Source organism: Marmota monax, unplaced genomic scaffold, assembly GCF_021218885.2.
Source record: "Marmota monax isolate L192 unplaced genomic scaffold, Marmota_monax_Labrador192_F-V1.1 WCK01_AAM20220418_F8-fsc00240, whole genome shotgun sequence".
Taxonomy (NCBI): domain Eukaryota; kingdom Metazoa; phylum Chordata; class Mammalia; order Rodentia; family Sciuridae; genus Marmota; species Marmota monax.
Window position 1 is genome coordinate 1550465 of NW_026693696.1, and position 144179 is coordinate 1694643.

A 144179-nucleotide genomic window follows, 5' to 3' on the forward strand; every position below is an offset into this window, starting at 1 on the left:
TAGTAGAAAAGTTGTAGAGTAGAGGAAAAGAGACTGGAGAAGGGAGGAAAAGATGGAAAGGGGTAAGGGAATACTGGAACTGAATTAGAACAAATTATATTCCACAATTTTATAAGTATGTAAAAGTGAATCTTAATGTTTTATATAACTAAAAAATAACCAATTAAGAGAAAAATAATAAAAATAAAAGAGTATTGTAGAAAACAGACCCTTAAAATCAATAGCAAGTCTTATGACTTAGAAGCCAGGAAGAATGATATACCCAGAAATGTGGCTCCTAATGAGATCTTTGAGCTGGTTCAGTTCCAGGCAACAGTCCTACATTTTAGTAGCTATTGTCCCTTTTGATAATATTCATACTAATCTCTAAATTTAGGGCCCAAAAGACATATGGATGCTGCACATTCTAGATCTTAGCTAATTTAAATATTTTAATGCAAATACATTCAAATGGCTTAATGACTGCTTTAAAGGGATTTAAATTCATTTAAACATTCAAATAAATTGAAATATTGTAGTTGTTAATAGAAAGTGAAGTTATTAAGCCCTGTTAATTTTAAGCTGCTATAAAATTTTAATATTTAAAATAAATTTTATTTCTGATATATAAAATACAAATTTCAGATATTAATGAGCCACATATGAAGTTTCAATACATTATATACATTGCACAATGTTTAAATAAGATTAAATATAATTTTTCTTCTTATTTGTCATCTAATTTTGGCAAGAACTTTAAACCTGCCTTCCCCTAGGATGCAAGCATGGTTCAACATATGAAAATTAATAAGTACAGTTCATCACATAAATGAAATTGAGGACAAAAAATCACAACATTATCTCTAAAGATCTAAAAAGGTCCTTGGATAAAATTCAGTACACATTTGTGTTTAAAACGTTAGAAAAACTAGAGACAGGGAAAACTTTCTTAAAATATCATAAGGGCTATTTGTGACAAACTCAAAATTAACATTATAGTGAGTGAGAAAAACTGAAAATATTTCCTCTAAAAATAAGAAAGAAGAGTATTTGCTAACCACTCACATTTATTGTAATACTGAAAGCTTAGCCAGAGCAATTAGACAAGAGGAAATTAATGGGATTCAAATAGGAAAGCAAGAAGTGAAATTACCACTGCTTGAAGGTGATATGATCCTATAATTAGAAGATTCAAAAACTCCATGAGCAGAATTCTAGAGCTGATAATTTCAGCAAAGTAGCAGGATAAAAATCAACATACAAAAGTTAATAGTATTTGGGGGGTTGGGGTTATAGCTTAATGGCAAAGTGCTTACCTAGCATGTGTGAGGCACTGGGTTTGATCCTCAGCACCACACATAAATAAATAAAAAATAAAAGTACAGCAACAAGCAAAAAATATTTTTAAAAGAAGTTAATAGGCTTTCTATATATCAATAGTCAATCAACTGAAAGAGAAATCAGAAATATAATTCCAATCATAATTGCGTCAAACTGAACTGAACTATAATACCTAGGAATAAATCTAATTAAAGAGGTGAAATGTCTCTACAATGAAAATTATAGAACATTGCAGAAAGAAATAGAAGTCACTAGAAGATGGAAGATCTCCCAAGTTAATGGATAGTCAGAATTAATATTGTTAAAATGATCACATTACCATAACAATCTACAGAATCAATGTAATGCTCATCAATATATCAATGGAATTCTTCATTGAAGTTTTTTTTTTTCTTAAGGTAGTCTTAAAATTAATATGAATGAATAAAAGACCCATAACAGCCAAAGCAAGACTGAGCAAAAATATCAATGCTAGAGACATAGCAATACCAGATTTTTTTTCACTTTATATATATTTTTGTTGTTGTTCTTTTCTAGATATACGTGGTGGTGGAATGTATTTTGACATATTATACATACATGGAGTAAACTTATTCTAATTTTATATTAAAATTTTTGAGAAATAGAAGCTTTAGTTGATGTTGCACTATTTGGCTTCTATAATTTGCAAAATTTGCTACTTATACATTTAGTAATTAAAATAAAAATTTTATATAAATTGCTTGAATTTCTCATTATTGTTTCAGTTATATAAAATCAATGGGGCAAGTATCTTTAGAATAAATTTCCAGTTGACTAACTTATATTGAATTTATAACAGATAACAGTGTTTTCTATTGATTTTTTTAAAAAAAAATAAATGACAGCAGAATGCATTGCAATTCTTATTACACATATACAGCACAACTTTTCATATCTCTGGTTGTACATACAAGAGTAACAAAAACAGCACAGTACTGGAGTAAGTTCAGATATATAGACAAATGAAGAAGACTTGAAGACAAACCCACACTTGTACATTCATCTGATTCTTGAAAAGCCCTTCAAATAGTGTGTTGGAGAAAAAACAGACTTTTAACAAGTTTTACTGGGAAAACTGGATATAAAAATGTAGAAGAATGAAAAATCCCCACCTTTTACACTTCACTGATGACAACTTAAAGTGGATCAAAGACCTAGGAATTATACCAGAAACTCCACAACTTCTAGAAGAAAACATATGAGCAATGCTACAACATTTATGTATAGGAAATGACTTTCTCATTATGAATCTTATAACATAGGAAAAATAGAAAAAATAACAAATGAATAAATGAGATTACATCAAATCAATAAGCTTCTGTAAAGAAAAGTAAAAAATACAAATACTGATAAATATTGATGGGGATGTGTGAGAGAAATACTCATACACTGCTGGTGGCATTGTAAATTAGTATAATCACTATGGAGATAAGAATGGAGGTTACTCAAAAGACTAGGCATGGAAATAAAAATAAAACTAGGCATGGAATAACCACATGACCCAGCTACACCATTCCTCAGTATTTTAAGAAAATCAAATAAGCATACTATAGAGATACATGTGTAGTCATATATGTAGCATATATAGACATACTCATGTATGTAAATATATGTATAAATATATATATATATATATATATGTCTCTATATAATATCAACACATGCATGCACACACACACATATATATGTGAGGTTTTATTTATTTATTTATAAGGAAGAATGAAATCAAGTCACTTGCAATTAAGTAGAAGTGAACTGTATCATATAGAACAATGTAAGTCAGATTCAGAAAGTCAAAGATCATATATTCTCTCTCATATGTAGAAGCTAGAGAGAAATAAAAAGTTTTAAAAAGATCACTTGAAAACAGAAAGGAGATCTCCAGAAGTGACAAGAGAGATAAATAAGGGTGGAGGGAGATCCTGGGGAGATGAAATTGATCCAATTATATTATATTAATGAACCAATATGTCACAATGAATGCCACTATTATAGATAACCATAATGCATCAATACAAATACTTTTTTCTAGGTTTATAAATGTGCCTTTCATTACTTTTATTTTTAATGAACCTACTATGCAAAAGCATATCAGAACTTCTTGTTTTTATCTAAATTCAACTTCATACCCAAAGACCAACTTTTTACCATTCCTCCCTTTCCCTCTTCAATCTGGCCTCTGGCATTTCAACTTCAAACTTTATGAGATCATCATTTTTATATTCCACACATGAATTAGATCATCTGGCATTTTCTTTTCTGTGTCTGACTTATTTCTTTTAACACAATTATTTGCAGTTCTATTCATGTTTTAAAAATGACAAGATTTAATTCATTATAGTGAATGAATAGCGTTTAATTGTGCATTGGATCACATATTCATTCTAAATAATACTGATAATAACATTAGATGACTGAGCTGATATTAGTATATATCTATGTATTATTTATTGAATTAATGAAATTTAAGTCTAAATATATATTGCCTTGTATTTCTAATCTGAAACCTTCCCTGTTCTTGAGGCTGTTGGAATTGTACTTCATCAAATTTCCCCTAGACAGCAGAGCTGACTACAGGCTACAGTTCTATACAATGAGATTAAAGAAGGATTTGCTGTAGTCACTCCTATTCCCATTATTTTCTTGATGAATTGAGTACCATTATATAAGCTAGAATTGTGTCAGCTGTCTTGAGACCATGAGAGGAAGACTCGAAAATCACTGAGGAATTAAATAGGCATTGAGATCAAACTGCCAAATAAATGTCAATAAATTAGCAATTCAGGTCTCCTAAGTTCTTGTTTTATGTAAAAAAAAAAAATGTAAGTACATGTGTGTAGGACTTATAATTTCTATCACAATTGTTTCCTGCAAATGCATATTCTAGAATAATATTTTTTTGTTTTTATTCAAACAACCATGAAGTGAACATATCTCATTTTAAGTAAAGGGTATAAAATATTCTGGAGTTCAAATAAGTTGCCTAAAATCACAATTTATAAGTTGGAAAACTGGGAGTTTTACAAACATTTGTATGTATCCAAAATGCATATTCTTAGCCTATCCAGAGATACTGAGGCTCATGCTGTGGGAGACCAGGCGATGATATAATCTAGTCATCTCAGTCTATTTTTGTTGAACTAAATCTACTCTGCTGACAACAAAGCATATAATATTCATTACAGATATTCAGGGACTTAATTATTTAGGCAATGCTTTTGAGGTATGATTGCTCTATATGTGCTCAATATATGAAACATCTAATTTTATATACTCTAACATCATGTTAAACACTTAATTTAGGGGACAGATATCTGATATTAGTTTACTATCTTTTGTAGAAAGTAGAAAAAGGTGTTAAGTTGTTTATCTCTGCTGATTGGTGATCTTTAAAAACTTTTATGTAAGAAGCATTTGTTTGTTTCACTTACTATTCTAACAGTGCAAACAGAAAGTCTTCACTGTTTCACACACAATGAAGAAATCACTGAATTTTAGAAAATCATGTCTACTCTCCTATGATTTTTCTTTCCAATTTTCACACTCAAAAAAAAAAAAACAACAAAAGGCATATACTTACAGGGAGTTGATTAAGAAGCAGTTTTTTTCTTTTAATATTTTTACTAATTTTTTTTTGTTAGCATGTAAATCTTCCTTAAAGTTTACATCTCTTGGTCCAAAGAGAATCAATAAGAATACAGTTTCCCCTAGGGAGCATCTCCCAGGAAGTGTGCAGAGCATGGCAGTACCACAGAGCCAACAACTAGTACCATCAATCAATATGCAATGACAGAGGTAGTGAATTTTCATGGCCACCATGAATTGATCTTACTGTGTTTCCTCTGTCAGTATTGCCTTCTCTAATGATCTAGCCTTATTATAGGTTTTAGTATGCTGCATGAGGTAGTACCTCACAATATTTTACTTCATCCAAGGTTATAAAATCCTGTCATTGAGGAAGCTTATTAAGTAGCCATCATGCCAACTAGAAAAAGTGTGCTTATTCATCTGTCACAATGCATATCTACAGAGCATGAATCCTGGCACAGTTGTTTCTAAATCATTTTAAAAGTGGAATAGATAAATAAAATGGAAAATTCCAAGGATAGCAGTTTGTTTATCTCCCTCTTTCTTTTTTCTACACATTTCAAATCAGAAACTATAATTCAATCCAATTATTGAACCACAGTGGTTACCAGATTCTAATCATAAATCTTAACCAGTTGTCTGAAAAAAATGCACATATTGTATGTCAAGTCTCAAGCTTGTTGGGTTATTCCTGTCTTACATTATTTTTTCTTAAAAAGGTTAACTTCAAAATATACTCTTATTAAGTTAATAATGTGTCATCTTGTACTTATTTTGTCTATAGTACTATAAAAAGTTCTAAATAGTATTAGAACAAGTACCAACTATTGTTTTGAAGACATCTGAGGGAAATGTGACAAGGTTGAAAGCAAATTGATGGAAAAATTCTACCACATATGGCTGAACATTATTGCTTATTTGTTATACATAATTAAGACTACAAAGACATACTGTGCAATTCGAGCAGGTAATTGAGCCAGAATACCTTGATTCACATGCTGACTCCACAAATTTCTATTTTAGTGACCACAAGTTAGATTCTCCTCTGTGTCTTAGCTTCTATTTTATAAACTGGGTTGTATAATACAAATCATCTCACAAGATGGTTGGGAGGATCAATTGCTGTGTATAATATTATGTGAAAAGTCCTGTCTCTGTTCTAATACATTTTAGTAATATATATATGTGTGTGTGTGTGTGTGTGTGTGTGTGTGTGTGTGTGTCCCTGTTGTAGATTGTAACATCTTCCTATGTAGATAAAATGGGTTAATGGCTTTGTTGAGTCTTTTTTTTTTAAACCAAGGATTTAACCCAGGGGCACTTAACCACGAAGTTGCATCCCCATCTCCCTTTTTTATATATTTTATTTAGAGACAGGGTCTCACTAAATTGTTTAGGGACTCACTAAGCTGCTAAGGCTGGCTTTGAAATCCAGATCTTCATGCCTCAGCTTCCTGAGGTGCTGGGATTACAGGTGTAAACCACTATGTCCGGCTTGTTGAATCTTCATTAGCAAATAGAAGGACAGGTGCAATTATTCACCAGCCAAATCCTATGACATTATCCAGTGGAGGATAAATAGGAGAAATTCTGTCACTATTGTTACCACTTGCCTAGAAAGCAGTACTGACAAAGAAGGCTACTTTAACTGGGTGTTAAAGTAATAAATGGTAAAAAATGGAACTTGCTGCAAATAGGAAGTAATTCATGAGACCCTCTCAGGGAATAGAATAATATGCTTTCTTAATCAATTTGAACTCTGTTAGCAGTACACTATAGATTTGGTAAATTCTAACAACAGAAACATATTCCTCATAGTGGTGATGGCTACAAAATCCACGATCAAATTGATAGGATATTGAGTATCTAAGAGGACATTCCTGGTTCATAATGGCATTTTCTCATTCTATCTCATGTGGTGGAAGGAGCAAAGTATATCTCAGGTCCTCTCTATTGAGGGCACTAATTCATTCATGAGGACTCTGGCCTCACATTCTAATACCCACATATTGGCCTTATTTTCTAATGGCATCACATTAGTAATTAAGTTTCAACATGTGAACTTTGGGATGACACAAAAACTCAGACGATAATAATATTCTAACACAATTTTCTAAGATTTGGTGCTGTCAACCACCTTATGCTAAAAAAAAAACAAACAAAAAAAAAAAAAACAACAGCAACAACAACAACAAAAATATCCTAACAAACTATTCCTTTTTCCAGAAAAAAAAGTATAAATATTAGTCCTCTGCTTGCATGAAGTGTCTGCCTGAAGATTGCATTTAAACAGTCTACATTTTGGATGTGGTGGAGCATTCCTTAACTAATGATTGACTGGTCAGAACTACTATTTGCCTCATGATTGTAAGATTATTTTTGTTAGGCATTAGAGAGAAATATTACCTTTGAATCACACAAGATAAATGTTGCTGAACAGTTGAGCATATGCACACTGTGTCATTCTGAATTAACTGACAATTTGCCAAGAAAGATGTCTGGATACAACAAAAAGCAGATTTGTGTCACCTTCCAAGTTTGTCACAGCTTCAGGCTTTTGACTACTCTAAATCTAATATGAATGGAATATCTTAAAGAAAAGAGACAATGCAGACTAGATAATCTCCAAGAGAATTGTAATAGGGATGATGTAGAGGCCGACATCATTGGCCTTTATCTTTCTTTCTTTTTATGGGCAAATTGTGGTATATGTTAATCATCTTTGTTTACTATAACCAATACCTAAGATAATCAACTATGAAGTGGAAAGGTTTATATTGGCATATAGGTTTGAGGGGTTAGGCCTATGACCAGTTGTCTCCATTGCTTGTGGTCTCCATTGTTTGGGCCTGTGGTGTTACACTACATTATGGTAGAAGCATTTGCCAAATTAAGCCTGTTTACCTCATGAGCACATGAGAAAGCGAGAGAGGATGGGCTGGGGTTTCTCTATTCGCTTCAAGGGCATGCCCCCAGTGACCTACTTTCCTCCTGTTGGGCCCCACTTCTTAAAGAGAGCTTAGTGATGTGGGCTGAAGATCAAGATTATAACACATGGATCTTTGAAGTACATTTAAGATTCAGACTATAGTATGGAATCCTGTAGCACAAATGGTTTGAGTGGCCTTTATAAAAGAATATGTTTCATAGAGCAACCAATGCTATGGTGTCTTTATTGGGTACAAAAAATAAACCTATGAGAGTAGCAGGAATGCTGGAATGTAATCAAAACGGACACCATTAATTCATATGGGTCTTGAACATATAAGAACTACAGCATTTTTATATTATTGTGTCATCCATTCCAAATTGTTATTCCTGGATAAAAACACTATGCTAACCAGATAGGAATGTTTAGGGGGTCTATTCTAAGATCCTCTCCGCAACTGAGAGATAAACATTATGAAATGAGTCATGGGTGGACATGACTTATTTCCAAATCATCAGTGTATCCCATTCATCCACAACATTGGAGTCTGTCTTCACTTTCACTGTGGAAAGAGTATTAAAGATATACATCACTATGAACTCTTAGCAAGTGGCCAGGAGTCCTTGAGACCAAGTCTGAGGTAAAGGTAAAGGTAAATTCATTTATAAGAACACAATGATAGGCCTAAACAATGTTAAAAAAAAAATCACTGAAGGATGTAACTTTAATTGAAATATCTAAAATAGTATATTCTGTGGACAAAAATGACTTTTCAAGGGGATCATGGGAGTAATTCATAATGCTACATGAAAGTCTGTTTTCATAAACTTATAGCATGTTTATTTCTACAAAGTGGAATATAGATTTGTTAGAACATTGGTTTCTTGTTACCACACAGTAACTACAACTGTATGTCTCATTATAATTATTCGGTTTTTATCAGAAGTACAAAAATGATCCTGAAATTTTAAAAGACACCTAAGGAGTCAAACATTATTTTAATAATTATGATATGACTATATACATAGTGAAAAGGCATTTTCAAGACTAATGATAAAATTAAATGGAAATCAAACTTCTTTACATGATGATTACCATGATGGTATTCAAACTTATTTTTAAACCTATTTGAGGTGCTCACCTCATGTAATAACTAATAAATTTAATTGGCTGAAAGAGTAGTGCAGCTGACCCCACAAAAATCCCATGCATCCATTAATATGTAAGAAGAGCCAAACAATGATAATAAGAGAAATATTATAGTTAATGATGCAGGTCCAATTTGATCTGGTTCATTTGATCCCTGACTTCAAATCTGGTACTTGATGTATTTATTAGTGCCTCTCTTTTTTTTCTTTTGATTACCCCCCCTTTCTTTTTTTTTCTCTTTGCCTGGGGCATTTATTTTACCACTAATCTACATCCCCAACACCACTTCTTCTTCTTCTTCTTCTTCTTCTTTTTTTTTTTTTTTTTTTTTAGACAGGGCCTCAATAAGTTGATAAGGCTGAACTCAAACTTGTGATTTTCCCTGTCTCAGCCTCCTGACCTGCTAGGATTATAGTCATGTGCCTGCACCCAACTTGCTATGCCTGTTTTTCAGTGATCTCCTAACACAAAACTCAAACAAATACAATGTATACACCCAAACTCTATCTCTCTCTGACACATAAACACATCCCCCCCCACACACACAATAAATAAGCAATAAATATCCCATCAAGTTTTTGCTAAGTGATGTAGGCTGGGCCTCTACTACTGTTAATTTTTCTAGACTTATCTGAATTTTCTCAGGTGATTGATGTTCAGCTAGCTATGAGTAGGAAAATTGAGGGTGACAACACCTGACTCCACATAGTACTGCTTTTCTAGTTGATTAGCTTAGGCCTGTACTTACACAATAGAAAGAGTACAAGACCAGGAAAAGTCCCATCATTCAAATGATATCAAAACTTCTGCTTTCAACATATTTACTAAGATCACTGTTAAAAACAATATACATGTTCAAGCCAGAAACCTTACATTAGAGGATGATATTGAAGCCAGATTTAAGGATAGGTAGTTAGTGTAGTTAGGTAAATTGGGTCTAATATTGAGTAAAATTGAGAATGAAGGCCATATTAAGAATGGATTCCAGAGAAATAGGAATTGAAAATATCCCCAAGACCCAGAGCCCATCCCAAGGAAATGTTAATGAAGCAGCTCCCAGCAAACATGAGATGCTAATTCAAAAGTCCTTCCTGCTCAGATTACTCCTAGGCCCACCTGCCCCCTACCCTTTGGGCCTTTCCACTTACATACCAACACTGCAAGATAACAGAACAAAGGACAGGAATGGGACAGGAATTCAGGAAACCTGAAAGAAGACCTTAGCTATAAAAGAGGGAAGACCTCTGCCTTCCATGGATTTCACATCTTGGGTCCCCTTCTTCCTCCAGGGAGAAGTCTTTTCTACTGTCCTTTAATAAAGCCTCTACTTCCCACTCTAAACTTGCCTCTGTGTGCTTCTCTGGTGTTATACTTCAGCATTGGGGAAGCACGGACTCGTCACAGGTAAACAGCGGTAACAATATCAAATAACGAAAAGCTAGCAAAAACAGAGAGGTAATTACTTATTTGAGTTATTGGACAGGTCCTAAACTGTGATAACTTGTATTCTTATAAGATAGAGACTAGTACACAGACATGTACACTCAGAAAGACAACATGAAGATAAGAGGAAAGGAAGCCATTCATAAGAAAAGGACAGAGATTTCACGTGGAATTAAATGAAACCTACATATACCTCACTCTCAGACTTGGATCTTCCAGTACTCTCTAAGAAAATAAATTTCTGTTGTTTAAACCACCCAGTCTATGGCACCCTCTTAGGACAGCCTTAGGAAACTAATACAAGGAGAAATAAGAAATGCATTCAAAATATGCTCAGTTCCACATCTTGGCATCTAAAATTCTTATGCAAACACTTTTTTGAGCTCAGAGTACAAGAATGCCTGGGTCACACAGGATATCTAGATGAGTTTACTCTTAGCTGATTTACAAACTGAAGTAAATTATATATGCCTCCCTCACACTAGATGATTGACATGGGAAAAGGACAGGACAACATCAAAAGGCATCTCTACTCAAAAAGACACAAAAGAGTCTGTCTAGAAAAGACTTCTGGGGACATTTGTTGCTCTCTTTTAGTCAGATTTTTGTTGCTGTGACCAAAAGACTCAACAAGAACAATTTAAAGGAGGAATAGTTTATTTGGGGTCACTGTTTCAAAGATTTAGTCTATGGTCAACTGACTCCAGAGCTCTGGGATTAACGTAAGAAAGAACATCATGGAAGAAGGACATGACAGTGTAAAGAAGCTCAGGATATGACAGTCAGGAATCAGAGAGAGTGCTACACTCACCAGGGAAAAAAAATATAAACCCCAAAGTCATGCTCCCAGTGACCTACTTCCTCCAGCTATATTCCACCTGCCTATAGTTACCAGCCAGTTAATCCATACCAGTGGATTAATCCACCAATCAGGTTATAGCCCCTATAACCTAATCATTTCACCTCTGAACATTCTTGCATTGTCTCACATATGAGCTCTTGGGGTACACTTAATATCTAAACCATAACATTGTTCAAATCCTGCACAAAGTCTTAGTCCCATTTCCTAGCACCTGGAGATGACACCCGAGTCCCTGGAGCATATTCCTGATAAAAATATCCTTATGAACCTGAAGATTTAGGCCAAAACAGCTAGTTTATTATAACATTATTATGGCAAGTATAGTTGTGTGTCCTTGAAGGACGTCAATGTTTGAATGAAATTTTCTGGTTGGCAACACTATGCACATGTTAGCATATACCATTTCTGTGGGATCTAGACAATATTCATACAATCTACTGGGAGGAGACAGGTGGAAGGTGGTGTCTGATTTCTCTAGGACTCTATCCTCTTTCCCTTTTCTGTTATTTATTTTTATGTTTCCTTTTTTCTGTAACTATATTGAAATTGTGAATATTGTGTTTTTTTTCAGTGCTCTGTGAGTTTACCTAGTGAATTAGGGAGATTCAGTGCAGTCTGTGGGATCATGCCAAGAAAAAAAAAAGTGTGAAATGAATTTTTATGATAAATCTCAAAATTGGCAAAATTTCTTATCCTATATCTAGTGACCAAGACAGGTAATATTGATGCATTCCATTCTTCTGGGTGTTATAACAATTTACGACAAACTCAGTGACTTCAAATAATATAAAATTATTTTCTCATCCCATTCTAGAGGCCAAAATACAATACAGAATTATTGAGACAAAATAAGTGTTGTCAGGACCATGTTTCCTTTAGGGACTTTCAGGCAGAATCTCTTTCTTGCTTTTTCAGTTTTTTGTGGCTGCCAGAATTCTTTCTCCAGAACAAAACCATTCCAATCTGTCTCTGTGGCAATTATCTCCTCCTTCTTTCTTTCAAAATCCCTTCCACTTCTCTCTTTTAAGGATATAGATGATTGCATTCAGATTTCAATAGTATAACCTAGGACAAACACTTCTTCCCAAGATCTTCAAGTTAATCAAATGTTTTGTCATGTAAGGGTCTGGTGTTATAATATTGGCCTTCCTTTTCTGGGGCTACCATCACTCCACAACATTTGGTGGGAAACTGACTCCATGCATAACAAAAACAAGGGAATACTAAAATGTCAGGACCAAAACGTTAAAACATATGTAGAAAAATTTGCAACTCTCTCACAACTAGTCATACTAGCGTATTACCATATGAAAACCTGCAGACAGTCATATACAAATGTTCCTTTCCCTCCATTTGAAAGGTTTCTAAAAATATCATTTAATTGTGGCATTCAGCCTCAAAGTCCAGGTTATTATGATCTAGAGAGAAGTGATGCTTCATTTATATTAACTCATTACATTTTTTTAAAGGTTAGCATAAACCAACTAACACTCTCATTTTAAAAGGGGAATAAGAGGAGGTATATACCATACATTGTAAACATTGTGAAATCCTGCTGCAAAATTTTATTTGGTCTTGAAATTTTCCTTCTCTTGATGAAATTATTTTTTCTCTGAGAAGGGTTCCTCCAAACATGTTTATTGGATGTTTGAATTCAGTCTCTTGGAGGGTTACCTTCCCTATAAAATGCTGGTCATTTAAAGAGAACACTATAAAAATACGTATTTCAAAAAATATTCTCAGAATACTTCCTGATTGTAGGAAATGGTGGGGGTGCGGGAGCAGAAACATTTTTAATCTTGGGTATTCCCCATCCTTTTAACTCCAGGCTGGCAATACTTTTCATAATACAACTTCTTAAATCTTCATGTGCTGTTTCAATTTTTAATTCAACTGCTTCCTGTAGCAGAAAAACAATTCATTGCTCAATATCTTTCTCTCTCTACACTTGATCACTTCAACTGTGGTTGTATCATTGCCCATACCAGTCCTAAAGTATACTTATCAAGTTGAGAGAATCTTCTGGTAACTGCCATAAATCTTTTAGAAATTGTTATGGTTTTACTCTGGAATGTTCCTCAAAAACTCATGTTTTGAAGTCATGGTCCTCTACAACAAGGTTCCGTAGTGTGTGTTTTAGGCAATGATTAGAAAATATGACCTCTTTTGTTTTTCAGGTTTTGGGCTGAAATTTTCTCCCCAAAATTAATATCAGGAAACCCTAACATTTTTAATATGACTACTTAAAAGGAGGAAGTAATTATTAAATGAGGTTAAAAGATTAGGATCTTAATCCTATAGGGCTGATAACTTCATAGAAATAGAAAAAAAAAATCAGAGCACTTTTCTTTCAAATAAAGCCATGAGAGTACAAAGAAATATGGTGGCCATATGAAAGACAGAAAGAGAGTTTTACCAGAAATTGACTACACTGTCACCTTGACCTTGAAACTTGTAGAACTGTGGGAAGATAAATTTCTGTTGTTCAATTCATACAGTTTAGAATATTTTTATGGCAACCATAAAAGACTTACTTAAATCATTATTACCATTGTAACTCTTAATTTGATTACTCTTATAATATCCTAAGATATCTTATATGTTTTTTTTTTTTTTCTTCTTCTTCTTAGAATAGGAATTGAACCCCAGGGCTGTTAATCACTGAGCCTCATCCCAGTCCCTTTTTAAATATTTGGTCTAGAGATAGCATTGTGCTAAGTTGCTCAGTACCCTGCTAAATTGCTGAGGCTGCATTTGAACTCATGATCCTCCTGCCATAGTTTCCCAAGCCACTGGGATTACAGGTGTGTACCACCTGACACAGTTTCTATAGGTATTTGATTTAGAGTATCCAATGGTGTTATTTTATATTATCTTTCTGCCACATCATACAGTGGACAATCACTACTTTTTTTGTATAATTATTAGTGATTTTAAACCTTTAAAAAAACGATCATGTTCTTAATTATTATTGGTCAAAAAAAAAAATAGAAAGCTGAAATAAGATTCTATACTCAAAAAATGTCAGTAATTATCAAAATTTAAACAGACTAAAAGTGCCATGAAATTTTCCTAAAAAAAAAAAAACCTTATCCAATGCTTTTATAGAAGGTTACATTTTTTGTTTGTTTGTTTCTTTACTAGAAATTCATTGTGCATTTTAGAGAGAAGCATAATGGAAACTTCTTGAATGTATTTTACTATTAGTACACAAAAGTATGCTATACCAAAGCATACATACTATATAATTTTCAAATTTTATAAGACAAAAATGATTTTATACAAGTGTAATAAAAAATTAACAAATTTTGAACATAGATTCCTAACAATATTTATTGAACTTAATCACATATGTGGATATTTGAATCTGTGGTCACATGATGACTTTAAGATAGTTCATATGTATAGAATTGGGAGTCCTCTCATTTTAGAAAAGAGCGTATTGGAGCCTGCCTTTTTCTCATTCATCCCCTTAACTAACCAGTTCAGATCACTCTGCGCATTTGAACTGCTGGAACACCTCAATTTATTTACATCTCCTTTATCACTTTTGGTGTTCTATCTTAACAATTATTATTCTTTTTATTATCTATACAAAATGAGAGAAGATCCTGTGTTTTATTCACAATTGTCTCATTCCAGTGTAAACAGTACTATATATAAACTTTTCAATAATTATTATTTTATTTATGAACTATAATCCAAAGTGCTTTAAGAATAAGGCTTTTCATTATTTTAATTGTAGTAATGATGTTTATAATTGTTTAATTGCTGAATTGATTTAGGAAAGAATTGACAGTCTCATCATCATTATTCTCCCAATCTCTATAACGTGCATATTATAATACTGGTAAAGAATCAAACCTAAGCAAGCAAAATAAAATTATAAATAAATAAACAAACAAACAAAACAAACCCACATGGAGCAACATTAGTACAAATGCAGAGATTCAAATGATGACTATCATTTTCTTTTTCCTTTTTTCTTGATTTTCTAATATTTTGTTTAATAAAGGCCCATTTCTATATTTTAATCCAGGTTTTAATAGAACACTTAATTCAATGATCAATACTACCAGAGCCCTCTGGTGTATTCTGGAAATATAACAATAGAATATGATTGCTACAAATGCACTAGAAACAGTACAGGAAGAAATGTGCTTATAGCTATTTTCTTCATGTGGCTAAAATGCATAATCATAGGTTATTCAGAGTGTATTACTATGGCTCCATATTTTTGAAAATTAATTGCTGTATCTAACTAGATTTTTCTTTCTGGAATTGCTACTTATAAAACAAGACTTTGTATATGCATAAAAGATACAAAAATAAAAATCTTCACTCCTCTTCCCAGTTTCCTTGCTGATTTCTGTACTAAATATTTTCTTTTCCTAAGTACGAGGGCTTTTATTCATTAACTTTACTTAGTTAATAGGCTGAGTTTTTCTATTTTGAGTGTATTTCCTAACACGTTACAAGAGTCCTCCTTTGCCTTCTCTTTCTCTCCCTTCCTTCCTTGTGTACCACTACTGTAAATAAGGGTTAAAAGGGCAAACTTGTAAAATCCAATTCATTTTGCATTGCAGAAGTGACAGGATGTGTCAAATAGCATTCTTCTTTCACAGGAAATAGGAAATGTATCAATCTTGTGCAGTTTCTCTTTGACTGATGAATCTGAACTTTAGACAGCATATGTTCTCTCTGATGGGGTTGCACATATTAATTGAGATATAGTATAAATAAATACAAATAGTATAAGTAGTATTAATTGAGAATAGTATCCTCACCTTTCATCTGAAAATTAATGGTACTACATTACCATTCTGTACAAAACTCAGAAGACTACTCTTTTATGTGTTCAGGATCTACAGTTGTGCTTCTATGTCTGTATATTTAATGCAATACATTGTTATTAAACTTTATTTCCCATCTAGCAGTTGTGTTAATATGTATTAGTGTTTAGACTGAACCCAAACTATTCTAACTGTTCATTAATATTCTGGAACATTCCCAAAGTAGAATAATTAATAAAGGACTCAATATAACCTAATATATTTTGATAAGATTGAGTTCTCCATAAAATAAAAACTATTGCATTTTTAAAGTAATTCCTGAAATACAATATGTGTAAAATCCTACATAAAATAAACAAGTACATGTATAAAGACACAAATTGCTGTGAATGTACTTTGTATACAACTGTAGATATGAAAAATTGTGCTTTATATGTGTAATAAAAATCGTAATGCATTCCACTGTCATATATAAATGAATAAATAAATAAATGATAATAAAATATAAGTAGCCAGTAAATTCTTTTGATAAAACATACCAAAAGTTAATATTTTATGTGATATAAAAACTTTATGTGAATTAAATTGTACAAGTTAATTGTATAATATTTATTGTCAATATCTTAAATACATCAATTCATTTCAAAGTATAATATTATGCTAGTATGAATGTTGTATGCAGGATATTCTAGAAGTATTAATTAACTGCATGTTAGAATTGCATTAATATATATTTAACAATAGTAATATTATAAATTGATCAGAATTTCTTCAATTCTGGCAAAGTGGTAAATAACATTAATAAAAGAAATAGAATAAAAAATAAAATATCCACAAAAACTGAAATTCATGTGTCTTATGCAACAGTGAATTTCAGTCAGATATTCATTCTTAAGCTTTATCTCTAAATAAAATGCTGGAGTAGGAAAAAAAATTAAAACAAGACAAACCTTTCTCTACTATAACAAGAATACGATATGACAATCTTCCATAGACTCTGGTTCCTAGATCACTTTAAGACACTGAATTTCATGTTGTTTGGAGATTTAAATTTACATGTATCTGGGCTCCCCACCCAAACTGATTTTTCAGATATAAAATGTATTCTTTGTTATTCCACAGAATGTCATATTACCAGGGATTTTTAAAGAAAATCAAACCCACTAAACATAAACAAAATTTGTAGGTGTCAAAACAAAAGCACAGGGAAAACAGAAGAAAAAAGAGATATATGGGAGTAAATTTAAGTAAAAAGTTTCTGCAAAGTAAAAGAAACAGTGAAGCCAAAAACAGAATCTATGAATCAGAGAAATAATCACAAGACATTTACATGATAAATGGTAAATATCAAAATACATGTGATAAATGCAACTCAATGGAAACAACCCACAAGTTACCCATGATATGAGCAACAGACTTGAGTAGACATTTCTCCAAAGATGACGAGCAAGTGACTACCTAGCAGATGAAACCGTGTTAAACAGCACTGACCATCAAAGAAATGCAGCACACACGGAGACATCATAGAAGCAAAAATAAAATGGAGTTTATCAGAAGCAGGTTATAGAGGATAATGGACTTTGCTGCTTAATAGGTGTAAGTTTTTTTTTAAATAATATAATATCGTGACTTCAACATTTGTTGAGAGTATACCTCAAGTTATATGCTTCTAATGTGTGTGTGTGTGTGTGTATATATATATATATATATATATATATATATATATATATATATCTACAAGGAAATTATTTGAGATGTTGTATATGTTTATGTCTATTACCTTGATTGTACTTATAATTGCATGAGTACATGCATATGTCAAAATTCATCAAATTATATGGACTAAACATATAGATTTTTTCTCATATATCAATTATACTTTAATAAAGCTATTAAAACTTTAAGGTGGGCTGGGCATGTGACTCAAGCAGTAGCGTGCTCTCCTGGCATGTGCAGGGCGCTGGGTTTGATCCTCAGCACCACATAAAAATAAAATAAAGATGTTGTGTCCACCGAAAACTAATATATATATATATATATATATATATATATATATATATATATATATATGATATTCTTTCTCTCTCTCTCTTTAAAAAAAAAAACTTTAAGGTGTCATAAAAAGCCTATGAAAACATAACCCACCATCACTGAGAGTTGTGAATGTAACAGAGAAGTAAAACATGGAATATATACTGCTTAAGATATTAGAATATGTGAAAACCTAGTTCTATGTCTAATGAGAATAACAGAACAATCTCAGTAAGAAAAATGAAAACCTAATGATTTTTAAAACAAAAGTAAATACAACATACACAGTTGTATAACAGAATCTACATTCACAATTTTCCCTGAAAAACAATTCTTCATGAAGGCAAAACTAAAATCTATTTTAAAAATAAATAAAATGTAAGAAATTATGGGTAAAGAATTAAATTGTCAAATGTGTTGGTATATATAAATATTTTACTTTTTCTTCTTAAAGAATGAAAATCTTAAAACTAAAAGTTCAAACAAATTGTAAACCACTGGGGTATGAGAAAAATACAGAATATATATTTTATAGAAATAACAATTGAAAATTAGTATGAAAAAGAATAAAGAAAAATACTTAATAAAATACATGGGGGATAAAGCAAAATGAATACCAATAAATTAGATATTAAAAATCAATCTACATATTCAGCAATGAAGTTTATTTAATGTATGTTGGGATTTTTTCATGTTGGATTCAAATACCCATGTAATCTAGGTTTTTTTAAATTTTTTTTTTAGTTGTAGTTGGACACAATATCTTTATTTATTCATGTGGTGCTGAGGATTGAACCCAGGGCCTCATGCATGAGAAGCATGTGCTCTACCACTCAACCCCAGCCCTAGGTATTTGTTTTAATGAGCTAAAACCTATCTGCCCTGGAGGTTGAAAAATGAACTGTTGCAAGTTTTACTGAGATTAGTGTTATTTTAAAGTAAAGAGGACTAAAACTAACCCAAAATGAAGATAAAGAACTTATTGTTTCATCTATGAGATTTCTTATTGCAGAACTAAAAGGGAAGGGAAATGAAATGAGGGGTCTTAATTAAGGATTGACAATCATTGGTTTCAAATAACCCACTTGAAACTTCTCTAAATTGTATTTTCCTCAATTGCCAAAGTAGGCATTTATACTAAATGATCTCAATAGTCCATTCACTTTTAAGCATGTACAATTTAGCTCGAACAAGTCTTTATTATTTATGCTAATTGTGTGCTTGAAGTAAATAAGATTAAGAGATAATCATTTAATCCTCTAAACCCATTCTGTGCTTTCTTCTTTATTTATTCATAGAATGCCTTTAAAACAATAATTTACTAAGAATAAATTTAACTGCTATAGGTTTAAAATTCATTCATTATTTTCCCTCTTATAATTCCTTGGTCAGGATAACAATTATCAGTAAGAAATAAATGGAAATATAAAAGGACAAAAGAGTTAAAAGTAAGCTATAGCTCACAGTTATTTTCTTGTTTAGATAATACAATTAAATGAGAAGGAGGATTTTGTATTCATTTGGTAAATACTAATTGAGCCCAGCTGCATTCTTGGCATGGTTGTGGGTACTGAATGGACATAATATTTCACTGTTTACGTATGTTGAACTCTATATTCAGGAATATTGTAAAAATATTAAAGTTAAAGATATAACAGGAATGCATTGCCAATCTAGTGTTTTTCCTTTGCTTACCATTATAGTGGAAGGTAATAGCCACTTTACTCAAGCAGATTAATCCAAATCCCTAAGTACTTGGTTTCATAGTGTAAAAGCACATATTAAAGTAAATATATGTGAGAATCGTGGTTAAGTGTTTATAGCATTTTTATGTACAATTTTTGGTAAGAACTTGTGATCATCTTAATTTAAACTTATTATAATGTCCTTCATTGGTCATCTTCAATATTTCAATCAAAGAAATTCTACCACTTCGTATCCCAACAATAGTTTGGAATGTAAGAGATCAGTGTGTGAAAAGTCATTTCAAATTGAATAGTAAACTCAACTGTGCCAATGTTAAGTTCCTGCAATTTTAATAATGGATTTTAACTCCATAACCTTGATGATCTCTTGCATTAGATCGGAGACATGCAAGTTGCTCAGTCACTTTGTCTTAACTTACACAGTGTCCGTTCAGAGTCCTTATTTAGCACTGTGGTGCTCTAGAATGTTGGGACCTACACACTGTTCCTTGCTTTTATTTCTGAGTATGCTCTCAACTGAAGTGAGAGGCCTTATACAGGTATCTCCTCTCCTAGCACAGAGCTCCCAACCCAGCTGCTTGCCACAGGATGGTAAAGGACCAGGGCTTTCCCATGCCTGCAGGATCCTATGGAAACAAACAGTTGAATTCTCTGTGGGACTTCACATCTGTTCCACTTCTTCCCTTGCTTAACCTGTTTTCTCATCCCTGACTTTACTCTCCAGTGTAATGTGAATCAGAGGAAAAACACTGGATTAGCAATGCAATCTTGGAATTTGAGTTATTCTATTGAATTACCTCCATACAAATCACTATAATTTCCCATGTTTCCTATGGAAGACACAAAAATGCAATTGGCACCAGGGGTTATCCTAGAAAGCACATTATAAAATGAGTTGTCAGAACAAATTATCAGACAGCTAGTATTTGAGAACATCGTTATGTACAAGAAAAATAACTCTCCAAATAGCTGTGCGTGTTTTTCATGACAGATGCAATACTAATAAATGCTTTATCTTCTTAAATATTTATGATAATTATTGGAATTACAATAACCCAGTGTATGCTCATGAGAAATTTTTAAAGGAAAAAGCTGTAAATAAAGCTGATAACATGTTTCAGTTCCAGGAAAAAAAGAATGTGTGTTTGTGTGTGTGTGTGTGTGTGTGTGTGTGTGTTCATTACGCAAATAATGAATTTTATATTTTGTCCCTGGGTTCAATGTTTTTCTAGAATAAAACAGAACATATGTGCTATTATTGATTTTATGATGAAATAAAATTCCAGGTGATTATGAAAACAGAAATGCACTATGATATTGAATATAGACTTTCTGATATTTAACGTTTACATTTCAAATTCTTTCAAATCTTGTATTAGAAGAGCCCCATTGACCATAATGATGTGAAGTTGTTGTTTATCCCATTTGGTTTCTGTTTTCATTTGTATGGTTTGCATTATTCTTTGACTCTCTTCTTTCTAATTTTTTTATCTGTGCAAGGATAATCACTTTTCAAAGAAATGTATGCACATTGTCATATTCTATTTTACTACTGAATATTAAAGAACATTGTATTCCAAGTACTGTGCTATTGTATTTACTTTAACAATGCTGATAGTTGAGGAGAATTCATTTTTACAATATAGTCTGGGTACAGTACACTGAATTTATTGGTACATTTTCTAAATGCCTTTGGTTTCTCTTCTTTGAGTAGAATTATTGCTTTTGGCTCAATGGTAACTATTCCTGCAACAAATTCTGTCTTCACAAAACGACATTTATACAATGTTGCATATCAGCCCAAACCATTCAATACTTATCACTCCTTTAATTTATCGAGTTGTAGATTCACTTCCACTGATTTTTATAACACACCTTATCTGAATAATATCATTATTTATTAAAGATTTAAACATAAATTTAATATCATGAAAAAGTTCATAGACATTATGAACATACAAAAATCAGTACCTTATAAGAAAGTAGAAACTGGCATGGCGGCACATGCCTGTAATCTTGGCAGCTCCAGAGGCTGAGGCAGAAGGATCACAAGTTCAAAGCCAACCTCAGCAAAAGTGAGGCATAAGCAACTGAGTGAGAACCTGTCTCTAATTAAAATACAAACTAGGGCTAGGGATGTGGCTCAATGATTAATTTCTGTTTAACGCATCCCACCCCCAAATGCAGAAACTGCAGTATATTTTTAAACATTTTATTCTTCCATGTTCTTTAAAATATCCTTTTCACACTTTGTTTTTATCTGAAATTCAATTCTTGAAGTCTTTGAAAATTTCTTTGGAGATATAACCATGAGTCAGTTTTGAATACATCTGAAACCTCAAAATATATGTAGATGAAGATTTTATATTTTGAGGTATATATATATATATATATATATATATATATATATATATATATGTGTGTGTGTGTGTCTATAATCATAAATAAATAGTTGTGTAATAAACACACCTGTTTTATTTTAGTCCAGTTTGGATGTCCTATGTGTTTTTGTTTTGACTACTCTTGTTCTCATCTCCCTACTTCCATATCCATGTTAAGTTGCTAAATCATATTCACTTTCATGTTCATCTAATTATCTAATTACTTATTTTGTTCCTCTTTGCTTTACAAAATAGATTTATATTGTCTTCAAAACTTCTAAAATGACAATGGAGAATATTTGATTAGGAAAAATAATTGCACAATGACATTGTAAATCCTTGAATAAAAAAGATACAAGAGAAAATAGAGCATACCCTTTAAATAATTATTTTTGATATAAATTAATTTTATCTTTCATGCTTTACAGTTTCTTTTCCTTTTGACTTTTGCATCAAAGAGAAAATTAGTTCTTAATAGTATATCAGAAACATTTGGCAAGTGCAATTTGTGATAAATTTTCTTCTCCTGCAGGAAGAAAGCATGTACCTTGAACATCACCTTGCTGTCCAGTTGGCTTCTGATGCATGGTGACAGAAAAATAGTAGAATATTCAGTGCATATTTAGTATGAGGGATATTTTCTAGTAAGAAAAATGAATTCTTTGACATGTTTATTCTACACGTCTCCCAATGTGTCATTGTGAACATGCACAATAGCTCTACGTGGCACTTATGAACAAGTATAAGATTTTAAGACTTAATAATAGCAAAGATGACTATAAAAATGTTGATTGCCTTTGTGTTAAATTAGGAATGCAAGTAATTTGTGTTTGTTAACATTCTTTTAATGTAACATATGCACATGGCATGTCACTGAGAAATATATAATTAGAAATTATTCCAATAAACTGGAAAAATTAAAAATACATATATTTGCATTATGTTTTAAAATCTCAAAAACATAAAAAGACAGACTACATGAGTTAAATCTAAGCAATGCTCCAACTTAAAGTGATACAATGGTGACCTCAGGCCCATAGTGTGAGAATTGTAATTTTTTGAGGTCTTTGATACTGAAAAACTTTTTTTTTTTATTTCAGTATAGGAAAATGTAAAATTACCTAATACTTAAGATGATAAAATCAGTTTCAAATTTATGACTCCACTATTAGCTTTACTATGTTTAGCAAGTAATTAAACTTTTGTGTACCTCAGATGCTTCTTCTCTAAAGTTATAGAAAATAACAGCAGTTCCTGTAAAATAGCAAGAATTCATATGTATTCATACATGTTTATATAGGAAGCATTCAATATGGTTTATAGTTAAAGGATTTTGGTAAAGAGTGAATCCTACAGCAGAGCAGCTAACTTTCCCTTTATGTTAGGTCTGTGAAAAGGGAGCAAGACACAATTTCAAACTTTGGTAAGAGGGTTGGAAAAAGCTTTAAGAGTGTATACAATGCCATATGTTGTGATAAGCATACTGGTCAAAGAAGGGAAACTATAAAATATAAAGTAACAATATCAAAGTTCAATCAAAAAGCTTGGAAAAAAATATGACAACAAGAAATGAAAAATAACTGTGTTGCTGTTAGGGGCCACATCTCAATTATCAGACTGCTGTTCTGTTTGATTAAAGGTGTCTGTGAGTGTGTGGCAGCGGGCATTGGAACAAGCTAAAATCAGGATCCAGACAGAACTTCCCAAATCTGCCAGGATAGATTTGGCACTAGAGAATGCTAATATTTAACACTCATTTTTTTCCCTAAACTTGACAACGAAATTCTGGTAAACCATGAAACACTGGAAGGAACAGTGACACTAAAGGTGATCTAAATCAAATGCACCAATCATCAAAATTTGAGAGGCATACTTCCTGAAATGCACTAGATTAGATCCTGAAGAAAATTGCCCCAATTTTAAGAGTGATTTTATTATCCTTTTATAAAACCAAATCAAATTTGTTCTTGTGAGGTTGAATTCAGTTTTCAGGTTGTCTTAGTTTATTTTCTGTAGCTATGACTGAATGATATGGACTGACTGACTAACTAAACAACAGAAGCTATTTGGCTCATAGGTCTGGAGGTCTGAATGTAGAAGACATGAGCTCAGCATCAGCTCAGCATCTGATGTGGGTCTTCTTGCTGCCTCAGAATGTGACAGAGCATCACATGATGAGATAGGCGGGCCCTCCAGCTCAGGTCCCTCTTCCTCCTGTAAAGCTCTCCATGCATTTGTGGCGTCCTACCCTCACGGACTCATCTCATTCTAATTGCATCCTATGTTTCTAAATACCATTCATATCTAAATTTGGGGATTGACTTTACAACAGATGAGAATTTGGGGAAACATTGAAACCACAACACAAATTTTTACCTTATTTATTTTTCCCCATAATGAAAGACATGTCAACAAATGCATTTTCACCCTCAGTATCTGGGTTTGGGGTGTAGCTGGTTGGGCAATTGGATGAAATGATCTCTACTTGTCATGGTCACAGTTAATGCACTATACAACCCTCATCATTTATCAAAGTGAAATACACTATGAAATTATACCAGTATTAGCATTGCACCCTGGACATGATCACATAGATAAAAGAAATTTTTAAAAATTTGGGATTTCAAGATGTGTTACTTCTATAGCACTTGCACTGTATTTTCTATCTCCAAAAGTCATTATGAAATTGCAGTCCTTTTCAAATCTCACAAAAGTTAGATTTCTGTTAGTCAAAAATAGTGAGGCATTACCCACTCCAGTACGCATGTTGCATATATGTACCAATTAATAATAGTTTTAAAATTGACCAAATGAAAACCTTAAATTTTCTCAAATTGGTGACCCATATTCTAACAATTAGCAAAGGAGATTAGTAAGACTGAAGAAAGTCAAATGTAAGTTAGTATTAATTTTTGTTCCAGTTTAGGTAAACTTTTTATTTTTTCTTTTATGTGACATAAATACAGGGCAAGAAGACATATAGACAAAAATGAATATAATAAAATTAATCAGTGTATTTCTACATTTCTTGTTTTTTTTTTTCTTTTCTTTCCTTTTTTTTTTTTAGAAAATGTATTCTGCATCTTTATCTTTAAATTTGATGGCATTCAATCTTTTCTGTGAGTTTCATCTTCTCACATCAATGGCCTTCCCATATCAATGGGTATACAATTCTTGCATCCCAGCCTTTTTGTGTGATTGTTTGTTTGTTTGGTCTTCTGCTACCTTTGTGCACAAGACCTTAGAATATATATCCTCAGTCACAATCATTTGCAAACACCTTGAACATCCTTGAGAAATAGGAAAACATCATCTCCTCTGTCACTTCCTTGTCAGTCTCTCCCAAACTTGTACTTCTATTGGCACTCCTCTTTTAGTTGAATCTAAGCCAGACCACCAAACTTGACTTGTATTCCACAATCTGTCTCTTCTACTCAGGTTCAAAGTATTTTTTATGACTCTTTAACTGTATGTTTCTCACCCCTCCTGCTATGTGATAGTAATAATATGGAATATGAATTAAGTGATTAATGGCTGCTCTAAAACATGCCATTATGAACCACTACCTTCATAATTGTAATCAACTCTATTGTCTATTACTCCTCAAATTATACAGAGGTTTTACATAGACTAGACTATTCCATTTCTAAACTACAAATAGGATAATTGTTAGGCTTATCTTTCCAATTTTTCTTTGAAATGAATTGCCTAAAGAGGAAACTTCTTTATGACCTTCATCATGGGCTCTGTGTGAAAAGAGTCTCTTGAATTTCAACATGGTCACATGATTTGCTAAAGAAAATGACATATGAAAGCAGTTGAATTTAGCATAATCCAACTCCAAGTCTAGGCTTGAAATATGTTCATGTTGTTTCTTATCAGAATCTTGGGAGCCTTTATATAATGAGACATACACACATGCATGCATGCACACACACACAAATAAGAAGACAGACAGAGAGAGAGATAGATAAATAGATGCCATGCATTCAGGAGTAGCAGAGTTGGGTATCCCAGAGCCATCAGTCCATCTATCCTAGTCAAGACCTGTATGGAAAAGCAACTGACCAGCAATTATACACACTCTTAGGAATAAAAAATGGGTGCTGTTACAATACACAAGTTGTTGGATGATTTTTTTAATAGTTAACTGACATGATTACAATGTTTCATTATAATTACAGGAAAATAAGATTTCCTTTTTAATCAACTCTGAGTCCAGTTACTTCCTTTATTAATAAATAAACACTTTAATAATAAATGTAGTTTTAATTTAGCTTTACATTATTAGCATGTGAACCCATCCTGTAAATACCAAAAAATATAAAAGCACTAAGTACTGTTAAATATATGAGATATGTAGGAAATTAAACAAAGGGTGACTTTATATCACAAAGGATTAAAGGCTTATAGGTTAAGAATACTTAAAGGAATACGAAACACTATGTTTACTTGCATAAAATTGTAGATACGTTTTCCTTTTGATCTTTGAAATATAAAAGCAGTTCTCAGTCCTCCCTGGAAAAATAACGTTATTGGCAATCAATTATGGTGGCGAGACAGATAATTATGTGATATACAGTATGCTCCTAAAATATCTTTCTTTATATTTTTCATCACAAGCAAAGCAATCTTTGGTAAGTATGATAAATTGATGTTGAATTGTATATTACCTGAGACTGTGAAGAGAAAAGGTCCTGTAATTAAGCTTTATGGACTCTCATAATTCTTCCATGTAATGGTAAAAGTATTCCATACCTCTGCCAAGAAATTCTACACGTGAGCTCTTTATGATCCATTAGAGCAGGCAGTATGAAAATTACATGAAGGCTCTAAGGTTAAGGGACAGCAACTGTTTGTCAATTTATTTATATTCAAATGCTATGGCATATTTTAATGAAGAGTGTGTACCAGATTTCAGCAATTCTTGTCATATGTGAAAGAGTTTACAGCTCTTATTGCCTGACCTCAACTGAAACATGTGCATCAATGATTCCACTTACTTTTAAATTGTCACTTAATTCATATTCCATATTAGTACTATCACCATTAAGAGTTAAACATGTTCATCAAGGTTGAAAAAAATATATGGCACAAAAATCATGCAGTCTTTTAAATAATGATACATCACAGACATTTTTCAAGGAACAGAAGATAATATTGTATAAGAAAAAATTAAAATGTTATCATATTGAATTATTTTCTTATGCATGAATTATCAATGTTTTTGCTTTTTTTATACTGGGAGAAATAAGAGTGTGTCATCATATGTCATCATACTGATGACATATAAAATAAAATATTTTTAAGAAATTTTGCTGGGGCTGGGGATGTGGCTCAAGTGGTAGCGCGCTCGCCTGGCATGCGTGCAGCCCGGGTTCGATCCTCAGCACCACATACAAAACAAAGATGTTGTGTCCACCGAAAACTAAAAAAAAATTCTCTCTCTCTCTCTCTCTCAAAAGAAAAAAAAGAAAAGAAAGAAATTTTGCTGACATTGCCTTTAAGCCTATAATTTTATGTATAAGTTTCTGAATCTAAAAGTGTACTAGCAAAAAATAAAAGAAAGCATGAATCAGAAAGATATGAAATCAGAGGGGAAATTAAATAAATATTATATCATAGAGAATAAAATCTTAGAAAAAAATTGAATATTTAGTGAGTGTCATTTAAGTATATAGAAATAATTAAAAGAAAATTATAAAAAACACACAAATTCAAATTATGAAACTAATACCAAACTGTAATAAAATATGATATTAAAGTACAATATGAAGTATTATATTGTAATACTATCTGATTAAAGATAGATAAAAAAGTTGTGTATGAATTTTTTAAATATATGACAAAATAAATTTACAAAAAGAAAAAGAAAGTAAATAACTAATACTCTTTTCCAAAGCACTAATGTAGCAGATAATAAATACTGTAATTTATCTTTCCACATATTTTATTATGTTTAAAAATGCATGACTCATCCACACAAGGTTGCATTTTTTTCCTTTTTCTCTCCATTTTTAACCTTCTTTCCTCCTTTCATCCCTCTGCCTTACTTTATTCCTTCTTTTCCATCAACTTTCTTCCTCCTTTCCTTACCTCTTTCCCTGCTTCTTCTTCTATCTTCCCCTACAGTAATGATGGAAAAATATAGCACTCATGAAATATTTTTTGTGTTTACATATAAAATATTAGAATCACATATAACTCTATATTTTCAATTTTATATACATTAAATATATATTTTGCAAAGACAAAGTATGCTTGCTTTTAAAATGGATTTCTATATTTACAAATGATTTTTTTAAAATTCTCCCTTGTAGTTTATTTGTTGAAAATTTAATATGTTTAAATTTGTCTGATTTGTCTTTGTTTTCTACTCATATTAAAACTAACAAAATAATCATTCTAACCATATATATAATAGACTGATAGATATTCAGAGGAAAAATGAGTAAGTCAATATAAATTTATACATGAATATTAAATTATAAAGGATAAATTAATATTATGTATTCCAAAACAATATTCACTATAACTTAATTACATTATAAAATATTATCATTAATAATACTATTTTCTACTTTTTTTTTAGTTTATTTCTATTTTAAGTATTCTCTGAGTTTTGTCAAACATTTAGCTGTATATAATGTCAAAGCAAAATTTTACCTCCACAATGGAAAAAATTACATTGAAATTTTAGCAGGTTGCAAACAAGGAAATTAAGATAAGAGACAGTATATTTTGTATCTTTTAATGAGACTGGTTTGATAATGAAATACACGAAGCATAACTTTACTAAATAAGATTATTTTAATTTAAATTATTTTATAATCACAGGATTACATTTTTTCTATTTCTATGTTTTATGAAAGGAAATCATATAAGAAAAAAAAGTCAAAATGAATCTATTTAAACAAAGATTTAATAAAACTTTCTGCCCTTTATTAGTTTAGCTACTTGAAAAAAATTGCTAAAATATCTGTGTTTCATATTCTAAGCTTCTGAAATAAGTATAAAATTTAGTGGGGCATTTAAGTAATAAAGACTTCAAATAGTTCATATTTAATTTCCTACCAAACATTGATTAATTTATTGTAATTTATTATTATTGTTGTTTTTGTATGTCTTTTTGTTAATCATTAATCTTACATTAAAAAATGTCAAAAAACTTTAATTATTCTAGTCATTTCAAAGTCTATTAAAAATTTTCTATTTTTTCCTTAATCCTTAGCCTTCTTCCTGCTACTTTATAAAATTTAGTAAAATCATTAGAAATATAAATAACATTTCCTATAACTTTGTTATTAAAAAATTTATTTATTCATTTATACGTTTATTTATTTCAGCCTTTCTATATTGGCATTGCATGTTGTTCCAGATTTCTAGAGAGTGACATTCCCAAAAAATACTTTTTCTTTTTTTTTTTTTTTTTTTGATAAAAGATCTAGTGGCTTATGATGAAGAACGATAATGTAGTCACAGAAATAATTAAGAAGTAATTAACAGTTCTCAAACTAAATAGTAAAATTAATGAGCAGAAGGACAGAGTATCAATGCTGCAATTACTGATATGAAACACAAAGAGATGTGGGTTTGAAAGCTGCTCTCACAACTCAATCCATCTGGTAGGGTAAGCAACATAGTTTCTTTAATCATGATTTTTGCTTTGCTGGTTTTGAAATCAGTATATACAAAGAGAGGATCCTGTGCATACATGTAAAAAGGAATCAGAGATGAATAAGGTAAAAAAAGTTACAAATTGTACTGGTGAAAATTAGTAGTTCTTCAGTGAGAACCAGAAAATCAGTGTGGCTATAAAAAAGGGACTGATATAAACAATGAAAAGTGCTATTTGAGAGATGGGAAGTCATCTCAGAAAAATCATTAGATAAAGCCAGGATAGAAAAGGAAAATTTAGAGATTTGAAGGATTAAAAAATAATTCTATCTTTTGTGACAGAAAAGAGGAAAATAATCTTGATTTATATTGTTACCTGTTGTTCAACCACAGACATTCTCAGGGCTCTAAGAATAATATATTTATCTACTTTTGAGGAAAACAATATTTAAAAAATTAAAGTATTTTGATTGTACTATGTAGCCACAAGAAAATAGAAGGACAAATTATCAGGTTCTTTACAAAATATCTGTGGAATGTCCACATGCTTTTAATGCATACCATTTTTTAGCAATTTCACATGATTTTTTGTTACTGTCACCATTGTCCTGGTTGCCAAATATAATTTGCTTAAATATTATAAACCAAGACTTCCACTAAACACCTAGAGAATTCTAGGAAAAAAAAAACATATTTTTAAATCATCAAAAGCAATATTATGTACCAACAAATAAGTAGAATTGAAATTTAAATTCACAAGACATTTAACTGAAAGCTCACAAACTATTTAAAAATGAAAAACTTGTCATTATTCTGTTTTTGTTTTTGTTTTTTGTTGTTTTTTAAAGCTTGCTTTCTAAGAGGAAGGGAAAAAAAAAAGCAGCACTTTAGCTCCTCTATGAGCTTTTCAGGTCTGTGCCTTCTATCACCACAATCCCATCCATCTTCCACTTTACTTCCTCTCTACATTCCCCACATGTGCAGGTGCAGCTCCCCTCACTCCAGACTCTGAAGTGTATCTGATACCCACAAGCATGGCTCTTCTCAGAGAATTACATCTGCTATTTTCTCTGCCTGAAACTTTCTTTTACAGACTACTGTTTAAATGTTTCCTTAGCATCCTCTTGGTCATTATTTGTTTATGGAAAGGTAAATCAACATAAATGATAAATTGAACTTTGCCTTCAAGTGATCTATGGACCAATATTTTATTAGTATTCTCTACCACAAATTTACAGTTCTTAACTTATTTTGAATTCTTCTCATCTTACCTCAGTTCACCTCTTTTTGTCTACATTTTAAGCCAATTATAATTTAAAATTTTTGTGTGTTTTTCCATGTTGTATCTTAATGGTAACATATCATCATAAACAATAATACATTGATAATCCAGTTGAATTGTAGCTTTAACGCTTACTTAGATTCTCTTTTCCTTTTAGTCTGAATTGCTTAATGCCTAGCATTTGCTGAGGCTGGCTTTGAAGTTGCCATCCTCCTGCCTTAGCCTCCCAATTCATAAACATTCTTAATTATTTTTAAATAATTCAGCTAAGATAATTTTTGTTTCTCTGTGTAGCAAGTTTGCAGTAGATTAACAAAATAGTTCAAAAATTTATGCACCCAACAACTTACTCTAAAACTAAAATAAATAAATAAATAAGCAAACAAATCATTTAAAATATTGTGCAAAAAGTTATTTCATAGTAAAAAGAAGTGGACAAAATGTTAAAACTAACTGATATGCTTTATTTAAAAATGGTCAAAATATTTTAACCAGCTTAAAATTAATTCTTTGATAATTTTGTAATATAATGTCGAAAATAATACAAATGAACAATTCAAAATTTTAACCATCCTTTCTCATCTATAGTGGGAAAAGAATATGAAGAAAATTTACTGGTATTGTGTTTGCCTGTGTGGTGAAATTATAAATACTCCTTTTAATGTCTTGAGCTGTATATTTAAAACAGTTAATTAGATAATGGCTGTTAGATTTAAGTCAAATCATACAAAAATATGCTAAACAGTGTTCTAACGTTAAACATATTTTAATAAAAGTATGAGTTATTATAATTGAGTTAAAATGATAAGCCTCAGTATTAAATATATCAATTTAAAAATAATTATTTTGAATATAAAGAGATCATGAATAAAGAGATCTTATAAAGTGGCTAAATATACATTAATTGTTCAACAAAAATTAGCCTAAGGAGATGTTAACATACAATTTATCAAGTGCTATGGGAATTGAGTTTAAATTGTATATAAATTCATAAAGATGGAGAATAACTTACTTTTCATCAAAAATTAAGCATGATGATCTATAGGCACACACCTGAGAGATAAAGAGAGAGAGAGAGAGAGAGAGAGAGAGAGAGAGAGAGACAAAAATTAAGATTTCTTAAAACCTTTATGACCAACCTGTGGACCTGGTGATCAATGCATACAGATATGAAATCAATGTTTTACATAATATTAAATTTTTTAAATCTAAAAATGTTTTCAACTTTAAGAAACATTTTAAAAATTGTAATATTATTTCTTTACATATGAAAATGGATAACTAAAATAATTATATATATATGCTTATACTTCAGTTATGATTTATTTGATTTTTTGACATTAAATTGAAAATTTACAGTAAATTTAAATTTAGAAAATTAAACCTTAAATTTTGTAGCAGACCTGGAAATGAAAATATTGTTTAATGTATATGAAACAAGATAAAGTCCACAAGCAAATATTAAGAAAATTTAGAGATATGAAGGATTAAAAAAAATTCTAAAGGGTGTAAGACATGGGCTGAAACCTATAAACTGTGGACTGTAAGTGATAATGATGGATCATTGTTGGTTCAACAATTATATGAAAAGTGTCCCTTTGGTGTGAGATGCTGATAACACAGTAGGATATATATGAACAATGTGCATGTGTGAACAACCTGTGTATCTTAATATCATATTATGCGTCTTGAACTCCATAAAAGCCCAAATATAAAGACATTTTTAAAAATCTTAAACAGATAAGCCATTACTACATGAAAATCTAAGGAAAATGAAAGAAAAAAGATGAAGATTATCCTTTAAAAGAACAGATGGAAACCTAGAGACATAAGAAAATGTATCCAGAGTGTATGATCAGGGAGAATGACAAGAAAATGTGCAGTATTGCCATGGATAGCTTGGTATTTTAGACGTACAGAGTATATTTTACAAATGGATTCACATTCCTGTTACCATGTAATTAGAATAATATGCTGGTAAAGTCAAGTCCTAGTTCAGGATCATCTTGAGAGAAAAGGTAATTTTCATATTATCATCACTTGGAACAGATGTGTAAGAGGAAAAATATTAATAGTTCTTTTAAACTTTTATGTATTTTGTACCTTAAATTACCTTTATTACCTTTATTATTATACTGTTTTTTAATATCAGTTGAGAGTACCAAGATGAATCTTTTAAAAAAAATAATTTTGCATAAGTTTTATGTATGATGACTCATCTGAGAATGAGGCATTCCTTCACAAGCAGATTAAATAACTAGCATTTCCTTGAGAAAACTGCTACAAATTTCACAAGCAAAAACAAAAAGCATTATATAAATATGAGTGCCATCTAAAACACAATATCACATCATTCACTAAAGCCATAAAATAAATGGTAAATGATGCTTGCTATTTCTGAGGAATAGAATTGGCTTTGTATTTTTCTTTCTTCCTTTTTTTCTTTACTTCTTATTTGAATCATCCAGTGAAATGTAGGTGGTAAAGATATCTGGAAATTCATATTGGCCTATGTCTTCTAAAACTTTTTTCTAGGTTCTTTGTGATATCTTACAGTACCCTTTATCCTTATACACAGTTTAAAATGAGGCACAATAGTCAAATGAGATATTGGTCCATGGGAGTTATGAGAATGACATATGCTTAGTGTAGCATGGTGTCCAAAATGGGTAATGCAATTCACTATAACCTTGAAATTAATCTATGCTTGTAAGTCAAATATTCTGGAATGACTTTATACCCTTGTGTGAACTGGTTTCTGATTTGGGGTGATTTTTTTTTTTTTTTAGAATCGGGGATTGAACTCAGAACTCAGGGGGCACTGGACCACTGAGACACATCACATCCTCAGCCCTATATTCTATTTTTTTTTAGAAACAGATTCTCACTGGGTTGCTTAGCTCCTTACTTTCGCTGAGGCTGGCTTTGAACTCACAAACCTCCTGCTTCAGCCTCCCATCCTGCTGGGATTACAGGCATGTGCCACCTCACTGAGCTCTGGTGATCTTTTAAAAACTACTACATTTATATTTTTATATGAAAGTTGAAATACTCTTTAAAATGCATACACACACACACACACATAAACACACACACAGGAAATCATAAAGGATACAAATTATACAATTATTCAAATGAAAGAAAGACAAAAAGATTCAGTTTTCATCAGTGTCAAGCAATTTCTCAATTCTAATACTTAAAGGTATTTTTAAAATATTACAGAAACATTTTCATATGCATATATAAATTTAAATAGATATAGCCCCTTATACAAAATAACATAAATGTGTTTTAAATAAACAGGATCATACTTGAATATTTCTTAAAAACACTGCTTTCTATATAAAACCAATTTTTAATTTTTAGCATTAAAGCATATAGAAATTTTCTTGATTATTTTATGGACTCCCACTCTATGGTGTATTTAAATTTAGAATTATTTAATTCAAACTATTTCTGTAGTCATTTAAATTATTTCAAAGATTTGGTCTCATGGACACTTACAAAGTATGTATATAATTGTACATAATATTAATGATTATAAAACTATATCAGTAATAATTTTCTAGTAATATTCAGTAAATATTATAGATAATATTTCAATGTTTATCTAACCATATATGTCATAGCCCTTTTTGTGCTTCTATAACAAAATATCCTAAGACTGAGTAATTGATAAAAAGGAGGAAATATAATTATATAGTTCTGGAGATGGGGATTTTGAAAGTCAAGAGGCATCTCTTGACAGACTTCTTGCTGGGTCCTCTGTGAAGGCAAAAGTGTAAAAGATGACTAATTCCTTCCATCAGAGACCTTTTATAACAGTACAAATTCATTCAGGAGGGTGAAATGCTCATAAACTAAACACCTTTCAAAATGGCCCATCTCCAAATACTATTGCATTGGGAATTACGTTTCCAAAACATGAATTTTGGGAAACATGGTAAATCATAATATTTGACTCTTTAATCCCATAATTCATTTTCTACTGTAAGCAAAATTATATTCCTTCCATCAAGTAGCCCCCAAAGTCTAAATTCCAGCACCACCTCAAAAGTCCACACTTTAATATGAACCAGATTCAGGTGAGACTCAAGGCACAATTTGCTTTGATGAAAATCCCCTCCAGTTGTGAGCCTATAATTTCAAATAAGTTATGTGCTTCCAAAACACAATTGTGGAATGGGCATAGGATAAACATTCTCATTCCAGAAGGGAGAAAAAGGAAAGGAGAAATGAGTAGCAGACATGAGCACAGACAACATGAAAAATTAGGGCCTGAAAATAATCTTCTTTGACTTCATTTCCTGCCTTTTGATTAGAAATTGGACCCCTTATTTCCTGGAGACCTCCACCCCAGCTTTCAGGGGTTACAGATGGAGGCCTGTGATTCTCCTAGGCTGCCATTGTGTTCCAGAGGGGCTATAATTGTGGATTCTTAGGGGCAGACTTAGCCCATGACTCCCTCAATTCCATGCTTAAAATCCAGGGATCTCTGAAGGATCCTTTAAAATATGGGTTGAGTAAAGTATGCTTCCATACCTCTTACATATAAACGTATACAGAATAAGGACCACCTAGATGCCACCAAGATCCAATGCTTGTAAACTCTGAGTTCCACAAGTGTAATGTAGGTCTGTGGTAGGATCAAATATCAAGGGAATAGCTTTGGGGCCTTCTCCAGTGTTCTGTTGAATTGTATGGGAGTTTCTCTATTCATATTTGTCAAGAGCCATCCGTGGGCTGTGTGTGTGAGAGCTGTACACATTTGAGGGTATGAGGGGACTAGTCTGGCATTGCGCACTGATTGGGCTGTGCAACACAAATGTCCCTTTCCTCTTGCTCTGCTGTGATCCCACATAGCACCTGAGATGGGTATGACTTGCCAAGATGTCAATCAATCTGCTGAGCACAAGACATTACCAAGCAAGACTCCACCCTTCGAAACCCTACCCCTTGCCTTATTTGGGTGGAATATTCTATCTAATTTCTTCTCCCCCATAAACAAGGGGGGCTTCAGGTGTGATCATTCTCTTGCCTCCCTTGCTCCCCTTGCCCTCCAGCATGGGAGCTGACAACCAAGGTCTCAGAGCTGTCCCCTACCCAGGCAAAAGTTATTTCTGTGTTTGTGTGGTCTTTTTGTTGCCAGCCCAATTCACAAGAAGTGACCTGGAATCTATTGCCCACATGGAATATGGGCAACACATACTAATTTTCTTATAAAATGGTCACTTTGTCATAGTCTTGCTATTCTTTCCAAAACATTATTTATTTGTTACAAAACCAGACTGAGAATTTTCCAAATCTTTACATTATAATTGTTTTTTATTATAAATTCTTACTTTAAGTCATTTTTCTCCTCTCACATTTTACTATAAGCAATTAAGCAGAGGAATAGCACACTGAATTTACTGCTGCTTCGTGATATTTACTTGCAAAATACACTAGTCCATTACCGTTGAGTTCTGCCTTCCTTAAAGTCTTAGCATATGGACATGATTTAGCAAAATTCTCCACCACTTCATAGCAAGGATGGACTTCCCCATAGTTTTCAAGAGATATTCCTCATTTTCATTGGAGATTTCATCAGAATTCTTTATATTATCCATTTTTTCTACCAAAATTTTGGTCACAAATACTTATAAACTCTTAGAAGAATGGACTTTACCCACATTTCTTTTCTTTGGCTCAGCTCCCCTCTAAATGACCCTTATTACTCCTTTTAAGGCAATGTAGGATTACTCTGATTAGCTCCTTTACGTTTTCAAGTCTCTGATCATAACTGAGTTTGCTATCCACTTCTATATTTTTAGGTATTTTGTTGTACTCATACTTGCTTTGTCTTACCTATTTCAGTCCTAGTACATTTTGTGCTGCTGTATTATAATAAAAACAAAATCATAAAGACCAAAAATGTGTTTCTCACAATCTAGAAATTAGGTAGTTCAATACTGAGGCACTGGCATCTGATGAAGAGATTCTTGCTGGACCTGCACATAGTGAAACTGGAAGAGTTCGAGTATCGACCGACTTCTTCTCTCAAGTCTCTATCATAATAACATTCATTCATTCATGAAGTTGGAACTCTTGTGGCCTAAATGTTTTGAAAAAGGACTGCCTTTCAACACTAATCCATTGAGTATAAAGTTTCCAAGGAATGAAAGAATAAACCTTGGGAGATATCTGCATAATCTATCAATTTACACCTATGCACCTTCTACATTTGAAAGTGGAAGTGAAAATTCAATGTCCATGATATAATATTGATTACCTTTATTTTCCATGATTAAAAATATGAGTAAGCCCAGAAGCTAGGCCTTGCTCTAGTTCAGGTACTACACTCCAAAATACACAGGACATATGTTAATCCATATACATTTGACATGGTTGTTGATACTTTAGATTACAAAGTTAGATATAAAGTCACTTCAGCTTTTTTAATACTAATATTTTTCTTAACAGAAAAACAGAGTAGATTTTATTCTACTCTGTGATATATTATTATGTGTACAAAAATTGTTACTGGCATTTGTATGATTATATAAGTAATATCTTCTTATTCTCACATTTTAGGTGTTCTGGGAAGAGTTTCTTTTGCACAGCATTTTTGTCAATATTTTTGAATTTTAGCAACTTTATTATGATGTGTGACTTTCTTTTCATCAATTATTTTTAAGATTTATTGAATTCTAGAATGTGAGGGTTAACACCATCAATTTTGGAAAATTCTAGAAATTGGTGATCTAAACAGTTTCTCTTAAATTATATATATACTTAATGAAGAATAACAAATATGTGAGAAATACAAAAAAAGCGTTTTTTTCTACATCCAATCTACAACCAAAATGTAATCTCATGCTCTGATCTATCTTATGTTCTACAAGCCCACAAATTTTTTCTGATCAGTTAATGTCTCAACTTGGTATCAACTGAAACATCAAAATAGCATACATATATTTCAATTCAAAATTTTATAATTTTTCCCCACTAAACTTACTTTTTCTTCTTTCTTTCTTTCTTCCTTCCTTTCTTTCTTTCTTTTTTTTTTTTTGGAGGGGGTGGGCAGGGGTAGGGTAGAGACTGAACCCAGAGGCACTTGAACCTTGAGTCACATCCATACATTTTTTTTTCTTAATTTTTTTTTTAATTTTTTATTGTTGGTTGTTCAAAACATTACAAATTTCTTGACATATCATATTCCACACTTTGATTCAAGTGGGTTATGAACTCCCACCTTCACCCCATACACAGATTGCAGAATCACATCAGTTACACATCCATTGATTTACATATTGCCATACTAGTGTCTGTTGTGCTCCGCTGCCTTTCCCATCCTTCACCATCCCCCCTCCCCACCTCTCCCCTCCCCTCCCCTCCTCTCTCTCTACCCCCTCCACTGTATAACCCTGAGGGTCTCCTTCCATTTCCATGCAATTTCCCTTCTCTCTCCCTTTCCCTCCCACCTCTCATCCCTGTTAAATGTTAATCTTCTTCTCCTGCTCTTCGTCCCTACTCTGATCTTAGTTACTCTCCTTATATCAAAGAAGACATTTGGCATTTGGTTTTTAGGGATTGGCTAGCTTCACTTAGCATAATCTGCCCTAATGCCATCCATTTCCCTGCAAATTCTATGATTTTGTCATTTTTTAATGCAGAGTAATACTCCATTGTGTATAAATGCCACATTTTTTTTATCCATTCGTCTATTGAAGGGCATCTAGGTTGGTTCCACAGTCTTGCTATTGTGAAGTGTGCTGCTATGAACATCGATGTAGCAGTGTCCCTGTAGCATGCTCTTTTTAGGTCTTTAGGGAATAGACCGAGAAGGGGAATAGCTCGGTCAAATGGTGGCTCCATTCCCAGCTTTCCAAGAAATCTCCATACTGCTTTCCAAATTGGCTGCACCAATCTGCAGTCCCACCAGCAATGTACAAGTGTACCCTTTTCCCCACATCCTCGCCAGCACTTGTTGTTGTTTGACTTCCTAATGGCTGCCAATCTTACTGGAGTGAGATGGTATCTTAGGGTGGTTTTGATTTGCATTTCTCTGACTGCTAGAGATGGTGAGCATTTTTTCATGTACTTGTTGATTGACTGTATGTCCTCCTCTGAGAAGTGTCTGTTCAGGTCCTTGGCCCATTTGTTGATTGGGTTGTTTGTTCTCTTATTGTCTAATTTTTTGAGTTCTTTGTATACTCTGGATATTAGGGCTCTATCTGAAGTGTGAGGAGTAAAGATTTGTTCCCAGGGTGTAGGCTCCCTATTTACCTCTCTTATTGTTTCTTTTGCTGAGAAAAAACTTTTTAGTTTGAGTAAGTCCCATTTGTTGATTCTAGTTATTAACTTTTGTGCTATGGGTGTCCTATTGAGGAATTTGGAGCCCGACCCCACCGAATGTAGATCGTAGCCAACTTTTTCTTGTATCAGACGGCGTGTCTCTGATTTGATATCAAGCTCCTTGATCCATTTTGAATTCACTTTTGTGCATGGCGAGAGAAAGGGATTCAGTTTCATTTTGTTGCATATGGATTTCCAGTTTTCCCAGCACCATTTTATACGGAAATCAATACATGTTATTCACCACATCAATAGACTTAAAAATAAGAACCATATGATCATCTCGATAGATGCGGAAAAAGCATTAGACAAAGTACAGCATCCCTTTATGTTCAAAACTCTAGAAAAACTAGGGATAACAGGAACATACCTCAATATTGTAAAAGCAGTCTATGCTAAGCCTCAGGCTAGCATCATTCTGAATGGAGAAAAACTGAAGGCATTCCCTCTAAAATCTGGAACAAGACAGGGATGCCCTCTCTCTCCACTTCTCTTCAACATAGTTCTCGAAACACTGGCCAGAGCAATTAGACAGACGAAAGAAATTAAAGGCATAAAAATAGGAAAAGAAGAACTTAAATTATCACTATTTGCAGATGATATGATTCTATACCTAGCAGACCCAAAAGGGTCTACAAAGAAACTATTAGAGCTAATAAATGAATTCAGCAAAGTGGCAGGATATAAAATCAACACGCATAAATCAAAGGCATTCCTGTATATCAGCGACAAATCCTCTGAAATGGAAATGAGGACAACCACTCCATTCACAATATCTTCAAAAAAAATAAAATACTTGGGAATCAACCTAACAAAAGAGGTGAAAGACTTATACAATGAAAACTACAGAACCCTAAAGAGAGAAATAGAAGAAGATCTTAGAAGATGGAAAAATATACCCTGTTCATGGATAGGCAGAACTAACATCATCAAAATGGCGATATTACCAAAAGTTCTCTGTAGGTTTAATGCAATGCCAATCAAAATCCCAACGGCATTTCTGGTAGAAATAGAGAAAGCAATCATGAAATTCATATGGAAAAATAAAAGACCCAGAATAGCAAAAACAATGCTAAGCAGGAAGTGTGAATCAGGCGGTATAGCTATACCAGACTTCAAACTATACTACAGAGCAATAGTAACAAAAACAGCATGGTACTGGTACCAAAACAGGTGGGTGGACCAATGGTACAGAATAGAGGACACAGAAACCAATCCACAAAACTACAACTATCTTATATTTGATAAAGGGGCTAAAAGCATGCAATGGAGGAAGGATAGCATCTTCTTAATTTTAAAGCAGGTTCTCACCAAGTTGCTTAGGGCTTCTCTAATTTGCTGAAGTTGCCTTTGAACTTGTGATCCTCCTGCATGACTAGAATTGCAGGTGTGTGCCACCTTACCAGGTCCCAAAAAACTAATTTTTGTTTTCTCTCCTTATACAACTCAAGGCACTTTCTCAAACCTTCCCGTATTTTGTCCAGGAAAATTATATTTTACTTAATATAAAGTTAAAATTTGTCACTCTTTCTTTTTTTTCATTCTGCCAATGCTTTAGATGCAATGTAATTGTAATCAATCCATTCACTTATATTGGTATCCTTATTTATCAAACAAGTTGAAAATTGGTGTTTCTTCTTTCAGTGATAGTCTCAATCTGACCTTGTCTCATCTTTCAACTCATATATATCTTTCATGAACAATCCTGATAAACTTATTGGTCTTCCTCCATCTCTAGATTGTACTTACTTAGCACACAGGTGCATGTGTATACTCACACACACACTGATATAAACATATAAATATATAGATATATAGACATGGATACATATAATTATTCCTGAAGATCATCAAATTGATCATCGGGACAAAGAATGCAAACTCCAGAGATAAAGCTGAAAATCCTAATTTTAAAACTGTTTAATACAAATATGCCATATATTTAGTAGACTCCAAGAAGACTCTTACTGGACTTGTGTCATGAAAAAATGTCTGTGTACAATTATGCCAACGGTTCAGTTCAATAAACAAAAATATTTGGAGACTAGAGAGCATTATTTTAAGTGAAACATGTCAAAAACAGAATGGCAAGTATGAAATGATCTCATTCATGTGAGTCTAAAAAAGTTGATCTCATGGAAGTTGGAGTAGAATGATGGTCACTAAAGGCTTGGAAGAGGTGGGGGAACCAGGGAAACATTGGTCAATGGATATTCAGTTATAGTTAGGTAAGAGCAATAAGATCTGGTGTGTTATTAAACTGGAGAGTGACTATAGATAATGATAATGTGCTGACATTTGAGAAATCTAGAGAAAATCATTTTGAAATTTTTCACCATGAAGAAATGTTGTTTGTTTTCGAAGATAACTTGGTTTAACCTGATTTATACATTATATAATGCATAAGCAATATTACATGGTATACCATTAAAACACACATTTTTTATGTTTGCATATGTCAGTTAAAAATAAATTTTCAATATTTTTAGAAGAATAACATTTCAGGAATTGCAAAAGATGATAAGTGGGTTTCCTATTATCCAGGTTCTTGTGCTACAACCATAAGAATACTGAATTCAATGTCTTAAGACTTCTCCAAGTCTTAATGATATTAAGAACATCATTAAATCCTGACAAAGAGATCACAAAACCCAATAGTAAAGGTTTAAGAAATTGAATCCTTTGAGCAGCATATATCTTTGGCAGAGAATCATGTGTCCCATAAAGGTGTTATCTTCGTTATTAACCTAGTATGAAGCTATTTGAAGCAGTGAAGATTTTAGGGCTATACAATAAAAACTCCAAGAACATTAGTGAAAAGAAAACAATACCTTGGAAAACAAACTAGTGTATCTCAAATAATCAGTTTTATAGCTTCTTGCTTTTCTATGCTTATCTGTTCAAATATGATAGCATGCAAAAATTGCTTAACTAAAGAAATGCAACAGAATCTTAAACTAATGGGTATGATGTGCTATGCTTTAACTTAATGATGTGGCACTTTTTGGACTACCCCACTTTATATGTAAATTTCTGTAACCCTTGTAAATGGAAAATCTCATATAGACTAAGTAACATCATTGTGCAGCATAAAAATTATATCAAAATGGGTTTTCTTGATGACATGCATCCATTAGAAGGAGCCCATAAAAGTGTTATAAACATATTTGGATCTGCTAGGTGATGATTTTTCCTGACAAGCTAATGTGCTTTGCTGCGAGTGAAGATGGAGTAATACTGTAGAAAAGAACAAAACAACTCCACTGCCTTTGTTGTGAAGAAAACCACAAGAGGAATAGCATACTTTCTATAAACAGAGCTGCTGAGTAGCCCTTTGATTGTTTCAAGTTTCACCTAATAATTCTTGCATGTTCTTTCTAGGTTGACAGGAAGTGCATGGATAAGAATAGACTTTTCTTGACCTCATATTTACATATGTAGCTAAAACTCACAGAGATTCCTACAGTAACCCTTTCCCTGTGTTTTCTTTAATTTGAATAGTAGCTTTACAGAGCTAAAATTGTGGAATGCACATTTCAATTTCCTATGAATATAATCTTAAAATTTTCTCTTTTTTATGTTTAATTTTTTGTTGTTATTGAGATATGTATGTAGGATTTAATGTCACCTTGACACATGACATATCCTGGAAGTCTTGACCAAATTTTTGTAGTCTAATAAGTAATTGAGTAATCAGTCATTTTTTGTCACTGAAACATAATATTCAAGTACTAAGAATACATACTCTATTAAAAGCAAAGATTGAAAAACCTATTAACCAGCCTGTGCAGAAAATATTAAACACTTTTAACAAATAAATAATTTCTGATTAAGTCATGACTATGAATAGAAAAACAGAAATTAAAAGGAGTGATATGTATGGAACATGACAATTTTAAATGATTCCAGACTTAAAAAAAAAAAAAAAAAACTATTTACAATGCTGTAGTATTAGATCTAGCAATAGCTCCAGTTCTGAAAATATACAACCTGATACAAAGTAGATGCTCATTGTGAATATTGAAAAATGTTTTTTTCAAATTTCATATGTATTTAAATTCCATTTTAAATACTTCCTTTTAGAAAACAATTTCATTTAAAATTATAATTAAGTGCATTTTGAACTTACTTAATGGAGAGGACAATTAAATGCAGAGACAGAAGACCACAAACCATGGGAATATGATGTGGAAATTTTTAAAATTTCATACTTGTGGCCACAGGCTGGAATTTAAGACAAATAACAATTTAGACATATGAGGGTTGGACCCAAGAATTCTCTGCACTTAGGTAACCACAATGGGAAGTGAAGACTATGGGAATTTTGTTCTGATTGATAAGGGGAAAGATTAATAATTGAAAAATTAAATAACTTAAGTCCATAAAAGTTAATATGTTTGTAATTATATTCAGCAGAATTGAAAACTGTACATATTTTTAAAACTCATTAGGAATTATAAGCACAACATATATTACCTTCATTGACAGTGAGTCAAAATGTGTATCAACCATCGAAGTAAAGCATATCTAGGCAGAATAAGCATTTTAAAAACCAGTTCTACACTGGTAAAGCCCTAATGGCACAAAGTACATGAAATATGAACTAAAAGCTGAGAGAGAAAGTATCTTTCTAAACTTTGCTTTAGATGAATTTTAATCTAGGTTTTGATGCACACAAAACTGTAATAAAAGCAAATTAAAGACACAAGCTTACAGAGACTATGTTCCATGCACATTGAACAACTACCTTTTCCTATATTAACTAACTACTACATTGCCCTTTTTACAGCGTCCATCAAAAGTTTTCATAAGGGAGACTCCAAAGACTTGGAAAATGAAAAGTCATTAGCTCTTAGAGTACTTAGATAAAAAGGATCTGTCAGTACTTTAAACACTCGTTTATGGGCTGATTTTTTTTTTATCCTGGGGATTGAACCCACAGGCACTTAACCACTAAGCCACATCCCCAACCTTTTATAAATATTTTATTTAGAGAAAGGTTCTCGCTATGTTGCTTAACACATCACTAAATTACTGAGGCTGGCTTTGAATTTTCAATTGTCCTGCATCAGACTCCCAAGCCACTGGGATTACAGGCATGCAAGATCCACCATGCCTGACTTTCAGGGCATCTTTATTGAAATAGATAAACTACTTGCCCTGGCACCTGAAACAATAAAAATTTTCTATATATATTCAAAGATGGTTGTTTTATAGACAGGAAAAATATAACAACGATGTATGAATAATGTAGTGAATAAATATTAATCATCCAAGTCTATTAAAAAAACAATACTACCAAGACATACAGTAAAAAGAGGAAAGTTAAACAATAGAATAGAATTGAAAATAGTTGTATTTAAAGACAAAAAATGCAGAACAAAATTTCCTTTTTTTTTTCTTTTCTTATCAACAGACCACAAGCATGTATAAACTGACAGGTTCCATTTTTATCTACTGGTCTTCATTAATTCTGTACATTATTTTTTAATTTGTTTTTATATTTTATGTACCATTTTGTATTTCTATTATTCTACAAAGAGCAATCAAGGACTAAAATACTTGGTGCACACTTGTAATCCCAGTAGCTTGGGAGGCTGATACAGGAGAATGGAGAGTTCAAAACCAGTCTCAGTAACTTAATGAAATCCTAAACAACTTAGCAAGAACCTGTCTCTACATAAAATTTAAAAAAAAGGTTCTGAGGATGTGGCAAAGTGGTTAAGTACCTCTTCGGTTCAATAACCCTATATACAAACACACACACACACACACACACACACACACAAGAACTAAAATAACTTTGATATTTGAAGCATTAAGGGTATTGAAAGCAGAGTTTTTGAGAACATACAAACCTCACCAAATTTAGGAATGCTTAGTAAAGTATATTTTTATTCTATAGTTTCAAGATTCTACTAACAGCAAGAGTAGGAATAAATATGAATGCAAAGCAACCCCACTTACATGACAAATCTTAATGAGGATTCTGTGCCAAATTGAGTAAAGATAAATTATAGAGAGGAAACAACAACAACAACAAAATCCTCTAGATACAAATTTTAGACAAATTTAGTAAAATGCTGTTACTCAAGTATGAGCTTCAATATGATGAATATCCACTAATATCTCTTGTTAGAATACTATAAATAGATTGTGCAAACAAAAGCAAGCTTCATTGATGCATGTCATCACAGAAGAGCAAAAGAATCATAGGTAAGCAAGAAAGTACACAGTGATGTTAATACATGCATCAATGGGTCTGGTTTAATCTGTTGATATAATTGTGATAAAATACATAGATTCATTTCTATCTTATTAATCTGCATTATTTGTATCAGACATTTTCCTTCTTTATTATTTGCAGCAGATCTTTTCCTTATTTTCAGTACTTTCATCTTCTGTTTACCAAATTTTTTTTTTTTAGTATTTTGTCTAATTTTGTACTTTGAATGGCTACTGATAAATTGAGCATGTTTTCTAGCAATCTATCTGCTCTGTGAGCAATACTAAGAAAATATTTGATTTAAATTGAATTCACTGCACTGGGAAAACTGGAAATCTATATGTAGTAGAATTAACATTTAATCCTTATCTCTCATCCTGCACAAAACTCAAATAGTAAAAAACCTGGAACTTAGACCAGAAAACCTCCACATACTAGACGAAAATGTAGGCTGCGCACTCCAACATATTGGCTCAGAAACTGACTTCCTTAACCAGACACCTAAAGCTCAAGAAGGAAAATTAATAATCAGCAATGGAATGCCATCAGACTAATCAAATTAAAAACTTTCTTCCCAGAAAAGGAAAATTTTTCAAAAGGATTAAGAGATAGCCTACAGAATGTAAGAAAAATCTTTGCTGTTGCATATCAGGTGGGGTGTTAATTTCCAGGATATATAAAAACTCAAAATCTTGACACCAAGGAAACAACCCAATCAATAAATGGGCTAAGGATCTGAACAGACACTTCACAGAGTAAGAAATACAAATGGCCAACAATTATATGAAAACAGGTTCAATATCTCTAGCAATCAGATAAATATAAATTAAAATTACACTGAGATTTCATCTCACTCTAGTCAGAATAGCAATTATCAAGAATATATGTAATAATAAATGGTGGTAAGGAAGTGGGAAGAAAGGTACATCCATATATTACTGGTGGGACTGAAAATTGGTGCAACCACCTTAGAAAGTCATATGTAGATTCCCCAAAATACTAAGAATGCAATGACCATTTGACCCAACTATCCTACTCCTTGTTAAAAATTCAAAGGATTTTAAAATCAGCAGTTTACTGTGATGCAGAGCATTGATGTTTATAGAAGCTCAATTCATAATTGCTAAGCTATGGAGCCAAACTAGGTGCCCTTGAACAGAAGAATGGATAAAGAGATTGTATGTATACACACATATACATACAATGGAATATTAGCCACTAAGAAGAATGACTTTATGACATTTGCTAATAAATGGATGGAATTGGAGATTATCATACTAAGTGAAATAAGCCAGTCCCCAAAAAAGCAAAGGTTGAATATTTTCAATGATATGTGGAAACTAACAATAAGCGGGTAAGAGGGGAAGATTAGAAGTTCATTTGATTAAACAAAAGGCAATGAAAGGAAGGGAAGGGGGGCCAGATTAAAGAAAGTAGAATGAACCTGATGTAATTTCCCTATATACATAGGTGAATAGACCACCATGAATCCCACTGCAGTGTATATCCACAAGAATGGGGCTCTACTTAGAATGATATATATTCCAGGCTTATGTAATCATATCAAATTGTATTATACTATCATGTACATAACAGTCCTTATGACTGTTTTGAGATTGAATATTAAAATATAAAAGTGTTCCCAGATGATTTGACTGACATTTCACTTATGACCATGACATTGTGCACTATGTTCACAGAATTCCAGTTTGTCAGTCATTTTTCTATCTGTATATCTTTAAAAAATGTATCTCTTAGATTTGGAATTTTCTGATTATTATAAACCAAAAATTTTCAATTTTTCTCTGTATTATAAACTTTATCATAATTTATTTCTTTGTTCTGTCTATTCTTTCATTTCATAAGTCATTTATAATTTTTTTCTGTTTTATAAAAATTATTTTATGTTACTTATTTTTACATGGTGCTGAGTATCCAACCAACTGCCTCACACCTGCTAGGCAAGTACTCTACCACTAAGCCACAGCCCCAGCCAGAGTTGTAATTTTAAACATACCACGGTTTTTATTAAATTATCAACATAATAACCCTATAACATTTATTTATTTCATCTTAATGATGTATAGTTTCTAAAGTCTGAAATTATTAATTATTGTTTAGAAATTAATACATGACATTTTGGATGGATTTTCACAACTTATTAGGGAAAAGAAGCAAAAAAAATATTTGGCTGTATTCTTTTAACAATGCCACCAGATATTTTTTATCTTCATTACTATATGAACATTCATAGGATTTAAAAATTTAAATTTATTTTTTACTGATACATAAAAATATGAAATTCTACATATCATTGTGGCCAGGTTGTTTCAGTACATGTGTACATTACGGATCTAAATCAAGTTGAACAGGGCTCCCCGCACATGTGTCATTTCATTCGAAAACTTTCAAATTTATTTCTTATCTCTCTGAAATGCATGGTACTTTAGTCATCCTCTGTGCAGCAGTGGCCCAGAATTTCTTGCTTCTAACTGTAACTTAGTACGCACTGCTCAACTCATGGCTTTCCTCCCCCTTCGACATTCTCCTCCGCCTCAGGTAACTGCCATTCTAATCTCAATGTCCATAGGTAAATGTTCTAGATTCCACATATGAGTAATATCATGTGGTACTTGCTTTCTATGCCTGACTGATTTCACTTATCATAATGATCTCCATTTCCATGCAGGTTGTTCAGAATGTTAGGGTTTTGTGCTTTTGTATGACTGAATAGTATCCAATGTGTATGCTATATTTTTATGCATTTTTCAGTCAATTGGCACATAAATTCTTCCTATTTCCACATTATTGGGAATAGTGTTGAAATGAACATGGGAGTCCATATACATCTCTAATGTATTGACTTCATTTACTTGGGAAATATACTGAAGAGTGGGATTGCAAGATCTTAAGGTAGTTCTGTTTGTAATTTTTGGAGGAAGCACCATACTATTTTCCACACTGGCTGTACTAATTACATGCCAATTAATTTTGACCCATAATTTGATGAAGAAAGTCAAAAGAAAATCAGAAACTATTTGTCTCTACACAGGTACAAAAATAACAAAAAAAAAAAACCCCTCAAAATCACTTAAAGATAAAATAGTAAAACATTATTTTCGTATTAAATGATATTTTCAATCACATATGTAGTTATCTCTATGCACTGAATATCAGTGATCTACCCCATCTCTTTATTAAATGAATGCAAGCTTCAAAATAGTAAGTAGGGGGCTGGCGATGTGGCTCAAGCGGTGGCACATACCAACAAAGATGCTGTGTCTGCCGAGAACTAAAAAATAAATAAAAAATAAATATTAAAAAAATAGTAAGTAGGATATAGAAATATATTTTGAAAAAATAGAATTATTAATATAAATGGCTGCATTATGTAAAGAGTTTTATATTTGAAAGTAAGAAACCTTAGCCGTAAATTAGACCTATGATTCTTAAAAAGGCACTTACGTCCTCTATGCCTCAGTAAACACATTTATATGATGAAGAGTGTGTACTTTTAGTTTGGTAAAAAATGTTACAACAGATGTTCAGGTATATAAATAAATCAATTCAAGAAATACATCTAAGCATTCATGCTACGTGGTCACCTTCTATGATAAGGAGAAAATAATTTTAACTTGGTACATTCAAAGGATGTAATTTGAGGTGAAAACAATTGTACTTCTTATTTCAGCTCAGAGATTTAGAGAGCTGGAAAGAGGATTTGCCCTGCCCCTACAAACAGGAAAACAATCTGGGAAACTGTAGGTTTAAGACTTTTCTTGAATCTATTTAAGCACTTATATTATAAACACCCAATTATGCAAGAAAAAACGGGACCATAAGCAGAATGTCGTGTAAGTCAGGTACTATGTATGTTCATAAGATTAAGCCAGAAAGTTCAATGAATTGATACAGGCCAAGTATGAGCTAAGGTGAGGAAGTCTTAGGATCTAACTCCTTCCTGCTGTCTTTATGTCCAGGAAGATTCCAACTCTGAAAAAGACAGTCCTTGGGGCTGAGGTTGTGGCTCAGTGGTAGAGCACTTGCCTAGCGCGTGTGAGGCACTGGGTTCATCCTCAGCACAACATAAAAATAAAAAAAAAAAAACAAATATAAATAAAGGTATTGTGTCCAACTACAACTAAAAAAATTATTTAAAAAATAAAAATAAAAAAGTCCTCATGGTCTGCTAAGCTGGAGTAAATTTTAGGAAGACTACATGACTAAATGTTCCCTGATCTTCCTTCTTTTAGAGTATTTAATTGGGAAATCTGCATTTTTAAAGTTCCTTTTCCTTTGAGATGTTTTAAACTTAGAAGACACAGGAATATTTTTCATTGATATGGGAACCATCCCTTTGAAATATAATCATCAATAAGCATGGGTGCCCAGTGTAATAGATTTTTTAATGAATTACATATGATTGCAGGTATGTTCTTTAATGCCAGAGAAAGAAATTAGAAATAAATGTGAGTATTGTGAACTTCTTATATGGAATTCTAGTGGGACACATCGGAAGCAATTCTTATTTATTTGAACATATGTGCAAATTGTAATTATAAACAAAAATACTAAAATTTGTGTCACTTGTCCAAGTAGTCATAAACATGAATGAGTATATATAAAACTTTACAACACTGGACTATTTCGAGAAAAATAGCATAATTTTATACATATACTAGAAAGTATCTATGCAAAAATAAAAAATAAATAAATAAATAAAGTTTAGTGTTTCTTTCCTAGCTGTCTCCTGAGAAAACCTAGAAACTATAATGTCCTCATTTTCAAAAGCACATCCAGCACCAAAACTTATTTTCTAAATGTTATTTTGAAATAAAACATCTGAATGCTTTTGATAAATGGCTAAACTTAGTGGAGAGCAGAAAAATGTAAAATATATTTTGAGCATCTTGTAGTGAAAGAAAGTGGTGGTTTTTCAGAAGCACAACAGAACCAATGTGACTTCCAATGGCCAAACAGAAAAAAATTTCAAAAGCAGAATAAATAATGATACAAACAAATTGTAACATAACAATAAAATATTCAGAAATTCATATTGACAAAAGTAAATTATTGAATAAAAGGTGAAGCAGTTATAAAACTTTTGTAAATAAAAACTCCAAATAATAAATGTATTAAAAATATGGGAAAATAGCAGGGAGCAGTGGTGGATGCCTATAATTCTATGGCTTGGGAGGCTGAGGCAGGAAAATCCCACGTTCAAAGCCAGTCTCAGCAATTTAGCGAAGCCCTAAGCAACTAAGGAAGACCCTGTCTCTAAATAAAGTATAAAAAAAGGCTGGGGAACTGGCTCAGTGGTTAAAGGTCCCTGGGTTCAATCCCCAGTACAAAACAAACAAACAAAATAAACAACAACAACAACAAAAAAACCCAGAAAATAATATTTAAAACAACAGAGTAAGATACACTGAAGAATGTGAAGAGTAATTGTCATATTTTTGAAAAAACATATATTTGCAGAGCCTCAGTTTTATCTCCCAAAATACTTACGAAATAATATGTTGGTTTTAACAAATGATTATTAAATATTTCATATTCCTCCCAACAAAAGGTAAAGTTTAATCTACATTCCCTGAGTATGGGTTGGCCTTATTTACTTGTACTTAATAAACTGTGGACAGAGAAAATTATAGCTTTACTGTGCAGAAATTTGTCTGATATCCACAATCAATTAATAGATATTTATATCATCATCAGTGTCATGATATGATGAACCCAGTGTCATGGTTTGAGAAGGATTTTTGTGATATCCTTCCCCAATTGTAAAACCATTATAACTAAGAAGACATAATCCACAACTAAATTGTAAGAGTCCTAATCAAACCAGAAAAATTAAGAAATCATCAGAAGGAGGAGGCTAAAGCAAGATATCTGTAGGTAATGTAGTATCATAAATTGAAATCTTCAACTAATGAATTATATGAATAAATAAGTCATTAATGGAAATATTCTGAAATTCAAATAAGTTGGTATTTCAGTTAATAGTGTAGTATAGTATGAAAATATTGTTTGTACAAATGCGTCATGATAATGTGAGAAATCAGTATGGGAAACTGAAACATGGGCATATAAGACCATCTTGTATTATGCTTGAAACTTTTAATCCAAAATTACCTCTAAATAAAAAATTAAGTTAAATCTGACAATCTTGTAGAAATATATAATATTGACTTTCAAATGCAGGAATAATGCTGTAAGCAAGAAATCTTAAAAATATGAAAATGATATTGATGAAATTAAAACCATCCAGCACAATTACCATCTACTCAAAATAATGCTAACTTCATTTTCTATTTTTATATTTTCGCATTTATTGGGAAATTTAGGGAGCTAAGAAGAGAAGGCTGAAAGGGCATATATGGGACAACTTAAAAAATCAGATATTCTTCCAGAATGAATTCATTTTAATGATTATATTGAAAATAGAGTTTATTTGTATCCAAATTATTATCAATTGGTAAGAATTAAAACAAAATACAAAGTATATGACTCTATTTTTATGAAAAGTAACAAGTTGCTACTAATATTAGTAGTAAGTTTAAGATCTTACTTGTGATTTTAGAAACTTAATATTGTGAACTTGTGAATGTTAACCATGTACGTTCTAAAAGTTTTAAATGCACTTTCATGCATGCTAGAAGACACAAAGTCATTTTGAAGACTACTCTACTAATTATTAAATATGAAGTAGTGACATAAGTAAAATAGCATGAATTGCTGCTACTAAGTCCCTGAAAATCGAACCTGCTATGATATTTTGTTTAAATAAAATTATACTCCTGAGTTTTTCTGCAATTAGGCTTTCCTCTTAGATAATTGTTCTAAATACATCTGAAAAATAACCGAGATTCTCAGCCAATCATAATCTACTTTTATGTATATTCCTTATCTTAGTTTCACTTGTTTGTTTTTGATATCCTTGGATGTTTTAATAGCTCGTTCTGAATTTCTTCAAAGCAACTATGTAAATTTGTTAGAAAAAGAAATAAACCCCATATTTCAAATATACTTTTGACTTGGGGTGAAATTTACTGAACCTCATAATTATTTTTAAAGTTTAAAACTGGATTTATATTGGATCACATTAATGCATTTAAAGGTCTCTGTGATATTCTTCTAGCCATGAACTGAATGATTTCATCTTAACTATGCACTGTTAATTTCATTGCAGTGATTAATAAACCCTGTCAGTTTGCATTTATAAACCTGCTATTTTCAGGGTTGCATTTATTGCTTGCCTTTTTTCAAAGTGCCATTTCATAGGAGCAGTTTAACAAATGTTAAATTTCAGAGACAGATAATAGATAATTACAAACATTTAAATGATGGATGTTAATTTGATCCTAATAAAATGTCAGGTAAATTAAGGTCATGTCTACAGAAGACAGTCCTTCCAAAGTAAATTTTATTATTAGATAATAAATATGTCTTCACTTTTGTGTTCTACCCATACAGTAACCTACTTAGAATTTAATATGGTTTTTAAATAAGGGTTAGATATAACTAAATAGTTCTCATTACTCATGGATTTGAAATGAACTGTTGAATAAAATATTCTAAAATACTAGAATGAAAATATTAAAATGAAACATATTCTAAAATAGTATTTAATAAATTGAATAATCTATTTGTAACAGACATAGTTAAAAAATAATAGTTTCTCCACTTTATAAGTAAGATGATTTTGGCATAAAGGAATTTAACAACCTTCCCGGAGCAATGACAAAAGTTTCGTAACCAATTACAAACTCTTGACATGCAAACTGGAAAGTTATACTACAAAAAATTTTGAAGAATTATGTGTTATTGTAAAGGTATTATTTTCCAATTAAAAGAGAATTTTACACTGGACACAATGGTGCATGTTAATAATCCCAAGAACTCAAGAGGCTGAGACAAGAGGATGGCATGTTCAAGACCAACCTCATCTACTTAGCAAGACCATAGGAGCTTTATGAGAGACTGTCACAGAATAAAAATTAAAATGACCTGGAATGTGGCTCAGTGGTAAAATGCCCTTCCAATAAATTCCCACTACAAATACCTACTGATTTGAAACTCAGACAAGTATAACTAAATGGAATGAATAATTTACAACCACTCTCATTTTTGCTACCTTGGGAGTCTCATATGAAGCAGACAGTAATTCATAAAAATTCTGAGACATGATTTAGAGTCAGGGTGCAAACTTTGGTTAACTCAAGAAATTCCAAAATTATTTCCAAAATATATAGGAAGAAGTAACTTCAGTCATATTGTAACATCTTCTATTCAATTCATATCTGACAATATTTTCTTACATTTCCTATAAAAAAATCTATTTTAGGCTTGAAGGAAAAAAGACACTATTAAGCAAAATTAATCAAACAATCCTAATAATAGATGGGAACACTTTTATGTCTGAAGATATTTTAAGACAAAGTGGAAAAGAATCAAAAGAATCAGGAACTATCAAAACAAAGTTGTACATTGTGATGATGAATGTTTGTACTCAAAAAGAAGGAATGGTATGATTTCTCATGTAATTCAGGCACCATATATTAGAAATATTTTGGGCAGTTCTCTGTTCATTTTTATCACATTTTATTACAAAAATGTATACTTTTATAACCTGATTGTTCATTTGGATAATTTTCTTAAGAAAAGTAAATGGAATAATTTTATGACGTCTTAAGTCTTGTATGTCAACATATATAAGAATAAATACTTCGTGTGAAAGAGCATTTTGTGATTTTGTTTTTGCACACTCCTACAATTAATCATGAAAAAAATCTAAATTTAACATTATTTAAAAAATAAAGCGCAAAAAGAAAATATGATTGTATAAACAGCTTTTATTTCACATATTTTCAGGAACATACTATACAAAAAAATCAGGCATTTTATATAATCATATCAATATTTCATGATCAAAAAACAAAGAATTACTCCAAACTAAAAACATGTGTCCTTTTTATCAGACATAATAGTGTTTGAGTATGCAATTTTAAGATTTCTAGGAAAAAAATTGCAGAAAAATGGATGGAGCTAGTGAGCAAAATAAGTCAGAGTCAGCAAATGAAGAGTCATATGGTTTCTCTTATATTTGAAAGGTAGAGAGAAAAAGGAAAACAAAGGAATCTAATGAAACAGACAGGAGACAAATAGAGTAGAAGAAGGGGATCAGAGGGACGGAAGAGGAGAAGTACTAGGAAAGGAAGTTAATGCTATGTGCAGGTGCAAACGGACCACAATAAAACGTGCTGTTCTGTATAATTATTATGCATCAATTAAAAAAACACATAAATTAAATTTCATTAGAATATTATGAGTTTATTCACATTAAAACCAATGTATTTTAATAATCAGTATAGTTCATCTATTTTAATATTCATATAACCCACCGTCAATCTGATAGAACTATATTGTATTATAAAGTGGAATATAATAAACATAATGCCATTGTTAATAAGAAGTATCCATCGAAATAATTATGCTGATATTACTTTGATTTGGTTGAGTCATTTGTCTTTTTGAATTTTGATTTCCATTTATTTTATGGATGCCTAAAACATATGTTTCAAGTATTATAAGAAATGTTTTCATTGACCTAAATGATTTTGTTTTTATTTCTTTATATTTATCTGGAAATATGTTTGTGTTAGTCAATTGTTTAAATGCACTAAAATCCTGATGTTCACAGAGATTTCTCCTTTATTAAAATATTTATACTTTGGCCAAAATTGAAAAATTAACATTGTTGTAGGGTGCTGTGGTGCACACCTGTAATACCAGTGGGTCCAAAGGCTAAGGCAGGAGGATCACAAGTTTAAAATCAGCCTCAGCAACAGTGAGACACTAAGAAACTCAGTGAGACACTTTCTCTAAAAAAAAAAAATACAAAATAGGTTGGGGATGTGGCTCAGCAGTCAAGTATCCCTGAGTTCAATCTTGGTACCCCCCTCAAAAAGTTAATATTATCTTAATATAGTCAAAAACTTGTTTTTTTAACTTTCAATCCACATTTTTTCATTATTTTAAAGAAGAAGAGTATTGATCCTCATAATCATGATCCCAAAGGAGAAGTGGACAAAACTTTCACACTGTGAGAATGCATAATGCTAGCAAAACATAGCTTTAGTGGAAACTTGAATATAGGTACAATGTTAGTGCTTGCAAATAATTTCTTAAGTAAACTATTAAGTTATTATTAAAGCACTGTAAAACTAAAAAATAAAATTATGTAATGAAAATGTAAGATGACAGTGAGAACGACTGGGATATAAAAGACTTCATAAAAGGTTCTAAATAACGAATGATGATAAGCAGGGACATTTTTTTTTTAGTTTATATTTTATTTAAATTTTCGTAACATTCTTGTCAACTTATATGAGAACTTTGTACACTAATTAATATTTAATTTTCAGCTTAATCTATTTTATAAACCTCAGTGATTTCACCAAAGTAGACCCTTAGATTTCTTTAACATCATCACAGGAACAACAACAACAACAAAAAAAAAAACAAATAGGGACTATCTAATCGCAGAGAATACTGTCACATTGACTAGACATGTACTCAAACTTAGTACATATTTACTCTAGAGAAATATCCTAAGGGGCATTCTCTGAAACATAAAAGAACAAAGTCTTAAGAACTGAGGACATCAGAGTATTTGCTATTTTAATTATAAAAACTCTTATCTGACTAGCTTGTTATACTCATTAAATAGAACCCCTGATGATGGTTTATACATATTGCTCATTTTTCTTTCTTTTTTTAAAAATATCTTCAATGAGTGAAAATAGTGAGATGATTCTTTCATTATAGTCTCAACATAAAGGGAGGAAGACGTATCAAAGGGATACTTGCTGTGGTTGTTTTTGCCAAATATTTTCAGGAAATAATGAACAGGCTTTTAAGGAGAAGGACATATGGAAAATGAACTAAATCAGAGTTTCCCTAATCAAGCTTTAAAAGCCAATTCCAATTAATTTAGAAGAAAAAGGATTTTAAATTTTTTGCAGCTTAATTGGTAGCTTCTCGAATTCATGTGATAGATTAAAAATTGGACTTAGAAAAAAAACAAACTAATGGCACAGTTGAAACCAAAGCAATGGAAAGACATGCTTAGAGCAATGCCACAGCAAAATCACCACAAATGCTCTAACCTTATCCCTGGAAATATCACCAAAGGAAAGGGCTATAGGTATGCCAGAGCTGTACATCTAGAAGTCTCTTGTCTCTCAATTCTGGGAATAATCTTTTGCCAGTAACATAATTATGTGTGAATCTCCCAATGTTAACTCTCAGGAGAGAGACTTATAATTCATGCTTATACATTCTTACATTTTGAAAAGGGGAGGGAGTACAGAAAGATATATATCTCATTTTTTTTAAAAAAAGTAGTTATAACCTCCCACTAAATTTATAGCATATAGATATAACCTCCTACATAATCTAGTGATTATGTTCCAATATAGGAAAAGGGCTGAGATCCTGGGTTGCTGAAACAGTAATAAAATTATACTCGAGTAAAGTTTGTTATTTCTTTTTGCATTGATTTGATTGTCATATTTTGTAACTCTTAGATACATTTTAACTAATTATAAAATACTACATTGATGCATAACTAAAATGCATAAGAATTTCATAGAAAATGTTACCCAGTGTTTGAAAGACTGAGAGTAACTTACAGTCTGTCTGTTCTGATTATCTAACATTTCAACGTACATATTCAATTCATTCTCCAACACTTCAATGTACTCTTTTTCAAATGAACTCTCATATAAAATAATAGATGAATACATTCCTACATATTCAATTTTAAAATTATCTAATATTCCTTTCCTGTGAAGTTCATTAGTTCCCTGGGCTTGTGTATCTGAAAAGACTTTGTGTCACAGAGTTTTAAAAGTACTGATTTGTCCAATCCATTCTCATATTATCAACATGGAAACGTTGGAGACACAGTTAATAAACTGTTCAAGGTAAATAAATTGGAATTATAACTGTAAATATAATTCACAGGGCTTTTCTAATACATGCATTTGGACTGAAACTTAATTTTTTAGTTGCATTTCTGGGTATTAAGATACTCATGCTTCAGGGAAAAATCTTATAAAAGTTTTTGCTCACTTTAATATATAGATATGAAAGAAAATATTTATATACACAACTATTTTTTTTCAAGAATAAATTATCCGTAAGTAGAAGTCATTCTTTAAACCGAGTAGACAATGCTTTATATAGGCTTGCATTCTTTAAAAAATAAATACTTTGCATATGCAAAGATAAGTTTTTCTAATTTTACATAGCAATCTTATCATACACAATTGCAGGAAGTTCAGGTACAATACTTAGAAATAAATAGGTAACAGGAAGTTACCCCTAAATTGGGATTTTATGATAACTGTATTACTTTTTTCTTCATTCTACTGCTATCTCAAATTTTTTTTCTTATCTGTCTCTAGGTATTATTTCATTACTTTCCAGTATGCTTTGTTCTTTTAGTCTACAGAAACTTAAAGTTTGGTTCTGTTTCATGGGAGATGATTCATTCTCTTCTCAGTCCAAAAAAAATGGAGGGAAAGTATAATTATTTATATGTGAATTAGGAGTCCCACTTACAACTGTTGATCATTCTATTGCTCAGGGAAAATTCTGTTAGAAAACACTGAATGATAAATGCTTTTCAGGTACACTGCCTGGCTAAAATCACATACATCACCCATTTTCCCCAAACATAAGTATTTAACAAGGTTTCCAACACCATGATCTAACAAGGTAAACCATGTATGAGTTTGGATTCTATGTTCTTTCACAATGATGACAAGTAAAACTGACAGCTTTTGATATTCAAATACAGATTCAAATGGCTATTTGAGTGTTGTTTAATAGCTTATGAAACCATCTTTTCAAGCAAGTAATAATTGAACACATAAAATAATTAAAATCCTATGATATTTAGGGCATTAATAAAAGAAAAAAAATAACCTAGGTCTTCCACAGGAAGGGAGTGTAGAAGCTAGCTACCTACCCCTGGAATTTTCTTCAAACGATTTCAATGAAGTGGGGGAAGGGACAATGTGGGAAGAATACTGAAAAGATTCAGAGGTAACAAAACAGAAATTGGAAATTAATTAAATTCAAATAAAAAGATAATTTATAAATTCTCAAAATCTGGGCTGTAACTCATACATTGCAACTAAAAATACACATCTTAGCAGAGAATAAGGCTGAACTTGTATCCTCTCCATCCCAATAGTATTTAGGTAAGCAGAGGCGCTAGAGTAGTTTGCCATTGCAATTGTGAACATCCTGAAAGGAGTTAACATCTTCAAAGAACTAAAATTACCTGAGATACATGAAATACACAGTATAGATAAAGTGCATACAACTGGCTCATTTGTTGATTCCAGAGCTTGGCTGTTCCTAAGAAAGTTGGTAGTAAAAGGCAGGAGCAACATGGAAGTGAGGAATGGCCTTAGCACATTTTCTAAATTTGTGCTAAAATCCTGATAGTTGAATGTGAAAGATAATCCCAACAAAATTCCTGGACGTAACTGGTGATCACCTAGCAAAAATGAATCACTACTTATTAATATTCTCATCTCAATAAAAAATAACTACTATTTGATGTATCAATTACTTCTCCATCCCATTTCCTCAAATCACGATTTTCATGGTTTTTATAATATTATGTCTGAACTCTGAGATTTCACCATGCCCACTCTGCATTCTCACAAATCCAAGGCCTATGTCTTTAACAGAAAAGATTGAGTATAGGGGTTGAAAGATTATTTTAATATCTACTTGTTTTATGCAATTCTGCTTGTATATTTCAAGAAAATATTCTTTAAATATAACACAGACATATTATCTTGTTACACTGTTCATGGTGTAACTTACATTTAAAAATCTCTTAGAATTTTAAATAGAAAATGTGAATTTTTTCAGTCCTATAAATATACTCATTTAAGTATGTTGATATATTTTCAGAAAATACATATTTATATGTATGTTATCAATACTCTACCAATATTCACAACATAGCCTATTGTTGCTTATTTAAGAGTATCCACTCATCAAATAATCATTTCCTCTGCATGGATTTTCCTATGATAGTTAAAGTTTGGGGAAAAAATTGAAATTTTTGCTTATAAGAACATGGATACACTGAACTATTTTTCTTATATATGCAATGGGTAAACACTGTGCTAAAAAAATTTCTAAATGCTAGTGAAGATAATGTTTTTACTTGTGTATGGATATTGCTCTATTATTTGACTATATTACTGACATTTTCCATTATTATGAAAGGTATGAATTAGCCTTCTGTTTAAGTACATAAGTACACTGTGTGCAATTCAAGACATTTCTTAACTTATCAATCACTTCGCATAGTGACCATTTTCTTTTTTATGGTAGGAACAATTGATACCTATGTTCCCGACAAATTTTAAGTACAAAATACTTTATTTTTTAATGAAGTTGCTATGCTGTATATTCTGTCTTTATTAGTTAGTTAATCTTATAACTCAAAATTTGTGTCATTTGATGACTTTCTCCCTTTGTTTTCAATCTCCATTCTTACCCACTGATAAAATTACATGTAAGGTTGGGGATATAGCTCGGTTCATAGAGTTCTTGTCTACCATGCACCACACACACAAAATGTAAATCAATGATTTTTACATTTTAATGAGCTATTTTAAACTCTTAACTCTCAGTGGCTTTTAGCAATATTTGTTTCTCGGCTCCCATGTGTGAAAGGAAGCTATTTCTCCAGCCTTGGAGTCCAGTTGTTGACTAGATCTTTTACAGTACTTCCCAGATTTATATACTACTACTCAAGTCACTTTCTTCTGATGGCAGATCACTAAAAGACAAAGAGGACAATCCTCTGTGGTGTGTGTGTGTGTGTGTGTGTGTGCTGAAGATCAAACACAGGGCCTTGCACATGATAAGTACTTAATCTACCAAAGAACTGTCCTCCCCTTAGCCCCCAGAATTTTAAATGAGGTACAACTTGAACCTTCTGAAGTTCTCATCACAATTATTTGGTCTGAAAACAATTTAAATTTTGAAATTCAAAAATTTTATTGAGGTTCATCCAGTCTAAGATATGTTGTATAAATAGATTTTAACTTAAAATAAGACAAGTTGTATAAAGTATAAATAATTGAATATCCTGAACCGATTAACAAAGTGGGGGTACAGGTCCTCTCCCTAATTCCTATGCTAGGAGAGGGGCTAATGTTAGTAAGTGCTTAAATTGTTTGAACAATTAGGTAGGCCACAGATTTCTAAAATTATTTAATTCACTGAAGATTGCCTAGAATATTTTAAGTTAAACTTTAATTTTTGATGTATAAAGTTGTAATGTACCACCTTTAAGAGTCCAATTTGATGAATTTTCATAAACATATACATCTATAGAGTTATCACCAAATGAAGATATAGATCATTTTAATCACTCAGGAAATTTTCTTCTTTTTTAAGCTATAGTCCCTGAGCTTAATTCCTGGTAACCCCATCTATTCCTGTTGTTATTGTTTTTAAAGATTTGCTTATTTTAGAATGGTGCACAAATAAAACGATATTGTGTCTTTATTTTTGTTTCTGGACACTTTCATACAAGCAACTGTTTGTGTTTACCTAACAAACTCTGTTTTGTATACAAATGTCATTTAATTCTATAGAAGTTACCTATCTATTCACAGCAACTTTTTACCCATTTTTAAGCTGATGGGCTTTTGGATTGGTACCAGTTTGTTATTAATGTATATAAACTTCTCTCAGTTTTCATATTCAAATATCTTATGGATATGTGGTTTTGTTTCCCCGGGGTGAATTCTAGAAATGGGTCCTGGAGTCCCAAGCTGATGCTCAGCTTTTGGCCAATCCTTCTCAGAAGCATCTTGCTCTGGAACATTCTGTGCAGCACTTCGGGAGGGCAGGCTTCTTCTTTTCTCCTCTTCATCCACACCTACTAGCCCTGCAGATTTGCTGTGTATTTGCTCTCCTTGTTCTTGTTGCTGTTTAATTTTTTTTTTATTTTAACCTTGAAAATGAATATGTTGGAGTGTATCATTGGAATCTCATTTGCATTTCTCTAATGATTAAAGTTGTAGAAAAATCTCTGTTCTTTTGGCTCCATGTCCATCATTTGTAAAGTGCTGTTTAAGTTTTTGTTCTTTATTATATTCACTTTTATCTTTTCATTCTTATTCTTTATGTTTTATTTAATCATGTACAATTAAAACATTAAGTTTTCTAAGAGTTTCCTTTCGCCGCACACCTCAAGCACCCCTTAATAATGTTGTACCTAAGCAACAAATATGACCATGTGAATTCATTCTTTAAAACCCGTGTTGCTTTTCACAGTTAAGAACTTCTTTAAAAATCCTTAGAGATCATTGAATTGGAAGCTTGAAAGACATTGCAACAAAATAAATGAAATAACAATTTAACTTAAAAAAATCTATATTTCTAAATAATCATAACTTTCTTTAATAAAATTAACTTAAAAATCATAAAAGGATTCTATTTGTATAATATAAAAGTAGGAGTTGAGGGAAAATGAACAATCACAACATACCTAGAAACTATAAAAATGATTGCTATATAATTGCTAAGTTATTATAATTATAGTAAAATAAATAATAGAACATAGAAAAGAAGTGATAGAATGGGAATAATGACTATAATATTCTAAAGTAAAATAAAAAGCAGATGTGCTTTTCAGCCATAAAACTGCCATGCTTTAATTAAAAATTTAAGAACTATCCATTCCAACAAAGGAACTGAGGAAAGTGGCATCCATTCAATAAATGTTGTTGGAACCATCAGCTCTCACAACGGATAAGGAAAATAATCTGGACATATCTGGCTGTAAAATGATATAAATTCCAAATAAAGCAATATATCCTACTAAGAAAAAGAACTCCTGTATAAGGATTTATGTGCTAATACCTACAATATGCTATGTTACCTGTTGTAACAACTATAACAAAATATTAAAACAATATGATCAAACCAAAACAACTTAAATGCCTATTTTGAAGAGAATGGTTGGGTATATTACTGTATATTTACAAAACTGAAATATATGCATGTACATTTTTTATGATCACTTAAAAGCTACACAAAGCTCCCTGTCTATATTTGTGCATTTACTACCTGTTTATTCACGGCCAAATATATGCCAGAGTGGTCTAAATATTTGAATTACAGACAAGAGTAAAACAGCCATTGCTTTATTTATTTATATATTATAGTTTATCTTCCGTAGAGTAGAAAACAATTTTACATGAAATATATATTTCATCAGGTCTCAGAGAAGAAAACCATAAGGCCACCATGCCATCCTAGCCTGGAGAACATTCTATAGCTGTCCCTGCCAGCTTCAAATTGAATGGCTGTACCATAATCATCCCTACTCTTCCCCCTAGCAACAAACACAAAATCTTCTCAAAAGTACTTCCTCATCTCCAACCTTTTATTAATAAAGGCTTAAAAATTTCTCTCACAAGATTTTTTAAAGAAGACAAAATTGGCCCCTTTCTGAGTCCTGTATCCCACCAATCTCCTATAGGAACAGATCAAGCCCATAAAATCCTCTAAAAAACAAACACCCTTGCCAGCCTACTCTTGGGACCCCTCCCTGTTGGGGAGCTCTGCTTTCTTTCTATTACTTTAATAAATACTGTTACTTTGCTCTTACCCTTATTTCCCTGAATTTCATACTTCAAATTTTCACCCATTCATGCTTCACATTGCATTAGCATTCTTAATATCATATGTGTGTGTGTGTGTGAGTGTCGCGTGTGTTGCTAAAAGTGGCATTGTCAATACTAACATGATGAAATTGTGAAATTTGTGAATGAAAATTATATTATTGTTAGAGTCTGTAAACAAGTCAGGATGGCACCTGACAAATGTTAGAGTCTGTAAACAAGTCTGGATGGCACCTGGCATTTTGCCAGAGGGAGTGGTTTGAGAAGTAATGCCAGCGAGCCATTAAGTGTGGAGATTTCTTATTGGTTGACTGCTGTATGGAGTTAATGCTAATTAAGATAAGCTGTGTGGAATATATAAATACCTCTGTTGTCCTACAATAAATGGCTCCTACTCCTGCTGTATCAATCTGCACAAGTCTTTCGTCACCCCCCTGATTACTCTGCTGCAGCCGGACTGCAGCATATGATTTCAATTTTCTAGACTTTATCATACCTTCCAATAATCAGAGTTGTGCATGGCTTCCATGATAGGGCAATATTCATACACTTGTCATCATCAACTTACATCCTAGTCAAGGACCCACAGTTTTCCTTAAAAGTCTATGGTTTTATAAGAAAATGTCAAACAATGAGTTAAAGTTTTCAAAACAAGATATTTTGTAATCCTAAATAAATTATCAAAATACTATTTTTAATGGTGAATTCCCCCTGTCACTAACTACTTATACCTCTCTATCTTGCATGTAAATTTATTCACCATGATTTCTATCATTTTCTTTATATTTTTATAAATACTTTGAGTAATTAAAAGATAAAGATGAAATATTTCTTTAGAAAAAAATTTGTAAAAAACAATAAAACGATTTGACCTTCTGTGAGTAAGTATATCAGGTATAAAGGCCTCTTCATTTTTTAATCTGATAAAACCATATGAGGGCTGGGATTGTGGCTCAGCAGTAGAGTGCTCACCTGGCACAGGCGGGGCCAGTGTTCAATCCTCAACACCACACAGAAATAAAGGCATTGTGTTTTGTCCATCTACACCTAAAAAATAAATATTTTTAAAAAAAACCATATGAGTCAACAAACACCTGTTCTTGGTTTAACAAGGACTGCAGAACAAATTCATGTATGAATTACTTTGAAATATTGTTGCTGTTATGTTACTATTTACAAGATTTTTATTTTATCATCCCAAGGTGAACATGATTTAACACTTAGGCAACCATGCATTTAGTATCTATGCTTCCTAATAATCATCCTGGAAAATAAAGTAATTGTTGAAAAGTACCTCAGGGCTAAGAAAAAATAATAGGCAATGAAATCAAATTGGTTCCATGAAATTATCTGAAAGACAATGTCGTTTTGTTAATTGAAGCAAAGATATAATATTTTCAGATGTAATTTGCATGGTATCCATTGTTAAGAGAAACAGCTGAAGTTATAATGAGTGACTTCTACTTCCTTTAGTGTCCTTCTTTTAGTCAGGATTATTATATTAGGAGAATTTTCAAATTTTAAACTTCAATCTTCACTCAAAGGCAGATGCCACTTCTTTCTACCCTTTCACATATTTTTCTTACTTCTTAGGATTAAATAAGCATCACAAGGAAATCTTTGATATCTTCAAAGAAAAACACATTGTAAAGGATGGGACACTTCATAACTTTTGAATATGTTTGTTGACAAAACTTTTGCAAAGATGACATAGGTATAATTTGTGTGCTTTCTCATATTTTTAATAATCAAACCCCATCTTAAAAGTGTATCCCCAGGTTTAAGTGATTCACCTTATCTCTTAAATTTTAACTATTTTTAAAGGAAAGAGTTTTAAAAATGTATAGTAAGTGTGAAATTTTTCTTCAATAAATTAATTTTTAAAAGTCAGAAAGTGTTAAGATGATTTATTTAAAAATATATGTATCTAGCAGGAATATCTGGAAGCTTACTATCAAAAGATGTGTTGATATTTCTTTTTTTCTTTTTTTTATTAATTTTTATTTGTTTTAATTAGTTATACATGACAGTAGAATGCATTTATGCACTTTGATATTTCATACATAGATGAGATATAGTTTCTCATTTTTCTGAGTATACATGTTGCAGAATTGTATTGGTCATGTAGTCATATATATATATATATATATATATATATATATATATATATATATAATCTCTATTTTATTCTACTATTCTTCCTATCCCCACATATCCACCCTTACCCTCCCATCACTTCCCTCTACCTAATCTAAGGTAACACTATTCTTCTCTAGTGCCCCCTTGCCTTCTTAGCAATTAGCATCTGCATATTAGAGAAAACATTTGGCCTTTGGTTTTGTGGGATTGGTTTATTTTGCTTAGCATGATATTTCCTGTTTCAAGGGGAATAAAAGTTAAATAAAGAAAAACAATGGAACTGTGAAATTTAGGTGAAATAAGACAGGGGTAATTCCAAAAGAATGAATGTCCAAAATAATGAAAAAAGAATATTTTAAAATACCAAATTTTATCATTTACAAATCTTTAAAAATATTTTAAGATATTTAAAGTCAGGTTGCAGGATATGAAAACATGAAAAGTCAGAATTAATTGAAAATGTTATATCTTATAGGCATATAAGTTGCTAATAAAATTTAACATCCTAAATTTGACAAAAATCAATTATTTTTCCTTTCTATAAAAAATATAAAAAATGATATTTTCAGTATAAAAAAGGAAGCTTAAAATTTTTTAATAATAAAAAAGTAAAGTATTTTCAGTGCAAAGATGCAAAGGACAGTAAGTGCCCACCAATATGAAAATTACAGATACCAAAGATATAAAAAATAATGTATCATGCAAGATACAAAAATTTTTAAAAATAAAACGTTCATTGGAAGGAATAAAAATAGAAAATGACTAGGTTTCATTAAGAATCAGAGTGTGTCTACCCTAAAGTCAGTATGATAGGACCTCAAGATATTGTACCATATATTTCATTTATACATATACCATAATCAACTAACATATTATGAATGTTATTTATTTAACAGATATTTAGATCAGATTAGAGTTTAAAAAACAGAGGGTGTATGGTGCATACCTGTAATCCCAGAGACTTGGAGGCAAGAGGATCACAATTTCAAAGCCAGACTCAGCAATTTAGTAGCCCTTAAACACTCAGCCAATGGACACCCTGAATCTATGTAAAATTTAAAAAGGAAGAGGTGTAGCTCAGTGGTTAAGTATCCCTGAATTTAATCCCTGGAACAACAACAACAAAAAGTTTAAAAAATAATAATTCTTGTTAATTTTGTTTAATCCTTTTCAAACATATATCTCTATTTCTTGGGGGGCAGGGAGTTGTTCAAAGGATTGAACTCGAGGCACTCGACCACTGAGTTACATCCTTAGTTCTATTTAGTATTTTATTTAGAGACAGGATCTCACTGAGTTTTTTAGCACCTTACTTTTCCTGAGGCTGGCTTTGAACTCCATATCCTACTGTCTCAGCCTCCTGATCCACTGCTGCTACAGGAATGCACCACTGCACCAGGCTCACACTTATATTTCTTTACATAGATTCCTGTGTCTGACATATAATTTCCTTTCTCATTGAAAATTTTTAAAAATTTGTTGTCTGGTAGGTTTGTTACTAATGAAATGCCTTAATATTTCTTCCTTTCATTTTTTTATCTGAAAAATTCTTTATTTTTCAGTTATAATTGGATGATGATTGTTCTGAAAGTGAACTACTTTCTTTCACCACATCCTTCTACCATGATATTCTGACTAACTTCAGGCACAGAGCCATAGTACCCACCCACCATGGACAAAACTTATAAATCCCTGAGCCAAAATAAAGTGTTCCTGTAAATTGTTCTTGCTAGGTAATTTAGTTACATCAACAGACCAAAAAAAAAAAAAAAAAAAAAAAAAAAAAAAAAAAAAACCAATAAAAGAGAAAGACTAAAGGAGATGCCCTTTAGAGGAAGCTTAGGAATCAGAGTGAACCTGCACTTCAGTTTTTAACTGGTTCAGAATGTTTAATTATTTTAGTTTGCACAGCTAGTCTTATTTTAATTACAGGAAAAATCACAATCTCTTTACACAACAGATCTTAGACTGAATAAACCTCAACAACTTTTTTGAATTTCCACCTTTATGTTCAGACAAAATAATTGTGACAAGAACTCCAGATCTATGGCTAAGGTGCTTAAGATGGGTCTTATTTGAAATTCTAGGTGCTAAGGAGCTACATCTTTTGTAGAGTGAGTACTTAGCAGGTGCAAGGCTCTGTGTTTGACCTCTAGCAAACACACACTCAAACATACACACATTTCTGTCACCCGGTGGTCTATTGCCTGGCATTCATTTTGAATCAAGGATGTGTCATTAAGCATTGAAATAACTCAAACATTTAATTACCTTCTGAAAACAACTAAAAATTCAACTCTTGGTACAAGTTTTAAAAATGGAATGATAATCACCTATGTGCTCTCATGTGCACAATAAAATTAAGAAACGATCTGGGTAAGATAACATGCATGAAAAAGATGGAATATTTATCAACAAATATTTACTCCTTTCTTCTATGAATTTGAGATTGATTATTTTTTTTTGTCCAAAAGAGAGTGAAGAGGTGAGACATAAGAAAAGCTATATGGTATAAAGGATTGTCCTTTTTGTTATCTGCCATCCAGAAGAAAATGACATGAGTAGCAGTCACAGACTTATACAAACTGGGAATTACTGGAGAAGATTTGCTCAACAGCTTGACTTCAAGGCCAGAACAAAAGCTGTCCTTCACACATGGGAGCAGAGAAACAAATATTGCCACTGAGACCTAAAAATTTGCTTATTACACAGTATAAAATAGCTCATTAAGATGTAAAAAAAAAATATCGATTTACATGTAATTTTTTCAGTGGGTAAGAATGGAAATGTTTATATTATAATTGCCTGATAATTATATACAATCAACTAATTAAAAGGTGATTAGTTCTTTTTATCTAATATATGAAGCAAAGTTTTGCATAACTCTCATAATGATTGAAGATAAATAAAACTGCATTATACTTAAAAGGGTTTTCTATGTGGTTGCTCATTGAATAATTGCTGTTTAGTGTACAGAGCATGAACCTGGTCATGGCAATATTTATTTATTGATAATTATAAATATTCAATCAGGAGCTTTTTAAAGCAGATACCTTAAGAAAGAAATATTGTGCAGATGAAAATTTCTATTTCTTCAAAAAAAGTAATTAATCACTATTTAATTTAAAAATAAAATCAAAAGCTTTTCCTATATCATCCAAATTTAGACTTTATTTTTTTATGCAATCATAGGAAGAGATGTGTTTACCTCCAAACAGTATTCTCCCTAATCAATTTTTAAATTTCCTCTCAAAGAAGTTGTCTAGTTCTATAAGTGTGAAAGAAATTCAGCCAAAGAGCTTAATTTATGTGCAATATTTAAGCTAAACACCTATTTAACAGAATTCTATTAAAAGTAGATAATAGTAGAAAATGACAATGTTGTTTAAATATATTTACTTTTACAAATGAATATCTTTCAATTTTGTTTTCCTTATCCTCTGAATCATATTATGGTTGCTACTACTACTTCTACATTAAAAAGAAATGATAGGTATTTTTTCATAATTAGTAAAGATGCTATTTATCAACAGGACATAAATTTTCTATAAATTTGTATATTTCATAAGACAGCTTAAAAATACATAAGGCAAAAATGAATTAAAAGACCCAAGAAATTGATAAATTTTTAATTATAATAAAAATTTCAAATTTCAAAATAGCTCTTAGTGTAACACTTATAGAAGATACAAAATCTGTAAAGACATAGATGATCTTAACAGCACTCTCAATAAATTTTACCTCCTTGGCATTTATTGACCCTTCATCCAACAATGGATGGAGATATGTTCTTTTCAGATGGAAAAGAACATTTGTCAAATTAGTACATATTTTAGGCCCTAAAAGAGTCTTTATAAATATATGAAGAGTCAGTCAAATAAGTGTAAATAAACATGTGCTTAGAACATAATGGTATTGAATTAGAAATCAGAAGCTATATATTTTAATGTACGTAAGAGTTTTTAAAATAACTGATGAATAAAAGAAGGAATCAAAAGGAAGTTAAGAACATATTTTAAAACAATGAAAAAATAGTGAAATAGATTTACATTTAAAGAAATAGATACAGTTGGACTTAGAATGAAATTTAAAGCATCAAAAGTCGACATTAGAAAAATATTTCCAATTAATGAACTCTGCTTCCCTTTTAAAAGCTACAAAAGAAGATTTAATATAGCATAAAGCAAGTAAGAAGAAAGGAAATAATGAAGATCAAAATAGAAGTTAATGATGTGGAGAACAGAAAAGAAAATAGAAAATAAATAGATCTGAAAAATTTAATCTGAAATGCAAAATTATGAATGGAACACTGCTAAAACTTATTGGAAGATGTGTTTTATCAAACAGGCAACTATAGATGACAATAACATGTGTGCTTCATTTCAAAAAGGTCGAAGAAAGTATTTGGAAAATTTTCATCATAAAGTAGTAAGCATTGGAGAGAAAGAATCGAAACATTACACAATGTATAATTCTATCCAAATATCATATACTACAATATTAAAATGTATAATTTTTATGTTCTTGTGCATGAGTATGAATTAGTTAAAATTAATTTAAATTAAAAATTATTTTGAGATATCACTTCACTAATGCTGGACTGGGTAGTGTGAAAAAGACCAGAGATGATTAAATACTGGGAGGATTTAGAGAAAATGGATTCCTTGCACTTTATTTGTAGGTATTTAATTAATAAAGCCAATATGGAAAACAATGTGGAGGTTCCTCAAAAACTAAAAAATAAAACTCCCATTTAATTGAGCAGTCTCAACACTGAATAAACATACATTGGAAATAAAATCACTACGTTGAAGCAATAACTACACTCCTGTGTTAATTGTAGCATTATTCACGTTAGCCAATACATGTAATCAACTTAAGTGTCTGTAAACAGAAGAATAGATAGAGGAAGTGTGGTATGAATGAACACAATGAAATATTATTCAGTCGTTAACAATGATATCCTTTCATTTGCAACAACATGAATGAATTTGGAAGATATCATGTTAAATGAAAGATACCAACATAAAAAGACAAATATTACATGATCTCAGTCAAAATGTGGAATGAAAATATCTGATTGCACAAAGGTAATGAGTATAAGGGTGATTGCCAGAGGTGATGGTGATGATGGACAAGGGAAGTTTGGAATATGTTTGTCGAAGGATAAACATTTTTGCTTTTATAAGCTTAACATATATGAGACCTTTTATAATGTGTGGTGATTATAGTTAATGATACACTGCATTCTTGAAAAATGAAAAAAGGCATGAATTTTAAGTGGTTTTATTAAATAACACCTATGAGAAGATACATTTATTAATAGATTTAAACATTCACCAATGTTTGCATACTTCAAAAACTCAGGAACCTTATGTTACAAGCAATAAATTGTTAAAATTTTGTTATTTTTTTAAAAAATAAATGATTAGAACTAAAAAGAGTGTGACACTGTAGACATTCTCAAACACAGTTATAAAAAAAATTAAAAACATTGGTTATTGTTCACCATAGAACAATATCAGAAGAGAGAATATAGGCACTGAAAAAAATATTACAGTAGGAATGTACGTCTTTATTATCAACATCTATTCTAATTCTTCCATGAAACATACACTTCAATAATCATCTACAAATAAGTTTTTATCTGAACCAATATATGTTAGGCATCTTAAATAATCAAGTAAAATAAGTTAAAATAGATAGTCTTAAATTTTCATTAGCAAATGCATGTGTTGTTTATTTTTTATTCTTAAAGACAAATATTTCACATAAAACAATTACATTATAATTTTAAACCTCTGTCAAAATCACTACTTTTACTGGTTTTCCCTTTAAAAACATAATTTTTGAGTATTACAGGTTTATATATTAAAAGGAAAGGTGGTGCCTTATTTATAACTGTCAACAAAAGATCGCATTTGTAATTAGAAGACTTGATTCTTCACAACATGTGAAATCCTCAATCTACCTAAAACAGTTTTATGATATCAATATGGGACCTCTGGAGTCAATCTGACTTCATTCAATTCAAAATCATATTTTATTCCCTGCTTCAAAATGTAATCTGTCTCAATAGAACCAATAGAATTTCTAAAATCACATTAAATTCAACCCTTTTCCTACAACAGACAAATTATATTTTCTGAACTCTGTTGTTTTATGTTGTATGTCATGTTGTATTATTTTGGCTCACAGCTATGTATCCAGTTGGAATTTCAATATACAATTCTAACCAAACTTCCTACAGCAATTTAAACAGTGTATTCTCTACTATATGAAGTTTTTAATAAATTATTTATTATTATGTTTATAATTGAATATAAACAGTAGTAATAACCAGAAATAAGAAAGTAATTCAGGAGATATGGTGTGATGATTTTAGAATTTAACAATTTTTATTTATATATATTTCATTCCCCCATTAAAGTGAGTGCTACAAAATGTATCTGAACCATATCTTCAAAGCTTTCATGTATTTTTTCTTAAAAAAAACATTTATATTATGGCATCTATCATGAGTAATATGCAATTTTTAATTCTCATACATTGTAATGTATGAATAAAATTATGGTGACAGTATTTGGTATTATGGATCCTTGAAAATCTAAAAGTAAGTGCATAAAGAAGTTTAAGGAGAAAAAAGAAACTGACCTGGATTTTGAAGATAAAATGTCGAAGTTGGGCTATACATACCAATGGTGCAAAAAGTGATAGGGGATCAGGATCAGGAACAACTTACTGAAAAATGACAACATATATTTCTCAGTCAAGAATTGTATTCTATGATAACACAATTTATATCATTATTATCATATTAAAGCAAATTGATATATAATGGAACTTATACTGAAATAGAATATTACTTTTATTGAGAAGTTAACATAACACTTTAAAGAGAGCAGAGATGGAATGGCATCATCTAGTAAATTGTGTATGCTCCAACTCATGTTCCAAAATATAGTACTGTTTCTCCCATACCCAGGATTCAAAGTTCCAGAAAACTGGGAATGGAAATGGAAGAGGCATCACTAACCATTAACAAAAACTTTGCTTCATAATTCTGTAAAGTCTAGAGTCTGCTTCTGTTCATCTCTATTATATAGTGTAAAAAAGTTTAGTCTTCTGCACTATCTGATTCTGTAGAAGACTTTGTTCTGAAGGAAAAAATGTTTCTACCAGAGATACAACATTGATTCCACTGATGGAATAAGATTTCCATTTAGTTATGTTGGGCTTCTTATATCTCTGAATAAACAAGCAAAGAACAATTACTTTCTTGACTGGGATTATTGATCCTGCTTACCAGAGATAATTTTAACTACTATACCACAATGGAGGTGAAGAGAAGTGTATTTATAATATAGGATTTTTCTTTTTATCTCCTATTACTACCACTTCTTATGATTAATGTCAATGGAAAACTGCAACAAGTCAATTCAGGAAGAATAACTTATGCTTAAGAGTTTGGAACAACAATTCTTAGTATCAGACTTTTTATTAGAGAAATAAATGTTAAGATAGGAGTTTTCTGGTGGAATTTTTTGGATCTTCTACATATAGAATCATGTCATTAGCTAATAGTGGTACTTTGAGTTCTTCTTTACCTATTTGTATCCATTTAATTTATTTATTTTGTCTAATTGCTCTGGCTAGAGTTTCAAGGATGATGTTGAATAAAAGTGGTGGAAGTGAACACCCTTGTCTCTTTCCAGTTTTTAGAGGGAATGCTTTCAATTTTTCTCCCTTCAGAATGATGCTGAACTGGGATTAACATAGGTAGCTTTGACAATATTAGGTATGCTCCTACTATCCCTAGTTTTTCTAGTGTTTTGAACATGAAGGTGTGCTGTGTTGTTTTTGTCAAATGCTTTTCTGCATCTATTGAGATGATCTTATAATTCTTGTTTTTAAGTCTATTAATATGATATATTACATTTATTGATTTCTGTATGTAGAACGAACCCTGCATCCCTAGGATGAATCCCACTTGATTGTGGTGCACTATCTTTTTAATATATTTTTTATATGTGATTTGACAGAATTATTGAGAATTTTTGCATCTATGTTCACCAGGGATATTGGTCTGAAATTTTCTTTCCTTGATGTATTTTGACTGGTTTTGGTATCAGGGTGATATTAGCCTCATAGAATGAGTTTGGGAGGATTCCCTCCTTTTCTATTTTATGGAGTACTTTGAGGAATATTGGTGTTAATTCTTCTTTGAAAGTATTGTAGAACATGACTGAGAATGCATCTGGTCTTGAACTTTTCTTGGTTGCTAGGCTTTTGATGGCGTTTTCTATTGCATTACTTGAAATTGATCTATTTAAATCATGTGTGATCTCCTCATTCAGTTTGGTAGGTCATAAGTCTTTAGAAATTTGTCAATGTCTTTGATATTTTCCATTTTACTAAAGTATAAATTTTCAAAATATTTTGTAATTATCATCAGTATATCAGACATGTCCATTGTGATATTTCCTTCTTCATCGTATATTTAGTAATTTGAGTTTCCTCTCATTTTCCTTTTGTTAATATGTCCAGGGGCTTATTTAATTTATTTACTTTTTCTAAGAACCAACTTTTTGTTTTGTCAGTTTTTCAATTGTTTCTTTTGTTTTAATTTCATTAATTTCAGCTCTGATTTTAATTATTACCTGTATTTTATGGCTTTTGTTGTTGATTTATTCTTCTTTTACTGGGGTTGTGAGATGTAGTGTTAGGTCATTTATTTGTTGACTTTTTATTCTATTAGTGAATGCACTCAATGCAATAAACTTTCCTCTTATTACTGCTTTCATAGTTTCCCAGAGAATTTGATATGTTGTATCAGTGTTATCATTTACCTCTAAGAATTTTTTAAATTTTATCCTTGATTTCTTCTACTATCAATTCATCATTCAATAGTGTATTATTTATTCTCCATTTGTTACAGTAGCTTCTATTTTTTTAATTTTATAATTGATTTTTAATTTCATTCCATTGTGGTCTGATAGATTGCAGGGTATTATCTCTGTTTCTTTCTTTCTTTTTTTCTTTCTATTTTCAACGAGTTGCTTTGTGGCATAAGATATGATCTATTTTATAGAAGGAGACATGTGCTGCTGAGAAGAAAGTATATTTGCTCATTGATGGATTAAATAAATTAAGTAAAGTAGCAGGATATAGAATCAACACCCATCAATAAAACACATTTCTATACATCAGCAAAGAAACCACTGAAAGAGAAATTAGAAATAACTACTTCATCCACAATAGCCTCAAAAATAAGTAAATAAATAGATAGATGAATAAAATACCTGGGAATCAATCTAACGAAAGAAGTGAAAAACCTCTACAACAAAAACTACAGAACACTAAAGAAATAAATTGGAGAAAACCTCAGAAGATGAAAAGATCTCCCATGCTCCTGGATAGACAGAATTAATATTGTCAAAATGCCGATATTACCAAAAGCATTATACTGGTTAAATGCAATTCCTATTAAGATCCCAATGAAATTCTTAACAAAAATAGAAGAAGCAATTATGAAATTTATTTGGAAAAATAAGAGACCCAGAATAGCTATCACAATCCTTAGCAAGATAAGTGAAGCAGGAGACATCACAATACCAGACCTTAAACTATACTACAGAACTATGGTAATAAAAATGACATGGTATTAGCACCAAAATTGACTTGTAGACCAATGATACAAATAGAGGATGCAGAGACAAACCCACATAAATATGGTTATGTTATACTAGACAAAGGTGCCAAAAACATTCACTGGACAAAAGATGCCTATTCAACAAATGGTGCGAGAAAACTGGAAATCCATATGTAGCAAAATGAAATTAAACTTTTATCTCTCACTCTGCAAAAAAATCAACTTCAAGTAGATCAAAGATTTAGGCACTAGAACAGAGACCCTGGGCCTAATAGAAGAAAAAAATATGCCCAAGTCTTTACCATGTCAGCCTAGGTTCTGACTTCCTTAATAAGACTCCTAAAGCTCAAGAATAAAGTCAATAATTAATAAATGGGATGTATTCAAATTAAAAAGCTTTTTTTTTTCCAGCAGAGGAAGCAATTAATAAAGTGAGGAGAGAGCCTACATATTGGGAGGAAATCTTTACCACATGCATCTTCAATAAAGCATTAATCTCTAGGATATATAAAGAACACAAAAAACTTAACACTAAAAAAAATAATAATAACCCAATCAATAAATGGGCTAAGGAACTGAATAGACACTTCACAGAGGAAGAAATGAAATTGATCAAGAAATATAGGAAAATATATATGAAAAAGTTTTCAACATCTCTAGTAATTAGAAAAATGCAAATCAAAACTACTAATCTCACTATTATCAAAATGGCAATCATCAAGAATCCAGGCAATAATAAATGTTGCTGAGGATGTGGTGAAAAAGGTTCACTCAGACATTGCTTGTGGGACTACAAATTGGTACAGCCATTATGGAAAGCAGTATGGAGACAGACATTATTATTGTATGTATACATGTGACTGCATGACCAATATGATTCTGTAACATGTACACTCAGAAAAATGAGAAACTATATCCCATCTATGTATGATAAATCAAAGTGCATAAATGCATTCTACTGTCATGTATAACTAATTAAAACAAGTAAAAAATTTAAAATAAAAAAATGTTAACATAGAGAAAGAGAAATAAAGATGGAGAAAATAGATTTGTTTTGATTGATTCCTGAGATTATGCATGAGTCTGAATTTTGCAAGATGGCTTGCAGAATGGAAAGTCATGCAAGAGCAAATGTTGCTTTCTTGGGTTTGAATGAATACAGTCTATAGGAAAACTTAATTTCTCTTCAAAGGAACTCAGTTTTTCTCATTAGGCTTTTTACTGATTTGACTTCATGGAGGGTAATTTGTTTGATTCAAAGTGTATCTATTTAAATGCTAATTATTTCTTAAAAGTACCTTCCCAGCAACATAAAAACTGGTATTTAAACCAAATAGGATCATAGCCAAGAAGACACATAAAGTTAACCATCACATCCTTTTCCTCTAAATCTTGACCTCCATCACAAAATAAGAAATCTTAAATTTTCTCTTTTCTCAGATAAAAGTTTCAAAAATTTTTATTATCAACAAGTAATTACAAATCACTAGTAAAGAAATGTCATATATCATTTGATGTTGCTGATTATTTTTTTATATAACTTCAAAACAGAAAGATAGAAAGAGCATTATGATTTGAAGGCATAGAGAAATAATTGGTATTTTCATGCAGCTTCATTTTAAAATAAATATTTAATTAGATAATTTATATGTTCATTATCTCATCAGTAAAACTATGCTTCAAACTTAGAAATGATACCATTTAGGTGTGATAATTCTGTCTCATATTTTCAGTTGATGTATTTTTGGTTTGCTTCATAATAATAATATCAGGTAGCAAGTTTTTCTCCCCAAACTAAGATGGGAACCTAAAAACAGATGAAGACAACTTCATGTATTAACAAGTAGTATGTTCTGTTGGGTATAAGTAGAACAGTCCATCCTATCTCCCTTTATGCCCCTTGTGGTTCATAGATTGCATATGTCAGCCAACTTTTCATCACTGAGATCAAGGTACCTGACAAGAACAATTAGAGGTAATTTTTATTTTGAGCTCACAATTTTGCAGATTCCATTCATGATCAGCCAACTGTATCACCATGGTCCCAAGGAGAAGCATCATGATAGAGGTGATGACAGAGGGAAGTTGCTCACCTCATGGTAGTCAGGAAGCAGAGAAAGAGAACAGCCAGTGGACAAGATATAATCCCCAAGGACACACCCCCAGAGACTTACTTCTGCCAACTATACTCTTCCTGCCTAAAGTTACCACCCAGTACAGTAGCCCTTTCAAATTATTACTTCATCAAGTGGATTAATCTAGGGATTAGATTATAGCTTTCAACATCTAATGATTTTGCCTCTGAACACTTCTGCATTGTCTATAATATTAGTTTATTGGGTGACACCTCATATCCAACCTACAACTAAATACTCTATGTAGGAAAAAAACAATGATGTAGAAATTGCTAGAAGGAGAACCATAACTAACTGAGCATCAAGAACAGGATCCTAACTCTATAAAATAGAGGCAACTGTGTTAAGGGGTCAGATTGCTCTTTCATCTGGAGTTTCTACAATTGTTTGAACAGGAATTGAAAAAAAAAGTTATCTTCTAATGGGTTACAAGAACATAAAAAGTCTATTTCATGCAGAAGGTTTTAAGTATGTGAACACCAGGTGCCACAACTTCCCATGAGGGTATTTTTCAGTTCCAGCAAAAAGATTTTGAAAGCATTGAGAGGAAGAAGAGAAACTGAAATATGTGGGTCAGGTAGAGTAAGAAAATGTTGTCTTGCCAATGAGAGTGGTGAAGAGATATCCTCCGAAAACTCTTGGGCATGGAATTTGTTCATTGGATTTATATTTTTAAAAATGTAAATCAAAAAGCCACCCACTGAGAGCAGCAAAGACCTCTAGTTCTTCTGCCCTCTTTCCCTTCCTCCTTTAATTTTTTTTTCTCTCTCTCTCTTTTGGATTTCTTTGAATGTTACTTAAGCATTGCCATAATCACTCTTTTGTACTTTGAGTTGAAAAGTACATTAATAAATGAATGTAAACTATTTACTATTTATCTAATGAAACATGCACATTTGGGTTATTTTGAAGTTCACTATCAAAACACTTCTTATGAAAGATTCATTTTTCTATATTTTGGCATTAATATATTTCTAGTTATCTCAATTAATTTAAGTTTGCCACAGTTGAAAAATGAAGTATTCTGTTTTTTCATTTATGCACAAAGAAGCAAGGAAAATTTACAACAGTATTCATACTGGTTGATCATATTATTATATTGATTATAGTTTGAACAAATAAATGCATTTATAAAAACAAATAAAAACATTTATAAAAAGTTACTACTGAAAAATTATTAAGGGGCTGGGGATGTGGCTCAAGTGGTAGCATGCTCGCCTGGCATGCATGGGGCACTGGGTTCAATCTCAGCACCACATAAAAATAAAATAAAGATGTTGTGTCCACCGAAAACTGAAAAATAAATATTAAAAAATTATCTCTCTCTCTCAAAAAATTATTTAAAAAATCACTAGCATTTCCTGATGAACCAAGAAAAATTGGGACTTAGTAAAATAAACAACATATGTATATGTGGACATATATATTTGTAAAGAATGGTAGCTGTACAATATAGAGATAAATACATCAGGAAGAAATAAGAACAGATTTATAAATATAGAAATTCATAGATTAAGTAAAAACCACAAATGTAACAGATATTATCAGGATAAAATGCAGAAATATATAACAGCAATATAGAGATAAATCGGACAAGAGGTTCAAAAAGTAAAAAGTTCACAAATACAAGTAAAGACAGTTTAACAGATACAGAAAATTGTGAGTTAAGTGGAACCTAATCATGAAATATCATGATTAACAGGGAGCTCAAGGATAGCATCCTCCCCCAAACAAACAGGCCCTGAGTATGATGAACTCGGAGGCTCTATTGCTCTAACAATATGTGGGAGATATCTCATGCCAAGGAATGTACACTGAGTATCAATGGCAGAAAACATCTTTGCCATTCAAAAGCTAGAATTGGCATTATTGAAGTCAGTATCAGCCTCCCAAGAGTCAAGGCCACAATCACAGGATGCTGAGGTAGACACAGTAAATAGGATCAGAATTTGATTTGTAAGAGCTAAAAACATGAGGGTTTTCTATGGTCAAGTTCTGATAGAAACAATATGACAAAGACTTGGTCCTCAATGAATGGACAAAATATGACAAAGATTTGCTCCTCAGTGGAACTTTAGTACAACTCCATTGAGTCCTCTTCTCAACTGGGACCATGAATTTGGCCTGATCCCCTGCCCTGGCCTGCCAAGTGCAGTTTAGCAAAGATTTCTGCTAGGTCAGATTAGTAAGAAACACCAATGTGTAAATCTTCCAACTTTAGCAAGAATCTGAATTATGCCAAATTACCCTTGTCTTTGAAATGAAGATATTTCATTCACTAGCAAGTCCTTTGACCTCTTTGTTCACTTTTCCATAGATAGATAGGTAGATAGATATAGATATAGAAACACTAGGTGCCACAACTTTCCATGAGGGTATTTTTCAGTTCAAGCAAAAAGATTGTGAAAGCATTCAGAGGGAAGAAGGGATATTAAAATATATGGATCATATAGAGTAAGCAAATGTTTATATTTTATATATATATTTATTATTATATGTATTATATATTATATATATTATTTATCATATACTATATAAAATATATTTTATATAAACAAATATATAGACATTTACACATATTATATATTATATTATAATATATAATATGATATTATATATTATATTATAATGTATAATAAAATATATAATATATGATATTATATATTATATTATATTATATTATTATATATTAAGTATTTTTGTTGTTGTTTTTGTTGCTATTGGGGGCATGGATTGAACTGAGGGGCATTTAAATCACTGAGCCTCATCACCAGACAGGGTTTCTCTATTTGCTTTAGTCTCTTACTAAGTTGCTGTCCCATAGATATTTTATATATTTGCCAATATACATATATACAATATACATACATATATAATATCCATTTTAAAAATAAAGTGTTATATAATACAGTTTTCTTAAAAATCTGTTTTTTTTTCTGTAACTTCTTATATTTTGCAGTATCTCCATATCACTGAATATGAAAGTGATTTATAATTTATAATAATTCTATTCAAATACATGAAGGCACCATAATTCATTCATTATTTTTTCTTCAAGGGCATTTAGGTTGTTTTCTAAGTTTTGTTTTATTTCAATGCAATGCTTTATACATTAATCACCCTCCTCAAGTGACACTTTATCAGTAATATAAATAACAACACTCTAGCACAAGAATGTTGTGCATGTCTAAGTCTGGTAGATATTATCAAACTTTCCCTTTACAGGTTGTACAAGTTTATATTTCCATCAGCAATGAAGAAGAGTGATTGTTTACATCATTTTGGACCAGTGTACTCCATTTTAATAGTCATCTCCACTCTGATTAGTAATAATGGACATTCCTTAATGTATATTTAATAACACCCAAGGAAACATTTGAGGTTAGTACTGTTATTTTAAGTAAAAGAGGATTTTTAAAAATTATTGGCTTGGATTTTTTCTTCATTTCACTTTATCTTTTTCTTTTAAGAATACATTTAATTTTACTTCATTTCTATCATCTGGAGATAGTTTTAGTAAATTATACGATATTTTTAAAAAATTTTGTGAAACTATTGATGATTTTTTTTTGAGTGGTGCTGGGGATTGAACCCAGGGCCTTGTTCATGCAAAGCAAGCACCCTATCAACTGAGCTATAGCCCCAGCCCATGAAATTATTGAAATGTGACATCATCATTCTCTTTCATTTTCCTTTAATTGCTTTTTTACCAATTGTTACACATTTGTAGTACTTATGCATTTTTGCATTTTGTAAAGTTTAATCTATTTAAGGACAATAATTTTAATTATTTTGTGTTATTTATTCTAATTTATATTTTATAAATTTACTATTTTGTTTATCATTTACTGTTTTATGTTCCTTAGAATTGTATTATTTTGTTTTCTGGATAGTTCAATTGTTTGCCCAAATCATTTAAGTTTTGGTTTTTCTTCTTTAATCAGTAAACACCCATTGTAATTCCTGCTTTGCCATTGTTTCTTAAACTTGCTCATACATTTTCTTTCTTTTTGGGGGTTAGGGTGGGTATATAAGTAGCAGGATTGAACTCAGGCGCACTCAACCACTGAGCCACATTCCCAATCCTATTTTGTATTTCTTTAGAGCCAGGGTCTCACTGAGTTGCTTAGTGCCTTGCCATTGCTGAGGCTGGCTTTGAACTTTCAATCCTCCTGTCTCAGCCTCTTGAGCTGCTGAGATTACAGGTGTGTGCCACCATGCCTGGCTCACCCATATATTTTCATATGTAGATATTTTTTATTTCATTTTCTCTTTTATGATAGAGTAACTAATTCCTGAACAGCCTTCCTGTGAAAATAACTCATAAAATTACAGAAATTATTTTGAAAACACATTTCAGGCACTATATACCAATTATCTGTGCTCTGTGAGAAGAAAAAAATTCACAAAGTAAAATCACTGTTTGCCAAGATTATTGATAAAGTACTAAGAATTAGAATCTCTGGAGTTGTGACCAAAACTATGATACTGGAGTTTGAACTCTTGTGCTTGACAAGTGCCCAAGTGTGTGGGATATGGAAACTGTGATATGGAAAGTAGGATATTCTTAACACCCATGGCTACTGAACTATGAAAACAGGTTAGCCTTAAAAGTAAAGACAGAACTGTGTAGCTAAAACATACTCCACAAATTAAACAACACTCTTCTAAACTATCTGTGTTTCAGACTGCAAATTGGTACAACCACTCTAGAAAGCACCATGGAAATTTCTCAAAATACTAAGAATGGAACCTCGATTTGACCCAGCTATTTCAATCCTCAGTATATATTCAAAGGATACTACATAGCCACATCAATGTTAATAGCAACTCAATTCACAATGGCTAAGCTATGGAACCAACATCCAAGGTGACCTTCAACAGATGAATTTATAAATAAAATACTACACACATGCGCGCGCGCACACACACACATACACACACACACAAACACAAAGGAGCATACTTAGCCATTAAGAAGAAAGACTTTATGACATTTTCAAGTAAATGGATGGACCTGGTTACTATCATGCTAAGTGAAAGCAGCAAGTCCCAATAAACCAACAGTCAGATGTATTCAGTGATATGTGGAAGCTAACCCATAATAGAGGGGAGAGGGAAATAATATATATTCAGTAGATTAGACCAAGGGCATGAAGGGACAGGGGATAAGAAAATGAAACAGAGTGGAATAAGTATGGCATAATTTTCCAATGTACATATGAAGCCAGATTTAAAGTTAGGTAGTCAGTGTAGTTAGATAAATCGGGTCTAATATCGAGTGAAATCTAAAATGGAGACCATGCGGAGAATGACTCAGGGAAAACACAGGACAACTCATGGAATGTTAATGAAGTCCCGAAAAGGCCCTAGGCCAAAGTCCACCTCAAAGAAATGTTAATGAACAGCCCCCAGCAAAAAGGTGCTGACTCAGAAGTCCTTCCTGACCAGATTACTTCTTTGGCCCACCTGTGTCCCACCCCTCGGGCCTTCCCACCTACATTCCATCACTGAAAGAACTATAAAAAGGGGAGACAACATCCCTTCCACGGATTCCACCTCTTGGGTCCCCTTCTTCCTCCGGGAGAAGTCTTTTCTGCTGTCCTTCAATAAACTTCTAATTTCTACTCTGACCTTGCCTTGGCGTGCTTCTTTGGTGTTATTCTTCAACATTGGGGAAGCAAGAACTCCTCACCGGTCAACAGCGGTAACACATATATGAATAAACCATAGTGATCCCACCATTGTGTACATCCATAAGAATGGGGTCCTAATTAAAATTATACATATCTCATGTTTGTATATTTCCCTATCATGTCTAACTAAAAATAACCAATGAACATCTTGTTTCAAAGAATAACTCAAAATTTAGACAGTATGTAACACTAAATAGTAAATATGCATGTATCGACTTTTATAGAATTTGTCTAAAACAGTATTTAAAGGAAATTTGCAGTTTTAAGCACTTAGAAGAAAGTTAAAAGTCAATCATCTAAATTTGCTCCCAAGGAACACAGAAAAAGTAAACCGGCAAATTATAAAACATTAACAAATTAAATAATAGTTTAGAACCATGAGAAACAAAACAGAATTGAATTAATACAAAAATTGTTCTTTGAAAATATGAATAAAATGAATAAGCAGCTAGATAGAATTATATGGAGCAAAAATGATGATATAAGAATTGCTAAAATCAGAAATTAAAAAAATGGAAGATATCCTTGTTGGAGCCGTAAATATTAAAGAGTACATTAAGGAATAGTATAGACTGTTTTATATCACTAAATTCAGAATAATGTTATGGCTCAGAATGATCCCTTGTCCTTAACACAGTTAAGAAAGCATTTGATACAATTCAATGTACATATTTATGTTAAAATCTTTCACCTAAGTCAATACTGAAAGAATAGCCTTACAGTTTTAAAGACTACCTGGAACCCCCATGACAAGTATCAGGTTTAATGAAGAAATAATGAATAGCTTATATTAGATTCACAAGCAAGCCAATAATGTTAATTTTTTTAGTGACATTCAGATTTACTCAGTGATATGCACTTTCTATTCTGTATGGTACAATAGGTTCCAGGCAGTCAGTTAATTTAAGTCAAAATTATACATATCAAAAAATATAGAGAAGAATTTTGTCCACAAATGACATGTCTTTTTATGCAGAAATATGATGTAACAATAATAACCAAAATAAGGAAGTGTCTAGAATGATTGTCACGTGAACAAAATCACAAGTTATGAGGCTAATATAGGAGACATTAATTTTATATCCCTATACCTGCAATAAATCATTGGAAATATAATTTCTAAATACAATTTATATAAAATAACATGAAAAGTAAAATGTTTCATAATACATTTAGTGAAACATGTAAAGATCTATAAGTAAAACTTATAAAATAATTCAAATGGAAGTAAATAAAATTCAAACAAGTGGATGTGGTTGTCAGGTTTTTAGGGGCTCTCATGGTTTATATTTATGGTATATATGCTCTGTATAATTCCCTTCCCATAAATTTGAGATGGATCCAGGACCACAGAGGAATATCTCACCTTTGATAAGCTTATGACATAGGGTAAATATGAAAAGCTACATTGATTTAATGAAGATCTCAAATCATTTGATTTCAATTCTTTATTAAGTGAGGTTCTTTTTATCATTTGTTCCTTCTTGGATTAGATTAATATTCCTGAAAGAGGCACTGGGCCTGAGGAAAAATATGCTCTCATTCTGGATTCATTGATTCATCCATTTTTGAGGTACCGGGGATTATACCCAAGGGGCACTTTATCTCTGAGCTACCTCTTCAACCTTTTTATTTTTTTGTTTAAGACAAGGTCTTGCTAATGACACAGGCTGGAAATTGCAAACCTTTTTTTTTTTTTTTTTTTTGTATTTAAAGATGTAAATAGTCATGCTGTGAGCCGCCTGTGGAGATGGGCACACTGCAGTATCTGAGGAAATCAATCCAACAATATTTGGAATTAAATCCTGCCAGCATCCTGAAGGAGCATGAAAAAGGCCTTAGCTTCAGATGAGAGGACACGTTATCCAACATCTTGATTGCAGCCTTGTGAGACTCTGAGCAGATGACACAGCTAAACTATGCCAGAGTGCCTAATTATAAAAATTTTGAGATAATAAATTGACATTACCTTAAAATAGTAAAATTGGAGAATTTTTTTGTAATAATAGAGCTAGTACATTAGAGCTATATATTACATACACAGGATGAAAGTCAATATATTATTATAATTTTAATCTCCAAAATTCAACATGTAAATTGAAGGAAATGCTAATGAAAATCTCAAAGTTTATTACAAAAATGAGAAATTCCAGCTGAAATATTTTGAGAAATATAAAAACCTAAAATTTCCATAATGAATTGTTGGGGAATAGAAGGAAATTCTCCTTCAAAGATTAGCCTGACAGCCCCCTGGGAGACATCCTGCCTGGGAGGCATCCTGCAGCTACCTATCTCCCTGGATCATCCTGCGGTTATCAGGATCATCAGACATCTTGAAGCTGGCAGTTTTACCACCCACATCCAGCAATTGCTGATTAGAGAGCTTCCCCATCCCCAGCATATAAATACCCCTGTGTGAAAAATAAAAGTTTGCAGCTTGATCAGAATTTTTGTCTTGCTGTCACCTTTCGTGTCTCTTGTCCCTTCATTCCTCCCCATCTAGGTTCGCTGCCCACGTTGATGTGTCCTGCCAGATGGGACAATGAATTTTAAACATAAAAGGACAAACATGAAGGATTTACCTTCTCTATGTTCACAATTTACTATAAATCTAGAGTGTCAATCATAATATGTAATTCTATCATGATTAATATAGAGATCATAGCATAGATTAAAAAGTACCGGTAAAACATCATCAATTAACTCAACAGAAACACTAAACTGATTTAATGCATTTTAAAATGTTAAAAGAATTAATGCTAAACAACTGCATGTTTATTTGTGAAAATGAATTTCAATGTTCCCCTAAAATAGCACATTAAAACAACTGAAAAATGATCAGAGAGAAATTTTGAAATTATAAATAATGAACATCTTGATGTAAATGTAGAAGGAGATCTACACTCTTGGAATAGCCAAAATGTTAGTAGAGAGGATACAAAATGCACTCCCCAGAAGGACAAATTTGGTAATTTATATTCATTAAAATAAACCATTTCTTTTCTTCAAAAGATACTATAAAGAAAACATAAAATTGAAAGTGTAAGTCATAGTCTGAGAGAAAATATGACAGAATATTTTTATTCACAAGATACAAAGAACTCCCACAAAGTAAACACATATATAAAAAAAATTAAAATTGGTGAATGTCTTTATGAGACACTCCCCCATAATAATGTATGAATGGAAAATAATCACTTAAAAAAACATGAAATCCTTGATCCTCATGGCAATGTGAAATAAAAGTCTTCAAACACATTGCTCATATTCACAATAATCAAGGTATGGAAGTAACATATATGTCTGTTGACTTATTAATGAATAAAAAATATAATATTTATATACCATAGAAGTCTATACTACAGCATTTAGAAAGAAAGGAATTCTGTCATTTGTAACGACTTTTTCCTGTGGAAAAATAGTTTTATTCTTTGAGACTGAATAACACTTTATTGTGTGTATATACCATTTTTTTCCTAATTATCTGATTCCTTATCTTAGCTATTGTGAATAGTGCCATAATATACATATTATACAGGGATCACTTTTGTATGCTAATTTTATTTCCTTTGTGTATTTATCCAAGAGTAGTGTTTTTTTTTATGGTTTTATTTTTTTTTTAATTTTTTATTGTTGGTTGTTCAAAACATTACAAATTTCTTGATATATCATATTTCACACTTTGATTCAAGTGGGTTATGAACTCCCATTTTTACCCCATATACAGATTGCAGAATTACATCAGTTACACATCCATTGATTTACATATTGCCATACTAGTGTCTGTTGTGTTCTGCTGCCTTTCCTATCCTCTACTATCCCCCCTCCCCTCTCCTCCCCTCCCCTCCCCTCTTCTCTCTCTACCCCCTCTACTGTCATTCATTTCTCCCTCTTGTATTATTTTTCCCTTTTCCCTCACTTCCTCTTGTATGTACTTGTGTATAACCCTGAGGGTCTCCTTCCATTTCCATGCAATTTCCCTTCTCTCTCCCTTTCCCTCCCACCTCTCATCCCTGTTTAATGTTAATCTTCTTCTCCTGCTCTTCATCCCTACTTCCAAGAGTAGTTTAATTAAATAATTAGTTGTAGTTTTAGATTTAAATCATTAGTTGTAGTTGTAGTTTTAGATTTCAAAGAACCTCCCCATTGTTTTTCACAAAGTGTTATACCTTTGATATGAGGTGTTCCCCAAAAGCTCATGTGTGAGATAATGAAAGAATCTTTAGAGGAGAAATGGTTCAGTTATGAAAGCCTAATTCAATCAGTAATTAATCCTGTGATGGGAATAACTGAATGGACACTGAAGGTGGATAGGGTGTGGCTGGAGGAGGTTGGTCCATTGAAGGCATGCCTTTGAGGCACATATTTTATATCCTACAAGTGGAGTCCTTCTGTGCTCATGATGTGAGCTGCTTCTCTCCACCATTCTCTTCTATATGACATTCTGCCTTCCCTGAGGAATGGAGTTGGCTGTGTATGGACTGAGACTCAAAACCCTGAGATCATCAATAAAATTTTGTTCCCTAAAATCATTCTGCTTGGGTCTTGCAGTCAGAAGAAAAGCTGACTAAAACATAGAGTCTTTACTATTTTACCTGTTTGCCTAAAGTATGTAAAGGTTTATTTACTTCACACTCTCATCATCAATTTTTTAAAAATTTTTGATAATTGCATTCCAACTGGGGTAAGATGATGGAGTCTCAGTGCAGTATTGATTTGCACTTCCCTGATGGCTAAGCATTTTTTCATGAAATTACTGGCCATTTATAATTCTTCTTTTGAGAAATATCTGTTTAGATCATGTACCCACATTGTATTGGATTTTTTTGTCCTTGTTGGCTTTTTGAGTTTTGTTTATATTCTAGATATTAATTCTCTCTCAGATCCATAGCTGGTAATACTTTCTGCCATCTTGCAGATTGTCTTTTCATTCTGCTAATTGTTCCTTTGCTGTACTGAAACTTTTTAATTTGATGTACTCCCAGTTGTTAAATCTTGTTTTGGATTCTTAAGTCATTGCATTCAGGAAATCACTGTTTGGTCCAACATCTTAGCATGATTTCCCTAGGCTTTCTTCTACTTGTCTTTCTATCTCTTGTCTTATATTAAGGTCTTTGACTCATTTTCAGCTGATTTTTAGACAGTGAGATAGAGGGTTCTATTTTTAATTTTTCTATGAGTTGATATCCATGTCTACAAGCATCACTTGTTAACGAGGCTGTCTTTTCTCCAATGTATGTTTTTGACATCTTTTTCAATAATCATTTGACTCTAGAGGCATGAATTTTTCTGAGGACTATACTCTGTTTCATTGGCCTAAATGCCTGCTTTTATGTCAATCCAATTTTATTTCTGTTACTTTGGCTCAGAAGCATATTTTGAAGTAAGTTATTTTGGTGCCTCCAGCATTGCTCTTTTTTGCACAGGATTGCTTTGGACCTTCTAAGTATTTTGTGCATCAATATGATTATTGTTTTTTTTTTTTTTTCTAAATTGGTATGGTGGCACTTAAGAGGCTGAGAATTGCAAGTTTTAATCCCACCTTGCCAATTTAGTGTAATCCTCTCTCAAAATAAAAAAATAAATAAATAAAATAAAAATAAAAGAGGACTTAGACTTTAGCTCAAGGGTAAAGCACCTATGGGTTCAATATCTAGTATGCATAAATAAATAAATAAAATTTCTAAAGTTGTTTTTCCCCCAGTTCTCTGAGGAATGTCATTGACCTTTTGATGAGAATTTCATTGAAATTGGAAGTTGTTTGAATAGAGTAGTAATTTTAACAATAAATATTAATACTCCTGATATCATACCATGGGAAGTCTTTCAATCTTCTAGTGTCTTCTTCAATTTCTTTTTTCAACGTTTCATAATTTTCCTATAGAAATAATTCATGAAGTTTATTCCTAAATGTTTTTGAGGGTATTGTGAATGGGATTCATTTCCTGATATATTATTCAGACAGTTACTCTTGATGTATAGAAAAGTGACTCATATATGTTGATTATATGTGTGTGTATGTATGTATGTATGTGTGTGTGTGTATGTATGTATGTGTGTGTGTGTGTGTATATATATATATATATATATATATATATATATATATATATGAAATAAAGTAGCCATATTATGAATACTTTGCTAAATTCCTCAATTTGAGAAGTCTTTTGGTGCAGTCTTTAGAATTTTCTAACTATCAAAACATCAGCAAAAAACAAAATTTGATTTACTTCTGTCCCTACTCATATTGCTTTTCTTTTTTTCCTTACTGTGCATAAAATTTCTAGTGCTGTGCTGAATGAGAGTGATGAGATTGTATTCTCTTGTTCTTGAAATTTGATTAAATGTTTTTAGTTTTTCTTCATTCAGTATGATCCTGTCAATGGGCCTTTCATATATGGTCTGTATGATGTTGGGATGTGATATTTCTATACTGAATATATTCTGTGCTTTTTTTCAAGAAAGACATAGAATTTTACCAAAGGTTTATTTTTTTTTCTAATGAGGTTATCATGTGCTCTTCAAACTTAACTTCTTATGTGCATTTATTAATTTGTGTATATTGAACCATCCTAGAATCCCTGGAATGAAATCAAATTGATCATGTTTTATGATCTTTTCAATGTGCTGCTGAATGTAATTTTCATCTATTTTTTACATCTACGCTCATCAGTGATATTAGTCTATACTCTTTTTTGTTTTGAGTTGTGTCTTTATCAGATTTGGGTAACAGGATAATACCGCTTGTGTAGAATAAATTTGGAATTGTTTCTTCCTTATTTTATGGAAAGTTTGAGGAACATTGGTGTTACTCAAACAAGGTGTTAGCTTCTTAAAAGTTTGGTGAAATTCAGTTGTGGATCCATCAGGACCTGCTTTTGGGAGGGAGTTCATTACTGCTACTAACTAATTGCTTTTTATTTATTTATTTGTATTCTCTTAGTTTAATTGTTTGAGGTCAAATGTGTCCAGAGTGTTTCCACTTCTTCTATAGTTTCCCATGTTTTGTCATACAGTTTTTAAAAAATAATTCCTAACTATCCTTTGAATTCAATGATATCATTTACCATGCTTTATTTTTTTCATTTCTAATTGTATTATTTGTGTGTGTGTATGTGTGTGTGTGTGTGTGTGTGTGTCTGTCTGTCTTTAGGGTAGGTTAGCTAAAGTTTATAAATTCTGTTCATCTTTTCACAGAACCTGTGCTTTGTCTCATTGATGTTTTATATTTCTCTTTTAGTCTCTAATTCATGAATTTTGGCTCTGAAACTTATTATTTCTTTCTATTGATTTGGGGGTTTGTTTTATTTATTCATTTATTTATTTATTCATTTATTCATTTATTTATTACAAATACCTTTAGATATATCATTTGGTTATTTAGGTGAACTTTTTTAAAATAAAGGCATGCATTACTAAAAATTCCCCTCAGTAAAATTTTGCTCTATCACAGTGTTGTTTTATGTTTTGCTTACATTTTTGTTGGCATCTAGGAAATTTTAAATCTTCTCCAATTTCTTCAAAGACCCACTCTTTGTTCAAAACTTTGTTGTTAAACTCCATGTGTTTTCATACTTTCCACATTTTCCTTTGGTATTGATTTCTAGTTTTATACCTTTGTGATTTGACATAATGCAAACATCTTTTTTCAATGTTTTTGAATTTTTTTGATTTGTTTTATCAACTAGCATATGATCTACTGTGAAAAACATTCCAATTTACTAATGAAAATCGAAAGTATTCTGCAGCTATTAGATAGAATATTAGTAATCACCTGTTAAATCCTTTTGATCTATAATTTAATAACACTTTAATGTTTTGTGGGTTTTTTTTGTCTGGATGATTTATTTATTGGTGAGGTGGGAATCATCTGCTATTATTATATTGAAACCTGTATTTCCCCTATAGCTATTTGCAAAAGTAAAAATTGGAAAGAGAAAAAAGATAAAAAAGAAATTAAAATGTTAAAAAAGAAATGAGGACAAATAAACATAAAACAGTAACCATATAAAAATACGAATAAAAAAACTAAAAATTTCCATTACACTGAAGTGATAGATTGAGTGGGCAGGAGTGGACCTAAGCCACCCATGTCAATCAAAAGGTTTTCTCCATCTCTACTTTTTGTGGCTAGAGTCCATTGGGATAACTTTCAGATCCCCAGATAAGCATTTTTTTCCAAGTTTATTTAGGCTGTGAACTCTGAGAGTAGACTAGATGATAATGCCATAGCTTGTCAATGAGCTAGGGCAAAACACAAAGGTACCCCAAATTATCTCTGGAGCTCAGAGGATAGAAGTTATACTGGCTCTGTGTAAAGACCATGCATGTTCCTGAGGGTGAACAGAAATTGTGTTGCCTGGAATATCTGTGCTTTGGTGGAATTCTGGTGGGTTACACACAATCCACTGCACATAATTCTGGTGATCCAAGCTCTGGCTCCTTTGTGTAGACACATTGTTCACTTTCCAGGACTCTGATAGCTAGCCTGCTGAATGGACGATTCCAAGGGGAAGCACCTGTCATTACCCTAGACTGCCCAATCTGGTCTTCATCCCCAAAGAACTTCCAACAATTTTGTCAAGAGTCTTTCCTCTGATCCAATTCACATGAAGCCACTGCCCATTTAGTCAGAGCAGTGATAGTTCATAAGGTCCCAGCAATAAGAAAATATAGAGGCTTTTGTGTCCTGAAGCAGTATGCTCAGACAATAAAGTTGCAGCACTGTGGCAATATACTAGACAGTGTTGCCAACTTCTTCAGGTCTAGTTCTTCATGAAAACTCAACATGTATTATGTGTTTAGGTTATATGTCTTCAGGGTGCTAAATTATGTGCCAGTAGATCTCACTGGGCATCTCTCTCTTTCACCTCTATCCCTGTGAATGGGGCATTTCCACACCCTGCTGCACTTGCATAGAATTAGTGCTGGGGAGCTGTTTCTCACTCTATTCAACTGCCCAAAGTCTCAGAAGGCCTGAGATGTGTGTGGCTCAGTGGTATTGTTTGACTAGTTAAGGTGAGTGCTATTTTTAAAACTCCTCTATGCAGAAAAGAGGCATCAACTAAATGATTTTGATAAAAAATTATTTAGCACAAAAATACAATAATTTACCAGGTATTAATATAACTATGTATAAAGATAAAATGAAATTAAATATACTTCTTTATTATAATACATGATTTGTCATTGTATGATATTTTATTTTTACTATAACAAAGACATCATGGATCATGTTTTTTTTTCTGTTTCTTGTTATGGAATTTGTTCTTTATTATTATTTTTTATTGTGCAGAAATCTTGTGTATCACTCTACATTCAGAGATACAAGAAAGTATGTCATGTTTTCATACTTGAAAACAATTATTTTTCCTCCAAATATGAAGATATTTCTCTATTTTCCAATATTCCAAAAGTAAATATTATTCAGAACATAATTATTATTATGTTACACAATACATTTATACCCAACTACCATAGAAAATGTTTTTTAAAATTAAATATTTTATTGTACAACTAATTTTCATTTTTTATACTTATTAGTTTGCATTGTTTTCCTGAAATTTCTATGTTGGTAATTATTTTGATTTAATATAAAAACTTACTACCAGCTTAATTGTTCAAATATTTAAATCTGTATTTAAATTTTGTGATCTTGATATGGGTATCTCACATAGATATCCTGGTTTTGTTTCAACTTTTAATTGAATAGATAATTTTACACATATATTTTATAATACAGGCATGCTTGTCCTCATGAGCAATTCACTAGTGTCTCTTGGTATTATCATTCAACAAATTCACTGACAATTCTAAATGAACGCTGAATAAATAAGGTAAGTAACAGCATATCTACAGGGAATGATATTTAGAGTTCACATTTCACAAGTCTTATTAATCAAAGAGTAAAACATGCAAGCATAATGAGACTAGTAAATTAGTGATAAAAAAGCAAAATGAATTAATGTATCTAATGAATATCATAGATCATGACATGTTATTTCCAGGCTGTTAAACATGACCATGATGAACAATTGCAGGTGCTTAAAATCTCTATGACTTCATAAAGCATTAATTAGACAGTGAGTGTCACAGGAAATTCACTATTGTATTTCTCACAGGAAGGTGAATGACCACCTGTATCTGAACCACCCTCCTCCTGAGATGGATAAAATCGTAAATTTGTGTTAATTATCAGAGGTTTATGAATTGGAATAATAAATGCATATGTCTGAAGTTTCATCTATTTAAAAAAATCTCCCAAACAATTCTCTGCACATTACTATTCTGTGAGTCACTTTTCATTAAGAAAGAGAGGAAGTCTTTGTATCCATGGTGATGATTAAATTCATATGTCAACTTTTCTGGGTGGGCCTTAATGCCCAGATATGTGGACAAACATTATCCTGAATGTTTCTTTGAAGCTGTTTTTTGATAAAATTAACATTCAAATCAGTATATTTTGAATAAGGCTGATTACCTTTCAGAACATGAATGAGCCTCATCCAATCAATTGAAGGCTTGGGTAGAACTCTGCCAACAAGTAGTCTTGAAACTTAAAATGCAACATCAGCTCTCTTTGGTGTTATCTTTCTAGCCGGCTCCAAAAATTTAGATTTGCCAGCTTCTGTAATTGTCTGAGCCAAATCTTAAAAAAAATCCATTGGCTCTATTTCTCTGAAAAGGCTGAGAAATACAACCATGATACTGATTGAAATTCAGAATTCATTATATTTGCCCCCTACTAACTTATATTCTTATTGAGTCTGCATTTGTTTCTATTTGAGAAGAAAAACAAACCATATGAATCCAATCAGAGGTACTTCCCAGTTACTGCTTAAGGAAGAAAATCTTACTAACTTGAGTAGTTAGAGATCAGAATGCTGGCACAGCTGAAAATTAAGGGACAGATTAACAGAAGCTGTGGACAGGAAAAGAGCCACACACCGGCAAAGGGTGCTCTTCAATGTTTGGCTAAATATTAAATTGTGCACATTTTGAGTCAGCTCCAGAGTTCCAGTGTAGGATGACTAATCAGAAGCTTTAGGTACAATGAACACTGAACTTCTCATAAAGCAGAGCTGTACCAGTTTTGAATGTCAATGAACTTTTGTGGCATTAGTTATTGAGCACCAACAGAATACACTTTAGGTACAATGATAAATGAATCCTGCAAAAAGTAAAGGAGATACCAGACTCACCTAAACAGGCACAAAAAGAGTACATAAAACCTTCTACCATAGTCAAAGTGAAAGATACATTCCTTGGACAAAAGAGAAATTTCCACTTATATAGAAGGATAAATTTCTGATGATAAATAACATAGCATGATGATAATAGTTAATAATATTATTACTTTTTAAATTGTTAAAAGAGATTATTTTAAATGTACTCACCTCAAAGAAATTATGAAACATATATTAGCCTGATTTAATTTTTTCCATGTCATAAACATATATTGAAACATCTTATTATAAGCCACAAATAAAATCAATAATTATTTTATATTAAAATAAGACAAATAAGTTTGCAAGGAGAACATTAACATTTACAGCAGAATAGTAAAATCCAAATCTGAGTTTGACCTCATAAAATAAATTGGCCAAGTATCCTCTTGTATATTTTGGTGTAATTTTGAGGAGATGTAATAAATTCTTTTAAAAATATTGGGTAAAATTCATCAGTGAATCCATATTAATTTGGAATTTTTCTTGTAGAACTTTTTTATCATTAATTGGTATGATTTGGATATGAAATGTTCGCCAAAGATCAAAGACGCATGTGACAAAGTCTTGCTCCCCCCTCCCCCACCCAAAGCAGCAGTATTAAGAGGTGAGCCATTTCAGAGGCAATTGGATCATGAAGGTGGTAATTTTATCAAATGATAAATCAACCAAAGCTGAACAGACTATGGCAGCTAGTGGAAACTTTAGCAGTTTGTGCTCAATTCAAGCATGCCCTGGAAGGCTCTATTTGGTCCTTGGCCACATTCTCTCTTGCTCTTTTTCTCTTTGCTTCTCAGCTATGTGAGCTGAACAGAGTTCCTCCACCACACCCTTGCACCAATGTGTGACTGCACAGAAACCAGCCTATCACAGATTGAAAACCCTGAAATCATAGCCAAAACAAATCTTTCCTCGTTTGAGGTGTTTTTCTAAGATATTTGTCACAGTGACAATAATCTAACATACATATTTAATATTTTAACTTATGTATACCAAGGTTTTCTATATTTTTGTTTAGTCAGTTTCAGTAGTTTGCTCTCCCCAAGTGTCTGTCCATTTCAAACAGGTTTCAAGTTTTCAGGTATATATATATATTTTTTATAATAGTCCTTAATCTACCCTTAGTGTTCTCTTCCCACATGCTTTCTCACATTTTTTTGCTATAAGTGGTTAGGATTATCCAAATCACTCCTTCAACACTTTGTTTAGAAATCTTTTGAGCTACATATCCATTTTCATCATTCTAATTTCATCATTCTATTTCATCATTCTACTTTCCACAAAACACAAGGACCTGATCCCAATTTCATTAAGTTCTTTGACATGTTACGGCAAGCATTACTGTTTTCCCATTGCCCAATATCTTCATTTTCATTTGAGACCTTACCATAAAAGCCTCTACAATCCATGTTTCCACCAACATTTTGTTCAGATTACTTATTATTCCTTAAGAAGATGGACACATTCTCTCTAGTTTTTATCTTCCTGAGCCATTATCAGAATCACCATTAATATTCTCACAGTGGCACTATTAATTTTTCCTACCACATACTTCAAAACTCTTCTATATATGTACCTACTACCCGAAACTGAAGCTGCTTTTTATATGCTTTAAGCATTTGCTACAATACACCCCACTTCTCAGTATCAATTTCTTCATCACTTTGGGTGGCTATGAAGTACCATATAATGAGCGGCTTATAAACAGTACAAATTTATTGTTCGTCATTCTGGAAGCTGGTGTTCAGGCTTTGATGAGAACTCTCTTCCTTGCTATAGACTGTTGAATTCTTACATCCTCCCCTGGAAATATAACTAACTAGATCTCCAGTTTCTTTTATAGGGGTACTAATCTTCATTCATGATGGCTTCATTCTTGTGAATTAATTGCCTCCAAAAGTTCCATCTCTAAATATTATCACATTTGAATTAGAGTTTCATTATCTGAATTTGGAATGAAAATATACAATTCATTGTAAATGGTCATATACGTCTAAATATTTTTATATTTCACATGTGTTAATTAGTTCAAATGAAGAATAGTTACAACAAACACTATAAATTTCCTGAATCAGTTTATAAATAAGACTACCAAGAAAGTGAATACTGTATACACACATAGGTATATATAAATACACATACACATATACACATATGTATGTATTAATACACATATATATTAATTATTCTCACTTAACTTTTCAGATTTGATCACATGAAGTTGTCAATTTTGTGGATCAAATAATTACCAACAATTTCATGATTTACCTTATTTAGAAAACTGCTTTTAATTAAATATAATGAAATGCACACATGCAGCATATTTTTACACTTATAAAAAAGAAAGTTATATAAGCAAACTTTAGGAAACATATGAAACCACTTCACTGATATATGAAAGATGAAAAAAATATAAAATATTCTACATAGATGGCAATAAGAATAACAAAGAGTCATATGATATGCTGAACTGAAAACGAATCCAGCATCATTAATAGGTGACTTTATTTTACAAAGAGTTGCAATAGGGAGAACATGATGGTCTGGTACTGTGAATGTCTCAAATCAAACAGTGAAAAGGATTTCCTTTCAGAGTGGAGGGAGGGAAGTAGAACTAACAAGGACGACCTTGTAGGGAGTAGAATAAACTGGTGAGCAGGTGGTAAAATCCAGGTGAATCAATGAACCTATACCTGTTTGGAGTCAGTAGTTTCTTGGAAAGGTAAAGTCAAGGGGATGTTGTGCACTAGTGCTTGCTTAACCTTAGAATGAGCCAAAGTTTAGGGGCTAATGAGGAAAGAAACCTGATTCAAATTAATTCAAGACTCATCAATGGGTAAAGAATGGGCATTGGAAGTAACCAGTCAGGAACATTCTAAGTACCAGGCACTGTCTTATATTCACAATAAATATTTATTTGGACAAAACACATTGAGTTCCCCTAGGCAAAGAAATTTGCCATATTGTGGCTTTGGGGCCACAATTTACTTCAGAAAATAGGAAGGTGATAGTTTGAGAATGATTAATAATTGTTAAGCATAGCAAATGATTATTTCATGAACATAGTTGACATCTGCATAGCAAATGATTATTTTGTGAACATAGTTGTCATCTTAGATGAGTCACAAAATCTCCAGCAGGGAAATAGAAAGAGGCAATCCAAAAGCAAATTAATAGGTAGGGATGTAAAAGAATAAAGCTAATTAAACAAAACTTTTATAAAATTAATTATTCTCCTAGCACTTCACACACTATATCATACATTCCAAGTTTTCTAAAGCATGTACATACTGCTTTCCAGAGTGGCTGAACCAATGTGAAGTCCCACCAGCAATATACAATTGAACATCTTTCCCCACATCCTAACCAAGGTTATTGTTCCTTGCCTTCTTGATAATTGCCATTTGGACTGAAGTCAGATGGAATCTCAGTGTAGTTTTAATTTGCTTTTCTCTGTTAGATATGTTGAACATTTTTTCATGTATTTTTTGACAATTCATGTTTCTTATACTGTGAAGTGCCTTATATGGTGAAGTTCCTTGGTCCATTTGTAAATTGGGTTATTTGTTTTTTTTGTTTGTTTGTTTTTGGGGTTTTTGGTATTAAGTTTTTTTGAGTTCTTTATGTATCCTGGAGATTAATGTTCTATCTGAGGTCCAGGTGGCAAAGATTTTCTCCCATTCTGTAGACTCCGTTCAAGTTCTTGATTTTTTTCCATTGCTTTGAAGAAGCTTTGTAGTTTGATAACATCCCATTTACTGATTCTTGACTTACTTCTGGTGCTTTAGGGGTCACTTTGAGGAAGTCTGTTCGTGAGCTGATATGATGGAGAGTTGAGTCTGCTTTTGTTTCTAGTAGATGCAGCCTCCCTGGTCTAATGCCTAGGTCCTTGACCAAACTAGGTGCCCTTCAATAGATGAATGGATAAAAAAAATGTGGTACAAACACGCAATGTAATATTTCTCAGCCATAAATAAAAATACAAGTATGGCATTTGCCAGTAAATGGATGGAACTAGAGACTATCATGCTAAGTGAAATGAGACAGACAATTGCAAAAAGAAGAAAAACAAAACAAAACGAAAAAGATGAATGTTCTCTTTTTATGTGGATGATAACCCACAAATGGGGAGATGAGAGGAAATAGGAAAGATAGTAGAATGATTCAGACATAACTTCCTTTGCTTACCTGTGAATACATGACTAGTGTTACTCCACATTATGTACAACCACAAGAATGGGATCCCTATTGGAATGGGTTGTACTCCGTGTATATATGATATGTCAAAATGTACTCTGTTGTCATGGATATATAAACACAATAAATAAAAAATATATTATATATTTATTATTATTTCAGACCATATAGTGAATAGGGACCTTATGTGGCAATGATCAAACATTATGTATAGGATGATGTTCCTTCATATTTTATCTGTTATTATTCTTTAATTTTCTGTTGGTTCTCTTTAAGTGATCACATATAAGTGACAGTCTTGAAATTCCAATAACTAAAATTAAAATTCTTTAATACATTTATGTTAATACTATGAGGAAAACAAACATATGCAGTCAGACTTATAAGACATTCATAAACCTTCACATAGTGAAGATAATATTTTCATGTAAAACAATATAATCTTTAATCATTCTCTGAATTGTTTTTGTCAATTTTTTAATGTTTGAATCAGAAATGTGGATATATTATGTTGAAAGGAAAAATCACTATGAAGTAAAAAAGGCATTATAAAAAGTATTAAGTATAGATAAATAAGCAAACTTTGTATAAAATATGTGTGCCAACACTCGATGAAAAAAGAAAAAGATAATGCCTCATAGCAACCTTGCTATTTAAGTTTGAATAATTTGTGCTAATTTTAAAATAATGCACATTATTGAAATGCACCTTATAGTGCCTTTGCTAACATTATATTACTTAATATTATTTAAAAATTACTCACCAGAAAAAAGAAAGTAAAAGGTAATTTTTGAGAATGCAGAATAATGCAGCTATTTCCTCAACTTTGGTTATTCCTCTTACACCATCTTCTGGTGATTTTTGAGAATGCCATGAATTCCCCCATGAAATCACTTGCTGGTTAAAATATAAACCAACTACCCTTTTATTGACAAAAGTTTATTCTTAATTTTAATTAAACTGACTTATATACTCAATCATTAACTCTAGAATAAATCTCTAAATTTCTGTACCTGTCCTTCAATTACTACTTGTTCGGGCACTTATAATAAACATTAGAAAATTAATAACATTTCAATCCCCATGAGTTTAGAAATCACGTAGATAAAATAATTGCTAATTAGTAATTAAAATGAAGTGAGTTGAAATCAATACTTATGAAAAGTTCTCTCTGATATGTACTATCACATGCATTGTAGTTAAGTTTACCTTTATATTTTAGTTTTAATAGTTGCATTAAAATATGATAAATGTGGGGAAATGAATATTTTCTGGCAATTTAATTAATCTGCAATAACAAAGTAGAGGAGACTGGATGGCTTAAACAATAGACTTTTATTTTCTCACAGTTTTGAGGATGTGAAGGCCAAGGCCAAGGTCAAGGTACCATCAGGGCCAATGCTGTTGAAGTCTCTCTTACTGGTTTGCACTTGGGAGCCCTCTCACCATGCCATCACACACCATGGGCTTGAGAGGCACAGAATGAAGTTTAGTGCTTCTTCTCCTCCTTAGAATTCCAATGTTACTTTTGGTTTAGAGCATCATTCCTATGATCTCATTTAACCATTTCTTTATTTTATTTATTATTTGGTGCTGGGAATTGACAGGGCTTCCTTCATGCTAAAAAACCACTCTATCACTGAGACACATTCCTAAACCTGATTTAACCTTAATTATCTTTATAGAAATACTATCTAGAAATAGTCTTTTGGGAACTGATAGGATTTAAACATAAATTTTGAGGAGACACAGTTCAACTCTTTAAAGTAGGGATGGGAATCGGCATAACATTTATAAAAAATAGTCTTGGCAATGTATGCTGTTCTCTTGAAAAGCTTTATTACCCTGTGTCGACATTTACTTCTGGGAGCTCAGTTTAACAATTTATATGAAATATTAACTATGCTTTAATTTACAAATATATTCATCACAGTTCCTTCCTTCCTTCCTTCCTTCCTTCCTTCCTTCCTTCCTTCCTTCCTTCCTTCCTTCCTTCCTCCCTCCCTCCCTCCCTCCCTCCCTTCCTTCTTTCCTTCCTTCCTTCCTTCTGAGGGATGCTTAACCACTGAGCAATATCCCCATCCTTTTTTGTATTTCATTTAGAGACAGGTCTCACTGAGTTTCTTACAGCCTTGCTAAATTGCTAAGGCTGTTTTTGATCTTATGATCCTCCTGCCTCAGCCTCCTGAGCCTCTGCAATTACCAGCATGCACCAGCATGCCTGGCTCACCACACTATTTTTCCAACATGAGATTTAAGCAATGGTTCTCAAATATTTTCAGTTCGAGGCATGGATAGAAAATTCTAATACTGTATAACATGCTGAGTAAGTGGGGGTTTATAATTAAGAGGCCTCAAACTCTCAGAGCCAATGAAGCAGCATGAGTACTGACTGAGGGGCTTCACAACTTGGTGCACCTACAGCCCACTTGTGGTACCTAATTACCAAAGCACATAGGCAGGCATTGATACAAACAGAGTACCTAGTTAGTGGTGAGAACCTGATATTCTACTTTAGTGGGTCTTCTTATGAAGAATAAAATAGCAGAGAGATGCACTCAAGAAAGATCGAAAGAGTTCTGCCACTTATGTCCATATCTCTGCCCCATTTCTCTTTTTTTGTGTTTCTTTCTTTTCTAATTTTTTTTTTCAGGGATTAAACCCAGGGGCACTTAACCACTGAAGCACATCCCCAGCCCTTGCTTTTAATTTTTATTATCTTTTTCTTTTAATTTTGATATAAGCTTTTGCTAAGTTGCTTAGGGCCTCACTAATTTGCTGAGGCTGACTAAACTTTCTGTCCAACTTTTTTTATATGTATTCTTTGATTGTATTATTTGGTACAATTTAGAACATACAAAACATGGATTTAGTAAACTTTATTGTTATAAAATATGTGACAATATAATTTTTAAAGCTTGTTCTAATAAAATCAATATTAACAGAAAAATGACTATAAAAATGTATATCATATTGTAACTGTGCTCCTGGGGAGCATGACTCTAGGTAATTCTGTTCTTATTACCTTTTCTCTTTTGTCTATTATTAAAAATAAAGAATTTATTTATTAATTTTATAAAACCTAACATTGAAATATATAACATGTTCATACAATGTTTGATATGGTGTATTATACCCCCCACAAATATATGTTGAAGCTTTATGCACCCAAATAACTGTTTTGGATATTGGGCTTTTCAGAAGATGATTAAGTTTAAATGAAGTCTTAAATGTGGAATCCTGATCCAGTAAAATCAGTACCCTTTTAAGAAGAGAAAAAATGAAAATAAGAACACTAAGATCTTTCTCTTTCTCTTCCTCTGTATCTCTCTCTCTCTCTTTCTCTGCCATATTAGGGCACCATGAGAAGTTCTGCAAACATGGAAAAGAGACCTCACAGCAACCTAACATGATGGCACCACCATTTTAGACTTCCAGACTCCAGCATGAGAGAAAGTGCATCTCTGGTGTTTTATTATGGAAACCTGAGCTGACTAATACAACCTCATAACTTCATAAGCACCTCACTGCTCTTTTTAATACACACATATACATAAACACATGCATATAATTGTATATAATTAAAATATTAGTATTTTAAGAGTGATTTTATTCATAAGAATATATAATTTTCTGAGCTCCTAATATGTGTAAAAAAAAAGCCTAAAAATATCAGTAATTATCTTTTACTTTTTTTGAAATTTTTAAATGGTAATTTATGGTAATCACTGCTGCTTTATCAGACATTGACACAAAAGGTTATGCTTTTGTGATACTGTCACATTGCTGAAGCTCTGCATCTGCCTGACATAGTTCTAGAGTTACTTTGTCTCCCAAACTATGGGAGCTCAGTTTCTAAGGCTGACATTTTCTGAGACTGACATGCGATCAACCTAATTCTGACCTGAGAAGAATGGAGATGTTTTTTTTTTTTTTTCCCCAAGAGTCATTCTGTCTCTTGCTCTTATTTTCCTCTTTACCTAGGATCTTCATGGTGTTCCCACCCTTTTTTTGCTTTGGGGTATTTAGTTGTTTACTTACTTGGTAATTGGAGTTTGCTCTGAGTCTAAAATTATGCTTATGTCCTATCAGATCTTTTTATGACATAACTACAAACTTACTATATACTTGAAGTCTGAAATGTCCTCATTGTCCCTATTCTATCAATTGCCTACTTAGACCAAATGTCTTTGTTAAAGTACTTGATATCTGACTTTTAATGGCTAAGTTCAAAACCGCAAAATTGTGCTTGTTGGTTTAACACTGAAGACATGTAGCCTTGATCACAATACCATAACAGAAAATGATACCTAAAAGTATCTTTAGAAAATAACCCATTCAAATGTGTTAATTCAAAAGTGATTTGGCCACACTGCAGTAGAGATAGGTTAATTCCCAGTTGTATAAATATGCAGGTGAGAAATGCTATGGTTTCAAAGAGTTAAATCTCAAATGACAGCTGTCAGCTTCAATCTGAAGGCTCTGGGGGAGAACCCATCTCCTAGCCTTTTGGCAGATTCTAGAGACCACTTAAGCATGGCCCTTTGCCATCAGAAGTTCTTTGCACTAAGACATTTCTAAAACACAGAAGTAGGCTGGGAGGGGATTTCATTGATTGTCACTGCTTACTTGGATCAGAGGGCTTCATAAATTTCAACATTGCTATGTCTTTCCTGAATATTTTAGAATAATATCCCCGTTTCAAATTACTTAATTTAATCAGACTTTCAAATACCATTTTGCCATATAAGGTAAAATAACAGTTTTCAGGGGTAAGAATATGGCTGTCTTTGGCAGGATGTGAGGGCCTTCCTAAAAGATTTCCTCTTCTGGGAGAAAATCCAGGTCATACCCAAAGAGAACTTATATATTTAGGGTGAGACTGGCTACACCAAGAGATTTTTAGGGTAAAGTCTCACCATGTGAGAAAAACCAAAAATATGGCTTAAGCTAGGGACTTCTGGTCACATAGTATTAGTTGGCCTGGTACCTGAGATTACCCACAAAGAAAACAATAAATTATATTACCTAAGGAATCTCCATTAAAAACACTGAAGAAAGACTATGGTAAGTCTCTTTGTTTGGAAACAGAAAAGTGTACTGTTACACGTGGATATCTCATACTTCAGATCCCCAAATACCACAGGGAGAGAACATCAGAAACCTCTTATTCAGAACTATTCAAAATACTGCCCTGTTTCTGTGTCTTTAACTAACTTTTATATGTTTGCTTTCCCTGTAATAAGATTTAACTTTCAGTGAATTCCATAAGGCATTATAACAAATTATCAACATGAGGGTCATTTTGGAACTCCTCCCTCCCAAACATGCAGTTGCTGTTACAAATAAAGTCATTTTTTAAAATATTTTTTTAAGTTGTTGATGGACCTTTATTTTATTTATTTTTATGTGGTGCTGAGAATCGAACCCGGTGCCTCACACATGCTAGGCAGGCATGCTACCACTGAGCCACAATCCCAGCCCAAAAATAAAGTCATTTTTAAAGAGGACTCTGCCATCCAACTTTAGTTTAACTTTGAACATTTATCAGCAGAAGTAACATATGGTAAAAATAAGCCTGACTTCTGAAAATATGTAGTTTGAGAAGAGGATGAGAGATTAGAAGAGGCCAAACATCTGATTTCTAGATGGCCATGAAGCCACTCATTTTATGACACTGCAGCTGTGCTTTAATCATTTGTTGCAGGTGGAAGTTACCAACAGAATTTAGAAGTGATTGATCTAACTTCAGAGAAGCTGATTCATTAGATGCATAGGAAATGCAAATAACAATAAACAGGTAAAATATGAAATCCTTGTTATTGTTATCCATAATCACTTAAAAGAAAGTAAGAGAATGTAATGGTTAATTTTAGATCTCAATTAGACTAGATTAAGGAATACTAAGCTGACAGAATATTGATTTTAGGAATGTCTGTTGGTGTTTCTGGAAGAGATTGGCACTAATGAGGCATAACTGCCCTCACCCAATGTGGGTGGGTTCCATCTCATCAGTGGAGAGAGTCCAGGTAGAACAAAATAGTAGAGAAAAGGCAAACACTCTGTCTTTTAAAACTGGACCATTTTTTCTTCCTGCCTTTTAACATCAGAACTGCATGTTCTCCAGTCTTTGAACTCTGAGACTTACACCAATGACCTTTGGGTTCTCAGACCTTTGGCCTGAGACTGAGAGTTATACCAGCAGACTTCTTATTTTTTATGCTTCCAGATTTGGACTGAGCCACTATACACATATCCCAGCTTCCAGAGAGTCTATCATGGGATTTTTAACCCTTATAATCCCATGAGCCAATTTCCCTAATTATGTGTCTGTCTATCTATCTATCTATCTATCTATCTATCTATCTATCTATCTATCTAAAAATAACAGTGACTTGGACTTTGTGTGAGTAGGAAAATACTCTTATCATCTAATGAAAATATCGTCTGAGAAACAGGAATGCTAGCTCAGGGCCTAAGAATAAACACAAGTATAGGTAAAATTATCAAAGATGTAGAAGTTTACTCAAAAACTTTTTGAAATGAAAACAAATTAACTGTGCTTCCAAAATCTGTTGGCAAAATTTCAGTACTGGTCAGTTAGACTGGGAGAATTTAGGAATAAAAGGGTTTATAGGGTTAAAGTAAAAGTTTACTTGAAAAAATCTTGAAACACCCTTTATGTGAAGTGGCCTTGTTTCTTTCATATAAATGTATTATGGTGATTGAAACTGTGTCTGTCTGGAGACAGTTTCCCCTACCCAGGATAATAGGACACAAAGCTCATAGAGCCACATTTCCCTACACGATGAAAGCCATGCTGAATAGAAGCCATGAGATTTCCTGAAACTATGCAGAGTGTACATTTGCTGAATAACAAGAGTGTATAGAGTATGGGCTTGATGGCACTCTTAATGGCAAAAGCCTGTGAGTGTTACCCAGAAACAAAATGGGTATTGTGAAACCTCAAATTCATCATCAGATTTTTTTAGACAATAATCAAAATTGTGTATATGACTGACATATATAATATTGGAATGAGATCAATATTGGGATCAGATTTGCCATTTTAGGTCAGGAGCCATTTTATCTAGAGGCTCCTAAGTTTCAATTCCGAGACAATGTTGTTCAATTTCCTGTAAGAATATGTGCCTATAAAATGATCACCCCACCCCAGCTTATGATGCAACTCCTAAGCAGCTTATGTGATTCCTCTTAGGAGGCTGCAAAGCTGCTCTGAGAATGCCACAGGATGTTGCTATCCTTGGAGGGACAGCCTTTTCAGTTTGCCACATGCTACTTGCATGAGATTCCAGTGTGTGGCGTGGTCTTTGGACTTTGCGTGGAGTCTGCAAGTGTCTTTTCACACAATATAATCCTGCAATGTCTAACACCTTTACTGCCTTGAATGATGTTGAAGAGATATTCTAATAAACAAGGAGTGGTAAGACTTCTACAGTAAAATAGAAATGGTTTTTAGAGAAACATGTTACTGGGGAAAAGCAAGGACATACTATTGCACAAGAGCCTCTTTCCTTTAGAGAAGGCTTTGAAACCCCCTGAGGAGCCATTGGACGCTATGGTTTCTTGGACACTTGGGTAGTGTCCTATAAATAGCTCATTGCTAACCAAGAAAAAAATTGTTAGTCTTATGAATGGTAGTTTGAAAGTGAATACACAGCAACCTATTTGAAAGATGGGTACCCTAATGGAAGAAAGTAAAAAGAAATCAGCCTATTTAGTTATATTGCATGTGAGTGACCCACAGTTTTTGGTTTTTGCCAACTCAGGAGTGGTAACTGATGGATTAGCCATGTATATGGTCAAACAGAAGGGCAAAAGACCTGGTTTATTAAGGAGATGTTTATATGGCATATGCCAAGGTGAATTACTATGGATATTTAGGGGTTTAACTAAGTAGGGATGTTAATCCTCATTAGAATAATCCTCATCTAAGAATTTGGACATCATAGGGAGAAAAATAAGAAAGCTCTCTATTTAGTACCCTCTTAGACTGTTACATTCATTTCTTTCTTTGATAAAATTTCACCAGTACCTTTTTCCTGTTGCAATCTTAAACTTTGAATATAATGGATTTCAGCAACCTCTGAGTCCCTTAAACACAATTTTTAAACTGACAGTGATTTGGGGAACCCCATGAATTGCAGTTGGTCTTAGAAGTTAAGATAGTGCTCTATAACTTTGTAGTTCGCCTAAAACTCTATAAACTCTTCATACTTGCCTACTTCTGATCGTCCAGCATATTTTCAGTTATATTTTTTTTATTTCTGCAATTTTATCAGGAATTTTTCTGCAATAAAGCCTGATTGAACCTTTATCAATATAAGCAGAAATTGAAATCTAAAATGTATTAAATCAACAATCACAATTTGTTGGAATAACTTTCAGTTTACAGCTAGCAGCTAGCAGCTATGACCAGCTCGGAGTGCTTGAAGAATCTACACTTGTTCAGGCCTGATAGGAATGCTTGCAGGATGGGATGCTCTGCTCTAGGGAGACTTTAGTGAAACCACATCCTTACCACTTGTGGTTAGCATTGCCAACCTGCCAGCCCAGGAAACCAATAGCCCAGAGCTACAGGCATGGAACTCCTAACTTAGAAATCTCGTCCCCTAGGGACAAAGGCCCTTACTGATAATACCAATATTCAGAGCATCCTCATAGTGCGGTTACATTAGGCATAAGATGATTGACTTATAGATACTATCTTATGATTGATGGGCATGCCCCACTCAAACCCTGTAAAAATTGTAGCATTCCAAAAATAAACTGAGATACTGGACGATGACTTAAGGATTGTCTCCTGCCAGTTCTCTCACCAGCTCCTGGAGTCTTTGTGTTGATTCCACATCTCTAACCCACACTACAAGGTAGCCGAGCAACTAATTGACCACATCAGTGACCAGATCCACAGCAAAAATTTTCTGTTAATTATGGCATCTAGACTTTGAAAGATATGCACATACAATGTACAGAAAGCACACATGAATATAATTTATTTTGTCACTTAATTTTGATATCAACTTTAACTCGTTATCATATTGAGAGCTGAATAATCTTCAGTCCTATACATGAAAATGAACTTCAATCATTTCTTTTGATCATGTATGGATTATTTCTGTTGTTGTTTGATATTAATAACCAAATGGAGCATACAGTCTTTAAGTTCTGCTTATTTTCAGTCATTTGACACAGGTTGGAGTTTCATTAAAAGTTATCAGAATATTAATTCTTATTATTTTTTTAGACACTAGTATTCTTATCAAATTGAACATAAGTGATCAACATATATTTTTTGAAAAGCATCTTTTATTTCTTCAGTTTAAATTTGGTAGCCAAGCAGAACTGAATTTGAATTTTTACTTCCAGATCTGACTGAGCAAGTCAACTTAGCAAAGCTTCAATTTTTCCTCACGTAAATATATAGGATAATTGAGATACTATCCTCTGAAATAAATTATTACGACTATCATAATTACTTTTATGCTTCAGGGAAAACCTGTTAAAATGCAGTTTGCAAAGTGCTTGCTTCTGTATATTATAGAGCATCTACACCCACCCCGACTTGTATCATGCTTTCAGTGGGAGGGGTTAAAATGTAAAGCCTTCAATCCTAAAGATTGTAGAACTCAGGAATGCTTTTATTATTGTATCTTCATTATTATGTAGGGAGATGGCCAGGAACCTATTTTTGGTAGAAGTACTTTGTTCCCCTGTTGATTACAGCTTCAGTGTTTAGTGATTAACCACCCAAGCTCTCTTAACAGACATGGACTCTTCTTGATTATTTACTGACTCTAGCCATACCCATATTCTTCTTTATAACCTTATTCTTCATGTGTTCCCCTGACCTGCTATAACTCATTCTTCTAAAGCTTGCTGTTTACCTTCTCTTTTGCCACTAGATGGTACTCATATATTTTTTTGTATATTTCAAATACATAGGTTTGTTGTTTTAATAAAAAGATATAAAATAATTCTCAAATATAAATAACTTTAAGTTACATAATTTTAAGATGATTTTCAATATTTAAAGATAGATAATATATATATATACATATATTATCTGTAAATTTATATATATATATACACACACACACACATACACACATATATAATGTAAACCTCAAATGTTTAAAGCATTTGTCTTTTTCTTTTTCCTTTTTCTTTCCTGTATGAATTCCTTGTAATTGCTATCCCACCATACATCTAGGTAGTAAAAAAATCTTAAAATAATAATTATACACATTATATATTTAATATATATGTAAAATCATTTTCTTATAATAAGTAATACTTTGTTTTGAGGTAATCTTGAGTTTCCTATAAAGCGACATTTGTTCATGTAGTTAAACATTTCAATATTTTATAACTCCAATTTGATTGTAGATACCACAAGGGCAGTTTATATTAACTAATTCTAATAAATAAAATATATTTTTTTTCTTTTTTGCATTTAGTTATAGCTATTTTTGTTGATAGAGTTTAAAAATCAAATGTTGATGGCGTTTGACATAGGCGGTTGCTTCATGGTATTTGTATATGCTTAGTGATTTGAGGATGAAGAAAACATTTTAAAAAAAGATTTAACTTCATCAGTATGGAAGAAAAATTGTTAGGTTTCGCATTTTTGCACAGAGTGTTAGGAAACAAGACAGAGCATGAATCCTATGAATGAGAATGACAAGAGAAATGGAGGAGTGGATGAAAGGCAGAAAAACAAGCAATGCTAAAGTCAGTAACAAATTGGGAAAATGAAAGATTTGGGAAGAGAAGGTCATGAAAAATATCAGGGAGCGTGAAATACTAAGTATGTATTAACACAATTTAATAAGTAATTTCAGTATGGTAGTTTCTAATCCCCATTTCTTCTCTCTAGCAAGTTCTATAACACATGCTTTCAAAACATAAACATCCTATTATCCTAATAGGAAGAGAGAGATACTCAATATTTGAGCAATCAGGGAAAAAAATGTACAAATAGACCAGGAGGTAAACTGCCACACAATTTACACCTACAGAAGAAAAAATGTCAAGGGAGAATTAATGAAGAGGTTAAAACATGCCTCTTCCTTACAGTCCCTGAAAGAGGGAATTTCTAACATAAATGTGACTGAAAAAAGTTGCTTGTTCCAGGAGTTAACAATTTTCAAATACCCAGTTTGACTACAATTTGAATGAAAGCATACATGCATACATACATATATATAGTGTGTGTATACACACACATACATATTTTAATATCAGTTCTGTAATTATACTTCAGTAAATGCTTTCAGCTGTGTTGTCATAAACAAATATATTTCAGTTTCACTTATGAAAATCACTGCCAAAATGTTATTAGAGTGGTTTATTGCAGAAATATATATAGGATTAGCTATTTCAATTTTGCCTATTGTAGGAATAAATATACATGTATACTGTAAGTTTCTATCAGTAAGAGACATATTGAGAAAACGTTTGATCAATGTATCCAAGAGAATGATTTGCAAAATAAATAAATGAAATGCAATGATATTGAATAATTATATAAAAACAATAAAAATGTTTATTATATGATTTTTTCTTTTTCTTTTTTTCTTTTTTGTGGTACCGGAGATTGAACCCAGTGGCACATTACTATTGAGCAACACCACCAGCCCTTTATATTTAAATTTTGAGACAGGGTCTCACTAAGTGGCCCAAGCTGGTCTAACAGTTGAAACCCTCCTGCCTCAGATGAGGCAGACTAAGATTTCAAGCTCATTTTAAAAAAGAAACAAGGGTTCATACAAGTCTTCTAATTTGTATAAGTAATAATAACTGGTAACACTATGAATAATAACTGCCTCTGAGGAAAGATTATGGAAACTTCTAAAATAAGAAAGAAAAGGTGAGTTAGTTCTCTCTTTAATAGCCTCAATTTTTTCTCTCATCTGTTTGTTTTACCTATTGCAATGAACAAAATAAAAATATAATAAAATATAGTTATTTAAAGTGTAATAAAGATATCCATTTTTTTAGTGGGGATTGCTTTCTGTTTCTCTTGGGCATTGCAGACAGCTTCTGATTACACGGCAGTGTCTTTGTTTTCTCCTTGGTAGTCAGCATCAATCACCCCAAACCGCACAATAACTCCCTCTTTGTCTGTTGATTCCTATCAATGTACAACCCAAAGTGGCTGTATGGCAGTCTAATTTCCAATTCAATGGAATTACAGTTGTGTCTCCTGTAGAAGAGCTGCTCTTTGTAGCTAAGACTTCTAGATCAGTATAGGTTAAGGTCACAGGAATAGGAAAGAAAACAAATTAGCAATTTTTCACTGCTTGATAACCAGATCCATGATTCCTAACTATGAGAAAAATAGCAACATACATTGGCCACCGACTGATTCAGAGCACACAGGGCTTTGGAGAATATTTCCTTAGTCTTACAAAGTCCTGGCATCTTGCTGCTGCTTCAACTGAGTCTTCAAAGTGTTATACACAGCTCTGTCAAGCCAGCTGTCTCTGAATAGTGGGAATATTTTTCTGCTTGGGCTGCTATATTGAATGCCACAGATTAGGTGGCTTCAATAGAAATATGTTTTATCATATCTCTGGAAGCTAAAATTGTGATCTAAGGTATAGAAAAATCAATTCTAGTGAAGACTCTTCCTTGTAGAGAGTTACATTCTAAGCCTTCTTAAGATCTTTCATGCATGAGCATGGAATAAGAAGAGAAAACATTTTGGTATCTCTTCTTATAAGAAAACTAATTTTATTGGGTCAAGGACCCATACTTATGACATCATTTGACTTTAGTTATTTCCTTAGAGGTCTCATTTCCAAATACATCAACACAGAATTTTAGGTCTTCAACATAGTCATTTTAGGGATACACAAAAATTTGGTCAATAACAGTAAGGAACATGATAAGACCAGTCAATATATCCCCACACTTTATTTGCTGTGATATGAGTTCCTTATTCAGAATCAATGTTGTGTAAAGTATCATAATTAGACTAAGACATTCTGTGAATCTCTGGAAGGTAGTTTTGGAAGAAGCATTAAATGCACAGAAGGTAAATTTGTATTCATAATAAGCATTTACTCTGATAAGAAGAAATCAAACACAATTTGCCCCAAAATTCTACAGTACAATGGAATCAACCTACTGCAGTGTACTTGCTTGATCACTTCAAGAGTACCACAAAAAGTCCAGACAGGTCTGGGATATCCAGTTCATTTAATATTGGCTACCTTTTTGTCTGTTTCAGACAACCAAGCCAATAATATCTGAGAACTCTTTCAAACTCCGTGAGTTACAACATTAAATCCACAATCTGTAAGTGGAATCTTATTTAAATATTTAGCCTGACTCACATTTATATTCTTTCTACAACTATCTCACACTCTTAATATTCTTTGCACTTATTTCCAAGATTCCTGTTTGCATAAATTACAAATTTCTAGTAGTTCTGTTGGAGTGTAGCACATCTCTTGATGGGCTGTACTTGATGTCTCTTACTTTACTGGGACTTGAATCTAATAACAAGTTTAGAAGCAAAAAGTGGTGGCTGGTGGTTCTTGAGGAGAATTAGCAGTGTCTTGCAAGGCAACAGCTCCAGAGGTGGTCATTTGAATTTAGTCAGGCAATGCATGGTTAATCTCAAAGATGATAGAGATGCTGCTGCTACTGCTACAGAAGACACATCCGAATTTAGGGGTCCATTGTCTCAAACCTTATCAGTGTCTTTCTCCATGTCTCCATGCTATCTTTCAGGATCTCTTTTCTTCCTCATCAATGCTCTAGCTTTTTTTTTTTTTTTTTGGTACTAGAGATTGAACCCAGGGGTGCTTAACCACTGAGACACATCCCCAGCGCTCGCTCTCTCTCTCTCTCTCTCTCTCTGTCTCTCTCTCTTGATATTTTATTTTGAGACAAGGTCTTTCTAAGTTGATAGGAGCTTATCTAAGTTACTGAGGCTTGCTTTGAACTTGTGGTCCTCCTGTCTCAACCTCCAGAGCCACTGGGATTTTAGGTGTGAGACATTGTGCCAGGCTCTAAGCTTTAACATAGATACTCTGTCAGGCTGAGAAGTCAACTTGCCTTCTAATTCAGGTAACAGATGGATGAGATTCTGGATTTGGGTTTCAACAATCCCAGTGCTATTAACTACAGGAGAGAAGAAACTGTTTGGGGGCAGATATGAATGCTTTCAGGCCATTTACACAGTGTTTTTGTAGGGAATTTGAATTTGAACTCATCCTTTTCTTTCCTCACTTTGACAACAACATTCAGAGCAAACAGCAAATCTCATTAGATTTGTTAGTTGAGGGGAAAATGTTCAAAGGTATGAATAGGAAAAGCCAATAGAAAATGCCTCTTTCAGGATCTGATTAGGAAACAGTCATGACATTTTACTTATTTCTATTGCCACATCTTTACTACTGGAAATACATTTGTAGCATCTTAAATCTAACCATATTAAAGAGCCCTTTCCAGAAACCGTGGCCCAATTTTGAAAACCCATCTTATGAGTCTGTTGCTCTAAAACCACTCCTGGTACCAAAATCTATCACTCAGGGTTCCCTGGAAAAGCAACCACAAGCAATAGAATGTGTATGCAGATATAGAGAGGTTTATTTTAAGGAATTAGCTCAAGCCATTATGGAGGTTGTTGTTATGGTTTGTATGTGAGGTGTCACCCAAAGCTCACCTGTGAGACAATGTGAGAGGATTCAGAGGGCTAATGATTGGATTGTTAGAATCTTAACCCCATCAGTGAATTCATCACCTGGTGAGATTAATTTAGTGGTAGTTAAAAGAAGGTTGGATGTGGTTGAAGGAGATAGGGCATTGGAGGCATGGCTTTGGGATATATGTTTTTCTATCTGGCAAGTGGAGACCTCTCTGTTTCCTTTGCCACACTCTTCCTCCATGATGTCCAGCCTCACTTGGAGCCCTGAGGAATGGAGTCCACTGTCTATGGATTCAGACCTCTTTAACTGTGAGCCCCTACATAAAGTTTTCCTCCTCTATAGTTGTTCAGGTTGGGTCTTTTAGTCACAGCAATGAAAAAGCTGACTAAAACAGTTGGCAAATCTGAAATCTGCAGGATGGGCTGGCTGATAGGTTAGGCACCCAGCAAAGACTTAGAAATGACCTAAGGGAAGCCATCTGCTGAGGGAATTCAGGCTTTGTTATATTCTGGCACTCAACTGGTTGGATGAGACCCACTCATCTGGAGCAGAACAATCACAGTCCACAGACTTAAGTGCTAATCTCATTAAATAGCCTTTTAGAAACTTCCAGAGAAATGTTTGATCAAATAATTGAGCACCATGGTCCAAACAAATTAACACATAAAAATACCATCAATCCTTACATTATATATAGGACTAAATAGTATAATATATACTATATATAGGAAGTATGTAATATCTTATATTTCTTATTTTATGCCAAATTTCATTTTATTATAATAAATATTTCTAGCATTTTATAGGGAGAAATGATTTTTAAATAAGTGCTTAAATTGTCCTTTGACTCTTTTTTTCCCCTTTTCTCCCCAAGATAGTGAAAGGAAAGGCAATTTTCTCATTGTATACAAAGGCTTTAGCACATGTAGCAGTTTTTTTTTTTTTTTTTTAAGAGAGAGAGAGAATTTTTCAATATTTATTTTTTTAGTTCTCAGTGGACAAAACATCTTTATTTTATTTTTATGTGGTGCTGAGGATTGAACCCAGCGCCCTGCACATGCCATGCGAGCATGCTATTGCTTGAGCCACATCCCCAGCCCATGTATTAGTTTTTTTGTTTTGTTTTGTTTTTTTGTTTTTGTTTTTGTTTTATCAATCTCATTGCTTAGAAAAACAATATTTCTTCCTGCAGGACTGCGGCAGGTATACGCTCAGTTGAACTGCACAATTTCATTCAACCTGCTCTCTGGGATGGAATACTGTTATTGAAGGGAGCCCAAGAAGGACAAGTGCACTCTGTTGCCTCTAAAAGTGTTTATTTCCATTGAGTACTCTCCACATTCTGTTGAAAAAAACAGAGTCAATGTGGTGGGTGTGTGAAAAGAGGTGCACATTTTCTACCCTATTGCAAAGCATTGGAGAGTCCCATAGGAAAGGCAAAGAACAGCAATATGAAGTTCAGAGAGAAGATAAGAATTGTGAAGAATAATCCAGTCCAACAATGTCACTACGAAAGGGCATTTTGCAGAACTATAACATGGGACTGAGTGGGAGTCTTGCAATTCACCCAGTTTCTCTACTGAAAAAATAACATTATTTCACACCAATTCATGGTGAAAGCATAGTATCATGGCAATGAGACTCTTTCATATAAAATAAATCTGATGGGATATTATTGGAATCTGATGTAAAGTCAGATTTTATTTTATAAAAATATTATCCATAATAGTTGTCTTAGCTTTTTTGCTAATGTGACTAAAGAATCTGACCAGAACAACTGTACAGGAAGAAAGGTTTATTTGAGGGCTCACAGTTTCAGAAGTCTTAGTTCATAAAAGTCCAGCACCATTCTTCCGGGCTCAAAGTGAAGCTAATTACCATGGTGTAAGAGGTCGGCAGAGGGAAGCAGCTCACATGATCCGGAACCAGAGAAATTCTACTTGCCAGACAGAAATATATACATCAAAGCCATACTCCAATCCCTAACTCCTCCAGCCACACCATACCTATTCAGTTAGTTCCATAAAGGATTAACTCACTGATTAGGCTAAGGCTATAACCCAATAATTTATCCTCCACACTTTCTTATTTTTTTTTTCTTTTCTTTTTTTTTTTAATTTTTTATTGTTGGCTGTTCAAAACATTACATAGTTCTTGATATATCATATTTCACACTTTGATTCAAGTGGGTTATGAGCTCCCATTTTTACCCCATATACAGATTGCAGAATCACATCAGTTACACATCCATTGATTTACATATTGCCATACTAGTGTCTGTTGCTCCACACTTTCTTATATTGTCTAACATGTGAGCATTCAGGACACACCACATCTAAACCATAACAATACATCTACTAATAGATCATTTACATTATCTCAAACTCTTCAATGTGGTTGACTTGCATGCATCACTAAAAGTCTCATGAAATGAATATAAAATAATTATTTTATTCTCTCCATTAAAAGACGAGAAAACTGAGCACAAAAAAGTTTACCTAAATGCTCATGATTAGTTAGGAATTAAGAAAATGAGATTTTCATTACAAGCCTGTAAGTACCACAATATCACACATTATACTTAGTAATAAAGCACAGGAAATTATAAAATCCCACCTTTCAATGTAAGAAGTCAACTGTATGTAATCATATTTAAAATGCCTGAAAGAAAAGCTAAAATGATATTTAAGAATTTGATCATATGTAAATCAATGGAAGTGTAATTGATGTGATTCTGCAATCTGTATATGGGCTAAAAATGGGAGTTCATAACCCACTTGAAGCAAAGTGTGAAAGATGATATATCAAGAACTATGTAATGTTTTGAACAACCAACAATAAAAACTCATGTTTAATCCTAGAAAGTTATAATTAACAAGTAGAATATGCATTAAAAACAAGCTATAAATAACTATATAATGAAAACAAATATAAAAATTTAAAATAGAAAATAAGCATTCAAAAAGATAAAATAAAACTCACAAACTTTAAAATGAATAAATGTATTTTTATTTGTTCTTTTTCAGATATACATAACAGTAAAGTGTATTTTGATGTATTATATATACATGGAGTATAACTTATTCTACACAGAATGGTATCATACACTTTGAATTATAGGCATGCACCACTCTGCCCAGCTTAACTATTTGTTTCTATACAGAAATATTATAACAAAACTAATGGATTTAAACAATCCACTTTTATTGATCTCACAGTTTCTGTGAGTTCAAACTTAGGGCACATTTTAGTTTTGTCCTCTGCTTCAAGGTCTCATAGGATGACACCAAGTATCAACCTGTATTACAGTCTCATTTGAGGTTCAACTAGCAAAGATTGGCTTTCAAGTTTACATAGCTGATGGCAACCAACAATCCTATGGAATGCTTGACTGAGGACCCTAGTTGCTTTCTAGGTGTTGAATTGAAACACATTTTGGATGTGGTCTTTTGTACAAGACAGCTCAACAGCATGGCACCTTGATTCTTCAAGACAACAAGAGAATCTTTTAGCTACATAAGTGATGATACATAAAAAATCATTAGTACATCAATCCAATTAATCATCACATGCATCTTTTCACATTTGTTGTCTGCTATGGCCCTATGGGGTCCATCTTAGATCTCATTCGCATTCAAAAGAAGACATTCACACAAGGGTATGAACACTTTGCAATGGGTCTCATGGGAAACCCTCTGGAGACTGCATGCCGTACCTACATTATATGGTCCATGTCCTTTCTGACACTTTACCTCTAGTGTTTTCTATGTTTTGCTTTTTCATTTCTGCACCTGTAATAATATATCCACATCTTTCTCATCAAGAAGCATCCTCTGCCCAATATAACATCATAAATACTAAATAAGTTACTAAAACCTACCAACAGATAATTGGGCATTTAAATAAAGATAAGAATTTTATATGAGTTTACTCGTAGATCTACCACTTGTCTATCACTACACAGAAAAGAAAAGTGCTGATAGATTGTAGAAGAAATCTAAGTTAGTTTTTAATGTTCTCACAATGGTTGATAAAATCAAGTTTATGCAAGTGTAACACAAGCAATTTTATATCAGAGACCATATCCTGTATACAAACTTCATAGAGGCACATAATTTCTTATGCAACAATAATTCAAAAACATGTATGATTGATGGGTCAAGTCCAGTAGCTCATGAATGTACACAGAATGCTAAATTACTTTTAACCAAGCAATTTAATGTGATTTTGTAATATAATCTGCATAAAGACTATGTTAGGAAGATGAATATTTTAAGAGTAGCTTAATGGCTACTAACCCAACATGATAAAAATTGCTTTTGACATAAAGAAATGCAGTACTCTGTAAATATTTTTTGCTGAATAAATGAATTCTTTAAATTAAATTCAGCATCAAATGGCACCAACTTTCCCCTTTTTTCTTCTATGGTAATTTGCTGCAGAGTTTATTAGTTATTTTAAATTGCTGCTGAAACTTAATCTAAGATGAGAGAATCATGCATCAGAATGTAACATAACGACACATAATATGGGCTTGGTAATAAAAAAGCAAATCCTTTCAACTGCAAAAAACATCACATTTAATAGCATTCACTCTAAAGGAAAAGTATGGCTTCCAGACAAATCACTAACACTTCTATATTGAACAGTGGCATGCATTCATTAGTGGTTGCCAAAAGATACTTATGCTTATGTTCAGCATTGAACTTCTTATTATCTAAAACTCCATATTTTTAATCACTCAGCATATATTTACTAACAATTATTTGCCCGCTTCAGTACATGAGACAAATATTTGACATATAAAATTGTTAATAGATTAAATTTAATATAGTTTTTAGATATGTGAAAAGTAGGCTATATGATTAAAATGATTTTTACATGGTTAGATACCAAAATGAAATTCTTATAATAGTAATACTTCATTTGAATTGGTTTATAAATGTCATGTTAGCTATAAGGCAATGAATTGTGTAATGGATTGTAGAAAGCTTTTTCCTAGTCATGTACTGCACTTCAGAGGTGAAGTTTCAAAGTCATATAAACTTTTTATCAGACTAAGATTAGTAGAAGTTTATAATAACTTAAGTAGTTTTTCAGCTTATGCTTATTTTTCATTATTAAATAAATGCATTTCAAAACACATGATTTTTTTTTTATGTAAACAGGACCTAGTTTTCAGTTATGTGGATATTTACATGTGTTTTTATTTTAATGTCTACACAAGAAAAATAACTTTGAAGATCTGGTATGAGTACATTGATAGTTTAAAAAGAGAATATTAATTTATTAACTGATGTCATTTAGTAACTAAACTAAGTTTGTAGACAATTGCCATGTTTAAGATGACATGCTACACTCTTGAGCTAATACAATAATGAATATAATGTTTATTTATCCTATCACAAAGTGAGATCTGGATTTGAATAAATAAATGCACATAGATATACAACAAAGGCTTGGAGACTACATTCATTAGTGAACAAAAAATTGCTTTAAGAATTAATAAAACAAGATACATTTTTTAGTTGCAAAGTCAAGAAAATATTTTGAGGAAGAAAGGATTTGTGCTGCACCCAGAAATTTCTAGTTTTAATACTAAAATACAATAAAATATAAATAAACCTCAAAGAGAAATATGTACATGAGCAACCTTTCAGAGGAAATTAAATTTGAGAGTTATGTCCTTTTTTATTTAATATTATATTTTTTAGTTGTAGTGGGACCCAATACCTTTGTTTTATTTATTTATTTTTATGTGGTGCTGAGGATCGAACCCAGGGTTTAACATATGCCAGAAGAGCGCTCTACTGCTGAGCCCCAGCCCCAGCCCTTTCATCTTGTTTTTCAGTCTTCCTTGTATCCACACACTTGGACTCACGGGCAACTTTGAAGTTCTTCCTACTCATTGGCATCCATTATAATTTGACTTTGGCTTCCTGTACTTGACTCATTTTCACTAGATTTATTCTAAGTAATCAAGCTATGCTGTTAGGGGAACATGCTGGGGTTATGCTGCTTATCTTATAGGAGAATATGAGACAAATAAAGCAATCACAAAAGACTAACAGAGAGCTGGGGCTGGGGCTCAGCAGTAGCACACTTGCCTGGTATGTGTGAGTTACTGGGTTCAATTCTCAGCACTGCATATAAATGAATAAAATAAAGTTCGATCATACAAAAAAAAAAGAAAGAAAGAAAGACTAACAGAGTCACACAGAGCAAACACACAAAGACCCATGGAGACATATAGAGACCTATGCTAGCCACCCAAACCACCCAAACTGCTTCTAAGAACAGCTTTCTCTAAGCTGACTAATAAGCATATTTATGACTCCACCTATGATTCTGGAGCTGCTCAACTGACAGCAGCCTATGAAAGTTTATAATTGGAAATAAGTGATTGCCACTTAGTTCAGGTGTCATTTGATGCACACAAGGGGCAACAGATTTTGAAAAGGAAGAGAGAATATAGCTAAAACAGAAAAACCAATGATAAGGCATTGCTACAAATGGTGAAGAAACAGGTTAAGGAGACCAAAAAATGTTGATATTTACTATCTAGTTTTGAAATACTGGGTAAAATTAAAAATCCAATATTTTAAAAGTTGAAAATGTGTATAATATAAATATAAAAAAGTGTTTTAGGTAGAATATTAGGATATTTAGACTTTTATTTGCATATTATAAAGTACTACAAGGAGGATACATTCAGAATAAAACTAACCAGTTTGAAGATGAAATTAAGGAATACAAAAATTAAAATATTTTTCATTAGGTAGACTGTTCAATGAGTAAAATACCTTCAATTCAGTCACAGTATGTGATCTTACATTGAATTCAAAGTATTATCAGTATCACAAGGTTTCCATGTAAAGACCTATAACTTATGTAAAGAAGACCTCTTTAGTTTCACAAAAATCCATTTAAGCATAGAACATTAGTCTCTGGCAGTCTGATTTCTTTACATCTCAAGAGAGTGTTATGTATATTAAAACGTTAGATATAGCTTTTGACAAAAGGACTGAAATAAAATACATAGAAAAGTTTAAGTTTTTAGAAAGATTTGTTGGAAAAGTTCTCTCTCTAGATATAGATATAGATATAGATATAGATATAGATATAGATATAGATAGATAGATAAAGATAGATAGATGGAAAAGTGATAAAATATAAAATGTCCTTCAGGGTTTGAACATTTTAGAAGTTGAAAGTAGGCTGTGAACACAAAAGACATATTTTTTCAATATTCTTTTTATGGGAAGCCAGTGAAGACAATATAAAAGGAAAGACATTCTGAGAGCATATGCAGAACCCACTGAGGACAATGGACAGGGAGACAACTCAGTGAGAAAAATTAGGGCCTACTTAAGGAGAAACCCTATTTGCATGGTGGAGCAACTGCAAGCATTACTCCAACAAAAGATTTGAGAATGACTAAGAACCAGTGGGAAGGGAGGGCAGGCAACTAACTAATTGGGTCCATAAGTGGCCTGGGAACAGGCATCGTATTAGAATATGGTGAGTTGATAACATCTGGATTTTGAGTCTTCTGATATAATTGGGTGAGTGTGCTGTGTTTCCTTGGGGCAAGTACATGTAACACATAGGTGGTACATAACTAAATTACTGGGTCTAAGTTTTTCCTTATATACTTCCTTGGTGAAGTGCATTTCCCCTCTTGACTTGAAATGCCATCACTATGAGGTAAAATAAAAAGCAGTCTGGGGCTTAGGTTGTGGCTCCGCGGTAGAGCGCTCGCTTCACATGTTCGAGACCCTGGGTTCCATCCTCAGCACCACATAAAAACAAATAAATAAAATAAAGGTATTGTGTCCAACTACAGCTAAAATATAAATATTCAAAAAAAAGCAGTCTGCCTAATCCTGCAGTTATTGAAGACACTGGAGGCAAGTGTAGCCTCTTCCACAAATGTTCTTAGGGAAACTGGAAACTTACATGCAAAATTCAATCCTATCATATGCCATGCACAAAAGTGAACTAAAATAAAAATGAATGAATCACTTAATCATAAAAACTAAAACTATACAAATCCCAGAAGAACACAGGAGAGAAACTTTTTAATGTTGGTCTTGGCAATTTTTTTTATACAAATCAATGATGCAGGCAATGAAAGTAAAGATAGACAAGTGGTATTACATCAAAATAAAAAGCTTCCACAAGACAAAGAAAAAGACAAAAATAATAAAAATGTTACATACAGAATAATAGAAAGTATTTGTAAGTCATATGTTTGATAAGGTCAATATACAAAATATATACAGAACACCTACAACTCAATAGCAACAAAGAACTAAATGAGTTTTAAGATAGGCAAAGAAATATCTTAATATCTGAGTCCTACATATTTGCAATGTCTTTGTCATTTCATGCTCCAGCAGTGGCCCTTCTCCTGGGCATTCTGTGGAACTTCAGGTTCTAGTTGAAGCCCCAAAGTGACAACAATTCCTAAGAAGCTATAGCTATATAATTATCACTTTACCACTGCCTTAAGCTTTCTGCTGAATGCCTTTTATAAGTAGGCCCTCTCTGTCAGCAAGTTTTTGTTCAGAATTACAACCATAAAAATCAGAAATCAAAGATACACAGAATACGTATAAAAAACTGAACTTATCTTCAAAGGTGAAATATGACTTATTTTCTACCACAAAATGGTAGTTTGGTCAAATAGGTAATAACATGGAATTGGGAGCAATAGAAGCTCAGTTTGAATTTTGGCTTCTGCATTTACTTACTGAATATCCTTAGAGAAGATATTTGGTTTTCTGAGCCTCACATCTCTTAATTTGAAAGTAAGTGAAATAATGATAAAGTATAACTAACTGGTATTTTTGCAAATTAATTGAATTTAAATATGTAAAGCATTTAGCTAAATGTCTGACATATGATACTTAGGTCTGTACATACTATTGGAAAGTCATGAGATATGGAGATAAATGAGTGGTTTGTCTCATGACGCTATAATTTATTTGTATTTTTATATTTTGGTAACGGATTTATTAAACCCGGGGGTAATTTATTACTAATTCACATTTTCAAACTTTTTATTCTTTTGTTTTGAGACAAGATTTCACTAAGTTGATGAGTGCCTTTCTAGGATACTGAGGCTGGCCTCTAACTTAAGATCATCCTACTTTAGCCTCACCAGTCCCTGAGATTTCAGGAATATACCATTGCACTTAGCCAATAAACTGCAAGTTTTTTTTTTCTTTCTTTCTTTGTTTTGTTTTGCTTTGCTTTGCTTTGGTTTTGGGTACTGGGGTTTGAACTCAGGAACACTCAACCACTGAGCCACATCTCCAAACCTATTTTGTATTTTATTTATAGACAAGGTGTCACTGAGTTGATTAGTGCCTCACTTTTGCTAAGGCTGGTTTTGAACTCTCAACCTCCTGCATTAGCCTCCTGAGCTGCTGGGATTACAGGCATGCACCACTCTGCCCGGCTACACTGCAGTTTTTGATTCATCTTTCTTTTCCTTGAGAAAACAAGATCCCTAAGAGTTCGATCTTTACCTTATTAGAAAGGCTTTACTCCAAGATTCAATGCATTGATGGACACATTGTGGATAACTTCAGTTTTTGATAATTGTTTTTTGTTTGTTTGCATTTCAAGAATTTAAAAAGTGAAGAAATTTGTCATTATGTAGAGAAATAGAGTAGAAATCATGCCTAAACTTAGCATATTCATGAACACTGTGTTATGTACACAATATGTCAAATTTATTATATAACTCTGAACAAATGTCAATAATTACCAATGTATTTATTTATCATCTATCTGTCTGCCTATCTGTTCATCTATATGTTCATTTATCTTCTATGTTCATGGGTATGTGTTCTCAGGTTGATGATAAAAACTCCTTTTGTTTCATCCCAGATCATCATTAAAAGTGAAATGAAGAAGGGATTTTGCTATGTGGTAGAATGATAGACTTCCATTCATGAAGTTTTAGGTTCTATTCTCTTCCAGCACCACAATAAATAAATAAATAGATAAACAAACAAACAAATAAATATCAAAATCATTAAAATTGCATGTTGTTTAGTTCAGAGATTAAAGGAAGTGAGAAAAAAATGAGGAAAACTAAAGAGTTGCTGTTTGAATCTACAAGCTGTGTGGTGGCTCGTGATTTTGTGCCCAGCCAGACTGCGACATTTGGTGGTCCGTACACGGAACGTCTGAAACTTGGAGGTAAGTGAAATTGCTCGCCCCTGAGGGAAGGCGAGAGAATGGGTGGCCATTTCAAAAAACAATGTGTTCCTTTTTTGATTTATTTTGTTTTTATTTCAAGTTTCCTGTTCCTAGAACTTTCTCAGGCAAACTGGGGAAAATGGTTGACTCAAGGTTTGAAGTTATTCGCCTCCGAGCAAGAGAAATTGTTAGAGGAAGGAGGCACCCCAGTGAGACCAAGAACAATTAGGGCATATGTTGATACTATACAAAAATGTAGCCCATGGCTTTTTAAAGACGAGTTATTAAGTATATCAATGGGACCATCATGGTATCCTGTAGAAGGATTTTTCTTCAAGAAAGAGATAGCTAGTTCTGTTTACTACAATTGTCTAAGATCTTGTTTTTTACAGACATCTGATTAATTTACAAAGGTAAAGTGTTAAAATATCAACCACTAAATATAAAATCAAGTACTCTTACTTATTAAGTTCCATAAGGTAATATATTTAAACATTATGTGTGTTTTCATAAATTGGTAAATGGAAAAAAAGTTTAATATTGCTTTGGTCTGTGTCTTTGCTGAAACAAGGTTACTAAGTGTTAAGATTCTATCAGGTGTAATTTATATACAAAGAGTATAAGAAGTTTCAGTTGGGTTTCAATCATAGTATTATAGTACCATAAAAAAAAAAAAAACATGAAAGTATTTCATCTTATTAAAGTGGAGTAATTTGTCTAAATCAGAAATTTTATAAGAGTTGTTTCAAAATGTGAATTTATAAAAAGGGTTAATGGTTAAAAAAGAGATAGAAAAAGATTCAAGATGTGGAAATATATTTTAATATAAAAGTTTAAAAGAAAAAAGAAATGTTTCTAGATGAGATAATCTTTGTGTGGTAAAGTAAAAAGTTGTAAAATGTCTAAGTAAGTTGCAAAAGGCTTTAAAAGGTTAAATTGAAGGTGGTTAAAATGCCTTCATGACGGAGGAAAGATTGCATCATTTGAAGCCTAGTTAATCGTAAAGGCATTACTTAAAAAAAATGGGAAGATAATAGGATAAAAGATATTTAGATAAAGAAGATTAAAAATTTAAGTGAAAAACTTTAAAGACTGAAGTATAGAAAGTTAAAAAGAAAAAAGATAAAGAAGATGTAGAAAGATAGAAAAGATGTAAGAAGACAAGAATTTTAAACCCACAAAATAGGAAACAAAAGAAAACTAGGAGGAGAAAAAGCAACTTAGGGTGAATGTACAAACCTTAGAAGATAAAAACAAGATTAAAAAATGGTTAAAAATGTTAAGTAAAGGTATTTCAGATAAAAGATACAAAAAGCTAAGACAACTATTAGATACAGACATTCAAGATAGAAAAAGGTAGAAGAGAGAAGTTTACAGTCAAATATTGGATAAAATAGAAAAACAAGGAGATTATTAGTAATTTTTTTTCAAAAAGCCCATCAACTTTAATTTCTGGTGGTGCAGAAATTAGAAGTCTCAGATGAGGGTGTTAAAATTTATAGACAAGAGCCAATTTAGAAAGCATTAAACTAGAAGGAAATTGGTTTAAAACCACATCAAAAAATTAAAAGGACTAAAGTAATTCTAAAAACTAAGGAAGAATGCTTTTGAAAGACTTAAATTTAAAAGGATCTTTAAGGGGTATATATCCCCCAAAGATAAACTTAAAATAACGCTTTTTACTCTAAACTTTTAAAATTTAGATTCATCAGGACTTAGTGCTGCAGAAAGGCATATGTATCCAAAAAATGTACATAAGCCTAAGGTACTTTGGAAAGATATTCTAACAGGACAATGGAAAGGTCCTGACCCAGTGATTGTCTGGAGTCGGGGTTTTGTTTGTGTGTTTCCACAGGAGAACAGCAGCCGATTTGGATTCCAGAGAGATTAACTAAAACAATTTTTATAGATCGAAAAGAAGATGATTTGACTCAAATCCATAACAGCTGATATCCAGAACTCCAGCTTGGTCATTCTTACATCTGCGACAGTGATTAACCAGGATGCTTTTTTCAATAGCTATTTTATTATTTCATTTTTCCACATCATAAGGTTCTATTTTTATTTTTTGAGCTCATACAAACCTAGGTTAATGTTTTTCTGATCAGTTTTATTTTTTGACTGTGGAGTTTTTAAACATTGCAATGGAGATTTCACCTAGGTAAAGCTACAAGGCCTTTACTATTTTCTTATGTGTTGTACGTTTGTGTGCACATTTGTGTTTTGTGTTGTATGTCTGTGTGTGCGTATGTCCATAGATCTTATATGAGGAGCGCTCATGAAAAAATGGATCTGAATTATTATTATTTTTTTTTATTCACATGATTTAAATGGTTTAATTTAAATTAGGTAAACAGCTGTTAAGGATTGTTTTTAAAGGTGGTTAACAGATCTGTTTGTTTACTAATTTAAATTAGGTAAACAGCTGTTAAGGATTGTTTTTAAAGTAGGTTAGCAGATCTGTTTGTTTACTTTCACCTTTCCTTTTCATTATATTTAATAATTCTTTTCAGGATAATGTCTCTTTAGCATCATTGCCAGAATTCCTATCTTCATCCCAGTGCCTGTGAAGACAAAGATAAAACCAAACTACAGCTTCTATGATAGCTATCACAGTAAACTGTATAAACTGATGCATCAATGAATATAACTCAACAAGTAATGCTCAATCAAGGAGTCAACTTACTTTGGGAGGAAACGGATTTTGGGAGGAAATAGACATATTGATAGATTCGTCCACTTTGAACTGCTTGCAGAACTTGCCTGGACTATGTAACTATTGTTTGGTGCAGCGAATTGTGGTAATGCTGGCATATCTTTGCTGATGGTGTCACCAGTGATGCAATTTTTCCCAAGGAGCCGTCAATTGGCTTGGTGTCATGGCATTTCTGTATCCTCCTCCCTTCTGCTAGTGATGGTCTAAAATTTGTGGGCCAATGGCTATATGCTGGACCGGTAGTCAGTGACGGGTATGATCCAATTGCAGTGGTATCAACCTAAGAGAGGAGGCTGATGCCTAAAGGTCAGTTTTCCGATGACGGGTAAGAACCATATGTTGAATTGGACAACCTACCAGGCACAGTCCTTAAGCCACATTGCTTGTTGTTTAATTAATCAGAAGGGGGGAGATGCTGGGAGCCATTAGCCAAGTAGGTATGACAATTTCCTTGCCAGCGTACCCCATGTTGCTTAGTGGAAGGATTCGTGGAAATAGGACATTTTGCAGTGACATTGCATGTAGGTGACCTTGCTCAAGGACCAGGGCGGATCCGGGTTTAGGATAATCCGGGTTTAAGGTTATTCCTGCTGGGAGTAGGGCGTATCCTGCTGCCTGAGTTCCCCTTGAGTTCTCACGGGATTCAGACAGTATTTTTTGGGAGACAGAAGCCCAGTGGGGGTGAATTTGGGCAGAGAACGTGGATTTCCCCAGAATGTGATTGTAGACGGCTGGTGTGAGTTCGGGAATAAAGAGTTGCTGTTTGAATCTACAAGCTGTGTGGTGGCTCGTGATTTTGTGCCTAGCCAGACTGCGGCAGAAAACTACAAAAAAATTAAAAGCTTGGAAATAGCAGTGTTTAAATTAACAAAAATAGTTTTGTTCATTATATACTCTATAAAATATTCTATGAACACTATATACTGATTGCCTCATGCATTGCCCATTTGGCCAAAAGCATTTACTTCTTCTATGGATTTTGGCATTTCTCCCAGGAAAATCTATTCCAAATTTTCACAAAGTGTTTATTGATAAAGTCAAGTAAAGGACAAAGTATAAATTAATTTTCCACAAAATAAATTCAATTATTTTACAGGGAAGACTTATAATGTTACATATGAGCTTAATATTTCTCAAAGAAACAGTTTTTATGTCAGCTGTCCCATAGTAAAATATACAATGTGTACTTTGAGAAAATATTTTATACTTAAGCACTGTTGCTATAATTAGGAAAACATAATAACTAGAAATAAAGCTTTGTTCTTTCTTTCAAAACCATTCGCAGGTTAAGTATAAACATGAGAGGAAAAAGAATGAAAACCAACCCATACCTTTCAAAAAACTGAATTTAACATATTTCTGTATAAAATAGGAGTCATTGTTTCCTATAACTACAGAAAATCATATCAAGCATATGTTTATTTTTGAAAGTTGTTGCAAATATAGTTATAAATAATAATATATATAAATATAAATATATATATGTATGTATATTATATATAAATAATATGTGCTATTTTTTTCATTAAAATTTTATCAGTATTGAACTCCTGTTTTAACCTGTATTCAATATTGAGATAAGTATTTTTCATCTCAATGTCATTGATATTACTTGGTGTTTTAGCAAATGTGATAAAATAATTAGTGGTTTACACTAATATCTGGCACATCCCAGAAAAAAATAATTTAAATGGACTTATTAATTATTATAAACCAGAGATCTAAAATTAGGCTTTGATTTATAGCAATGATAACTAAAAGCAAAAAGGATCATATATACATATATATGATTATAATAAAAGAGAATTTATCAGATCGATTGACATGACCAGAAGTTTGATAGTCCTATGATGGCCATCTGCTCACTAGAGAGCTGGAGAAAACATTCACTGCTCAGTCCAAGAAGCTGTAGCATTAGAACTAGAGGGATCAAAGATACAGCCTCAGTTTGGGAGCAAAGGCCTCAAAACTCCCTAGAGAGCTGCCAGTTAGAATCCCTTTGAAAGAGTGAAGGAGCTGGCGTCTGATGTTCTCAGGCGATGGCAGCAACTATCTAAAACATCCACTCAAGATCAATGAGCCTGAGTCTGCTAGGGCTTCCCAGTTCCTCCAACTATCTGTTCCATTCCCTCATTTAGGGTGGGTCTCTCCCTCAGCTTACTGTACCATATGCCAACCACTCAGAAGTCTCTTAAATTTTGGCACCTCTTAATTCAATCAAGTTGACAACTGAGATCAACCATTACCTCTTATCCATGGATGTCATTCAGACTGTGCCATTCACTTTATATACATGATATTCAGTATTGGCAAAAAATTGACATAAATGCCCAGGAAACCATAGTCAAACCTTGGTAGGAAGACTTACTTTATATAGCTAATAAGAAGTTGCCAAATTAAAGTATGATTTCTTTAATATTAAGCTGTATCAAACACCAATACTTTTCAAATATAGACATTCATTTTAAGGACTAGTATACTTTGAAGAAATTAGCAAGGTATCTCTATTTTCCTGAGCAATTCAAGAATTATATTACCATATAAAGTACAGTGTGGTTTGTCTCTTGCTTCAAATTGGCACATACTACCATAATAAATAACACATATTATATTTTTATGACCACTTGCCACAGGAAGTCTCCCCTATTGTAAGGAATCAAATAAGTTTTGCTTCATTTTCCTTTTGCAAAGGGAAGAAGATAGTAAATTATTCCAGTAAGATTGAAATCAGCAACATCTGTTTACAAAGTAAAATATCTAAGTTTGTAAGCTAAATAAATCACAACCCAACAGTATTTAATCATTCCAAAGACTGAATGATTATATTTAGTTACAATTTATATTCATGTGATCTGTCTAGATCGATGGCAGTCTTATTTAGAAAATATGTCTAAATGTCCTTCAGCTAAAACCAAGTTATATTTCTGATAAATGTTCATTTTATCTACTTCAAATAGAAAAGGACAATTTATTCCTACATTTAGATAGGTTAAAATATGCTTTGCTGTTTTGTACTTCCAACACACTTCTATTTTTTATGGAGAAAATGGTGATTTACCAAAGATGACATGTTGCAAAATAGACTTTGCTAGAATTTATGAATTGCAAAATGCTCTCTTGATAGTAATCAATGGTAGAAACACTGTTTAAATTTTCTCATTTATTTTCAAGTTCGTACATTATGAAGTTGGAAATAGAATCACTCCCGTCTAAACTTTCCATGTTAAAAAATTAAATTCTGCCTTTTTCACAAAGGAATTGAGTTAAGGACTTAGAGCTACACTTTTATATTAGAGAATGCTATTATTCTCAGACAACTAAGAAATGTTTTTTTCTGCCCTTATGATTAGTATCTCAAGAATATGGTCAATAGAGGAAGAAAGAGGGGATTTTTATCATACATAGTCAGAAGTGCATTTCTAGGTTAACATCAAAGGCTCAGACAAAAGCAAAAATGTTGCATTTAATAGAGTAGTAGAGTGAAAACCACTAATTAACATATTATTTTTCCATTGATTAATTAATTAATTATTTTTTGGTACAAGGGTTTTAATCTAGAGACACACAACCATTGAATTACATCCTCAGTCCTTTTTATTTATTGATTGATTTTTTTGAAACAGTGTCTCACTAAGTAGCTCAGGGCCTTGTTAACTGCTGAGGCTATCTTCAAATTTGCAATCCTCCTATCTCAGCCTCCTGAGCCACTGGGAATACAGGCATGCTCCATGGTGCTTGCAAATATACTATTTTTAGTTAATAATCATTTAATATTAGACATAGAGTATAATTGGTTAAATTTTCACATTAAGTTTCAGGAGCCTAATATAATGAACAACTTAGTAATATTCATATGGTAACAGAGGTTGGATACCAAATGTTATTTTTATTTTATATATAATATTAAACCAAATTTTCTTAATTCTCTCATCTATATTTTTATATTCCCATTGTGAAATGGCCCCTGCCTTTCCTCTCTTCCCCAATTCTTTTGAACTCTTTTATCTGCTTGCGTCTCCTACTGGCGTTCAAAATTTTCTTTACCTTTAAGTTTGAGTCTATCCTAGTTTCTTTAATTTTTCTTTTCCTAGAAAGGCCTTCCAATTATTTCCCAGGTCTCCAAGTACCAGTCCACTCCAAGAAATACCAAAAGTTCTGTGAGGTTTGTGCATTGACTTAAAAAAAATGGAATTTTAAAGAGACTTCTTCTAGCTTGGGTTATTCAGTTAATAAAACCTCTTTTACCTGCATGCTTTTGGGTTACCACACTTTTGGGGAACTTGTTGGTAATTACTAGGTTTCAGTCTATTAGCAATATCAAAATTCTCACTTTTGTTCTCTTTCATTTTTCACAAACTATTTATACTATTGAATTGACTACCAATATCAGTGATTTTTAACAATGAATCATATTCTGTGAACCATAGAATGAATGTTTTTCCACCTGGTTTGTTGATGAGGATATCTGTGTATATGTTGGGGTGTGTGTGTGTGTGTGTGTGACAGAAGGAAATTTTAGAGAATTAAAAACTTTTTACTTCTATCTAATTCTTGTCTCTCTAATCTTACCTGTATTCATTTCATAATATTTGGTACATCATTTTATAACTTTATTATAAAATTCAATATTTATACTCAAATTTCTATGTATAATAATCAATTTTCAGCCTGATGTGTCTCATATGATCTGTTAGCATTATTCAACACAGTCTATCTTTCTGTCCTAAGTGGCACTTTTCCCCCCATGTGGATTTAAAATTTTATTCCTATCTCACAGGGTGATCCTTTGAGATTTCATTTCCAGATTCCTCCTCATTTTCTGAGTTTCAATTTTGAAATATCCTAAGCCACAGTCTTTGTTCTCATCCATAAATACTTCTCCTATTTATGTGTTGCTTGGTTTTAGATACAACAATGTGTTGATGACTCCTGAATTACACATTCAAGACTAGACTGGAATATCAAAGTGTTTATTCAATATGCTTCCTTATATATTAAATATATTTCTCAAAGCCAGTCCTTGTAAATTGAAATTCTTTTCATAATTAATCTACTGTATTCACATAAATGGCCACATAAGTGGTAATACAATCCCTCAGTGTTCAGGGAACACTGTGTTCTTTTACTCCCCTCTTTCCCTCATGTTCCATATCCAATCCACTGGAAAGCAAAGTTAGTTACAATTTAAATTCCTTTTAGAATATGACTACTGCTCAGCAACTCTGGCAAAGGTATCTTGATGCCACCCATCATGAACCTTTTCTTGATTAATGACAGAAATTCGTATTCCTACCATCTGTTCTTCACTTACTTTCCTCACTATCTTCTGCTTAAGCACAACAAAGAGCCTGAACCTTGTAGAAATTAGATTATTAAAAACTTAGAATTCATCTGTGGAAAACAAGATATCTTTTGAGAGATACCTGGCAAAAATTCCCTGCTATTCTTTCCCCTGGAACACAAAGACTAAAATCCTTAAATCTTCGTTTTTTGACCCGAAATTCAAGTTCCAAGTTCAATGTTGCTCATAATAAGAACTGATATAAATTTTTTGAGTTAAATAAAATGAAGGAAAACCTATTCGTCTAGTGACTGATGTGGACAGATGTGTTTGGTATGCAGTAAACAAATACAGGGTTTCCAATAGCTTCCACACATTTCTAGTGGCCTTCCCACTTTGGTATTGAAAGCAACTGAAAACCTGATTCATTACCTCTGTGTGATTCCTGAAGTGCTTCAAAGCTATAAATAGTATCTTGATTATTATTCTCAGTAGCTTTAAATCATCGCAATTTCAGTATTAAAATATTCTTATTTGAAAAATCCAGAGCAATATGTTTTTTCTCATCTAAATCCTATGGCATTCATCTATGTTTTAGAACAGAGCATAATGGGTATAAATGTGTAATTCCATATATGACTTGATTTGATTTCATGTAGCAATAGTCTTAACATCACTGGTAAATTGTTTGTACAGATAAATACATAGTGTAATAGCAAAACTTTGACTTAAGTTATAATATACCATTGTTGGAATGAAGTATTTATCAAAGGCAAGCCTTTAGGAAAGCTGCACATACAATATTACAAATAATTATGAAAGTGACTACTCATTACACTGGAGACTTTATAGAAATGAATGGCCAGAATGTTATTTCAAATTTCATTTCAAGATCAGATAGCAATATTAAAGACCTTCCATGATTATCTTGAAATAATGTCTTAGTTCTTGTAGCTCTGGAGTCAATATATACAAATACCATTCTAGATATATATGGCTTCAGTATAAATAATTACACAGTAAATAACATTCAACTCTTTGAAGATCATTTATACCAAACTTAAATAATTGAGAAAATTTGAAAACTGGAATGTGGGCACTTGGGGTGATTCTTATTAATCTGCCTATTGAATCTCCTTGTCCCCCTGAGCTTCCCTTCCAAGATAAAGCCACTGTTCTCTCCACTGATAGAGTGACAAGCCTTCCTGTAATTGTAGAGTTCATGCTTTCCAAATCAGAGTGTCTTATGTGAAGACACCAACTTTCTCAAAGTCCTACTTCAGCTTCTGTCATTGAATCTAGAACCAAAACTAGAGTCAAATAAGCAAATTACCCTTGGAGAGGACAAAAACCTTACTTTGAAATAGTAGATTAGCTATTAAAAGAACCACAAGGTTTCCATGACCTGTGTTGGCAGAAATAAGAAATACTTGTGGGAATAAATTTTTATCATGGAAGAGGGTAAGCAATGTTGGGCAAAGCTGAAACTGCTTAAGTGCTTCAATTTATTGTGGTAGTCCCTGCCTTTGAAGTAGAATTAGCATTGAACCCAATTGGCTGACAGAAATGGAGATTCCATTGTAGCCTAGAATAAAGGTACTATAGAATTTCGTTTTTTATACTCAAAAGGATATAAGAATAGATTTCTAATAGTTAAATCTGAGAAATATTTCTACCTGTGATGTCACTCTAGTACCTTCTGCTGAATAAGGTTAGGTTTGAGTTTCTTGTAAAGGAGATATACTTAAAGAAACTACTGGTTATTGCTGAGCAAATATTGATGGGTGAATTCGAACTGAAGAGAAAACATAAGTTGCACAGTTGATCAGAATACACTTAAAGAGTTTTCCCTGAATCTATCTTCATGTTTCCACAATAAATATTGTGCTATTTCCCTTGTGTCTGAATACACAGTGGGGAAATAGCAGAATCTCTACGTCAGTTCCTTGACCATAGATAAGCGTTAATTACTGTTAAAAAGAAAAACAGAAGCCCTTAGAAATTTTGCTTCCTAAAAATATGCTTCAACAAAAGCAATGTACCATAGCTGACAGATTACAGATATTATTGCCACACTCAAAGACATGAGAAATGCAGAGATATCTATTTTATCACTTCCTCTTTAGATTTCTCTGTTTGACCTCTGCAGTTAAAAGTGATGATAAATGAATGTGTATTATTGTTATTTTTATCAGAGGTTAAATTCTATTACACCTACTATGAGAGTTGTTTTATCTTTACTGGAGTCAATCAACCGAGGCTTTGATCCCTGGTACACAAATGTTATTTATGTTTCCTTTATAAAATGGGAAATATCAAGGGCGGTATTCTCATAATGTGAGTACTTTAGTATCGGTTTACTGCATAAGCTTAGGACTAAGAGTATTCAACATCTCTCTGTCAAAACCAGGCTCACTATTATCTTGATCATTTGTTACTGTATAGGGAATTTTTTTCTTATGAGTTGGTGGTTTCATGGTGATAACCGTAACTAAGAACCAGCAAATGCCTATGTAATTCCCTAAAAAAATACATTATCCAGGATATAAAGTAAAATTCTCAAGAAAATGCTGAGACGTTTCACCTTAAAAAGAAGCTCAATAATTGCTGAGCCTCTTAGATTTATGGAGGTAACTTTTATCATATCTATTTATGTGTTGCTGTAACTATTTACTGAGAAAGTCCTTAAGCTATTTCTTGTGAGTGAAGACCAAAGCCAGTAATACAGGTTATTGCACAATTGTGCCTTGTAATTTTACAGACGTAATTGTGCTTAAATAGTTTCTGGCAGTTACAGATGTCGTATTATAACTCTGTTAAAATCAATAGGAAAATAACAATGCAATCTTTTAAGATCGGAAGAAAATTTCCTCGCTGCTGCATCCTGCTTGGACCTGAATACCTGATTATGAGGAGCCAAGTGAATAACATACCTTGACTGTATTTCATGATCTAGGCATTATCTGACCCACAAAGTCACAAAATTGTTTTGTGCCACTAAACTTGATAATCTGGTGGAAATGGTAAGTATGAAATTGGGCTGTAGCAGACCTTAAGACTCAATGAAGTTGTACAGTGACATGGTTAACATTCCCAGGACACCCCCTGGTTCTCCCTTGCAACTTACCCCTCATCCCACACCTCTAGCTTCATTGGCAGTTCTTTATGTATGATAGTTGGAACTAAAACAGAGAAATGTAGTCTTGCTTTACAACCATTACATATAAGGTACAAATACTGAAGATGACCTAAAATACCATAGCTCATTTGAGTATTTCTAATTGGAAAATATATATATATATATTTTTCCCATGAACTTCTCAATAGGTAAGTGCCCCGTTATCAATATATTATTCTTTTCTATTTTCAATCTATCTATGACTTAGATTTTCTTAACTAAATGCTGAGTCATACACTTCCTGTCTCATCCAGGGTTTAAATCAAAATTCTATAAAGGGCCTATGTTACCTTATAATCCTGGCCTCCACTTACATCATGGACTCTCTCTTTTTTGATTATTTCACCCCAAGCATACTGTTCTTAAATTTACCAGACATTGCCCTATCTTAGGATCTTTGCACAAAATATTATATTTTTTGAAATGTTCTTTTCTTACATGAACTTACACCTACCCCAATTCATTTTTTCTCTATAAGAAAACATTTGCTCACATATTATCCTTTTAATGAGTACCATATTGTAATCATAATTAAAACCACAATTCACAATCTTCACCTTGTTAGGTACTATTTATACCCTTACCTTTTCTTTTTGTTCTTTTGAATAGTATATACAGTCTTATAACATTCTCTGTAATTGATCATTATAGTCACCCTTCAATGTCTGTTTATATACCATAAGGTTTTAGAGCACAGGACATTTTTCCTGTTTCCATTTGGTCATATATTCAAGTTTCCTGGAAATATCCATATGCAAAATATTTATCAAGTGCCTGAGTAAGCATTTATTAGATACATTGGCAGATACAGAGGCAGACAGACACACAAAGATATTTCATATCTGGCTATGTATGTTTATATGTTTGTACAAGTGTATTTGATAAAAGTTATAGAAGGGGACCTCACTGGGGAAACTTCACTGGATTAAAGTTTTGGGTACCGAGTTAACATTATTGGCTCTAAGTATGAAATTGTAGAGGTATCACACTAATACAGAATATTTTCCCAAACTCAAGAAATTGAACCTTATAAGCTTATGTTTAGAATTGTAGACATAGGTTATTGGAAACTAGAAAAAAAATCCTAAGTGGGAAACCTAAGAAAAAAACCAGAAATTTCAGAGAAAAAAAAGATATGGAGATTTGTATGAGAACAATGATCAAAATAAGACAGTATATATGAAAAAATGATGACCAATGTAACTAAGTGTTTTGAAGAGGTGATTTGGAATTGGAGTTGCAGAACTAAGCAATTCCATGCAATGACTCCCTAGAACCTACACTTGGAAACCTGAATTAGTGTGGCATGACTTAAAATAAATGTGTCAATGATATATGTATTTGAAATAAGTACTAGAGTGAGAGAACTTTTTGGGGAATAGTATTAGATAGAGTTTGATTATTATTTCCACATGGTATGGAGCACATCATAACTGATTTGGAGGGATAGATTTATTTATAATACAACAAAATGGAAAACCAAATTTAGGTGGCATAGACCAGGTAAGAAGACATTCTTCGTCTACAGCAAGAACTATAACAAAATTGGGAGTATAATAATTATGCATAACCCTTCATAATCTGGGGAATCAAAATAATTGGGATTCTATGGTGTGCTTGTGATTTGTCCCCCAAATATTCGTGTGTTGGAAACTTGATCCCCAGTAAGCCCATGCTGAAAGGTAGCAGGATATTCAAGAAATGGGGGGGGGAGTGGGAGGTAAATAGATCACTAGTGGCATACTCTCAGAAAGGATTAAGACGTGTTTTATGAAGTTAGTTTCTAAGACAGCAATTTGTTGGCCAAGAGAAATATTGCTCTCTCCTCATCCACTGGCTTCCTGCCACACCCTGTGATCTGTTGTGCAAGCTCACTGTGATGTAATACTCCCTGAGGTCCTCACCAGAGCCCCACAGAAACCAGTGTTACCTCTTGAACTCACCAAACTATAAACTAAATAAAAGGTTTTTTTTTTCCTTATAAAATATCCGTTCTAAAGTATATTGTCATATCATTTAAAAATGAACTAATACACAGGATATAAGAGAAAAGAAATCCATAGAAGAGTTCACTTTCACTTCAGAGAATTAAAAAAGAATTCATCTAAGATATCCCTATTATTATAAGTCAAGGCAATTTGATTCAGTTTAACTTGTTAATTATGGTTTACAATTTGTTCTCGTCTAAAAAAATGGATCGTCTAGATTTAAGACATTGTATTTCATCTTAAAATTATCATCTCATGAAATCATTACCTTTGTTTTTAGTAACCATTAGTTTTAAATGTAATTATCAACAGAAAATTATGTCTTTTTACATTAATATATGTTATATAAATCTCCCGATATATTCAATGTTTTCTAAACTTGAAAGAATGCAAGAACTGCCAATTCATGCCCCCATGTAAGTGTGTCATGGAAAGTCTTAATTTCAATAAACACAAAAATAGAAAGCTAATAATGCTATTCTTACAGTATATTTTTTGAGTTAACAGCAGTTACAGTCATCTTATCTTGTCAATGTATACAAGTTACTAATTTGTATTCTTATTTATTTATTTTTGGTACTGGGTATTAAACTCAGGGACATTTGACCACTGAGCCACATCCTCGGCCCTATTTTGTATTTTATTTAGAGACAGGTTAACACTGAGTTACTTAGTGCCTAGCTGAGTTGCTGAGGCTGGTTTTGCATTTGTGATCCCCCTGCCTCAGCCTCCCGGACACTGGGAGCCACTGTGCCCAGTTAAGCTACTAATTTGTATTCTCACAGCAGAAAAAATCTGCTCAAATTTCTTCATAGCAGATAAATTTGTGTACTGTAATAATCACAGAAAAAAAATTAATATTTTGTATCTTGTTTGTGTATTTTGATGACTTCTCTGTCTCACAAATATATATTGCTTATAATTAATTTTTCAAATTATGAGGTTTAAATGATGTCCAATGCTACAATAAGCTGCATAATTTTTAAGATCAAAATGAAGTAGCAAATGTATACAACACAGAAATCACACTTAGGGATTTAAAATATGTATCAATCCCTAGTAGCAAAATATTAGAAAACATTGCTCTTTTAATTTTTTTAAGGAAAATTCTAAATTTATTCTGGATATCACATAGTAGTATTCAATCCTACTTATCTCAAAATAATTTTAAAAATCTACTTATGTTTTCTACCATTTTATCCTATACAAGAGATAGAATGATCAGATATGTTTTAGTGTATGCAATGTCTGAAATATACACATTTCATTCACATATGCTGACTGTAAAATGAAAACCAAAGAAGGTGTGTTATTGATATACAGTCCTGAGAGTTATTTCTTAAGACATCACAATGGCACTGATCCTAAAAATGTTACAATGAAATAAAACAGGGGAAGCAATTGGCAGGAAGTACATGAAGAAGAAATAAAAGCTTAGTATTTTTACATGAAATATGATAGAAAATGAAAAGTTCTATACTAATAAAAATTAAGCCAAGTACCAAGGGGAGACAGATAAATACTCCTCTTCCTGAAAAATAGTGTGACTGAAGTACATACAAGAGTAAATGACTTTTCCAATTCCTTGTAAAAGTCATAAATACAACCTCAGAAGCATTCTTAGATTTAAGTTCTCACTAAATTAAGGACAAGGAAATGCTGTTATATTTCTTCATAAAAAAGGAGGAAAGAACATAGTTCACAGTGGAAGTTATGGGCTTTGATTTAATAGGATTTTCAACCTGAACATTCTTAAAGGAGGGCCAACTATTGTCCTCAGATTTTCCAGCAGAACTTCAGATGTGACTGAGAGCACTGCGAATATTCCATTCCTTGTAGAGAGGAGTCAGTAGGAGAAGACCATCATGGCAGATTGCAGACCTCTAGTTGTTCCTTATGGGAAATTCCTTTGAAATTTGCACACACTTTACCTTTTCCCAGTTTGTTTTCTTGTGTCAGCTCATTGATTGTCCACTGATAGCATTTGGAAGAGAAAGAATAAATAAAGTTCTGGATTACAGTTTACTTTCATACTTTACCTCTTCTTATTAATGTTCTTCGCTCAATGGACACACAAGCACATGCACATGCCTTCCTTCATGGTGCTAAGTCATGGATGCGTTCCAATCAATGTTTGTATGCAGTGAACACCAACAAAATTTTTAAGAATGATAGTTAACATTTGGTGTAGAGTTAATATTGAACTGCAGGATCTTCTGGAGCTGGCTATTTATATGGGAAGTTATCTTCAAATGTCTCTGTAAAATAATCAGTCACATGGTAGTTTTGCTGGTTCTGTGACTAGCTGTAGAAATTTTTATTATTTTTGTAAACAATTTCAAAAGGATCCAGTTATATTAATTCATCAGATCTTTTTGTTTGTTTGTTTTTTAGTCATTTATTTTTATATTTACTAATTTGATTAAAGAGAGCATTAATACTTAAATCAATAATACTTAAATCTCATAAAGGCACCACATTTTATGTCAATGCCCATATTAAAATAGTATTAGATTCAATATGAATTAATCATATTGTTTCTTAAAATGTTAAAAATTAAATGCATATACATACCAATAATTTAACATTTTACTAATATTAATAAATTGTCCTATCATTCAAATAGATTTATTTGTCACATGTCATAATCACTCATGATTTGAAAGTAAACAAACTTTCAAAAAGTTTTTTAAAAGCTCAGTTTGTGAAACAGGGCACACATTTTCCAATATAATTAGCAGTTTTTTCTTCTATTATTTTAGACCCACAATAGCTACAAACTGATTAAATCTAATGATCAAAAGCCTTCATCTTAATTGCTGATGAAAAGTAGGTTATTAACTTTATTTTAGTTCATTTTTGTGGTATGTGCAATTTTTTTCTGTGTTCCCAATGAGTTTGCATGATCTTATTTCCTCTAGTTGAAAACAAGCACATTATTTAAAATAACTTCTATGAAGTTTATAAGAGAAATGCCTTATTAGAAATAACATTCATATTTTTTGGCTTAGAAAATGGGAAACCTGTAGAAATGTACAAAGAAAATATAAACGTTTGATCATCAAGGTTTAAAATTTTTAATTTAAATCATCAAATTAAAAAAATTTGTAAAATTATTATAATTATAACCAAATATTTTGTCCTATTCCTCTAGGATTTCTGTGAGGTTTTTAAAATATTTAACTTTTAATTGTAGATATATATATATATATATATATATATATAATTTATTTATTTTTATGTGATGCTAAAGGATTGAATCCAGGGCCTTTCACATGCTAGGCAAGTGCTCTACTGCTGAGCCACAACCTCAGCCCAGGATTTCTGTGTTTTTGAGGACTGTTCTGTCATTGCTATGTTAATAGTATTTGGTACAAAGACACCCATTTATTTGTGGAGTTATATGTACAATAAAGACTGATTTAAGAATTAACATTGCAAAAAAAATAGAAATAAACTGCCTAAAGATGAGTAGAGTACAAGGAGGTGACCAAGAAGGAGAAGGAGGGGGGGAAGGAGAAATGCAGAGGACTGATTACAGCAAAGTATATGCCATGCTTTGTGATTATGTCAAAATGTATCCTAATGTTATTTACAACAAAAAAGAATTTTAAAAATTAATACTACAAAACACATGTGTAATTTTTAATTTTTTTTTTATGTGCTACAGATTAAACCCAGTAGTGCTAGTCCCTTTTATTTATTTATTTATTTATTTATTTAAAGAGACAGGGTCTCACTAATGTGCTTATGTTGGTCTCAAGCTGGCAATCTTATTGCCTTGGCTTTCTTGAATTCCCCGGATTACAGGCAAATCCCAGAGTACCTGACTCTGTAATTAAGTGAATATATATACCTTTTTGCATAGGATAGCCTAGGTTTTTAATTGTCTCGAGATGAATATAAATAGTATCCTCATTTTGCTCTCAAGTTGTCCCATTTTGGATGGTAAATGAGATCATCTACCTACCATATGCTGGCTTATGCACTTGGTGTTTTTATATTTAACAACCTCCTTAGTTCTTATAAGAGCTAAAGGTAGTGGGGTCAACTGTGAACCCCAACTGACATTTAAGGAAGTTAAGGAATTATCTCATTCCTGATCGTACCTTTTGAACATGAAGGACCTATGATCTCAACCTACCTTGCATTTGCACCAGAGGACTTGCTATTAAATCACTCACTACTCAATGATGACTAAAGGCTGATGATATGTAATACAGATGAGATCAAATGAGATCAAATGCAAATCTTAAATTTTAGAAGGAGTGAAATTACTACATGGAAGTTTTACAGAGTACCTTCAGTTATACATAGTGAAATTTGGGTTTTCTCAAACATTCAGTCAGATGATTGAGCCCTCGTAATCTGGTAGAAGCTACTTGTATTTTATGTTCTTACCCCGAGGGAACACAGGTTATCTTTAGTATTTGAAAATGTTCTGAGTTTAAAGTACCTTTATATTCCCCTCGAAGTTAATGTATTTTTTCCAAATAATACATGATCATGACACTCCTTTTGGAAGAATATCAGGGTCACTGTTTTCTTCTTTCTTCATTTCTTTTTTTTTTTTAATTACAACATAAGAGATTAGCTCACTTCACTGGCTTTAAACAACATAGATTAATTATTTTTAAAAAAAATTTTGAGGATCTGCATTCTGTATGCAGTATTATCAGATTCAGAAACCATTCTATTTTGTCGACTGGTATAGGAAAGGATCCCCTTTAAGCTCTTTTAAGATGCTGTGTGAATGGACTTTCTTGTGACAATGACTGATAATTTCAGCTTTATATGGGCCATTGTCCAGAGGGCACCCTCAAATTCTAGAGGTGACATTACCAAGAGTAGCTTGCATTTCCTTTCCACTGGGCTTCGCCAAAATGGCCATTGAAGTCTGCAAGGAAAATCTGCAAAATAAATCAATCAGATACATAAAATCATAGGTATGGTTGTGTAATCTCAGGGATGGCATTTTTCCATGTTTTCCATGTTCTGAAGATCAGAATAAAAAGATAAATCATGTCTATGTTCAATGGGAATCAATTATTCAAGTCTGTGATCATTACAAGATAGGGAACACTGAGGTCATCTCAAAACACTCATTCATATTTTCTTATGCCTCTTTATTCTCACCACACTGAAAAATAGAATAGATTTTCTAAACTTGGATCAGGAAAGAGTTTTTACCTTTGCAAAGTATTACACTGATCCAGTCAGAAAAGACTGAGTATTGATTAAAAATATTCAAGACTCTTTTCTGTCTCAACTCTGAATATCAGCACAAAGTCTTGCATGTATACTAGTAAATTCTATTTTATCAAATTATCGATATTGATTCTATTGTTAATCTTTGTGCCCCTATTTTTAAAGTCTAAATTCTTTTAATGCTTCTAGCTAACTAGCAGAATGTTAAATATAGGGAAACTATCTGAGAAAAGCATATAGATTCAAAAACGTGAATTTTCATTGTATCCACATTTCTATAAACATGATACAAAATATTATCCTGTAGTAAATGGTGCCCATAATATATCATTACCCCTAGTTCCTTAATCCAGGTAAGGCTAGAATTTTTGCATTTTATGGAGGCAAAAACTTGGACCTAATGGCATAGAGTTAATAGGAAAAGGTTTTGCAGAGGTGGAACTTGAACCAAGATAATTCCAAATACACTGTTTTTTTGTTTTTTCATTGAAACATCAATAAAATACTGGACATGATTCCTAATGAAAATGATAAACACAGAATTTGGCTTGATAAATGCAAGGTAAGTGTGGTATGTATTCCAAATTTTTAATAGTAATATTTCATAATTGTAACCTCTACTTTTCTTCAGTACCTGTTTTTTTTTTTTTGTTTTACTTTTATTTTTGAGAATAAAGAAATAACCAAAGCAATGAACAATTAATTACCAGAGGAAAGTACTCCAGATTTTTTTATGATACAACATAGAGAGAATTTTTGCAATTTTCCCTTATTTTTAATTCTAATGAAATAGTGCTATAGCCAGGCACAGTGGTTTGGGAGGCTGAGGCAGGAGGTTTACAAATTTGAGGCCCACTTCAGCAATTTAGTGAGGCTTTAAATAATTTAGCAAGATGCTGCCTCTAAATAAAAAAATAAATAAATAAATAAAAGGACTGGAGATTTAGCTCAGTGGTAAGACACCCCACTGTTCAATCCCTAGTACTACTACTACTACTACTACTACTACTAATAATAATAATAATAATAATAATAATAATAATTTTAAAAGCAATACATATGGAAGATCTTTTATAATGACTTAGTTTTGTTTTGTTAAGTGTGGCAATTCTGTTTTAAATACTTTGTGTGTGTAAACTTCTAGGTTATACCCAAATGATAAAAGATATATAACCATTTTTCTATGTGTTTTATGCAATCTTTATATGACTCAAACTATACTTATTAGTTAAGGTTTTGATGTATTTTTTTCAGTGTTGGGGATGGAAAAAAGGAACTTACATGTGCTAGGCAAACTTTACCACTAAGCTGTATTCCCAGTTTTAGATGGACATGAATTAAAGAAAATAATTTATCACTGTTCAGCTCAAAAGAAAAATGAACTTGATATATTTCATTTAAACAATGAAATCAATGTTATTCAAGAAATTAATGTTAAATATTTACTGATAATGTCACTACTACTATTAGTATTAATACTACTACTACTACTACTACTAATAATAATAATAATAATGTTAAAAGCAATATTAGGAATCCGTAACAGATGCAGGATCAATTCTTCTTGAACTGGTTATTTGATTGCCCCAGGATATCAAACTCTCACTGCTTCACTGCCAGTGATTCTCCAGGGAGTTTCCATAAGCCTTCCCACTGGAACTGGGGTCGAACTATTGATCCTGCTTGCTCTGAGGCTTCAGCCTCTTGGACTTCTCAGTTCATGGTTCTTCCAACTGTACAGTCCTGCAGACAACCATTGTGGACTATCCACCTAGTGGCTGTATACACCAATCTAATAAATCCCCTATTCATAATTGTACTTCCTGTTGGTTCTGTTCCTCTAGAAAACCCTGACTAATACATCAAGTGTAAGGATATCAATTTTTTCCTGAAGAAATTAATTTCAAATTGGGACCTGAAAGTAAATAGCTTTCTGAACATGGATAGATTATGCAGAAGTTTAGATCTGTCTACTTTTGAATGCCATAAGACAGGGACAAGTTTGGCCCATTTGAGCAAATGAACTAGTGTCCTGAAGCCGAAATAATGATTATGTGATGTGGAATAGGAGCAGATTGCTACGCATTAGGGGAAAAACATTGTGGATGCTCAAGAAAGTGAAATAGGAGTGATTGAAGAGAGATTCATCAATGTGATTACACAAAATAAATAGGAAAATTTACACAAAATAAGTAGAAAATACATACCTGGATGTTTTTCTTGGATAAGAAAAGATGACTAAAGGAGTAAAACTTGGAATTCTTCTCAGGCTTCCAGTTTATGCATATGTTTAGTTTCTAGCCTAAGGAATATTAGAGATAAAAATTAAAGATGATAATTTTCTTTTGCTTGTGAGGAACTTAGATGCAAAACATATATGATACCCAATGGCAAATTGAATGCTGCAAAATGCATCCTGTCACATCTGTCATAACTGGC